At 38.5% G+C, this 144,179-nt stretch overlaps 2 protein-coding genes across 2 annotated transcripts; both read left to right on the forward strand.

Moving 5' to 3' along the window:
- The first annotated feature begins 19,069 nt into the window (after positions 1 to 19,069).
- Positions 19,070 to 20,689, forward strand: LOC127627363 (zinc finger BED domain-containing protein 5-like). Its single transcript, XM_052103703.1, has one exon. It carries the CDS (start codon positions 19,070 to 19,072, stop codon positions 20,687 to 20,689), a length of 1,620 nt encoding a protein of 539 aa, XP_051959663.1.
- Positions 20,690 to 37,013: 16,324 nt separating this feature from the next.
- LOC127627321 (ephrin-A5-like) lies at positions 37,014 to 109,542 on the forward strand. Its single transcript, XM_052103668.1, has 5 exons — positions 37,014 to 37,998; positions 96,092 to 96,384; positions 106,161 to 106,226; positions 106,385 to 106,459; positions 106,578 to 109,542. Exons 1-5 carry the CDS (start codon positions 37,874 to 37,876, stop codon positions 106,700 to 106,702), a joined length of 684 nt encoding a protein of 227 aa, XP_051959628.1. The 5' UTR covers positions 37,014 to 37,873; the 3' UTR covers positions 106,703 to 109,542.
- Positions 109,543 to 144,179: the final 34,637 nt, after the last annotated feature.

The following is a 144,179-nucleotide window of genomic DNA, read 5'->3' on the forward strand; positions in this document are numbered from 1 at the left end:
TAAATCACTTACACACAGTGGCTGGAGGGTCGAGCTTGTGACCGTAAATCTGACCCGGTGCGCAAGTAAACACACACTCCTGCTGCTCCCCAGTACCCATCACTCTTTCCACGATCCTCTTTCGATGACGGATGAGGTTTCTCATTCATTAGAAACAAGGTGAACACATTGACAAGCCTGTGCACCGGCGAAGATGGGGTCATCGGCATTCATAATTATCATTTGGTGATGGGCCATCTCTATATTTGTTTTCTATAATTGAATCATATATTCAGCAATTGAGTTCCTGGTTTTATTATTTGCTCCATGTGTTATGTGGTTTGCCATTTAGTGTGGGGTCACACGTAGAGAAACCAGCACACAAGTGCTTGGTTGAGAGGGTGTTTTCACGGTTATGGCTCATATTCATTAACTAAGTGACACTGAGGGAGTGCATGCGTTGCACGTGTGTGATAGATACAAACAGGTGCTCTATCATGTGTCGTGGGTGCAGGCGGCATGACCACATCAGTCCTGACATAGTGTAAATGGGACACATTCATTCCCTGTTAGTATTTCAAATGAGAGTAAACACTCAATGCGAGGACTCTCCATCATCCAGCACCTGAGAGGGAGATGCTGAAATACAGGGAGTGGAGGTATAATCTGTCATGCAGCTCTGAAATTCCTTTGAACCACTGCTAAAATCTGCCATAATGTATTGAATTGTTCTCTACGAGTGGTTCTCAACTGGTTTTGCTTCAGGACCCACATTTTCCATTAGACATCCAGTGGTGACTTAACATAGTACCAGATTTGTCTTTTGTGCAAAAGTAAACAAAAATGTCCTTCAAATCATACATTGAAATATTACCATGAACTGATAAAATCAGCTTAAACCAGCCTAAACTGGTTTGCTGGTCTTGGCACATCTCTCAGGCTGGTCTGTGGCTGGTTCAAGAGGGGTTTTCAACACTTTGCAGGTGGTCAGGCTGTGAAACCAATTTTCCCATTTGGTATTACATGGTTGGTTGCATTTTATTATTTGCATTCAGCATTTTATTTCCTCAGAACAGACTTATAACTAAATTTTGGGTCGCAACCAACCAGTAAAGAACCACTGCGCTAATTTCTGAATAACAAATGCACACTCATATTTTAATAGGGCCTTACCGGAAATGTGCTATTCCAGATACGTTTTCAAAGACTACAAAAAGGCCTCATTTTTGCAATTCACATTTAGCAATGCAGAGAAAAACAGGATGCCTTTAGTGATCAGGCTGCTTGGAATTGTATCCCCCTATTCAGCACCTGACATTGACTTTGCTATGCCCAGTCAGCATTTTAGATACTCAAGAAAGAGCAAAAGATTCCTTCACAGTTTTCATATAGTGTACACCCGACTCCAGCATTGGGTAGTAGTTTCAGTCAGCTTCTCCGGGAAGCATCATTCTTATGAATTGATTATGGTGCAAGCTCCATCTAGCAAATCCAGCATTACACGGCCTTCTTTTGTGAATGTCCCTAAAGCTATGACTAGAGCCTGGGATAAGAGTGAAGGAAAAGGACATTGCTGGTACCAAGAGCAGCGCCTGAGCTTTTAATAGCAATTCAAAAGAGGAGCACAAAAAATGACTCCCACCTCAGACTCTTGGCCGCCAGGTGATGGGGAGATGTTTAGATTAGGCCAGGGAAAGAGAGAGAAAGAGCAGAGTGAAGAGTGAAGGATAAGGGGGAGGACTTGAGTGTTTGGAAGCTCTGCTAAGGTCGGGTTTTTGTGTAAAAAATGATAGAATGCTGCGATTTCATTCTGGATCAACTTGTACTTAATGTGCCGGGTGCATCAGAGGATAGCCCTACTGGAGGCTTTCTCTTCTGTTTTACATTTGTCCTGTTGCCTCCATTTGGGTAGATTACACCCATATCCAAATATTTTTGGTGTGTCTACGGCATGTCTTTGGCCTATATACTCTATATACTGTATATTTTTTATTTTCATTAATAGTGTGTAAAAATGCATCAATCTGACAAAAAGTTTTTGATGCGTCGATTACAGAAATGAAGAGTCGATCATTGTTACTAAATGAATACCCAATGTGATACAGATGCTGCCTCAGATTACACAAAACTTCCCACCACAGATGCAGAGCACACAAGACTGAAGGGAAAAAGTGCACATTTAAAATAAGAAAGTTCATGCCGCAATTTTGCAGCTCCTTATTTTACATGTGTAAGGGGGTTAAGATGGGCAAGGAGGAGGCGAGAACCTTCAATATAAATAATAATTTTATTAAACTCAAAACAAAAGCACAAACATAAACACACACATGACGGACATGCCCGTAAATCTCTCTCTCTCGAACCGTCGTCACCGGCCGCCTTTATCCCTCATACGCCCCATCAGGCCGATTGGGGAGTGGGCGTGCGACATTCTAGCCCGGCCCCATCCCCCTGCGCCCCGTCAGGTCATCCCCGCCTTCCCCGAGGAGACAGGAGGGGAAAACAACAACAAACAAAAAAAACTAAATAGGCGAGGAAAAAGGCCAACACGAGAGAGAGAGGAAAGAGAATTACGGGCATGTCCGTCATGTGTGTGTTTATGTTTGTGCTTTTGTTTTGAGTTTAATTTAATTATCATTTATATTGAAAAGCCGGTTCTCGCCTCCTCCTTGCTCATCTTAAACCCCTTACATTGTTGCCAAAACCCGGGAAGGAGGACACAGGAAACGGCTTTGGAAATACAGGTAAGGCTTTAATTGCTGTTTTCTCTTATACACATACACAATAACTACAAGCGCATTGGGTCGGCTTGTCAGGTTCTCTCTCTCCCTCCTGGAGGCTCTGTGGCTGCTTTTAAGCCGCTCTCCCTGTGCTCACTGAAATTAGAGACAAGTGTTAAACATAATTTAGCTCAGGTGCAAGCTCCCTTACCGCATTCTCTCCTGGACGGGCGCTTGACCACGCCCCCGCTGCCACAACATTCAAATGAGCTTTTGATATGAAACTTCTAAAAATGTTTGCCAGAAGTTTGCAGCTCTTCACTGGTAGAGGCAAACCTTTGGCAACAATGGACAATTTGCAGCAAGTTTGCTGCAAAGCTCATTTACATGTTAAAATTATTAGTGCAAATTTTCTTAAGGGATGTGTTATTTCTCCATAAAAACAAAAACACTCACACTCAATTAATTCTCTTTATAGTGAATGCTACAGAATATAGGGGATAGGAAGTGATTTCAGGCAGGAGTTCAGAAGGGAACTAACCAGTTGGCTAAATGTCTGTTGATTACAGTCACCTGTGATTGGTTATCGAGTGCACTAGAAAATTGCACCCCACAAAAAGACAAGAAACACCCACTACACGACATGGCCACTCTAAATAACGCCCCCTTTAATAATTATTAGATTCTATTGGGTTGAAGAACTATTTAAATTCTATGTAATTGCTGTATGATTCATGTTGTCGTAACTGTGTAAATATAACAAAGAATAACTTTAAAATTATATTTTACATTTATGCATTTGGCAGACACTTTTATCCAAAGCGACTTACAGTGCACTTATTACTGGGACAATCCCCTGGAGCAACCTGGAGTTAAGTGCCTTGCTCAAGGGCCCAACAGTGGCATCTTGGTGGTGCTGGGGCTTGATCCCCTGACCTTCTGGTCAGTAACCCTGAGCCTCAACCACTGAGGCCCCAGTGGTGGCTCAATTATATGTCACATATCATATTATTAAACCGAAGATATAAATGGTGAAATTAAACATTTCTCTGTTCTATTTTCTCCAGTTTGCTCACAAGCTAAACGGTTAGCCTATTAGCTTATCCACTAATGAATGTGACATCTAACTGTTACAAGACTCAGGCATTTCGCTTGTTATTTGAAGAGGGTTCATAACTTGTAGTGGCCGTGTATTGGTACTAGTCTTGCAAGAAGCACTGGAGCAGCACCCTATCCAAAATTTAAAGAGATTAAATTTAAACCCAAAAATTAAAATTCTGTCTTCATTGACCCTCAATTTTATACTCATTATATTCCATAGAGTGAAAGTAAATGGTGACCAGGGATAAAACGGCATGAACGTTTTGTTAGATAACTCTTTATGTGTTCCATGCAAGAAAGTAAGACCTATTTATTTTGAACAACATGAGGGTGAGTAAATCACAGCAGAATTGTACTTTTTTGGTTGAACTGTCCCTTTAAGATGACTCTCTCCAATGTGACTTTTCGGGGAAATCAACCTGTAAGTACTTACAGTCGTTTCTGCATTTTAAGCTGGGATTTGTAAAAGTATTTTAACATAGAAAACACACTTTAGCTTTAAGAAGGACAATTCATTAGTTTGAACCTCTTATTCCCTGGCCCCAATGACGATCAGTTTTGAGATGATGTACAACCCCCTGTGAAATTACTGACACGTTAACCAACTGACCTATTCCCCAGCCATTGGAGCATAGTGACCTTTAACCTCTGCACTTGCCATGACATTTACATCATGCAAATGTTTAGTTTTGTTTCCTGCCCCTGAGAAATAACGCCCCCAGCAGGCCATGTTTGTCAGCTACTGGTTACCACCAGTGAAAACTACCACCTACACCCTTTTGTCTCATATTCAGAGATGTTATTATTTCACCACACATTTTCTCTATTCATGAACTTTAAATGTCTCTGAGCTGCAATATTCTCTCACAAACCACTTCAGATCTGCATCTTTGCCTTTGATCTTTCGTACCTCAGCTCTATTCCTGTGTAAATTCAGTGTCAGCGTACTCGCCACCAAACTGTTCCAATCTGGTTTTTTATCATGCTATTGCACACTGAGGCTTGGCAGACCTAACTGAGGAGCCAAGGCCAGTTTTAAAAAAGCTTGGCTCTGACCTATCCTTTGATCCAGTGCTGGTGTTCTTTAATAGGACGCTCTGCTTTAAGGCTGACAGAATTTTTATTTTTTTGTTACCACTTCACCAAGCTTCAGTTTGCAAAGCTGCATCTTTTAAGTGCTTTTGCTAAATTGATCACTGTGGCAGGTTGATCATTGCTTGATTATACAGAATATGTGTGCGCAGAACTGCGCAGAAAACGTTATAAAAAAAATAATATGGCGGTCATTCAAAGATATTCTACACATTCCCAGCACCTTACACGAAGAGAGGGGAATCATAAGGAATTTAAGGATTCTGAGTCCGATTCCTCTCAATAGCCTTGTTTCCACTGTCGGTCCAAATGAGGGCGTGCTAGTGCGTGCCAGGGCCAGTTGCATTTCCACTCTCACTGGGGTTCATCATGCCTCCTCTGGGCTTCCTCGGGGCCAACGGCCAAGTGCCTTTGTCCTGCCGATTACCCTTGGACCAAAGAAGGCCAACTGGGGATTGAGGCGGGGTCAATGTCAAAGGTGGAGTTTTGTTGAATCGGGTCTCTTTTCCCACCAAGCAAATACTAAAGTAAGCAAACAGTAGCTTCAGTCTCCACCATGTTTATTTCGTGGTCTACCTAGTCTCCAGAGTTTGATACCTCAGCTTGAGCGTGTGTGACGATAGCACATAGGTGGCATATTAAGGCCGGGTTTAGGGCAACGATGTGGGGCTATTAGCCCGATGGTGGGAATGCAGATCGATTTTGTTCTCGTGGCTGGAGGTCCGAGGCTATTGGCCACAACTGACCAGTTGATAGCCCTGACTCGCACTGGCCCAATAGTGGAATAGCGGCTATTGGTTCTGGTTCCTTAATGTTTACTTTAATGATTGTTTTTGTACTTTTTTGGAATAAAAGTTTAGAAATAAGAAATGCAATTCTTCATTCAGCCATTTGTTCTTTCTCATTATTCTGTATTTTTTCATGGTTGTAAGCTATTCATGGACAATTGGATGTGATGCACTTCTAAATCCAAATTAAGAAAATAGAAGCATTTCCTTTGACCAGGAAAACTTTGAAAATGAGATAAGATAAAGAAAGATACAATTATTTTGTCTTTAAACCGCCTGTGTTACATTCACACCAACTATTTTAATTTCATTTGCATTTCTGAGTGAACATAAGCATTTTGTGTTTGCTCATACTTAATAACTGCCACTCTGCATTTTCAAACAGCATTAGTGCATTGCTCTAAAACTGTGAAGAGAGAAAAACAAAATGCTCAAAGAATATTGACACCAATTATTCAAAATCATGTTCTCGTCTAAATAGTTTTTCTCTCTCGCTCTCTCTCATTCTTAACCCCTCTATATTTTTCGAACACCAGGGAACATTTTAATATATGTATGTGGGCTGAACATGACTAATACGCCTGTAATCTTCATCATTTTAGCATATGCTTACAGATGTTTTTTGGCTTTGCCTTTGTTCTTTTTGGCACCTCTCTTCCCCGACTTCCATCTGGTAACACAAAGTCCTCCTTTACTTAGCTCCACCTGCATGTCTGCTGTCTACTTCTAAATGACTTTAATGGTAATCACTCAAGCCAAAACGGTGCGCGGTGGTCTCAACCCTGGACGCAGACAGCAGCGTCATTCCCTGTCAGGGTTTGAGTAGTGAGGTGTCAGGGTTGGATAATCTGAACTAGAGCAGAGGATTAAAAGAAGTCTTTTGAGGGAGGAAAAGCATTGGCTGGTGCTAAATAACTGGGAGCTCATAAAGAGACAGTGTCTTTACACATTGCTAAAGAGTCAGAGTTCTAGACCTTTAACCCTGTGATTCAAGGAGTATTAAGGGCTGTTTGTGAGACCCGCATTTGGTTTCGCAATAGGGCTCCTACAATGAGGAATGTGCAGAATTATTTGTTGATTTGTTCAGAGAAAAATTATCATGCCTTTTTCACTTCGTTGCACACAAGCTTTGCAAATTTAGACAACTGCTCAAGATATACAAGAAAGTCTTTATAGGTGAAGTGTGTTATTTTTGCACCACTGGAGGCACCAAATGAAATAGGTAGAATATTGACAATTTTCAAACGGGTTTCCCATAAACTCCCTTGTCTGCAATTGGACCACAAACAGATTACCCCACTCTAAACTCACACCATTGCTGAGATAATGTTACTGTGTGAGGCTGGTCCGGATGCTGAGACAATCAGAGCGATATCTTATAGCCTACAAACCTATAAATAAATGTCGCTGCACATAAAGGCAATACAATTCTGTCATCATTTACTCACCCTCATGCCATCCCAGATATGTTTAACTTTCTTTCTTCTGCTGAACCCAAACAAAGACTTTCAGAAAAATAGTTCAGATCTGTAGGTCCTCACAATGAAAGTGAATGGGTACCAACATTTTTAAGCTCCAAAAGCATAACGTCAGCATAAAAGTGATCCAGTTGTTAAATCCATGTCTTCAGAAATAATCAACATTTAAGTAATTTTTTACTATTAATATACAAATTTCCACTTGCATTTTCACTTCCACATTCATCTTCGTTTGTTTTTGCCAATTCACATTATTTATGCATATCACCACCTACTGGGCAGGGAGGATAATTTATAGTGAAGAAGGACTTCAAATAAATAAAGTTCTGTTTCTCACCCACACCTATAATATTACTTCTAAATATATAGATTTAACTACTGGAGTCTCTAGTATGGATTACTTCTATACTTATGCTTTTATATGCTTTTTGGAGCTTCAGAATTTTGGTACCCATTCACTTGCATTGTATTGACTTAGAGCTGAAATATTTTTCTTTGTTTGTGTTAAGCAGATAAAAGAAAGTCACACACATCTGAGATGGCATGAGAGTAAAAGATGGGAGAATTTTTGGGTGAACTATCCCTTGAAGCAGAAGCCTCAGTCACCATTCACTTTCATTGTATGAAGACAGGATGCAATGAAAATGAATGGTGACTGAGACAAACATTCTGCTAGGTGAACTATTCCTCTAAGCTGGAATGGGAGAAAGTATTTTAAAATTGAAAATATTACGGTAAACTACCAATATCAATCTCAGTGCTTACGGTGGTTACATCCCTGGATCTAACAATACTTGTTGAAAGCTTTAATTGTTTACATAGAAACATGCACGGTAACAATTTTCCACAAGAGGATGCTCTGCTCTGCATTAGTTGGTCAAAATTGGTATGTATGATGTCATGTGTCTGGTCTCTGTAACCTTTTCCAGTGCGTTACAGACGCAATAGCATTAACTCAGGACTCAGTGACACAGGACATCCCTGACAGAACTGTCTACAAACAAGATGGGCTGAAGTGAAGCAGGATTCCTTCTCAATCCCTGAATCCTGTCTTTTTTCACTGCCCCACCTTTAACTTTCCCACACCAGGCCCACACAGAATCTGACCCTGTAGAACTTTGCAGATTTTGGGCATCCACCATTCACAAAGTTATACACATCCCCCTCCACCTTGCATATTTGTGTCATGTATTATCACCAAAAAATTACAAATTTTCACACTGCTCTCTTCCATATGATGAAATTGGATTGGAACCAGGGGTTGTCAAGGACACAAAAAAGGACAATAAAATATTATAAAAGCATCATAAAAGTAGTCCATATGTTTCATGCACTATATATTACAATTGTTCTGAAACCATACAATAGCTTTGTGTGAGGGACAGACTGAAATACTAATATAATAAAAAGTAATTATTCCCTTGACTTGACAACCGTGATCACCATTCACTTTGATTATATGAAAAAGAGCAGCTTGGACATACCGCTATAAATAAACCTAACCCTAACTCTTTGTGTTCCACAGAAGACAGAAAATCATAGTCATGAGTGTGGGTAAATGATGACAGAATTTTCATTTTGGGTTGAGCTATTTCTTTAGACATTTTGGCTATTTTGATAATGCTTTAAGATATCAATAAGAGTGTAGTTTCAGCCTTGTTTAACACTTTTTACCATGTTTGAATCCATTTCACAAATTTCCCCCAGAATCAGCGCAGGCAATGTGAAAAAAAGTCAAAAATGTTCAAGTGTGGACCTGCCCCTGACTTAACTTCTTATCATTTACAATGTTAAATAGTTGCGGAAACAGACTCACTGTCTTGTAAACGCAGTCATAGAAGCCCAGAAATGTAAATTACCCTGAGGATGACAAAAAAAAGAAGAACTTGCCCCTTTACCTACAGCACTGTCATTTTCTTTCCTTCGACTTCTCCTATTTGTACTTATCTTTCTTTTTTTTCTCCTACTCTACAGGAAGCTGTTAGCCACTGAGAGGCCGTCTAATGAAATGAGATCATGGATGGTAACTCAGCTCTCTGTCAAGGCTTTCTGTTGTCAGTATTGATAGTCCAATTAAAGCTGGCCATTAAACGCTTAGCATGAGCAAAATGTCTCCTGCAGTCACGCAGGTGCTCCAGGTCGGCTGGTCTCCCCTTTGAACAGGGGCCTCAGTACGATTTCTCTGTTTACATTCTTCTTCTCTCTGAGGCAGTAAACCACCATTGCCTCGAGTATGTTAGCTTAGCTTATCTAAATTAGCCACACTCTGAGAGAATCCACAGACCACTCGGCTGTATTGTCTAGGCGGCGGGGGAAGGGGAAATTCTTACCCATTTATAGCCCCCATTTATGGATCTCTTCCATTCTTGTCCTAGCAATTTGCTCTGCAATAATTGCTTTACTGCACATAAAATGACTCTCTGCCCGACGTGCTGCCTTGAAATTGCCCTCCAGGAGTGTTATAGATTGTTTAAGGAGTAAGATAAACAGGTTCAGGGACCTGAGATTGTGGAATGTGTTCAGTGGGTCAGCTTGTGTGATTTATAGGCGCCTATGATGAATTGCCTCCCTTTTTCGAAGGGGTGGAATGATCAGATTTGACTAACTGAGAGCCGTGAACTAATCTGTGGATTCAGCTGTGACCCCTGTACCCTAACACCTTTAGCTGGTGAGCGAATGAGGTGGGTTTGTTTAATCTGACCCTCCTCGGCGTGAATGTTATCAGTTAGAGCATCTACATAGGCCAGACAGTGCAGGGCAAAGTGCATGGGGCTCAGAAATGTGAACTCGGCCAGACTGTTAGAGAGAGAGAGCTGTATGGTTTATTGCCAAGCTCACTTATATTTCTCTCCAACATGACAACTTTATTTATCTCAGTGCTTCTGTGCTACAAGATGAAATGTCTTGTTGCTTTTCTGTGATGAGTTGCATTCGAATGAACAGAGTGACCAGGGCAGATGTGGTCACTGACTGGCATGCATCACTTCTAAATTACATTTTGTATTAGCAATGCAGGTCATCAGACCTTATCATTAAATTAATGATCATGTACATCTAATCAGCATGCTATTTGTACAGCCTGGATGTTCCAAAGGCATATGACAGGAGGAAATTTTACAGGATAAGAAGCCTTATTTTTTTTTACATAATTTAAAAAGTTTTTTTTTTTTTTGTTGAGATATCTGCCATTTACCAAAAAAAAAAAAATACAAAAAATCATCATACAGAGGTGGGACAAAAACGTATTTAATTGACTGAAAGCTCAATTTCCAATAGGCCATCAGATGCAGATCCAATGCAAATAGTGCTCACAAAGGTGCCATAAACTCCCAGGGAAGCACAGTTTCTGGGCTGGACTCAAAAAGACTCTAGTCCAATTAATAAGGATCTTTACTCCTCTAATGGTAAAGGTTTCTGTCATTGACTCCTATTGAAGCATGACTTTAGTAGTGTTCTATGGGCCATTAATCTACTGACTTCTATGGACATATTCATCTAGATAACAGCAGAGTGCCCTTCTTGAACAAACTGCATGATAGTGGTGTGATATTTTACACTTTTATTCACTAAAACATTGAAATGCACAATGAGTAATATATAATTTATGTAGATTATTTGTACATATATTAAACTAGTGATTGCCACATTTCTTATGAAGCCATTCTTCCTGGGTAGTCTTAAAGCATTTGCCACTGGTCTGCATACTAAACTACGATGCATAAAAGCATTACAACTTTGAGAAAATGTCATTACCTTTTAATCGATAAAAAACAAAATGCAATACGTAGACTCATTAAAATCCTTATTTTGAAGATATTGTTTAAAAAAAATAATCTAATTATATTTGACTTGTTTGTACAAAGAGACAAACAGAGAAGCAATTGTTGTCTTATTACTGTCATACCATATTTTAAATTCCTGAACTGTGCTTAATTGATCAGGTCACTGTGTGAAATCAACAAGTAACAGCAGATCTCAGGGATTAAACTCTGGAGAGTATCAGAGGGAATGTTTAATTGCCTTGAGCTGAGCACGGTCTGGAGTGCTGCAATGCCTCGTTAATAAGAGGACAGCCTGCTAAATGAAGCATACCTGTGACATGTTGTTTCTGCTCACTGCTCACTCTCACACTGTAATTATGGGAGAAAGAGAGTGCCGGCACTTTGTTTTGCTCCCTGTTTCATGTGTCAGTTTGGAGAACGGTCTCTCTTCATTGGCTGTCACAGTAGTGACTACTCACAGACTTAAACGCACATACACACAAAGTGACTATGTGACTAGACATCCTAACATGTGTTAAAGCTCTTCTTAATATCAATTAACTGAATTAACTTCTGCATCTTTAGCTTGTTAAATGTATGCTTTCTCCTTAAAGGTGAAGTGTGTAATTTTTTTTATGGTAAATGCTAAATGGTCTGCACTTATATAGCGCTTTTTTAACCTTAGAGGTTACCAAAGCGCTTTACACCGTGTCCCAATCACCCATTCACACACATTCATACACCAATGGTGGCAGAGCTGCCATATAAGGCGCTAGCCTGCCATTGGGAGCAACTTGGGGTTCAGTATCTTGCCCAAGGACACTTCGGCTTGTGGAGTCGTGTGGGCCGGGAATCGAACCGCCAACCCTGCGATTAGCAGCCGACCCGCTCTACCACCTGAGCCCAATTATGGAAAGGTATGCAAAAAATGTTCTTACTCCCTGAAAGATACAAATTAAATAAGTGTCCTGAGATATCTAACTGGTGTCTGTGATAGCTCTAGACTCTGTAAACAGCAAACAATTTGTTCACTGTCCATGGACAATGACGCTTTCTGCCTGTCAATAATTTTGTGCGTTTTCATCTTATTGTAGTTGCTGCGAATTATTGATGAATAATGCGTTTTTATGCCATGTTGATCATCATAGTTGTCAGTTGAGGGCGCTATTTTGCAGCTGTTTTGTTTTTAACAACCGTTTCTGCTCTCAATAAAGCTCATTTTGGTATCTTTGAAGTTTGGGGTATTGGAAAAAGGGGGCATGGCTAATCCAACGGCTCAGTCTCGTGGAAGTAGAATGGCTGAAATCGCTTACAGCACCTTTAATTTGAATTGACCACTGTAAGTAAGCCATTTGTAGGATGATCTCTCCAAAATGAAAACTATGTGGCGCTTTGAGCATCTCAATTAGCCAAACGCAGCAACATTGTCTCAACCATTCATGTGAGTTTTAGACTGGACCTGGATCTGTTTTGTTGACCAATGGCATAAGGGGGAGTGCTTGCGAAACCTGTTTGAAAACAGTCATTTTTGCAATTCTGTTTCATGATGCTAGTGCCACAGAAATTACACACTTTAAAAAATGTCATCCTACACACATTTGTCATGACTTGGCTATCAAAGATTGCTATGTTGGACTTATTTAAGACTCAATTTCCAAAACCGCATCTCCTTAGGGCTGTAGGTAAATAGCTTGTTATTCTCCTGAGAAGATGAGTAATGGATGTTTAACAAGCATGTCACTTAATTGAATGTCTGTTTGGGATATATCCAGTCTGATCTCATAAAATTTATGTGACAATGGCAAATAGGGCAAACCTATAACTTTAGACTAAACCTAACCAATATTGTCTTAAAAGATCAATGAGAAGTTAACAAAACAGTCATCCTAACCCTTAACCTATGCCTACACCTAAACGATAGTGTCTTAAAAGCAAATTTGACATAAAAAGCACATTTACTGAAGCAACTATGCCATATCATGTTGCTTTTGTGGTACTTTTGCTTCACTTTTGTTTTGAGCATTCTCGGCTGGGTCTGAGAGTCCAAAGTCCAACACTCTATGAGATGAGCTACAGTACCTCAGAAGTTACATTAATAATAAGTTTGTGAATGTAGGTGGGTCTGTTAGACAATCATTCAAATGTATCGGTTTTCAAATGTAAAAGTGTTCTGATAACATATCAGGTTGTGAGAAATAGTGCATATAATAAGTCTTTATAAAGTTATAATCAGCCATAGTACCAGTGATTTGTGTGAAAGTGAATAAATGCACAGTTGTTGTAGCACCTCTAGTGTTCATTTCACCAGGAAACTGCACCAAAACGTAGAAAGCGGCAAGTAAAACTCAGTTTGCAAAACATTTAGTTCTTTCTATGACTAAGACTAGGCTGGATATATTGACCAACTTAGCTCATGTACGCCACACTTCAAACAGATTTCAAAATCTGGAGCCTCGTTTTGAGTGCTATGTGCAGAAAAAAAATAATTGCAAAACGTTTTATTCAGACTGGTTCTTCAATACTCGCAACTTGAAGATATGTTTAGGCTCAGTCTGTAAAACAGCTTGAGTTAGCAGGGATCAATACATTTAATTTTTAACAGAGGGTTGATATTGATTGGCGAGAGTATCTTTACTCAAGGCCCAATCTAAGTGTTGCCGACTATGACTTGTATGATTGTAATCACTGAGATGTTTCAACTGCCAATCTGCAGTGTGATAGCAGAAATACTTCAGAGGAGCAGGCAAACATAGTGAATAGAGAGCAGCCCTGATACTGAAGCTCAAAAGAACGATGAGAAAATTCTATGAACTTAAATGTATTTTCATGCAATTTTTTGTGGAGTTCTCTCCTTTTTCCCCGCTCTCCCTCTTTTACTCCCTCTCTCCTTCTACATGCAAACGCACAAAGGTATGCTATGGATTGTGACGAATGAATCAGTGAAAGCGCTGGATATGTGAATAAAATATGCATCCATGAATCGGTTTCGTCTGTAAAGGCTCATTAAACCAATTCACATCCATCAGGGACTTCCAGGGAGGCAGTGGAAACTGTCCATCACTCAAAGCCTGGGTGCAGGGGAGCGATTTTCACGCTGACACTCTGAACTCGACGCCAACTTCTCTTTAACAAATAATTGTCTCTACTCTCAGGGGAGGCTGTGACATCACAAACGGGCTGCAGCCAGTCTCTTATCCGTCTTGCCCAATAAACAGCTTGCAGCCATTATAAAATCCTACAACCTTAGGTAAATACCACAATCATTATGATGGTGCTAAATGGCAGACTGTTCTCTCAGTGGGATGGGAGTAAATGCCACTGGGGTCATTGGTGTGCCAACCAGGCAAATGGTACTGGGTCATTTTTGAATGATCATCCACATGGTAAAGGGCAAGGGCCTCCCTTTTATACTGACTGACTGCAAGACACCTGAACTGTGAAATTGCTTCATAGGATGTCTCTGTCTGTATGCACCACTGAAATACAAGTAGCTTTGAGTTATCTGGCTGGTTGCTTGTCTGTTACGATCAATTATCAGCTTCAGAGAATGTTTCCTTCTTTATAAGGTCGTCAGCTTTGCATGTTTGCTGTCTGCCTTCTCTGCACCGCTTGCATTGGAACTATTAACTCGATGATAATGTAGAGAAGAGATAACCTTTGCTGTTAATAATAACTGTGACACAACAAAGCCATAATTTACATAACTGATCATGAACTCTAGTCACCTTTTGCTAGCATTTTGTAGCAACAGAGAACTATGCAATACACATTTGTAATTACATTGTTAATTTTTGTCAAATGCATGTATTTTTTCTCTGTGTGTGTGTTTCTTTTAAGGGAAGGAATTGGGATTATAAACCTTTTGTCAGCTTTTTGGGCCAAACAATCTACATCATTTGATATAATCGTATTCATTGGAGTGCATTTGCAATGGAAAAGAATGGCATATTCATAGAAAGTTAATGGGGCATATTGAGCACAGTGATAAACTATGCTTCTGTTCATACAGTGATGCATAGGCAAGGCTGCTAAGTGAGTCTACTGCCATTAGAAGTAGATCCTTGTCTAAGTCTGAACACTGCCTGGCCAAAAAAAAGTTGCATACTCTAATATTTAGTTGGACTGCCTTTAACTTTAATTATGGCACGCATTCGTCATGGCATTGTTTCGACAACCATATGCAACATCACAACATTTATTTCTGTCCAGAGCATACATTTTTGCAAAGATCTTGTATTGACAACTGTAGAGTCGAACCACTCCTTGAAGTCTTCTCCAACACAAGGTCAGGACTCTGTGGTATCCAATTAATGTGTGAAAATTATTCGTCATGCTCCCTGAACCACTCTTTCACAATTTGAGCCCAAAGAATCTTAGCATTGTCGTCCTGGAATATGCCCGTACTGTCAGGGAAGAAAAAATCCACTAATGGTATAACCTGGTCAGTCAGTACATTCAGCTAGTCAGCTGAATTCATTTTATTGCTGCATAACGTTGCTGAGCCTTGACCTGACCAATTGAAGCAACCCCTGATCATAACTCTGCCTCTAGAGGCTTGTACTGTGGGCACTATGCATCGCTTCATGTGCTTCCCTTCTTACCCATACGCACCCATCGCATTGGAATAGGGTAAATCTGGACTCATCAGACTACATGGCCTTTTGCCATTGCTCCACAGTCCAATCTTTATGCTCCCTAGCAAATTGAAGTAGTTTTTTCCAAATAGCCTCACTAACATGTGGCTTTCTTGTGGCCACACAGCCTTTTTGTCCTAATCCTGTAAATTCTCGTCACATTTTGTGTGTGGAAATGCTCTTTCTTTCACTATTAAACATAGCCGTGAGTTCTACTGTCGATTTTTTACGATGTGACTTCACCATGCGTTTTAGTGATCTCCGATCATGAGCATTCAAGATTTTGTTATGACCGCATTTCTTCCGCAAAGCTGATGGTTCACCATTATCATTCCAGGTTTTAATAATGTTTTGGACAGTTCTTAATCCAATTCTTTGCTTGATGCAGGCCAATAATTTGCCTTTTCTAAAACACAGTAACTTCATTTCCACGAGGGACACATCTTCCGACATGGTTGTCTAAGAAATTAGAAACTACACACTGCATCAGTTAGGGTTAAAAGAATTGCTGCCAGCTAAAACATGTTAATCACTGCGATAATGTTCCAATCATAGGCTCTTAAGTTTGTATTTCCAGTGATTCCCCCCTTTAGTAATGGTTCTTCAAATATTTTGACCCCACCTTTATCCTGCTCACTCTAAAAGATTTCCTTCCTTTGAACAAAGATATTCCAAAATGTAAACAGAAGCACATTGTGTTAAAAAAATCTTTTTAGTTTAATTAGATTTGATCCATTCTAGATGACCTTCTCCCTTACTGTTTAAGGATAAAATTGGAGTTAAATGTTCAGTTTGGCTCAGAAACTTGAGTTATTCAAAGACCAGCTCCTGCATCACAGATAACATCTGTTTGTTTAGTGTGCTTATTTTTCTTTAATCGTTCCAAGCTTCCATTTGCCTGAGATATCTTCGGATTTGTGATATCAAGAGTTATGTAATTGCTTTTTTCTGCGATCCAATTTCGAATTTTGTTACTAATTCACTCATGTTTGTGCTCACCCAGTAAAATATCTTTCCTTCTCTTCTGGGCTGTTATTGGATTTGTGAAAGATGGTGGCCCATGTCCAGGTTGGCGGAGTGTAGCATTGTAATGAGGCACTCTTCTTCTCACATATCATTATGGATAGGTCTCTGGAGACCATAAATCTCATCTCCCAAACTAATCACATTAACCCCTTCCCTTCCTGTACCTTTCAGCCACCACATACAACTTGCCTTGCTTTCATCCTTGAATTTACATGCTGGTTAATGCTTTTCTGGTGCTGTAACTGGTGGACCAACATGGCCTCTCAGGTAAAGCTGACCAAGATAGTCTAAAGGGATAGTTCAAACTATAATAATTATTCTATCATCATTTACTCACCCCCATGTTGTTCCAAACCTGTATTCTATCTTCCATGAAACACAAGAGGAGATGTTAGGCAGCATGCTAGGCTACTTTCACATTAATCCAGATACATTTGAAAACTGCTTATTGTTTTTGAAATGCTCTCCATCCACACTGGTGTTTTCAAGCTGTGGCAAGGAGGGGGATAAAGGCACTGAAGGTGCCAGTACGAGAGAGAGAGAGAGAGACGCACATGGCCACATTCTATGTGTCTATATGTTTTATGTTGTTTATAGTTCATTTCGATCAATAAACTTTATGTTGACTGTTCAGCCGGTTTCTGCCTCCTCTTTGCCAATCCTTTACCCCGTTACCTTGGTGCAGAAACCCGGGAGGGAGGAGAGATGCACTGTATGGTGGTGGTGTAGTGGTCTAAAGCACATATCTGTTAATCAGAAGGTTGTCGGTTCGAGCCCCACAGCCACCACCATTGTGTCCTTGGGCAAGGCACTTAACTCCAGGTTGCTCCAGGGGGATTGTCCCTGTAATAAGTGCACTGTAAGTCGTTTTGGATAAAAGCATCTGCCAAATGCATAAATGTAAATGTAAATGTATGGCGTCCTCGCCGCTGCCATCCCCCCAAAGGAGCAGCCGCGTCTGTCTGCCTGGGGACGGAGGGGTCACTGCCCGGTTGCCGAGATCTGCAGGAACCACTGCCGTCCACTGAGAAGGGGAGGAGCGGTTCTGTCCACCAGGGGTTGAATGGGTCGCCGCCATCCGTGGGGAGAGGAGTAAGCTTTCATCCACCAGAGGGTGGAGGAGTGGTTGAGGACCAGGCAACAGCATGTCCGGGTTTTTTCTCTCTCCTCTCTCTCTCTCTCTCTCTCTCTCTGTCGCTCTGCCTCACTCTTCCCCTCTCCACTTTCCATCCCCTCGTCTCTCTCAGGGCTCCAGAAAGGCGGAAAAGACATTCCAGCAGGCACAGCCGGAAGGGCAACGCCCGAAGAAAGGGAGTGGAGTGGGTCATGGTGGGGGTTTCCCCGACCTGAGTTTGGCAATGTTAGAATGTGATGAAGAAGAGGGCAGGGCCGGGCCATGAGGACACGCAGCCAGCCCTGAATCGGGCTAATCAGCCGGAAGGGGAATAAAGACAAGCCAGAGGCACCAGTTCGAGAGAGAGACGCACGCTGCTGCGTTGTGAGTGTCTTTGTTGTTTTAAGTAAATTCATATCATTAAAATTTATCTTAACTGTTCAGCCAGTTCCCACCTCCTCCTTGCCCATCCCTTACCCCATTACGCAAGCATTTTTCCAAAAGTTTCTCATCCACTATGAAACGTATGAAAGCTCTTAAATCCCCTTACTATGCATGCGAAAAATCGCAGTTTCATGTACGGTCTGAAATGCAATTGACCTCTTTCCGTTGCTGGTCAGCAATTCTGAGTAAACTTCCTGTCGCCTTTGAAGGAATGCAGTTTGAAGGTTGTAGGTACAACGGAGCAAAAGGCTCCATGAGGTAAAAGGCTCCTTTGATTTAAATTTTCTCATTCTTATTTCTGTAAAAAAAAGCATCTTGTCTCAAAAGTATTTGCAAAAGTTGACAAATTGTGTACTGGAATTTTGGCCCCGGTATGTACACTATATCAGTGTTTCTCAACCGGGGGTACGCGGACCCCTAGTGGTCCGTGACATTATTGCAGCGGGTCCGAAAAAACATTTAAAAATATATATTTTTTAAAATATCCTAAATTTATTTTTTAGCTTTATTGTTTACTTTAGTATTACTAAAACCAGAATTAAGGTTGAAATTACAAATTATTTTAAATTACCTCATGTGCGTTTTTATTTTTGCCGTGATTTGCCGCCATTTTACTCAATTTAGCCAGTTTACAGCGCGTTGATTTCAGTTAGAGAACTGTCGCATAGGGGAGAGCAGCAATCATGGACAGGTGGCTTAAAAAAAATGATGGGCCATCTACCAGTGGGTCTGACACAAGACAAGTAAATTCCAGCCCACCAGAAAAGCGAATTAAAAAGGACAGAACAAAAGCACGTCAATATCAAGACAGTTACAAAATGTTTGGGTTTACCACAACAACGACTGAGCCTCCACAGCCATTATGTTTTCTGTGTGGTGAGGTCCTGTCCAACCACGCAATGAAACCATCCCATTTACAGCGACATCTGACAATGAGACATGCTTCATATGTAGGTAAATCTGCAGACTTTTTCTACAGAAAACTTTCTGAATTTCGGAAAAGTCAAGACACACTAAAAGAGGCAACACAGATGACCAGTTCTTCCCTGCTTGCTTCATATGAGGTATCTTTGCTTGTAGCCAAATCGAAAAAACCATACTCAGTTGCTGAGGAATTAATTGTGCCAGCAGCTGCCATCCTAGCAGAAACAATGTTAGACAAGAAGGCAGCAGATGCAATTAAAACGGTGCCTTTATCCAACGACACTGTATGCCGTCGGATTGATGATATGTCTGCGGATATCCTTGCGAAAGTGGTGGAGAAATTAAAGCGGTCTGACTGTTTTGCTTTACAATTAGACGAGTCAACTGACGTTAGTGGCAAATCACAACTGGTAGCGTTTGTTCGCTTCAAGGACACAGATAATATCACCGAACATATTCTTTTCTGCAAGCCAATGCTGGCCAGAACCACCGGCGAGGATGTTTTTAATGTTGTGGATTCTTTTTTCACGGAGCACTCGTTGGACTGGCAGCGCTGCTCACATATCTGCACGGATGGTGCAGCATCAATGATGGGGCGCACCCGTGGATTCCTCGCACGCGTAAAACAGGTAAACCCTGGCATTAAGACAGTTCACTGCATAATTCACAGGGAAGCTTTAGCTTCAAAACGTATGTGCCCCAAATTACACGAAGTCCTTAATGATGCTGTTAAAATCATAAACTTCATCAAATCCCGACCTCTAAATGCCAGACTGTTTGAAAAACTATGTGATGGAGCAAATTCTGAACACCAGCAATTGTTGCTTCACACTGATATACGCTGGCTCTCAAGGGGAAAAACACTCCAGAGACTGTTTGAGTTACGGGATCAAGTCAATGACTTTCTCTCTGAGCACTTGCATTCACTTGCACCACTGCTGAAGAACAACAGCTGGCTGGCATATTTAGCTTACCTGGCAGATGTTTTCAGCAGGCTGAATGACTTGAACTTGGAATTGCAAGGTAAAGACACAACTGTCCTACACCTGTATGATCGAGTTTCAGGGTTCATGAAGAAAATTGAGCTCTGGTGTCGGAAATGCCAGAATGGGGATGTCAGTAGTTTCCCTCAGCTGGACATGTGCCTTGTTAATGTGAGAGCTGAAAAAGTGAGCATTCTGCAGACAGTACAGGCACACTTGGACAAACTTTCCTCTGAGTTCAGATCATATTTTCCTGACATTGAGGTTCATAATTCTGCACTTGACTGGATAAGGAACCCTTTTGTGGCTACCTGCACCCAGACCGTTCCTGTTACTCTCCAGGAAAGACTTATTGATGTGTCCTCAGATAGGGGTTTGAAAATAATGTTTTCAGAAACATCACTGACACAGTTTTGGTGCAATGTTGAAAAGGAGTACCCTGATGTTGGGAAACATGCTCTGTATGAACTGCTGCCTTTTGGATCAACCTATTTGTGTGAGGTCACATTTTCAGCCATGGCACACATAAAGACAAAACAGAGAAACAGACTCAGCTTGGAGAGGAACCTTATTGCTGCTGTTGCTACACTTCACCCCAGGATGCACAAGCTTATTTGTGATAAACAGGTGCAAATTTCACATTAAACAAAAGATTCAAGTAAAATAACATTCAGATGGACATGTTAAAAAGTTAAAGTCAAATTACATAGATGGCAGTGTTGAAACTGTTCCATGTGTTGAAAGAGAATATTGTTCCAAAGAATTGGTTGTATATGAAGCATGTGTTGTGTAATTTTAATGCAGTAGAATGAAATTTCAGTATTAAGTGTGTGTACAAAAGAAGTTTACAAAAGAAAGTAACATTCAAATGGATGTTGTTAAAATATTAATCTCAAATTGGACATTAATGGACATGTGATGTTTTACAGAATGCAGTAGAATATTGTTCTGAAATTGACAATGTTGTTGTGATTGTGTAATGTGTTGTGCCGTTTCAATGCAATCAAATTAAATGGCCAGATGCGATTCATTCTAGTTGCCAGTCATTAAAAAAAATGATTATTTACTTAACTTGCATTCACTGATATTGCATTCATAGCGTTTAACTGTGAAAATCATTGTGATTGGAAAGAAAACAGTGGATGGCGGGTGAGAACAGGGGTAGGGGGGTCCATGAGGCTGGTTTCAGATATTATGGGGGTCCAATACTCCAAAAAGGTTGAGAAACACTGCACTATATCACTATAACAACGCTGCTACAACATGAGCCGCCATCTTGATTGTTTTGGGTTGAATGGATCACATGGCTGTGTCACATGAAAACAAATACATCATCGTGTTCAAAAATCTCTGTTTCCACTGTCCTCACTCCAATGTGAAGAAAGCATTTTCACATTTAGCGCTTTCAAAAAGCTCAGTTTTCGCTGTCAAAAACTGCATCTCATTGTGGACAGAAGGCCAAAAAATAGAGAAAAAGATGCGTTTTCAAACTTAAATGTATTGTTGTGGATATGGCCGTCTCAGTCACAATTCACTTTCATTGCATCTTTTTTCCATACATATCTAACATTCTGTCTAACTTGTCCTTTTGTGTTTCACATAAGAAAGTATGTCAAACAGATCTGAACAATATAAGAGTAAATGATGACAGAATTTTCAAGCTACACTTTTGTCCTTTTAGCGGTTAAAAAATAAAACTGCATGCATCTTGCGGAAGAACATTGTTTTGGTAGTGCTTCTGCTCTGCTCCTCTGAGCTGATAAATTGGTTTGAGGCACCGATGTACACATGGATACTGGACATCTTATCATAGCGAATGGACAAATAAATACAAAAGATAGAAAACGACAGATATCTGAAACATGCTGTTGTTTTGACTTTTTTGAAACATTGATGTTTTGAAATAAATGACGTTACAAAAGTTAGACAATGTTTATTAACATTAGACATTACGATTGCTAGTCTGATAAGGTCAAAAGTTGTAAAGTTTTTATAACTGCAGGATATTCTGACCAAACAGACCACGGTAGTAACTCATTTATAGATTGTCATTGTTACCAACCAGTAGTCAACATCATTTCAAGACTCAAATGTCCTTGGCAAGCCTACAACTAAAGGATTTATTTATATAAAGGATTGCTGTTATAAAGAAAAATACACACGTGTGCAAGCAAGTGAAATTTCTACACCGATTACTGTATAATTATTGAATTTCATGATTACACAATTACACATAAACCATATCAATAAAATATATTACCTGTTGAGTAAGAAAAAAGCAATTTCTGGGTCGCTTTTAGATCTCGGAGTTGTCTCGGAGAGTCTGAAAAGCCAAGCCGATGTTGAATTTGGGTTTTATTATGGATTGTGTCGCTTTCTCTTTTTGCTTGTAAACTCTGCTCTGTTCTGTGTTTCTTTGTTTTTACAACCGGTGATTCCCCAAAGTTTTGTTGTTTTGTTGTTTTTTTCACATGTGTTGTGACGACAAACTTTACAATACATAAAATACAATAGCCGGAGCTTATTTTTTCTGTGTATGAATATGACGTGACACGCACGGGATCATTGCTTGCACTGTTTAAAGCTTGATTTTGAGGCATTTAATATATTTTTTAAATGTACATTTATGTCACTAATTAATATCCTGCCAATTATCACATTTATTTTGAGACAAAATACTTATTTGTCATTTTCAATTTTGTGATTATATAAAAAATAATTCACACACAGGTGTATGACATATGTATGCAATTTCCCTGCAAAATCTAAAATATAAATCATTATTATAGGTTTATCAAAGTGTTTTTGGGTAAAGAAAAGACATGGTTTGGAAGATGGATTTTTGTTGCACACTCTCATTAATAACATTTTGTTATTTTAAAAAAATTTATATAGTGTAGCTTTAAGAAACTACTAGCAATGCTGGTCTTTTCAACAGGGAAACAGAGCCATTTTCTTGACCAAGGCTGTTCCCACAAAAGAAAAAAGAAAAAAGAATTGTGAAGTGACATGGGCCCTTGATGTGATCCAGTGTCAACCCCATGGTCTCATTAGAATGTCTTTGTAATCCCACTGAGAACATTTCTGCAGTTACAGCTTGAAGGAAAAACTCTGCGCTTAAAAAAACACCTTCTATCCAGCTTTGTGGGGAGGTCTCGAGGGAGCACAGATGGGAACTGACCATTTCACCACCCATAAAACTCCACTGCTGCATGGCCGGTGCTCATAAACTGGTCTACAGTATAAAAGAGCACTCAAGTTGTGTTTAACAGGGTGCGTGCATGTATTTGAGTGTTTTCTTTAGAATATACAATATGTTAAGCTCTGAGGTGAGAGTAAAATATGCCTGAACAATAGCTCCAAGATGTTCATCATACTGTACTAAAAAGAAATAATACAGGAGTTCTTATAAAATAATTGAGAGGGTATGAGTTGCCAAGAGTGATTACATAAACACAAAATATGCTTAATTTGATTAAACGCTGTTGTTATTTCTTATTTGACAAATGATGTTTATCAATTATTAATAAAAAAATACTTCATAATGTATATAGACCAGAAGAAAAACAAACAAAACTTGTCCTTAAAGGGAAAGTTCACCCAAAAGTTGATGATGACTGAATTTTATTTTGGGTGACCTTTCCCTTTAAGAAGGGATTTTAACCCCTGTTGTTTCCTATATTTGGTGTAGACATGTGTGATAGTGGGGAGGCTTTGTTTGGTTTGGGTGACTTAAACTATCACCTGTGCAACCTTGGGAATTTCTCTCTCTGCTGAATTAAGCTTGTTTGAAACATTAGGCCAGCATTCACTTACCACCTCTGTCCATCACTTTCCTGCATGTGAGTACCATGTTTTTGCCTTTGACTAATGGGCTGGATTTAAAAGTAACCAGCTCTATACTGATCGTGAGAGAGTGAAATTCTGTAAAACAACCCATGCAAAGAATGGTAGAAACCTGACAATGTCCAGGCTCCCAGGCCACCCTCAAATACATGCCTGGACGATTAATCCACCAACCCATGTTTACCACACTGTGAATTACTGGTACATTTCTGGGAGTAGGGGTAAATGGCTGATAAATCACATATCATGGATTAGTCATAATTCACAGATTTTACAGCCATTTAAACATTGATACATAACAATATGGGACCAAGCTAGCTGACTGGTTTTCGGCTGGGTAAAATGGGAGCTTATGCAAAGAGGTAATCAAACAAAGGGAGCCCTGCAAAATTATTTTCTTAATCATTATTTTGTCTTTTGTAAAAAATATTTAAACATCTTTCTTTACCTGTAAAGCAAAGGTTAATAAGATATTAAAGGAATATTCTGGGTTCAATACAGGTTTAGCTCAATCTACAGCATTTGTGGCATAATGTTGATTACCTCAAAAAAGTTTGACTTGCCCCTCCTTTTCTTAAAAAAAAAAAAAAAAGCAAAAATATGGGTTACGGTGAGGCACCTACAATGGTAGTGAATGGGGCCAATACGTTAGAATACGCACTGTTTTAAAAATATCGCCACAAGAGTTTAAAAATATGTGTGTTAACATGATTTTAGTGTGATAAAATCACTTACTAACCTTTTTTCTGTAAACTTTTTAAAAGTTTGTTGACGTGAACCCTAAAAGATTGTAAAAATGACTATTTTAATAACTCAAATAATCCATGAGATTTAACAGACGAATTAAGTGCTTTTATAAAATTATAAGCTTCACATTTCTGCCTTTAAACCCTCCAAAAATTGGCCCTATTCAGGTGTTCAACATCTTCCATTGGTTGTACAAACAGATAGTCCTACACCGCCCCAAATTCACACCATTGGTTGAGTCAATGTTGCTGTGTTGGGATAGATTTTCTGCTCAAATGAACAGACCAATGTTTTAAAAGCTTCACAGTGTTATATATAGTTGACTCTGCAATTCACTCACTTTTAACTCTGAAAACAAATCTTATTATTTTACACAATGTTGCTTTTTTCAAGTAAATATATCTTGTTTTGAGGATGTTAAGATATTTGTACTGGAGAACTGGACCAAAATACTGATTAAGAAACTTTTTTTTATTTGCAGTGTGGCCTTTTTTTTGCAGTGAGAGTGAGAATGAGAGAGCAGTGAAGAGTTTGAGGTGCTCCAGTGCTAATACATCCTGACAGGGTGAGTGAAGAGGCAGCTCATTATTATGCCACGCATCAGGAGTCTGGCACTGACCCCTGACTCTATAAAGACCCTCTGGAACATGAGCCTCAACATTCACTCACTCAATTTGGCCAAAACCTCTCTGTAACAAAGAGTGGGAAATGTGCTCTATGATATCAGACCACGTAACATACCTTTTAACACCTGAATTACCAACTCAAAAGCTCCACAGACACTCCCCACTCTGAGATCTGTTAGTTAGTCCAAGTTGTGCTTAGAAAAGCAGTTCAAACTAATGAATCATAGGCCTGACAGATGTCGTAAATCTTAATAAGGAAGCTATTAAATGCATCAAGCTACCAATAAATCATTTCTCTGTGTCAGCAATGTTTAGCTCGTAGATTAGTAATGGGATGAGAGAAGTCAGAAAGAAATGACAGCAGCTTTCATGGCGTGGCAGGGGCTGATTTTGTGCCACTGGTAATTTGCGGCTCTGTCATGTTTGATGCGAGCTGGACGAGCCGTGGTCACCTTGTGGTTCTTTTCTACCACACTGGAGAAAAAGGTCAAAGCCACTCACCTATGACATGACTACACAGAGACACCAGCTGCTTACTGTTCTGCCCCCATAATATCTTTGCTCAAATGTAATGGGGCGCCATGGTGCAGAGTACAGATAGGGATGGTGAATTATTTTAATAGGAATGAGATACCTGAAGGTAGAATTCAGGCTTGGAATTGAATCAGGATTGGAGAAGAAGGTTCTTTTTGTTGTTGTTGTTAATACAGTTGCCCACAAAAGTATTTGGACACTTTAGCCACACATGTATTATACATTTTGTTACATGTTTGTTGTTTATATGCATAATATTACATACAAGTGTTTAAATTGAGTTTACATTCATTTGTAGAATAAGCGCTATTGCATCAGATAACAAAATATCAAACCAAATCACATTTTATGTTAAAAAAAGCACAAGCTCACATTTAAAAAAAATTAGAAAATTCCAAATAAGAAGTTTGCCTGTGATTTAAATGATAAATCAATAAACATACTGTTAAAATACAAATATTTATACAAATATTTTGGACCCTTTCTGGTTGTCAGATTTTAGTACATTTATACACGACTTCAGTGTTTGGGATGCTGCTTTGAAACGGTATGAAACGTATAATTTAAAGTTGCTAAAATGGGCTCTCTGACCGGTCTGCGGCTACGGAGTGCGATGCACTGTGTGTTGTGACACATTCCTCCCGTAACATCATTAAAGTTTTCTGTGGCTTGTGCTAAAGTAGACCTTTCGTTTTGGACCAGACGGGATAGCCTTCATTGCCCTCGCGCACCGATGAGCCTTGGGCAACCAACAGCCTGTCGCCGGTTTGTGGTTTGTCCCTCCTCGGACCACTGTTGATAGGTACTCACCACTGCTGACCAGGAGCACCCCACAAGCCTTGCTGTTTCAGATATGCTCTGAACCAATCATCTGGCCATAACAATTAGGCCCTTGTCAAAGTCACTAATGTCTTTACTCCTTCCCATTTCTCCTGCATTCAACAAGTTGACTATGAAAACTGATTGTTCACTCACCATCTAATCTACCCAGCCTTGTCATGTGGCCTTGTTAGGAGATAATCAACTTTATTCTCTTCACCTGTGAATAGTCATAATATTTTGGCTCATCTGTATATTTTACCAGTATGTGCATTCCCTGGGATTCAGGGCCATGGCCTCGGTGTTGCTAGCACCAATCTCTACAAGTTAAGCTACAGTTAAGTTCTACATTAGAGTGTTTCTGTAGCTCTACTGGTTAATGTGAACATAGCATTTAATGTGATAAACTACACTTATGTTTTGTCTTCTAGGAAACCTTTGTGAACTTGAGGGGAACTGACCTTGTACAACCACTTAAATATCAATGGGATCAGATTGTTAAAAGTTATTGCACAAATGGATCAGAGAAGAGAATTTCTGAAAAATAATTTGCTGCAGATGCACGGTTTTGATAATTTGTTATCCATTTTAATTACAATCTGATATATTTAAGTGCAACTTAAGTGTCCTTAATACCTTTGAATCCTAATACATTATACTCATTTAGGATCTGGGTTAATATCTCCCTGATTCTGAGTCATTTTCTAAGAAAACACAAAATTGCTTTAAGAGTTAAGCAACGTCTTTTCATAATTTAGCAACCTTACCGTCTTTTCAAAATCTTTTTCAGAAGCGACCCTGTCTCTTTCTATATGTCAGTCATCATTAGTGAAACATGCAAAGAATGACTTGAACAGACAGTCTTTTCAGTCTTCGTAAAAGGCCACCTCTGGATCTGACTTTATTGAAATACATCTGACTGTTTCATTCACGCTCTGCTGATCCCACCAGAGGGTCAGGTATCTTCAGAAATTAAGCCAGACATTCCTTTTTTTCTGGCATATTCCCACTTTTACCACAACAGACCCTGTTATGCGCAGATCTCTACCCGAATGAGGGAATTCATATCTAGTTTGATTTGATAAGGAGCATGTAGTCACTCTTTCTCTCACACATAAGGTCTTAGATCAGCACTACATCTGCTAATGGTTCCACATCTCCTTAGACTGGACTTCCTCTCTCCCTGACGACTTGTCCTCAACAAGTGTCCCATCAAAGAGTGGTGAATGAATGTGTCAAGTGCATTTTCGTGTTAAGTTGAAAGGAATCCCAGACCACTGGTTCATCAATATATAGATCTCTGAGTACTGATGAAAGAATATAGGCATAGTTTTGTATGTAAATTATATATAGTGGGGTTCAAAAGTCTGATTTTTTTTGTTATTGTTTTTTTCTTCATTTTTCTAATAAAAACAATTTTCCACTACAAATTGTATTATCAGCATAACAATTTATGATTTCTACTGTGAATTTTTGTTTTTATTTTGGGGATGGCAAGTTCCTTATTTTTATTTTTATTTTCAAAAACACATGCCTTGCTTCTCTTATGAGATCTGGAAAAACTGCAACAGGTATATCACCCACCCTTAGCACAGAGTACTGTCGTTTTAAAAAGAATGTTATTAACGGTTCTTTTATTTCGTTCTAACCGATTACCATTTGGAAAGGAGGCTATAGGAACGCTGGAACCGGAACAAAAAAAATACTGTTTCTGCTCAGAACGGAAAAAATTTTAAACATTTCATTTTTATTTCCTGTTCCAAAGGAAGCCAGAAAATCAGACCTATTGTAAAAAGGATCTTACATGCTCTATGTAACATATTTACCTATATTTCCTTAGTGACCAAAGAAACAGTGCAGAATCTTTATTTCTCATTCATTTTGTTCATACTGCAACTTCTATGTTTTAAATTTTCTGTTAATTTCCAGGTTTAAATTAGATCATAAATCCAAAATTTTCAATATGTACCAAGGCCTTTGATCCCAACTGTATTCTTATAAATAAGCTTTTATATGTCTCATTAGTTGCCCAATGTAACATCAAGGTTTATTTTCTTTTTGCTGCCTAGTCTAGTCTACTCTACAACAGAAATTCCCAGAGGATGTATTTAGAGTATGCTGAAAGAAATGTCTATAATACTTCCTGACGTGCACTTATTTATCTGTTAGACTGTTATCTGAAAATTTGTTCAAGGAAGAAGATTACATGCATGAAGTCAGCTGAAACTGATAAGTGAGCTGACTGTAACTGAGTGAATGAATCTTGTTGGGTTTTGTTCTGATCCGGTTCTATCCGGTGAGAGTCCCGCAGCAGCAAGAGCTTCCCTTTGTCCTCCTGTACTGTCACGTATATGAACAGAGACATGCAGTCAGTCTCCACAGTAACCTTAAACCATTTTGGAGTAGTTGGCTGCAGAGGCGAGGGCGTGGTTGAGTGTTCATCTGGGGATGGAGGAAGCGGTAAGGGTTTTCACCTGAGATGAATTGCTGGTAATTGGTGTTTCTTTGTTCACAGTGAGAGACGGGGGAAATGAAAGGGGCCAGACCTCAGAGTGATTGAGAGAATGCCGAGCTTCAGAGCTGTATGTGTTACAGAATTGTTCTGCTGAAAAGTGCATTGTTTGAGGATGAATACATTTACCTTTGAGTTGGTTTCACCATCTCCCGCTTCCTCATTCCTCGAACCGGTTACATTGGCATTCCAATGTCAGCAGCTCTCGTTTTGTACAATAAGCTTGAACAGAGAAGGTTCTATGGGTCAGGGGGATTTGATACCCTGCTGTAGGGATATGCCTGTCACTGAAGAACATGTGTTTAGCTCCATCCATCCTGTTGAAGAGTATTAGAAGCACAATGTGTGTGAACTACAGGTCATCTAGAGATAAGAGAGGTCAGGGGTGCACCACATTTGCACGCAACTCAAATAAATCACGTTTAAACAAGCACAACTTTCAGACATACTTTGCCAGAGACTTGGCCGCAGTAAAGACTGGGTAGAATTATCTCCATGAATCTGAAAATAACCTCTCGTTATTAGGTCTTTATCATCTAATTACACTGACTGTGTGGATGAAATAAAGTTTTTTTCTCTCTCATTTTGAAGTAATTGGATGATTCGGTTCATGTTTTATTTTAAGCAGCCATTTACAAGATGCCACACGAGTGGTGATAAACTGCTAATGGATAATCTATTAAACATTTATCATGGTTAATTAAATGAATGTTTGCACTTTCACTCTTCATCACAACTATGGCCATATTAAAGAGACCATTTTATTTATCTTACAGAAACCACTAAGTTTTCCCTATTGTGATTAGTGACATCATTACTGGTTATATCTATTGCTAATCAGTCATTAAATCTTTGGTCCACGATATTGGTGAGAACCTCTTGCTTTCTCACTTTCCATATAAATATCTTAATTTTCTTCATTATTTTTCTCTTTGTTTATGAAAAGCTCTTCTCTGCTGTCGCTGATTAATGCACATGTATATATGTTGCTGCTCCACATGAAAGACTATTGCTCAGAATGTCCAGCTGGAGGCAGTTATATTTGGGTTTCTGCTCAACTGCTCAAGACCAGGCTCTTAAATACATAGAAATAAATACATTGACTGTGGGAGATAAACATTTGTTCTTCCAGGAATTTGTTTAGTGGACTGTATAATGGAGAGAGTGACACTGAGGCCTCCGAAATAATGGTAATAAACGAAGGGATAAGAGCATGAAAGGATACTTTAGACTGCAAAGGAAAAACTAGGAAATGAACATTTGTTATTTTGCATATATATCCTCATTCGACCCCACCTACACATGCGTGGACATTGTATTTTGACTTTGATATACCAGAATCAGCTTTATTGCCAGGTATGCTTACACTTACAAGGAATTTGTCTTGGTGACAGGAGCTTCCAGTGCACATAAATACAAAACAGCAACAAGACATAGACAATAATACAAAATGTAATAACAATATATAAATAAAAATTTAATAGAAAATGGGGCAGTTTTAACTGTTCATGAGATGGATAGCCTGAGGGAAATAACTGTTCTTGTGCCTGACGGTTCTGGTGCCCAGAGCTCTGAAGCGTCGGCCAGAAAGCAACAGTTCAAAAAGAAGTGGGCTGGGTGAGTGGGATCCAGAGTGATTTTTAAAGCCTTTTCCCTCACTTTTAAGGGAGGGTAGGGGGAAACCAATAATCTCTCAGCAGTCCGAACTGTCCTTTGTAGTCTTCTGATATCCAATTTCATAGCTGAACCAAACCAGACAGTTACTGAAGTGCAGAGGACAGACTCAATGACAGCTGAGTAGAACTGCATTAGCAGCACCTGTGGCAGGTTGAACTTCCTCAACTGGCGAAGAAAGTACAACCTCTGCTGGGCCTTTGTGGGTCAATGTGGGTCTCACACTTCAGGTCCAGTAAGATGGTAGTGCCCAGTAACCTGAATGACTCCACTGCAGCCACAGTGCTGTTTAGAATGGCGAGGGGGGTCAGTGTTGGGGTGTTCCCACTAAATTCCACAATCATCTCCACAGTTTTGAGCGTGTTCAGCTTCAGGTTATTTTGCATCAGAGAGCCAGCTGTTTTACCTGCCTTCTATATACAGACTCATCGTCATCTTGGATGAGGTAGATGATAGTGGTGTCCTCTGCAAACTTCAGGAGCTTGACAGAGGGGTCCATAGCGATGCAGTCATTGGTGTAGAGGGAGAAGAGTAGTGGGGAGAGCACACATCCCTGGGGGACACCAGTGCTGATTGTACAGGTGCTGGAAGTGAATTTAAATAACTTTAATTGAATATATGTGACATTTTTTATCACAAATAATAGGCGATTCTGTTAGATTTCCCACAAAAAACACTAGATATGCACCGATTGTGAAATTCTGGGCCGATACCGTTGTTAAATATAACAATTTGGCCGATAGCCGATACATATTTTTTTGTTTTTGTTTATTTAGTTTTTGTTAATTAATCCCCCCTTATGTGCCAGTGAAACAAAGAAATCTTCATTATAAAAAATAAATTGGCTGCTTTTAAGTCTTTCAGCCCTGCATCACATTTTTGATTGAGCACAAATTCAATCATACAAATTTATAAAACAATGTTTAATATAACCTTCTTTCACATGACAAAGATTCTTTCTCTTTGTGAAAAATAACTTTTTCAAGAGGATTTTTAGCCTGTTATACATCTGCCTACTCAATGAGAATAATTTTTCAGTACATAGCCCAACAAAAAATATTTTTTCAAAACATGTAATTACATTTAAATATAAAATTGATTATAAAAGCAATAAAATATTACATGAAATATAAAAGATTAATAATTCATATACAAACATAAAGAGGGCTATCTTTCAGCTCTTGTGTTTTTCAAACAGAATACAAAGTTCTTGTGTTTCCATTAAGCACAAACTTACAGTAGGCTGAACATGGGCCTCTTTACAAAACAAAAATTGGCCTCTCAGGAAATATCTTCCCATACTTTTGCAAGAATACCAGTATACCATAAGCGCTCAGACTGACCTGAGAAATATTTACTCTCAGAATATTTTACCAATCATTAAATGTGTCCCGTATTTCTGTTGGCTGTTTAAAAGAACTAGCAATGCCCAATTTGCGAATGAATAATTATTCTGAGTTGGTTCTTTTCAGTGAATTGGCCAAACGGGCTTTTTAAAACGGTCTGAATCGATTCGTGATTCAGTACAATTCGTTCAGAGCGCTCTATCACAGATTCATTTGGAGCAGTTTCTCACACAGTAAAACAGTATCAGGATATTTACGAATACAGCGCTGGATACAGTGTAAATTGACCTACAGTCAACTGAAACAAAAGTCTGTCTTTTTGAGAGGTAAGTTCGAGAAACGTCAGCTTGTGAGTCCAATAAAGTTGGAAATATATTCACAGATCAATAGCTAATTACAGAAACGTACTTAAAATACAAACGACACCTCTTTCCAACCGTAGTAATGTAGACGACGAGCTACAACATTATTTTCATCAAAACGAGCCTTCCTCCGAGCTGGACAAATTGGTCTTTACCTACGCGCAGCCGGTTGAGAGACAAGTCCGCAGGGACCGTCTGCAAAGTGCAAAACCGAAAAACGATACTAAAAAATACTCAACTTCACGGTTACACATTGTAGTGTCACCAAATTCAGTTCACACATCAGTGGTCTCCTGCTGGTTATACTACAACTCTTAGTTTGGAAAAATTTGTTTTTGCAATTCATGTGTTGAGCACTTCTTACAACTTTAGCTGTAATATATTGTATCGTTTTCAGTTTCAAATAATGATTTCTGTTCCTTGTGTGGAAACGTGGACCTGTCCAAAACATGCTGTTTTGATGCTGTTTGGGTGAGACTTAATGTTTAATTGTTTTAAACCAATTAAACATTAGCAGTAGATAATCTGAATAGTGCATAATATATAAATAATCTGGATTGAAATTCCAGGGATAACATTAAAGTCATCAAATATTCTATACTTTTATGCATTAAAGGATTCCTAAAGTTAAAATGTTCTTAATATGTTTAATGTATTTATCCCCGTATAGATTCAGTGTTGAACTTGTGCAAGATGGTTTCACATACAGTGCCTTGGAATGACAGAAGCACAAATACCAAACTGAATGTACCTTGGTATTGTGTGTTGTGCAACAGCCCTAACTAAAGAGGCCATATGATAGTTTGGTTATCTCTTTCTAGAATTAGTGAAAATGTTCATCCCTACAAAAATTTCCCAGGATTATGCAAAGGCAGGACACCACTGATGTGTGAACTGAATTTGGTGAAAATGTGTAACAATGAAGTTATTGAATATGTTTCCAAAAATAAATCCTCAAAATTATGTAAAAGCCTTTTTTTTTCCAAACTACGTTTTGTAGTATAACCAGCAGGAGACCACTGATGTTTGAAATTAATTTGGTGACAATGTGTAACATTGAAGTTATTGAATATGTTAACTAATAAAAAAATCCTCAAAATTCTGTAAAAGCACATTTTTCCAAACTAAGTGTTGTAGTATAACCAGCCGGAGACCACTGATTTGTGAACTGAATTTGGTGACACTACAATGTATAACAGTGAAGTTATTGAATATTTTTGCAGATGGTCCCTGCGGACTCGTCTCTTAGCCGGCTGCACTAAGAGATCAATGTAGCCCTAATTTGGAGGAAGGCTCGTTTTGATTAAAATTAGGTTGTGGCTCGTTGTCTACATTACTACGGTTGGAAAAGGGTGTCGTTTGTATTTTAAGAACGTTTCTGTTATTAGTTATTGATCCGGGAAGTTTGAATCTGTGAATATATTTCCAACTTTACCAAACTCAGCAAGTGCTGTATGTGAACAAAGGGATGTTCAAACTGAACGTGATTTTGCGTCCACTTGTGCTGTTTTTCAATCGTCTTCCAGGTAAACTTTCGCTAGATTAACGTCTTTTGACAACAGCGTCACGTTTCACTGTGTTTTTAGCATCTCTTATGGGAGCGCTGCATTTTTAGAAGCTGTGTCAAGATAAGGGGGTGTTCGCTGTCCTTTTCTGCATATCGCGGCACCGTTTTGTGGTCCATTCTGCATAAAGCTGCGTTCACACTGCCAGTGACACGCAGCGACAAAACGACCTCATACCATTCATTTTCAGGACCCACCGGCCCGCTCAGTTCTCCCGATGGCCAGTCCACCCCTGATCGGCTCCAAAGTGTGTTGGCCCACTGGGAAAATGCCGGTATGCCAGATAACCATTCCAGCCCTATCTCTAAGTCACCAGAATTGAACGCTTTGGTGTTGGTATTAACCTGGTGGATCTTCTCTGAATCTGCAGCTGGGTAGGTAACTGTTGTCCAAGTCGACCACAAATAACCAACGCATATAAACAGATAAACATCGGCCTCTGCCATCGGTGAATGACATCGTATTTGCAGATAGGCCGATGGCAGTCAACAAGGCGAATATCGGCCGAACCGATGTTTGTCTGATAAATTGGTGCATCCCTAAATAGCACCATGGTAATACACTTATTTATTTATTTTCAGACATGGTCTGTGATAACCCCATGTTTATGACATGTGTCAATACCTTGGAGTACCATGGAAGTATCATGAAATATGAACATGATCAGTTATTCAGTACCATGGAATTACCCTGGAAATGTGGTGCACGGTGCGAAGGTCGTGATGAGAAAGTGTGAGTTTGAGGTGATCGACTGTGTTCTGCAAATGCTACAGGGTTCTTGAATAACATCTAACATGTGAATAAGGGCGGCCGCTTGAGTTTCTAGTGCCCTATGCAGACTGCGTAATATACGTATAGGGAGATGCGGTACTGTGGTAACCTAATGGTATTTTTCTTAAAGTGATTAGTCTAATGGCTTATTAGTTTTAACAAAATCAAACTGGCTTTGGCTGAACCTGACAGCTTCTAAAGTTTGTCAATATTCTATAAAAGACTAATTGAATTTATATCACTGAAAGCGACACGACCGCTCCTGACTGCGCCCCAGCTGCCCCTGTTATGTGCATCTCAGAGAAACACAACATACAATAATGTGTGCTTTAGTGCACTTAAAAATCTTATATTTACTGTGCATAATCACACTGAGGCTTTATATGGAGTTAGGTGCATTTCAAACTGTTCTGAGACCAGTGCAGACAGACAGCATGCTGGAGGTTAAGTCACTCACTAAAAGTGAGGAAGGGAGCATATAGCTTTCCTATGCAGCTAAGTGCATTCACTCACAGTGCAGATGATGTTTAAACCACTCAACATGGTTGATAGACATGAGGCAGTTGTAATCAGTACATAGATTCATAATTTATAATGTATCATTTTATTTTAAAATTGCTGGCCATTACTTTGTATCAGAATGAATTATGCTGATGTAATGAATAACCTGAATAACCAACCATCATGGAAACATAATTGACCATTTGATTTGACTTTCTATAATTGGTATTATTTAAAATTTCACAACTTAGTCCCACTGTCTACATATGTTGCCATCAATTTAAAACAAATATTTGCTGTAGATTTAAAAAACAAAAAAACATTTGCTTTGAATTTTTATTAGGTAGTTACAAATCAAAAAGGGAAATGCAAAATGCACACAGCAGTCACATTCGGGTCTCAGGAGGATATGTGTGTATGCATAATAATTATGTTGCAATTATTGTAATAATAATTTGAAAAGAGACTTTCTTAAACTAAAACACTTTGCAATTTGTTGTCTGTGTGTAGTTCTGACGCAGATGCAGGAAAATTAGATGAGGCAGGAGGATGCGATCATGCGACGATGAGATTGTGGCTGTATGTTGATGCACTCTGACCCTAGTTTAAAAAAGCTCTTTTGTCTGAGATGAGGTGATTAACAGTGGCACAATAGACCATTAGGTCTGTTGGTGTGGCATAGTACAGGGCACATTCTCAAAGCCTGAGACAGTGAAGTCCAAAACCTCAGCCTGCATTAGACCCCTTACATTAGAAACTACATGTGAAATCCTTTATTTTATTAGCTTTTTTTGCATTTTATTCTAGGCATCCTCCATCCTTGACATACTGAACACTTTTGTGCCCACGTGTTCTCTCGGGCTGTTTTCAGTCGCTCCACTACGGGGCGTATTAGGGCTTTAAGGTCTGCAAATAGAGCAACGTCAACTGCTCATATGAACTCTATATTTGCTTGAGATGAGAATGAGTGGGATCCGTCGTAAATTTGAGGAAATGTGCATCTATATCTCAAAAAGCAAAACAGAAGAATCACCCACATAAACAAACGCACTTTCTGAATATCACAGCAAGTTTTGCTTTCAATTGAGCCCTTCTTATAACGTATTTTAGCAATAAACACGAAAGTTCCCTTTAGTTAAAAAGTTATATATATATATATGTATATGATGTGTGTATGTGTGTGTGTGTGTGTGTGTGTGTGTGTGTGTGTGTGTGTGAAATAATGATTATATAGTTATCTTTATATATATATATATATATGTGTATGTGTGTGTGTATGTGTAAATATATGATTATATAGTTATCTATATATATATATATATATTTATAATCAGGGACCGTTCACACCTGTTTTTATGATGTTCCTCGCAATTTTTTGCAATATTTCTAGAAATGTAATAAATACTCGCAGGTATTTTAAGGACGCAGAAATCATTCGAGGGACCTTGGCCCTGGGAATTTATTCAGTTTTGCGAATTAACTCACCGTACAAAAAATAAAGCTGGACCTTTGGAGGAGGGTTGTGGTTTTTGCTACCGAGACTACCATCATTCAAAATGCAAACCAATGAGAGAGAGAGAGAGAGAGAGAGAGAGAGAGAGAGAGAGAGAGAGAGAGAGAGAGAGAGAGAGAGCGAGCTTGAAACTGTACCATCTCTTCTCTTTCTGAGACAGCATGGCTCATTCACTCATAACCAACTCTACTGCCCGGGACGTTACTGTTGTGGACTACCTCACCATTTAATCGTGAATACGACAGAACATACTAATTTAGACTTCAGGCGTTTGTTTGTTTGTAGGCTATTCATCGCAGTTCGTTCTCAGAGGTAGTTAGGTAGGCTAAAATTCGGCTCACTCAATCCTGACATTTTGGAGGCTACGCAACAGGGCAGCGTCTATATTCTGTTTATAGCCTACCTAAACGTCAAAGTCTGACAATACAAACAGAGCGCACGTCTTCATTCACATGTTGGAGAATGATGTGCCAATGGACATTCGCTGTTGTTTTGATGAACTCAAACTAACTATAGTTACCGGCTCTTAACCCGTGCTGTTCTGCGCTGAGAATCTGTCGGGTTGTGGAATGGGAAGTGAAAAACATTCAAGGACCTGAAATTGTCTACATATAGCCTATTTATTTATTTATTTACTTTATCCTGGAAAATAACTCTTTCTGGCTGTGCGATCAATCGCGAGAGAGGATGCGCTTGAGATGAATGCATTCTCGGACTGGACTATTGGCAGACAGCGAAAAGACTAACCAGCCCCTGTCATTCTTAGATTTTTATCTTAGTCTCTTTCTTATCATCTACAAGTAACTGTGACTCTCTGAAGGACTTCTTCAATCCTTGCTTTGCGGCTGAATAGAACTGTCGTCACCTTTTTGTAGAGTAAAAGACGCATAATTAAGTAGCTGTTTAAAGAGAATACATATCACACGTGGGGATAATCAACAAAAACTGACGTGAAGAACCTTTCTGCCTGATCAGTCGCAGATCTCAGTCACTCAAAACTGAAACTTTTAGAAATGCCGCAGGTGGAAATGTTTTATTTGGTGTTTATCAGCCTGTGGATGACTGTGCTGGGCCTGGATCCGGCGTCTAAGGTTGTGGCGGATCGATATGCTGTCTACTGGAACCGAACAAACCCAAGGTGAGTTTACTTTCGCATTAAACATGGTTTCACCAATGGTTTTACTTGTTCCGAGTCTGTCAGTTAGCAGCCCTCTTTTACGATCAGGAAAGCGCATTGTGCGTAGAATACCGAGCAAGCGAACCGAACGGTTCCGAACCGAACCGGCTCCTCAAGCCTTCCGAATCCTTTGAATAAGTTTTATTGCTGGATCATCAGCCTCAACAAACACGTATTGTAAGTGCGAAACTTCCGCGCACATCTAGGGTGCGATGGACACTCTTGACAGCGTTATTTCCCAGTGAATTCTCAAAACTCAATGCTTGTGATAAATAAATTACTACAGTAGCAAGAAACAGCGCTCGGAACTGTACAAATAAATGAGGCGCAAATAGTTATGAAATTATCTCTCGGCGTTGGCTGTTTTAGAGTTATTTAGCACAAAGCTAAAAAGGGTCTGTTAACGAATATACCTTTTATATATTCGTTATTCGTTAAATATTGTTAATACAATATTTAGGGTGTGTAATATAACAGCTGGAGTATTTTCAGATAAACAATTCTTCCTCTTAATATAATTGTTAATATAGGCTACTTATACACTGATTAGCCACAACATTAAAACCACCTGCCTAATATTGTGTAGGTCACCCTCGTGCTGCCAAAACAACACCAACCCGCATCTCAGAATAGCATTATGAGATTCTTCTCACCACAATTGTAGAGCAGTTATCTGAGTTACCATAGACTTTGACTTTGTCTTGACTATGATCAAACTAGTCTGGCCAAAAAGCTAAAAAAAGTGCTAATTTTTTTTAATTTAGGCCTAATATTCGTTAACAGACAGATACACCTGAAAGCACTTTTTCTTTTAGCTTTTTGCTAAATAACTCTAAAAAGCTCTCTTAGACAAGCTCTTAAAAGTAAAACGTAATATCTGTGCAATTCAGACCCCGCCAGCTTGTCCTAGACATTGCCCTTTAGAAACAACATTAGAAATACAGTAAATTTAACTGTTTTTAGCTCTGAGGATTTTATAAAGCCACACATTTTATAAATGCCTCAGAAGGAATAGGGAATAGACATAGAATTGTACCCTTTTAAAATTATGATAAATAAAATCACATTCTAAAATCAATTAGGATCTAAAGAACTTTGTCTGTGCTAATTCCTTCTGAAGCATTCATAAAATGTCTCGGAACTAGTGAAGGTTTTAATTATGTTTTTTAGAAACTTTGTACTAAGTTAATACAACATTCCTGGGCAATGAAGAATGTTAATCTAAAATGGTATACGGAGTAGAAAAAGGTACTATTCTTGCTTAATTTGAGCTAAAGAATAAGTTGGTTTAATGTCTGTAAATATTTAGGGTGTGTAATATAACAGCTGGAGTATTTTCAGATAAACAATTCTTCTTCTTAATATAATTGTTAATATACTTATACACTGATCAGCCACAACATTAAAACCACCTGCCTAATATTGTGTAGGTCACCCTCGTGCTGCCAAAACAACACCAACCCGCATCTCAGAATAGCATTATGAGATTCTTCTCACCACAATTGTATGGCAGTTATCTGAGTTACCATAGACTTTGACTTTGTCTTGACTTTGATCAAACTAGTCTGGCCATTCTCTGTTGACCTCTCATCAACCATCCACAGAACTGCCGCTCACTGGATGCTTTTTGTTTTTGGCATCATTCAGAGTAAATTCTAGAGACTTGTGCGTGAAAATTAGCCAATCGTGTGGCAGCAGTGCAGTGCATAAAATCATGATCTGATAGGGGTCGTGAGCTTCAGTTAATGTTCACATCAACCATCAGAATGAGGAAAAATGTGATCTCAGTAATTTGGACTGTGGCATGATTGATAGTGCCAGATGGGCTGGTTTGAGTATTTCTGTAACTGCTGATCTCCTGGGATTTTCACGCAGTACAGTCTCAAGAATTTACTCTGAATGGAAACAAAAAACATCCAGTGAGCAACAGTTTTTTGGACGGAAACACTTTGTTGATGAGAGAGATGAACAGAGAATGGCCAGACTTTTCTACGGTAACTCAGATAACCGCTCTGTACAATTGTGGTGAGAAGAATCTCATAATGCTATTCTGAGATGCGGGTTGGTGCTGTTTTGACAGCACAAGGGTGACCTACACAATTAAGCTGGTGGTTTTAATGTTGTGGCTGATCGGTGTGTATATATAAGAATAATACGCTAACATCTTCATAACAGTTAACCCATTTGTAAGAAGAACCATCATCATATTTAGACGGATGATTTGTATCCTAATATAAGGCTCACTGTATCCCACGCTTTGCTGGAACTCCAGAGTTGCCTGACAGCTCATCCCCATTCTCAGTTGTCCCTCTTCAGTTGCCATGGGGCTTTCTCTCTGCCCTGCACCCCAACCCCATGCTGGGTTTACACAATGGGTCAAACCCATAGAAGCATTTCAGGAGAGGCTGATGCCCAGTTGGGTGCATGCTTATGAGAGACAAACGCATGCAGGGGTCACACGTTCAGTGATAACAGCCCAAGGCTGTGGTTAACCATCATCGGACAGTATTGAGCCCTGGTTAGGGTGAATCTGAGGGCGAGCCCTGCCTCTATAGCTTGGCAGAGAGTGTTTTGCAATCGTGAATATGTGTATGTGTGTGATAGAGGCTCCCTGCCTAGGTTTTGTCTAGGCAAAATGAGGCCCCTCTAGCAAATAAATGAGTTAGTCCAAATGAGTATCTCTCATTCACATTCATGCACTCACCCAATGGCCTAATTCAAATTGGGCTGTGCTGTATAATGTAGCAGCACTCTTTATCTGGACCTTGAGGCCTTGAGTCTAGTGATGTGTCAGTCATAAACCCCAAAACAACTTACCTCCTTGGCAGCTTACATTACTGCAGATCAAGAGGTTTTTGTGCATCGATCTGTTGAATTCTTATAAGGGCGTTTACTCAGTTCAAACCTTAATTTAGAACTGTGCGGGTTTTTTTGAGCACTAGAAAAATCAATCGTTTAGTTGTTTAGCATTTTACATAGGCAGTACTAAGGTCGGTTCGATCGGTTCATTCTGTTGTTTTAAATAGCTGCTTCTTCCTCTCTTAATATCGCTCATTAACATTCCTAAATTACGAACATTAGAGACAGCTGTGCAAAAGTTCAACTTCAAGATTTACATAGCCATGCCGTGAAATATTCATGACTCATTGGCAGAAAGATTGCCTACATTAGAGCTTTAATTGAAGTTCTAAATAGCTTAGTGACAAATGCCTATCTTTAATAACAAGAAACAATTGTTTATTATTATTTTTTTCTAATTGTGCAGCAGAATTATCTCTTAATCCTTTTTTACAAGCATAGGAGTTGCACTTTAGAGCGGCGATGAGCATACTGAGTGATTGCGAGTATTTTCACATGAGCGAGTACGGCGGAGTCTATAGAGATTCTTTAGAGGATTTAGGGGGAATGGTTCTTTAGTTTTTGGCTTGAGATTTGCAGTGCACCCATTCAAATGTAAGCCCCTGTCTTGCTCTACATATGGTGGCCTTACAGGCTTCACTGGGTTTTGGGGCTTTCTTTTTTTCAAATGTGGACCACGCCACTTGCAATTACAAATTCAATTCAAGTTGGCACATTTTCTCTGAAGTTTCCCAGCTCAGTCTCAGATTAGTCATTTCTTGGTTTGAGACGTGTTCTTTCTAAGGAATTATACTGGATTGGCATGAGATAGAGAGCTTATTTTTTCCTTTGCCGTATATCCTTCTTTTCATTGTTTGTTTTTCTGTGAGAGTGAAGATTTCAAGTAATCCAGATATACTATCTACATTAATTACAAATGTTCTCATTTGTCATTATTATTTAGCTATTGTTACTGGAATTTTTTATTTAGTTTTTAAATTAAAATTGTCTTGTGTTGAAAATGAAACCTGTTTATTTGTTGTTGATAGGTTGGATCAGCCAGGAATCAGTATTGAATTCCTCCCATAATCTTATGGGTGTTTGTGTATGTGGTGCCATGGAAGCTGATACTGCTGTCCATTAAAGAAGTCTGTCGAATGGACCTAACAGCTGGGGAGAGGGATTTTAGCATTCTGACCGAGTCATTTCAGAGTCCTGTTTTAATCACTGATAATGCCTTTCAAATCTGGTTTTGAAGCTTTCTCAGTCAGGTGTTGTAGTGAATAGTAACCGCGGTTTCTTTAAAAATGAAATATTGTTTAATATTTCACAGTTAAACGATTTTTCAGTTGTCTTTCTTGGCTCATCTCTTCCCTTCAGAAATGGGAAATGTCATGGATCCTCTGTAAAGCCTTCTCTTTTTCACCTCCAGCTTGGGAGCACCGGCTAATATGACCTCAAATGGTTTCTTTTTTGTGCTGGCTCAATTTTAATCCCCACTTTAACAAAGCCCATGGTTTGCGGTTTGTGGCCAGTTGATATTGTGATAGCTGTTCAGTGGTATTGTGTGGTGTTCGGTTTGTATTGTTCTGTGTGTTTACCCTCCTTTTCCCTCACTGGCACTCCTGGCCTCCTACTGCTCGGTTCTGCTTGGATTTTAAATGTCTGGAAGAAAAAATTATGTCCAAATATTGACTGGTCTGAGGACCTCAGTCTTCTCCCAACAAGTACCCAGCCCACGTGAAAGGGTGCCATTGTTCCTTTATTAGTGGACCCTTGCCAGTATTTAAAGAATTTAGGCGCTTACACACAGGAAGAACATACAGCAAGGCTTCTATATAGAAATATGAATAGGTGCAACAGAGAGTCAAGACCCATAGTTGGATATGGTAGACTCTTGGCTAAAGAATGAAAAGAGTTACAGATGGGAACCACAGGCCTCTCAGTTCAACCCCCGCAATCATACCCCACCCTGATTAACCCTCTAGGGCTGTGTGACGGTCTGCTGGTACTCTCAAAAGGCTTGGGGTATCAGAAGAATCATCCCAGCTGAAAGGAAGTTCTCCTGTAGGGAAACTAGAACATCCTGCTGTTTGATGACCCCTAGCACGCAGAGTGGTACATGGTGTACTACTGATACTAGGAATGTGCAAAGCTACATATTTTCAAATAGACTTGATGGTGGGTTTGCCTTAAATGATGTCTTTAGGAAGATCTGAATAATTAAACAAATTTTGGGTTCAACTTGTCCAAAAAGAATGCATATAGGGGGAGTTAACATAGGATGTTTTCTTGCATTCAAAAACAACTGGATGGAGTGCAACGGGGGTCTCATGAGACGTTTCATAAAGTTATTTTAAACATTTCTAAGATGGTTTTACTTTGCTATCTCTCTATCAACTAATGCACAGCATTCTTATAGCAAGCTTATTAAATTACAGCCACTAAAAATCTAAAAACTATATGAAGAACTAGCAAATCGTGAACAACTAGTTGACCTTTGTGACCCATTCCTTACCGATATGCTACTAAATTGTCCTGATTGTGTCCCACAGGACACAGAGAGATTTCTGGGTGTGTCTTCGTTTAAATTAAAGTTTGCCAAACCTTTGTACATTTTACGTTTTTACGCTTGAGTCATCACAGTGATCTCTCATCCTTTCTGGACTTTTAGATAATAACTGATTCTTTTCGGGTCTCAATATTTGCTTGAGCTGCTCATACTGTGTGTGCTTTTTAGTGGTGAAATACCTTGGCTGGGGTCTTTGAAGGCATGGCTGAAGGTAATAAAAGTGAGGCACTAAAGGGCTTAGGAGGTCATCGGCCCATTGTGTAGAGATACAAAACACTTCCTCTGAACCCCTTCACCCCTCTGTGTCTCCCTCAGAGAGACACAACCTCAACAACTATTCATATTAATCAGCTTCAGACCTTAATGACCTGATAAAGCTCCTGAAAAGATCTTAAAGTTTACTAAGCCCCCTTGATAAGAATTTGAGGAAAATGTAGCATTCTTTTGCAGAGAAAGCGCAGAGCAGTTTGATCTCTGTGCCCTTCATTATGTCACATTTAATCGCAATTAGAAATAATGAAGGAAGCACTTTTTCGACAGGCTAAGCTAACAAAAAATGGACTGACTTGATTAGTATGAAATGAAAAAGATGGAATTTGAGAGAGAAACATTTTCAAAGCTGGCAAAATATGTCTAGCAGATTTGAACGTGGTCAAAAAACTTAAAACAACTTTCACCTGCACAACTGTGGGGCCGAAGGATACCTTAATTGTTCTTTCTCGTACTGAAAAAAATATTTGCTGCTGCCTTCCATGAAATATTTCATCCATTTAACGTATTAAAATATTGCTTAAAATAAATATTGATTAAAATATTGCTGTGTTGAAGGACATCTTTTAGTTTTCCACTAAGCTGTATTGTTGTGAACATATTACGATTTAAACTATGGTGCTGATCCAACAAAATCAGATGATTCTTAATTAAATTTTGTAGAAAGAAATATACAAAGTGACACTTTCATTTTAAATTTTTGAACAAAAATGTAAAACAGCAGAACAACAACAAAATATCCAGGAATAATGCATGACAGTATTTATTTAATAGTTAATTCCCAGTATACCCAATAGTCAATTAAAACTGAGATCATTTAATCAGGCTGGTAATTGCTTAATAATTTCCATTATTTTAAACACATGGGTAATGTTCGTTTATTTTTTTTACTCTTTCAAGGAGAAAAACAAATGAAGGTCAATAATTACTTTTCTAGTTCCAGCCTGAAACTAATAATAAAAAAAATAATTGGTGGGAATCTAGATTTTCTTTCCATGTACCTGGTATGAGATTGAGGAACAGTTCATTGTAGATTATCAGTCTGTGGTAAGAGGTAGAGCATTTCCTTGTAACACATTTGAAAATGCTTTGAGCATTGGGACCCATAAAATATTAAATGTTGTTTGCGATCTCAGAGTCAAGTCTGGCTAACAAACCTTCTTCACACGCAATGTGGAGAAAATGAGGTCAAGATGACCACTGTTGCAATCCTTAGGGCAACATTGTGCTACATCCCAGTGGATGGCATCTTTTCATGGACTGACATTGGTTACACTTTATTTTAATGTGTCATTGTTACAGTGTAATTTCAGAAGTAATTTCTGATTATTACTAATTAATAGCTTGTATTTACTATTGGTTTAGGGTTAGTTGCTTGTAATTACGCATAATTGATTGATATTACTATAGTACTTTTTTTTTTTTTTTTTTTTGCTTTGAGTATTGTAATGTTCACAGCAAGTTATCAAATTATATTTAGTGTACACTTCACTGATTAAATGACACATTTTTATTATGTATGTCATTATCTGTGAGTTAGCTGCTTTTCCTTCTTTGTATAGAGACATATGACTATTAGATTTGGTCTTGAGACGGTATGAGTATGTACGAGGCCATTTTCAAACCTCCTTCCATTTTGTCTTTTGAACAAACAGCTGTGGATTTGAGAGTAAGCTACACTTAGTAGGGTTTGTCAGCACATCAAGGGGGTTGCAACTGCTTTCCTTTTAGACTGTATTTAATTTGCAGGCAATCAATGAGAAATAACTTTTAGTCGAATTACACAAAAAATGTAAGTTAAAGTTGATTGATTTCTAGCATTTTCACAGTGGTGCCTTGATCCATCTAATTCCAAGCCAAGCAAATGAACTAGTCATAAAACCTTTCGCATTACACGACACCAAAGGATTTTACTGGATATATGCCAAGAAGAGACATCATAAACTATACTTGTGCAGCGGCTGTACAACCATGCCAATCCTCTGTGCGCTGGTGCCCTGGCACTAGTATCACTGGTAGGGGGGAACATGCTAACAGACGGTGGAATCATGGAAGCTTCCACTCCTCTTTTATGTATCTGCTGCGGCTAGGCCTCAGTTATTCTTGTGCATAATTGATGGAAAAGTTAGAATAGCAGAAGTAATGCGATGAGAGGGTGCATTGAAGCGTCAAGGCGGACAAGCGCAGTGCTAGCAGCCGGGAGTTGGATCGCGTGCGTGGGGCAGCAAACATTGCAGGGTATGAGAGGGCATCTGGAGTAAAAGGTCATCATTTAGAAGCGGGACAAAGTGTCAGCCCCTAGTCAATCAACCAATGGTCAAACTGAAAGCGAGCTGTTCACCTAAGACCAGTTTCTAAAAACAAAACTTGTGTGATTTTTGTTTAGTGAGAAACAGCTGGGTCCAAAGGTCTAAGGCTACATTGAAAATCAGGGATTCAAAATCAATGGAAATAAACAAAGCTGGATTTTTGGAAAATATAGAAACCAAAGAAACATTATGAAAGTAAAGAACCATTATGCCGTGAAATTGTTTGAGATTCTACTGTATTTCTAGGTCACTATGGTAGTAAATTTGTTACATGGACCATATTAACTCCTTTGCACAAAGTTCTGATATCCTTGATTCTATTGAAGCACACAAGATGCTCTTTGGAACATTCTCAAATCATGCTGGAATAACAAGGATCACCTGGTTTTGTACAGTCTATGCCACCTTAAATGCATGCTGTCATTAAAGCAAAAGAGGGACATTAGAAATACCCCAAATTTTGATATTCATGGTAATTTTTCAATTGAAATGTTTACTCAGATTGCTAATAAAAGAAATTATGAAATAATTATTTTCACCTTATTGTCTCAAACTTTTAGTGCTTTACTGTAAATATACTGCTCTACTTAATGTCCTGACTTGTATTGCAATCAAAATACCATATTGATTATGCACATGGGTGTGTTTCATTGTCAGGAATCCTTTGAACTGTCATGTGTTTCAGTGAAACTTAAGACAGGGCAGCAGCCCCTGTGACAAGTTGTGTGCCACACCTTGAGCAGTCACTACAAAGAGGTGCTAATGGGCAAACATCTCTCCTTTTTTAATAGACAATGAAATGCAAACCAGTTTCACCCTGTTTCAAAGATGCCTAGTGACCATTCACAGATTCAGCAGGAAATTAATGTGTCTTCCCCTCAGGCTTTCTGAATCATTGGAGCACTGATCGTGAAGCACTAGTTAACTGAAACCAAACTTGGTCCTTCCAGTTTGATGACTCTGACTATAAGAAATGCTGTAAAGCAAAACATTGGGACAGGAGGAAACTTCATGAATTTGTTGTTTCGGCTACAGAAATTAAAATTTGGGCATTTTAATAGATGATCGACTTTCAAAAATGAACTGTAATTTTACATGACAAAAATATTTCTACATATATTTAGCAAGAGTATTAGAGGTCGACAGATCGTGGATTTTACCAAAACGATAACTAAGTTAGGTAGTACCTGCCAATAATCGATAATCAACTGATAGTTTTTAAAATTGATAATGAATGAAAAAATAGCACTCACAGAAAATAGTGCTGCATTTTATTACAAAGATAAACAGTACTGTCTGAACCATGAAAATGTATTGTACTTTTTTAAAATGAAATAAATATATAAATATTAATATATATGATCTAATATTTAAATTTTAAAGTCAGCTGATTTAGTCCACAAGAGGGCGCAATAAATACATAAACCATTCAGCACTGCTGTATTATTGCGTAGAACATTCCCAACAATCATGACATTTAAACATTTGGGTAGGACTTGTTTGTATTTTTGTCACATTGTTCTAACCACTTGAGGCTAGATTTAATGTTAGCGTCCTATCAGCCTTGTCGGCAAACATACTGCTGTTCTCTACTAATACAGCATCTAGTCAACAAATGTATTACTTTATAAGGATATGACAATGTGTGCTGTAGTGTACTGTATACATACTTTTTTGTTGTTGATGTTTAAAATCTGCATCTGAAGTGTTCTGCTCCATGCAGAGTGTAGTCTCTTGTGTCAAAACAAACACCACAAGGCATCAGTGAAGTGATTAAGTTTTAATTTCACCTCTAGAGGCCGCTCTCATACTATATAACAACAGCAGACCCATCCCAGCTGCTCCAGCGCTGGACACAACTGGGAAAAACTATCGGTGTAGATTTTTACGATAACCGATAGTTCCAGAAATCTGTTATCAGAGCCAATTAATCGGCAAAACCGATATATTGGTCGACCTCTAAAGAGTATTACTATTGCATACTAATTTCTATTATATTAAAAATCACCTTCCTTTGGTGTTTGCTAATGTTTTTGGGTAGCTGACATACTGTACTCTATCTATTTTAATTTTAATTTCGCATATATATATATATATATATATATATATATATATATATATATATATATTATGCATTTATGTCCTCAAGTTGAGAGACTAAATAGAATATTTTTAGTTTTATAAATTAATTGGTCACACCAACATCTAAATTATACATTTTCCATTATACAACGTAAGTTCATATACATTTTAACCTACTAAATGTGTCAACTGGCTTTAATTTTTTAATTGTTGAGCAATTCATTTTTATATTGTAGAAACCCTATAATTTTCCAAATAACATACAGTAAATTAATACATACATTTATATTTCCCAACAGAAATTGGGAAATCTTTTTCTTTTTCGTGAAATTCAATAAATTAAACCGTATGGTCCACAGTCATTAATGCAATAAATTAAAAACTTAATTCCATGCACAGGCTCCATTAGAAATACCCAAAAATGGTCACGTTTTCAAGGAGAATTTTGTGCAACTACAAGACATGAACAGATATATGGTCCCGTTGTAACTCAAAGGAAACCATCTGTCTTGGACATAAATATAATTGCGATGCCATAAAGGCTTCCGATGGAAACACAAGCACTGAATGTGTTCAGAAAACAAATAAACTATTTTTATGGCTGTACCTACAGCCCTCTGGGCATTTCTGCTCCCCTGAAATGACACAAAGAAAATCCTACAAATCATCACCTTCTAATGTTCACAAACCAGCACTCTGTCTGTCATCTGCAGCAATTTATTGTTTTAATTATTACTGGATTACATTAATTACCCATATCAAGAGTGATAAGATCAATAGTAAATAATATTAGTATTTTTATACTTACATATTGTAGATTTCATATAGATTTCATAACATACATCATATGTGTGTCATTCATTTTTCATAGCTATACAAATTTAATGAAACCATAATAAAATGTATGATACCTTGAATCCAACCTCTCTGGTTTCAGATTCAAATAAAAAATTCCATGCTCAGTTTTATTAATTTTTCTTTTTCTTGTGGTTTTATATATTCATTGTATTTAGCCAAAATGTCCAAATTAGTGTCAGATAGTTGTGAAAATATTATTTTCTGAAATTATAAACGTTTGCATTTTTTTTACATAAATAATTGGATCAATAACTTTCAACCCCAATTCCAAAAATGTTGGGACAGTAGGGAAAATGCTAATAAATCAAAAAGGAGTGATTTGTAAATTCTATTCACCCGTTGCTATATTGAAAGCACTACAACTAAACATTATATGATGTTTTACCATGTGAATTTCATTGTTTTTTGAAAATGTACAGTAATTTCAAATCCGATGATTGCAACACACTCAAAATGTTGGGACAGTTGAGTGTTTACCACTGAATTATCACAATTTCTTCTAATAACACATATTAAGTATTTAGGCACTGAAGACACAAGTTTGTTAAGTTTAAAAAGTGGAATTTTCCCCCATTCATCCATTATGCAGGTCTTCAGCTGCACAATTGTACATATCTGTCCGCATTAATGGTGCCCTCACAGATTTGCGAGATACCTATGCCATGGGCACAAACACACCCCTGGCTCATATAGACACTGGCTTTTGGACTTTACACTGATAACAGCTGGATGGTCATTTCCCCTTTGGGCTGGAGAAAAAGACAAATGCAAGACAAATACTATTTGAAATGTAGACTCATCAGACCAAAAAACATGGTTCCAATGTTCTACTTTCCATCTAAGATGAGACAGAGCCCTGAGAAGTCAGCAGTGCTTCTGGACAGTGTTGATGTATGGCTTCTGCTTTGCATAGTAAAGTCTTTACTTGCATATGTGGATGCAGCAGCGAATGGTGTTGACTAACAAAGGTTTACTAAAGTAATCCCAAGACCATGTTCATGATATCCATTACAGATGGATTATCTTTTTTTAAGACAGTGATGTCTGAGGGATCAGAGATCATGCCAGTTCAGAAGTGGTTTTTTTTGTCTTGCCATATATGCACCGAGATTTGACAATGTTTCTTGAATCTTTTAACTATATTGTTCATGGTGAAATTCCCGAAATCCTTCTAATTTGTCTTTGGGGAACATTGTTCTCAATGTGCTGGATTATTTGCTGAAGCATCTGTTGGCAAATAGACAAGTCTCGAATGATCCTTGATCTTGAAGGATTAGGCTGGTTTTGGAGGCTCCTTAGAAACTATGACACGATTGCCTAAACTGATCTCCTGTTCCACATTGCTTTGTTAATTTAACTCATTAAATTGTTATTAGTCTTAAATTGCCCCTTTTTGATCTTTTTTGGAGCATGTTGCAATCATCTTATTTGAAATGACTGTACATTAAAAATAATTTCACAAGGTAAATCATCATAAAATATTTAGTTGTAATGTTTTCAATTTAGCAAAGGGTGAATATAATTTACAAATCACTACTTTTTGTTTTATTAGCATTTTTCATACTGTCCCAACTTTTTGGGAATTGTTGCTGTAGTTGCAGATGTGTGTTATGTTACACAGAGAAGCTGTGTCCCTGTTGTATTTAAACCAGAATGATTGCAGTGTGTTCTTTTGACGTGATCATTTTTAAGATGAAAACTGTAATTTAAGGGTTGAGTTTTGTTTTTCATTATCAGTCTTATTCTCTGACATGCCATACAAATGACCAGAGAAGAATTTGATGTTAAAAAAAGTCTCAGTATCATGTGACTATCTCTGTGGATATGATGTGGATGGATGTGGGAGTTCAGTTGGTCAGGTCTAGACATGCAATGCACACAGGATATTCAAGTGCTATTGCTATTGCCAGCCACATATTTTCCATGCGGTTTTAAATAACATTGATTATACAGGTGTCATAATTTTTTTCTCAGAATTGTTTTGTTTTTTTGTTATTTTTATTTTTGGATATTTTAATGGGTTGAATATTTTGAGGCAGATTAGTATAGTATAGTATAATATGGTGTCAAAAACACTTAAGTTAATTTGCATGGTGATTTTTAAGTTTGCTTAAAGATCGATCAATCCATGTTTGAAATCGTACCACTGTATGTCATAAGTGAGGGAACCACCACTTCTGTTGAATTTACAACATTTAATGACAGGTCTGGCACTAGTCCCTGCCAATGTAGTGTGATTCATAAGTTATGTTCTCATATTAACATTGATATATTTCATTTGCGCTCACAACCACACGTACCTGAATTCTCTCATTTGCTCTCAGAGATTCCGGACTGAAAGTGAGAAGGTTACGAAAAGCAACCTTTCTCTTTCTCTCTGTCTCCAATCGGCAGTTGTCTGCCATGTCAGCTGACTCTGTCTTAAGGGCTGATATCAGATACGGAGTGGATGAAACAGCTTACACAAGGCTGTAGCCCAGACTCAACCAATTTCTCACCCCTTTTGTATTGTCTGCCTTGACTCTGATGTCATTTCCATCCCCCCTGGTGACCCTGTCGAACTGATAATATATTTGTCTGCAAGTGCCTTGTAGGAATAATCCCTATATGCATACCAGTTGTGCTGTTGCTCTTTGAAAGCAAGGGATATGTGTTATATGGGTGTTATAATACAAGCACATCACCACCACTCGATTTAAGCCTTCCCACTGGGGGAACGAATCCCTGACTGCCTCTATCTCATCTTTTATGTCTTATAATGAATTTGTGTTTTCTCAGTTGTGTGTTTGATTATTTTGCTATTTTCCCTCCACTCCCTGCCTTGGTGTGATATCGCGTGTTGGCCATTGAATTCGCCATATGGAGCCATTGCAGTGGAGCCTATTGAGCAAATCACTAGTCCAGATGCTCTTCAGATAATTGAAGCATCGTGTGATTTTAATGTGAATCCCTGCTCTCGCCCAGACAGACACCTTAATTTTATTTGGCACGAAAGCAGGATGAAGGCGTGCTGTTGGAGTGAGCCAGTGATACCAGACCCTGTTGCAGCCGTGCTTATCTGGACTTTTACATCCTGCCATTTGCACACTTTTATCAGCTTTCTTTTTGCAAACAAATCCTGAACGCAACCTTTTTCACTTGTGATGTGAATGTTATTTAATGATGCTGAAATGTGATAATTTGAACAAAACAGCAGTTTATAATGTTATCTTATTGCATTGAAAGGGAAATGTGAATATTATGTCTGTTGACTCAATATTTACAGCTCTTTTGTTGTGTTTCTGAATTATGTTGAATTAAGTCAGAATTAAAGCCAGTGTGGGAGTTTGGTGGGTCATTATTTCTGCCTTTTTTCTCCAAGACAATGAAAATGATGATTGTGAGGCAAAAGATAAAGGTTGATACTGACCTTATGGCACATAGTGCGATTTCGAAGCCAGAGGTTTATGTCGAAAGGCCACAACCGCTCTCTCCTCGCTTTTGTCCATTAACACCTACAGCCAGAGGGGTTCCAGCCCAAGCTAATCACAATCCTACTCTGGAGATGTTTATGATGCATTTAGAATATTTTATTAAGTGTTTAAAAAGACAGTCAAGGTTAGTTTCACAGACATACACATTTACAAATTGCTGCTGTAAAGGTCAAAGTCACTTTAAACATCTTGAGCTTTCCTTTCTCATATGTCTGTATGAAATTATGATTCACAAAAAGCAGAGGAAAAGAGAAATTAGTATTTTCTTAGATTTTGGTCCCAGATAACGTATGCTCTCTCCAAATTTAGCAATTGCAGATTTGGTCAGAGTTGTAAATGATTGTTTGTTTTACGAGTGTGTATCTTGTTTGTGTGTGGCAATTTAGGTCATTATTCTGCTCTGTTGGTTTGCGACTGCACTCAAATTACCCTTGATGGCACAGATATTTGCTGTATCAAGGATAAATACGTTTAGTGTGTAGGACTCAATGAGGGCAAAACAACATGTGGCCTATATACTACTCAGGGCAATAAAATATTTCGCAAGAATACTGCAGTTACAGTTATTGTTACTGTAAAATTGTAAAATCATGATATATCAATATGGAATCTTCTTTAAATCTCCTATGGTGGCTAAAATGGCTATTAAATAATATTGTAGGCCAAAACTATGATTCGGTTTATGGTATTTTTTTTTATAACAATTTTAAAAGACAGATTTATAATTTGTATGTCTTTGCATTATATAGCATAATATCAAAACAAGTGCCAAGTGACTAAACATTTCACAAAAAAAATTTGTTAGATTTAAAATGATAAAACAAGAGATATATTGTTGCAAATGGAAAAAAAAAAACAAGAAGATGCATTTGGTCATGTGATGAACTACACCTGTGGTTACTCAGCAAGGGCACCTGTGTGAACTTGAGGGGAACTGTTCATATTGTATTCACCAAAAATGACCTTGAGAGCAGTTGGCTAAATCTAATTGCAAAAATGGATAAGAAAAGTGAAGTAAATTGCTGTTGTTAGTCGAGCAGTATTTGTTAACACAATATGTATAGCCAATATAAATGGGATCTATAGAGATCAAGGTTGACTTGTACTCTTGTAATGAAAAGAGAACATGCCAGGGTAGGGAAAGCCAACTGGATAATACTTTCAAATGTTCTCCACACCAAGATTAATGGGGTTCATCAAGTTCAAGCCAACAACATGAGTCATCTTTAACTCCAAATCAAATGTGTAATCAAGGCAAAAACCACCTAGTCTTTGCTCAAAAACAATGAGTGAAAATGGGCTACAGCATGGAGAAAAAGCCGAAGCTGAAGAAAGCTGCGTTCAACAGAAGGCTTTCCAGAATTCTCCAATTAGAGTCCCAGGAACAGATGATGTAATTAAACTAAGGAGCCCACTTTCTTTCAGGTGAATATTGGTATGGAGAATTGGTATGTTTGCCAAAAAAGACTCCCCTTCTAGTGGTGAGAGAGAGAAACCGCTCAGGCACATTCCTGTGTTAAGCCCTGGGGTGTTTTTACAGGCATGAGGATGGTGTTCGTAGAGAAAATATGTGAATGTTCTGGTATCTGTGCTGGTATGTGAATCATATGTTGTGTTCTATCAGGGCTTGTCAGATGTGCAACCTGTGACATGCCACAATCATCCCTTATAAATAGCACTTAAGAAAACTAGATTTGATTAAAGAGAGTGCAGACTTGCGCTATTGATTTCCATTGATAACTGTGCACTTACACGAGAAAGGATACTGCATCAGTAAATTATAGTGAACAGTTAAACCTGGACATGTTTTGGTAAATGGTGTACATTTTATGTGTTGATTAAATTAGATAGCTGCATACGTTTTTTTTTTTTTTAATGAGAACTTGGATTCACTTACATACACTCACTGAGCACTTTATTAGGAACATTATGGTCTTAATAAAGTGCCCAACGTGGCCTTCTGCTGTTGTAGCCCATCCGCCTCAATGTATTATGCATTCTGAGATGTTATTCTGCTTGCTACAATTGTACAGTGTGGTTATCTAAGTTACAGTAGCCTTTCAGTCAGCTCGAATCAGTCTGGCCATTCTCTGTTGACCTCTCTCTTAACTGCCACTCACTGGATGTTTTTTGTTTTTGGCACCATTCTGAGAAAACTCTAGAGACAATTGTTTGTGAAAATCTCAGGAGATCAGCAGTTACAGAAATATTCAAACCAGTCCATCTGGCACCAACAATCAAACCACGGTCCAAATCACTGGGATCAAAAACTAAATCCCCATTCTGATGGTTGATGTGAAAATTAACAGAAGCTTCTGACCCGTATCTGCATGATTTTATGCTTCCATATGATTGGCTGGTTAGATAATTGCATGAATAAGTAGGTGTACATATTAATACAAATTTCAGTGAGTGTAGTTAATACCAGTTACTGGTTACACTTGGGCTAAATGTAATAGAAATTTGTAGCTACAACAAAAGCAACAATCTCTCTGTTTTTCCACCATAATTTTAACAACAGTTCAACGTAAAAGTACAAGTATTGTCTTGTAACTGTAAGGTAAATCATACTTTTTACTTCTAAAAATGTATTTTTTTTTTTGTACATTATTTTACTGTAAATAACACACACCCACATATATATATATATATATATATATATATATATATATATATATATATATATATATATATATATAATCTTTTAACCAATTAGCATTTTTTTACTGTAGCATTTTTACAAACATATAAATGTAATAATGTAAGTTAACATAAAATTCAAATGGACCTATTAACTCAATGCAAGTTTATGGTCTTATTGTGAACCATTCATCGGTGCACAATTTTGAAAGTATCTCTTCCTCTAAAATGACTTTCCCGCTGTTGGATAATGTTAACCAATATGCATTCATGTCTGGTGAACAGGGTTTTGATGTTGACTAAGGTGTTATAAATGAAATGTATTCAAAATTGTTATTGAGAAAATCTTACTTTTTATTTTATTTTGGGGGACCTTGGGTTGGCTGAGAGTCTGGGTGGAATGTCCCTGGGCTGCTCTAGAGAGATTTGCTTCATTGACCGAGACCATAATCGTGCCTGCCTTGTTTAGCTCTTAACCCAGGACTATTTCTCACTTAATTCTGTTTGGTTATGTCTGAGTGCATTCTTTTCCAATTGAAATAGATGGCCTGTGGAAGCAGATGAAAGAACAATTGAAAGAAATCTTCGTAAACGAGAAGAGACAAGTAGCGCGTTGGTCCACGCAGTGTGCAGAGCAAGGTGTCTAATTGTGTCTGACACTTCTCTCATAGGCCCAAGTAGGAGGCTTCAGCACATTAGCGGGATCTAAGCAGGAGCAGAACTCTCACATGACTCACAGAAATCTATTGTTTGTTTTATATTCTCTATGATGTCATAAGATACAAATTAGAGTTTTGATTGATGTCAGCACCTGAGTAGGCTGGGTAATTTAGGTCTTTGCTTCCATTAGTTGTGTAAATAAATTGCCTGCATTGTCTGATGGGGACAAACAAATGTGAATGTAAGTTGGAGTGATTGGAATCTCAGGCTAGAATGGCGGCTCCACCCTTATATGTGTCTTTCCCCGCTGAGCAAGCAGCACAGGCTGTTTCTCACAGATGGAGGAAACTGCACACCAGCAGTGTGACTATCAGCACCATCACAGGGACTTTTCCTCTCTTCCTGGTGTGCTCCTTCTCACTCACGCCATTGAGGGCGCAACCGTGAATCAAACGTCCAGTGAAAGCTGAGTTGGAGGTTATCTTGTGGTGTAGACGTGATAGTTTGCGGCCTCTCTTTTTAAGCTGTCCCTCTGATATTTAACTTCAGCACCTTAAATCATGCTGAGATTTTTCACTCAAGCACTCTTAAAGGTCTGCATCTGCAACTGAATATAACTGAAAATAGCAACGCTACTCACTTAACAAAAGTTTTCAGTAGCGTAGCATTAGTTGTTTTCAAAACATTAGCCATTCCAGTAACATGCTATTTTTCCAACGAATAGGGGTGTAGCATGATTCATACAGCTTTACAGCAGACGTACTATCCTAAAATCTCTTCTCTCTCTCTCGTAAGTATTGTTGGGAAGTCTGATTCATTTGAGTGTTTTCATTGTTAGGATGCTAATTATTTGTTAAAATCCTGCTGTTCATTGCTATCTTTTTGACTCATTATACGTGTGATTTTGTGTTCTTATTTTATTAGTTGCGTATAGTGTTTATCTGTTCACATTTAATGCTCTCATTGTTTTGTGCCAGGTAATAATGCTCTGATTGCAAGAATAAATTATATCATCTGATAGTTATAGATATATATTCTCTTCTTAAGTAGGTTTAATGTAGTTAACTAGTGTTTAGTACCTTGTAGCTACTTTAATTTATGAATAGCCTAGCTTGTAGCATGGCAAAGGACAGTCTCAATGGCGCTTCCCCAACACTTGCACCACAAGGATGTTTTTGTGTGTGTGTTTGAGCCTCCGCTTATGCTAAACTAATTGTATGTGCCTAGAAAGACTATTGTTGGTGACTTCCTGTTCATAAAATCAGTGGGCGGCATGGGAATGCCCCAAGTTCACCCAGTGTGACCACTACAAGGTATGCTTTTGACACTGTAATTTACCCACATCAGGTCTCTATCAACAAAATTATCCATACTGACCCCATACAGGCCCTAGCATCGCAATAAGCTGTTTAGAGCAGCAGAGTCCACTCACCAAGGCATTTATCTCTGATCAGAACCAGACCTAGACCAATGCTGCAATGATGAGAGAAGATATTAGCTCCTTCCCCCAGCAGCATTTTTCTGGGAATAAGAGCGGTTAACAGGCTCTGGTCTGCTGGCTTCAGGCTGATTAAGCTATGCAGTTTCGGTCCCAGGCTTTTCGGGCTGCCTTCAGTTGTGGCTGCAGACATGTCTGCTGGATGTGCATATAACGGCGGTGATTAACACAGTCTGTCATGGTGCCATGACGTTGCATGGACAGAGAGCCTCTTTTATGGAGCTGTATTTTGCTGAGTGACTCAAGTTATAAAACTGTCTCTGCTAAAGAGCCTTGCTCTCAGATCGGTTTGCACATTTGCTTTTATGTTGCCCTCTTGGCTGCAGATGTTTAGCCTATTGTGTCTCTTGAGGTCAGATGTTTTTGGGTAAAACCTCCACTACTGAAATAAGCATGTTTGAGGGACAGATGTATAGGAACACCGAATCAGAAGACATAATTACTTGCTGTCTATTAAATGTTTATCAACACTTGTGTCAACAGTCAATCAGATTCCACATCTCTCTAGGCCTTAAAGGGATAGTTCACCCAAAAATAAAAATTCTCTCATCATTTAATTAATTTCATGCCATCTCAGATGTATATGACTTTCTTTCTACTGCTGAACACAAACAATTTTTAGGATCAGTGTGGGTGAGAAACAGATTTGATTTCTCTTCTGTTTTTGGAGATTCGCATTCTTAGTGCATAAGGCCACCTATTGGGCAGTGAAGATAATTTATATTAAAAAGGATTTGAATATTGATCGGTTTCTCACCCACACCTATCATATCACTTCTGAAGACATGGTTTTAATCACTGGAGTCTTATGGATTACTTTTAGGCTGCCTTTATGTGCTTTTTGGACCTTCAAAGTTCTGGTAACCATTTACTTGCCTTGTATGGGTCTAAAGAGCTGAAATATTCTTCTGAAAATCTTTGTGTTCAGCAGAAGAAAGAAAGTCAAACACATCTAGGTTGGCATGAGAGCGAGTACTTTTGTGAGAATTTTTATTTTTGGGTGAAGTATCCCTTTAAAGAGAAAATTCACACAAATATTACAATTCTGTAATCATGTACTCATCCTAATTTTGTTCCAGAACCGCATGAATTTCTTTCTTTTGTGGAACACAGAAGAAGATTTTACACACAATGTTAGCCTCAGTCACCATATACTACATTTGCATCTTTTTTATCCCTTACAATTTAATGCTCCAAAAATATGTTTCTTCAATAGCCTGACTTTTCTATATTTAATATTATTCAGAATTCCTTTTGTTGGGACATAACCAGGTATAAATAAATGTTTCATTATAGTGAATATTTGGAATAAGATGATTACATGATACCAAATTCTGATTAATACAGCCATATGCCAGCTGTCATATTTGTTTCCTAGAAACTGGAATATTGACCTAGTCTGTGTCTTTACCAGTTCAGTGGTTTTACATCACGCTTACATCATTGAAACATGTAGACAGTGATTTTGAGCTCTGTTAAACTCGTAAAGTATATAAAAAAAGAGAAAGGTAGTATACCATACTCATATACAGATATACTGTTAGTGATGATCCTCTTAAATGAACTGCTTGTTTCAAAATGGACAGGGAATATACTTAAATGTGCAGTGGAAAAAGGGACTACAGGGTGAGCATGAATCACTGTGTAAGTATGATCACTGAACACATGGCTATTCACAGAGCTGTTGTCATGGTCACAGTAAACACGGTAACATATTTTTTAACTGTGGTGAGGCACTATTTGGACAGGCTTTATTTTTTATCGTAATGCCGGTCCATTCGTTTTACTGATCCTGGCTGCTGACTTAACCTTTTAAAGTCCCCTTAAACATAACTCAGCTTTAAATATGCTTTACCACAAGCTGAGTGACATTCTAAATGGATGTCTCAGTGTTCATTGTGTGCAAGATTTCGATCCCAGGTTTCCTGTGGGAATTACACAAACATTCTACTACAAAAAGGATAGAATTCCTACCGCTCTAAAAAAAGGGGGTTGGTGTGTATGCAATTGTGGTCTCGGTGAGTATTGTTAGCTGTCCAGCTTCTTTCTTTACATTTCATGCTGAACGTTGTGAATCGCCTATTAAACCTTGAGGTGCCCACAACATGAAAGGCCTCATTGTGACACCAAAGAAATCCTTGTGACACCTAATCACAAAATAAAGAGAAGGGGAAAAAATCCTGGCATCTCACAGCAATCTCCCCGGGTTATCTTGAGCGAGCGTGACCTTTGTGACATTGATAGGATTTCACACACACATATAAACGTGGCAGTACTGACCTACACACACTCACATTCTCACAAACGCCTTTCATATGTCTGCATGGCTCTGTGGTTTGTATGTGTGGGACTGAGCTCTTTGAAGCTGTGGGGATCATCAGGGCAGACGTCTCCGTGGTGATGTTCTCTTCTGTCTGTTTCTGGAGAAAAAAAATGACCAAACTGACCTCAGAACTGCAGCTGCACCAGAGAAAATAGATTTGAAAACATTTTAAGCTATCATAATATTTTATACAACATGAAACTGACCAAAAAAAACATCTATTTTGCGTTTGATGGCTACCGTGCTTAATAAAATTTGATGGGGCATTAAAGTATTGCAGTCCTGGTTATTAATGTCTTGCTGCGCTGCCATTGGCTGGATGGCACAGGAATCAGTCTGGACTTTTCCCAGTTCTTCAATCCAATTGACATTAGCCTCTAAAGTGAGGCCAAACATGTGCTTTCTCTTAACGCTGGCCTGCAGATAACCTACTGCACCTCGTGCTCATGTGGACCTGTTTTTCCACAAGCTGTGAATAAAGTAAGTATTGATTCTTTTATATGTATAGAATTGGCATGTCTGTGTTTGTGTATGTTCGGATGAATGAGGTGTGTCATTCTCCTACTTTAAATCTGTCAGAATCGAAAGCGTTTAGAGGAAGTCGGCATGAGCTTGTCATGGTAACTCTACCCGTACCTCATCATCAGCGCAGGTGGAGTTCACTGCAAACCTCAGCCCTATCAGATCCCATCTCACTCCCACACAGAAATAAGGGCCATCTATCTCTCCTTCAGAGCTGCGCCCTTTCAGAGCCAATGAAATGTGGCTGGGGCCTGTGGCTTGCTGAGTGATGTTGTGGTAATGTGTTTTCTTCAGTGTGTGAAGAAATAAATGGAATTAGCTTCTGAATTAGGGATGTGCAAACCTAAATATCTAGCAATTATTAAGTGTGATGATATGTCGACTAATCAGTTTTAAAGGGATAGATCACCCAAAAGGAGATTTTAGGCAGAACGTTTTCCTTACAATTAAAGTGAATTGTGAGTGAGACAGAAAATTCTGTCATAACTGTTCCAAACCTGTATGACCTGTATGAAGAATTTTTGGAGAATGTTGACACTGCTCTTATTTACATGCAATCATTATTATAAAAATCTTTATATAATAATCTGTAATCATACTTGCTGACAGCCTTAATATTTTTATTTCAAAGTAATTTTAACAAAGCAAAACGTTAACAAGTATCCTCTGTGCTACATGTACCCTTGGTTAGGAATCACTGCAGTACCGTACTGTTGAAGACTGTGTAAATGAGCAGCCCAGCTCTCATTATCGCTGGGATTTGTAGCTGAGAAGTGATGTCACGGGAAACCATGCTGTCTGACACGTTGACCTTTCCTCCATTGAAATCTACAGGGTCTCAAATGTCACTCATCATAACATGACAATTGAGAGTACCTTCTTCCTTGCCTAAAGGTGTGAATGTCATACAAACCCAATCGCTCTCAGTCTTTCCTCTTACAATTCTGTCAAGGGAAAAAAGACAGCAGCCTTTGCTCACAATGAAAAAAAAAAACAGATCAGGTACTCGGCTGTGGTTCTGACTACTTATTATCCACCTGATCCTTTTTGAAAACAGTGGTTCTCATGCCAGCCTTGTAAGGAGTTAATTAGTATGTACAACATGTCACTTTTAATTCATTTTGCACCCAGTTGTTTTTGGCCTTATTGTTTTCAGTGTGAGAACTCAAGCAGGCAAACAGGGGTATCAGAGAAATTTTCAGCATTCCTGTCCGTTTATGTCTTCTGACCTCATTTACATGCTGTATCAACTTGTGAAAGCCCTGAGAGATCTAACTGACAGCTTGATGGCATTGGGATCAGATGGCAGAGTCTTTTGCCAGCATTGCCTTAGGTAAGGGGAGGAGCTTAGCCATGTTTGCACAACCCTCCTAGGCCTGTTGGATGCACAGAAACTGGATGAACCAGAATGCACCTCTTTGAGTCATGTGGTGTCATTTAAGTTTCAGCAAAGGCTTGCGGTAGCCGTGCCATGATAGGATCAGTACTGTAGCTGTTGCTGTTTGTGTGTCTTTGTTTCTGTGTGTTGAGTATTCACACACTCATTTTGCAACTCAGACCATAATAATCCCATAAAGGCGATTTAAATGCATTGTGCAGCTTAGCTATTGTTGTCTGGAGGAAAAAAGAGCTGATGCAAAGGCCCATGGATTCTATGATGTCATATGTGCTTTTGACAAAAGCGGTCTCCTTTCTGATGCTTTGCTCTTTCCCCGAATGGATAACATTCCTCCTGGTGTTTAGAGATTTGTGGAATACTCACATATTAATCAATATAAAACAGAGATATGCTTTTAAAACTTTGACACATGCAATGCAAATTCTTTTTTTTTTTTGTCCTGGTTTGAAAAATATCCAAACATTCTAAAAATAAAAAAAAGTTAATTTTACCCGAGAAGCAAAATTACATAAGACATTAGGACTTTTTTAAGAGAATGTATCTCTAATTAAGTTTATTTGCCTTAAGTTTATTTACAAGATGTTTTTAATTGTTTTAAGCACACATCTAATAAAATTGAGTGAGGTTTATTCTTAAACCAAGAAAAATAAATTGCCAAGGAATATTCTGGGTTCAATACAAGTTAAGCTTAATTGACAGCATTTGTGGCATAATGTTGATTACCACAAAAAATATTTCTGAATTGCCTCTCCTTTTCTTGAAAAAAAAAAAAAAAAGGAGAAATTGAGGTAACAGTGAGGCACTTACAATAGAAGTGAATGGGGCCAATTTTTGGAGGGTTTAAAGACAGAAATGTGAAGCTTATTATTTTATAAAAGCACTGTTAAAACTCATGTATTATTTGTAATGTAAAGTTGTTTAAATTGTAATGTTTTCAGTCGTTATAGGGTTTGTTGACATTACATCGTCATGGCAACAGGTTGTAAAATTGGCTATAACTTTACACAGAAAATTTAGTAAGTGCTTTTATCACACTAAAATCATGGTAACATGCAAAATGTTTATGTCTTAAGGCTATACTTTTGAAACGGTGATTATTTTAATATTTACAGATTGGCCCCATTAAACTTCAATTGTAAATTCCTCTCTGGAACCCAGATTTTTGCTTCTTTTTTATTTTTTTTTAAGAAAAGGAGGGGCAAGTCAAAATTCATTTTTGTGTTAATCATCACTAGGACACAAATGCTGTAAATTGAGCTTAACTTGTATTGAACCCAGAATATTCCTTTAAATTCAAGAATATTCTCTCAAAGCAAGGCATTTCATCTTACAAAATCTTTGCTCTGAAGTACATTTAGCTTCTTTTATGGATGTTTAGTTATTTGTAATGGGAAAAAAGCTTAATGATTTTGCCAGGCTGTTGACAGCAAATTTCGGAATTCTTTTGCTAGCATCTTTTTATTATGAAATCTGAGCAGAATGAGGGCAAATAAGAATGACATATGTTCTACATGATGAGGAGTTGGCGCTGCTACAACTACAAGACAGCTGGGCTTAGCGAACATTTTGATTTGAGAGCAGCCCTCATTCATGCACATCAGTATGGGTGCAGATTGAGATTTATTAATGCTGTAAATCTCACTCTTGGAAAAGAAAATGGCCTTAGAGCTACATGTATAACAGCACTATAACTTGTAACACTTCAACATCATAGATGCATGAGCATGTTCTTTACATTTCTGAGTTCAGCAGACGCTTTTATCCAAATTGCAATCTGCTATTTAGAATTGCAATACAATACCTACATTTTTGCAAAATGATTTTTATGTGACTGTACATGTCGTGGCAGTTTTCTGGTGAAATGAACACTAGAGATGCTACAACAACAAATATGTTTATTCCTTCCCACACAAATCACTAGTAAAACACACATCTTCAAAACGTACTTTTCATCCTGTTCCTCACACAATACTATCTTATGACATCAAACACTTTTATCAGAGTGCATGATTGTTAAGGTGATACATTTGAATGTTTACACTGCATAATCAACTACATATACAAGCTTGTTCGAGTGTGATCATATTATGCTGTTGTTATAGAGTGATGCAAACGACGAGTCAATGCGTGAGTCCAATGTGTCATAGAAGCAACACAAAATGATGAGGTTGCTTCAGCCATAGCTTTTATCTTGTTACGTTTGCTTTTTATGACACTATCAGTTAGGTTTAGGTTTAAGGTTGGGAGGTAGGTTTTGTTAACCTTAAAAACCTTATCTATTTGGGAGAAAATTTAACTCACTTTTAGCACCACAGAGTGGACATTTCATCTCAGAACTGCCGTGATACGTGTATGGAACTGTGGAATATATTTTTACAAAAATGTGATGTGATCAGGTTGGCGAAATTACTTGCAGTTAATTTAAGTTATATGTTTCATCAGCTTTTTGTTCCCTGGAAATGTAACCCATGACCGTGGATTTGTTATTTCCATGCTCTACCGGTTGAGCTACATGAATTCTTCTCTCTGTCACCATCTCAATCCACATATTGAAGGGCTCACCTTAAATAACTACGTTCGGCGGTCTGTATGAATCACTCTGAAAACATAATGTTTGGTCATCAAAAGCTTGTGGCAACTATTGATTGTGACTTCATAGTAGGTGAACGCATTTAATTGTCAAGTATGCTAGGACTATTTAGGAGAGGCTCTAAAAGTCCATCATCTATTGTCAGAGGGCTTGTTTGTTGTCTCTGACACAGACAGAACATTTATGATGCAAATTTATTAACCTTTCACCTGGCAGGTTATTACATAGAACTGTGCAATTTCAGGATACTGATGAGTGAAGGGGCCCTGATCAATACGGCTGAAGTGCTCTCCATTTAAGTAATGGACACAGAGTCATAACTATCCACTCTGGATGAAGTGCCATATGGTCACAGGGTGATCCTTTGTGTGAGACAGGAAAGGTATTTTCACCCACGCATTGAGGTAGAGCGAAAAGTCAGTTCCTGCATGAATTCGCTGCTCCCTACAATTTAACGGCATTCTCAATGATGCTACAACTTTAATGGGCCGTTGAAGCAATTGCGAGCATACACAGTAGTGTTGTTAATTTGCTGTTCGGGGTTTTATTTGATATTTTGTGAAAGGCTTTTTAAAAACAGATTTTTATATCAATAGAATCAGATAGGAGCTGTGAGCTCACTGTATTATTTCAGTGAATTAAATAACAGAGCTATTTAGCAGCTGTTTCCATTTTATAGAAAACAATATCCAGATAAACTAACTAACTTTTCTTTTCTTTTTCTCTGTGTCTGTCTCTCTTTGTTCTCTGGCTTTGGATGGCATGTGGATTTCTTCCTGCACAGGTAAGTGAATGCACATATTCCATTATATAACTGCTTGAGAATAATATTCACCTATTCTATGCTCAGACAGAAGCAAATGTAACAACTAATTCTTTTTTAAATATATCGTATATATTTTTTTTCTTTTGGTCATGTTTTATATAGACTACGGCACCATTAATATAAAAATATTGTAATTATTTACTCACTCTCATGTTGTTTCAAACCCATATGTCTTTCTTTCTCTCTTGGACCATAAAAGGCATAATGTTAGATACTGACAGCCTCTTTTCATTGCATCTTTTTGCCCATCCAATGAAAGTGAAGGGTGACTGAGGCTAACTTTTCTCCTTTTCTGTTCAACGGTGTAAAGAAAGTCATACAGGTTTCGAACAAAACATTATGGTGAGTAAATGCTGACAGAATTACAATTTTTGGGTGAATTATCGCTTTAAGCTCTGTCACTCAAAACTAATTAGTCCATCTTGTCCGTACCCCTCACGGGTTGAAGTTTCCCATAAAGCAGCACTAAAACGTGTTTGCCGCTAGACAACATCTGCACCATGTTAGCTCCTTTCAGTAAAAACATGTGGAAGCCCTGTAATAAATAAGCAGCCCATTGCCACACGCTAACAAGGCCAAGCCCAACAACATGCATTAGCGATGCCGCGCTCACTCTGAAAAAATGCTGCGTGTTGGGAATTTTGAGCGACCACAGAGATGCAGAAAGCAGATGTGCATCTGCAGGAGACTCATCTGGCTCCTCTCTCTGAACCTGCATGATGTGGGAGTTATTGATGTGTAGCCACCGTGTTCCAGCAAGTGGCACGGTCATTAGCAAGGTACTGGTGAGTGAGGAAGAAAGACAGAGAGAGGGGGAAACAGGAAGGTAAATGTGGGTTTTTTTGTGGGAGAAAAAAACAAGTCTTTCAGGATTCATTCATCCGACATTACCTCTGAACTCAACTCTGGACATGATTTTTTGACAGAAAGAGTGTGAATAAGAATCATGGGGTAAGAGACATTGCGTAAAGCAGTGGTTCTGAACTGATTGTTTAACTTCAGGACCCAGAATTTAAACTGGTCATCAAGTGGCAACCCAAACAATGCCAAATATGCTAAAGAACAGAGACATGCAAAGCCATTTTGGGGGGCATGGGCTTAAGTGGAAAAAAGGGCACACCTCATAATTATTTATTTAAAAAAAAAAAGTCAAATGAATGCAAATTAGCACATTTGAATTAGTTAACGCCTAATTTGCATATCAGTGTGGCTATTGTGATGAAGTTATTAGACACAAATTTTACTGTATTCACCTGTAGTGTCTCCATTAAGTAGGCTGAATGGCCATGATATATTGCCTTAGCTAATCTTTAGCTAACTTATTACATTAACTAGTAGCTCATGAGTCATGTATGTTTGCAAGACACAAGTTAACTATATTTGTCTTTTGGCTAATTAGAAGTAAAGTCGAGGCACTGGTAGCTTAGTCTTTTATTTATCACCACTCACCTCCAAGCCAAGAAAAACACAACTGGGATAGGAGCTGGGAGGGGCTGCTGCCTGCCTGTCTGTGTGTCTGATGTGCCGATGTGTGCTGCACTGCTACGCGGAGACGCGGAGGGAGAGAGAGAGAGAGGGAGGGAGGAAGGTCATCAGAACTTGACAAAGTCTCATCTACCTACCTGATATTTTAATTTTTTATTCTTCAGGGAAGCTGTGTGCAAACAGGAATATCATATCATAATGTCTTTTTAAGCATTCCTTAGTAAAACAATGATCTGTTGACAAAATAAGTTAAGTGGCAAAATATCTGTATCGGTATCGGCCTATTGTTTTTTTTTTTTTTAAATCGGTATTGGCCAAATATTTTCATATTGGTGCATCCCTAGTATTAATACTATCATGCACTGCATAGGGCCATAAATATGCAGAATGATTAACCTGACAGCTGAAAATAAAAATAGAAGGTTTTGTCAATAAATCAGTGTTGGTTTTTTAGTTACTAAAAAAGTAATCAAGTACAAATTACTGACTGCTTCTCTAAAATTTTAAGATCATGTTTACTGATTACTTTATTGAAAAGTAATCACATTAATAAATACATATATTTATTTTTTCTGCTGAAAAAGTTCTAAATAATGTCTATTTTCTCCTTGTTCATTGTCACACACAGAAACAGAAACACAAACAGACGTACACATGTGAATTCACATTTTAACTGCATTACACGTAAATAATACTTTTTAGAAATATTTGTAAACTAAGTAATGTACTTAAAAGTACTAACTTTCATTGAAAGTCATTAAATGTAATCTGAATACAATAATTTAAAATGTAACAGGTTACACTACTTTTGTGCCTAAAGTAATTTGATTACAGTAACTAATTACTTTGTAAACTGATTACACCCAACAATGCAATAAACAAAAGCAAATGTGTGATTTACCAGCATAACACATTGAACAAACACTAATTATTAATACTGAAATTATTTTCCATATTACAAAATGTGACATTCATTTATTGGATGCACAACAACAATTGACATCTACAATGCAAGATATGTAAAGTGTTTGTTTCCTCCCTTTTAAAAGTTGATTTTATGCTATTCTATGGGGCTGTTCACACCAAATGTGATTGTGACAGGGCGGAGGGCGGGGCTGGGTCATGATTTTACATACCTGGTCCCTTATCAGGCTAATCAAGCCTCTGAGAGGGATATAGGCCGACTGCGGATGGTGGTGCTACAGAGAGAGAGCGTTTACGGTCAGCTGCGCACCACTGTTTCTTTATTGTGTAACATGCTAAACATGCACTAGACATATGTCTTTGACCATTGTGCAGTGGCTTGCTGTTTTTTAGTGTCTTGCTCTGAAGCGTAAAGATTTTAAGACAATGTGTCCAGTTAAAAAGATCTTGAACTTTAAAAAAAACATGCTTCAAGACACCTGCGTTCTGTTCTGTTTGTTGTGTAGCATCTTGCTTTTTTCAGACCAAACTTATTCAATCTGAATGGCCCCTAATGGCTAGTTGCATTTAATTATTTGCACTTAGCATTGTTTTTTCCCCTGCTGTCAGTGATGGACTGGTCATCTGGCACGCCGGGACTAGAGATGGGTTATACCACTTTGTAAAGGGATTAATGGAAAGGAGGAGGCGGGAACTGGCTTGACAATATAAATAATAGTTTAATAAGCAACTTAAACAAAAAGACAAACACACAAAGGTATTGGACAGCTGTCTTTAAATCTCTCTCTCTCTCTCTCTCTCTCTCTCTCTCGCACTGCAGCTTCCAGTCAGCCTCTGAGGCTTGATTAGCCTGATAAGGGGCCCGGTGTGCAGAATCACGACCCGGCCCCACCCTCCGCCATGTCACACACTTATTTGCTTTTTGATCCTATACCACGTAGGCCAATATCGCCAATATCGATACCAATACCAAATCGATACATCTATTAAATAAAATTTTTATGAATTCTTTGGATAAAATTAATAACTTTATTATTACTTCATTTGTTTATATATATTTTTGGGCCTAAACAGAAAATTATTTGGCTGCTTTGTTTACCCTTAAATAAATTGTTAGTATAAGCCATATATAAAACTTATTTTAAAAAGCCATAAAAGCCATAAAAAAATATTATATGGTTACTATTACTAAAACCAAACTACCATATGGATACTACAGTAATGATGTAGTAAAACCATGGTTGTTACAAAACAAAAAAATTAAAAATAAAACAGTTACTACAGTAACGCTTACTAGTCAGGGTTAATACAATATAACTACAGTAAATCCATGGGTAGTTTTCATGAGGGTATCATTTATTAATGAGGATTAAAGATCATTATCAATGTTTTAACAACTCTGAATTTAAATAACCTGTAAAAATGGTCACACAAGCCCATTATAATATGTCACATCTAGGTGTGCCACTACTTAGGGTGAATAACTCCAGATGCAGTTTTTCTGTCATTAAATCAGGAAAGCACTGCTCCCTCTTTGAACAAGCGCTATGACTGAAAGGGTGAGCGCTGTCTGACTGCTAATATATTTTAGCATTTTTAGATGAGCGGAAGAAAAAATTGTTCCGGTGTATATAATATCCCATTAATATTCATGTAATCTAATTAATAATATCACTTGTTTAAAAAAATTTCAGGGTCAATATTCTTGGTACCACATCAGTATCGGAAGTACCGATACTTTAGTCGATACATTAGTATGGATCTGTCCATCCCTAACTGGAACTTTTTCGGTGGGCCGATCGAATATTGGGCAGGTCAGTCGCCACACTCTTATTTTGTAAACACTGCCATTTACTGCTGTGTATGGAAAGCACCAAATACACCAAAAATATGAAGGAACGCCGCTACCCGATTAAACGAGAGTCGAACTGATCCGTGACCGGAACAGATGGTCCGTGCAGCATGAGAAATTCACTGCGCAACACATCCATTGGCTGCAGTGCAAGAGAAGAACTGGGCTGACCCAGTGCTGATGAAACTGCTCTGCGCTTGCACCATGCAGTCCTGTGGTAAACACAACGTGAGATATGAAAACCTTAAAGGCTCTGTGCAAAGCTCTTTAAAACCAGATTAAACAGCCGCAACGTTCTAAAAAGCATGTTACGAGGTAAACAGGAAAACATTGTGTCATTCAGTGGTAATTACATACTTTTCGATCCACACGTCACCATTCTTATTGCATTGCAGGTAGTAACATTAACTGTAGAAAATGTGGTGTTTTGTCAGAAATGTTGTATATATTTGATATTCTGGACGTCACTATAAAAATATAATTATAATTATTGTATATTAGGCGAATATAAGTCACTTTAATGGCAGTTGATTTAATAGTCTCAACGTGGATACCGTTTTTTTTTTTTAGAAACCATAACTACATCTGGTAAAAAGGAGCATGGAATTACCTGTGATCACCATGTTTTACTAATACCCCCTAGGTCTATATGTGTCAAAAACCAAAGGTCTAACGTGTCCTTTTGAAAGTTCCTCATTGATCGCCACCCTCTGAAGTTGCTTTTGCTTGTTTTATTCAATATATTTTTATAGCATTGTGGAGTTCCTAATGAGAATGTATTCCTTTCCCTTGGAAAACATGTCATAGTTTTATTTGGGATTGTCTTTTAGAAATTGAACCTTATTTACAATATTGTGGCTTGTGAATTCTTACCCTCTACTGTTTTCTCTGCTGTTTTAGGCCTGTTTCACACTGTATGGGTAAGCAGTGCATATATATTTCGGTGCTCATATTAACAGTTTACCGCATTCACACTGCCTGTGTAAGCTGAAGCGCATCTGCAAGCTCAATTATCAGAAAATATGTTGAAAATGCAGCAATAAAATAATAGACCAAATTACTCAACCATTGTTTTAAAATAATATATCTTTCAGAGGATTTACGTTCTACACACAGTAACAGACACACAAACAGCACTTATTTTAGTTAGTCTAACTAAATCCAGATGATTTAAGCAGTTTATAGCCTGCAGTTTGTGGCTTGGATTCTATTCTGTGTAGATTAATTACCATGTCAATGTAAATGTGATCCCCATGTTTCATGATAATCAATTAGTATTCTCAATGGCCCACTCCCGATAAATATTATAATTTATAGCCATTATTAAAGGAAATACTCAAATTTGGTAAGCCAGAAATCACTGAAGTTCTTAAAGCAATAATTCTTCTTTTAAGCACTGCATACACTTACTTGCGGTGTGAAACAGGCCTAGCTCTCTCTCTTTACACGCTCTGTACAGGTATTTTTCTCCGATTTCCATGTTTACCCAAACTTTACTAAAAATGTTTAATGTCTCGTAACTTTATTATTGGATTAAGCAGCAGAATTTTAAGTAGGCTAATCTCTCTAAGGGTCAGGGTCATGGCTGTGTAGAGCAAGCTCAGTCCCACGGAGAGTTCTTCTCTGCATAGGTCAGGATGGGAGGTGTGGAGAGACGAGACTTTAAGCCAAACCTTAATCAGGGCTCATCGGTGCCTCCTGCATTCCCACCAGCCCAAGGTGTCCATCTGAAGAGATAAACTGTCAACGCAGAGGGTCCTCTCCTTGGCCCGGAGTGTTCCACAGATTAAATTCCCACATTCCAAAGATAAACGGGTTCAAATCTCAACATTGCGGAGGCTACATTTGCAGGTCTACTAACAAGGTTGTGCTAGCTAATGCCAAGCTAAGCTTAGATAAGGATATCTCTTGTTCATGTGTCATAGGCAATATCTATTTGTATCCACCTGAACAACTTGAAGTTTTTTGAAAGAGGAGTAGGTGTGTGAACCACATTTGGGCCCACCTAGAAATGAAAATTCTGTCATTATTTACTCACCCTCATGTTGTTCCAAACCTGTTTTTACATTTAAATAGAATAAAAGTAAATGGGTATTGGAGCCTGAAATATGACCAAAAAACAAACATACATGTACCACAAAAGTAGTCCTTATCACTTGAGCACTATTTTCCAAGTCTTCTGAAGACATGTGATGGCTTTTGTGTGGAAAAGCCAGATATTTAAGTTGTTATTAAAAGGAAATCTTGCACTCTGCCATAACTTTCAAATCTCATTTGTGTTTTCATTCAATTCAAAATTTCAGTCTGTTCATCATACAAAGTTATTATATGGCTTCAGAAGACTTGCAATATAGTTTGGACTACTTTTATGTTTTGTTTTTTGAATAAGGTAAACTGTTTGTTTAAAGATTTCAAAAGATTAACACATGCTTCAGAAGAACCTGATTCTTATGGTGTGTCATAGTGAAACGTCCAGTTTATGATTCATGCAGATAAAAGAATGCTATTGTGCTTATTTATTCTTTTAAGCTCTTGAGTGCTTGCATACTTTTTTCTTCTTTTAAAGTCAATTTAAAGACACATCTATCTATCTATCTATCTATCTATCTATCTATCTATCTATCTATCTATCTATCTATCTATCTATCTATCTATCTATCTATCTATCTATCTATCTATCTATCTATCTATCTATCTATCTCACAGTGTGCATACTGAATCACCCAAATTTTCGACAATGGCATAATTGGCACACTTCTCTTCCCCACTGTCATTTTGCCTGCAGTGACAGGGCATCAGATTAGTTGGTTTTGGAAATATTCACACCTGGAACAGTCCTCCATTGTTCTGCCACGCCCACAAGCACAATAGGCTTCCTAATCTGGTGTATGCGGTTCCATGAGACTACAGCGGAGGCCAATGATAAAATGCCATGCCTCATCTCTTTCCTTCTCTCTGTCTTTATAAACTCTCAGCACACACTAGTTGAGCTCATCCCTTGGGCCTGGTCTGATACTTAGCCAGGTTAAGACTTTCGTGGCAGTGTCGGATTGATTCCTGTTAACTCATTGGTGTATGTGTGTGTGAAACACAGCTTATTAGGCGTGAATGGAGGCAGGGGCAGGGTGGGGGAAAGTTTTGTGTTTGGAAATCTGCCTGATACTCATTTGTGAGGCAGTAAAAACACTGGCAGCCTAAATGTGCTTGAGCTCACATCCCGGTCTCATGTTTCAAATCCTCTTAGATGAAGAAGATGATAAGTCTGTGAAATGGAGATGATTATGTTTACTCTAAACAATGTCTAACAACAGTCTGATGCACTGAAAAATTCCTTTAATAACATTGAATTGGGATTAAGAGTAAATGGAATGCTTTTCTGTTTTAATGGGGTTTGGGGCAAGATTTCACAGGTGCTGTTTTGGGCTGTCCTTCCCTACATTACCTAGTTTAAAGGGATAGTTCACCCAAAACGAAGATTCTGTCAGCATTAACTCACCCTCATGTTGTTTCAAACCTTAATGACTTTGTGAAACACAGAACTCAGGCCACATCCACACTAATCGCAACTAACATAATCATTTTTCAAAGCATGCACTTATGGAGTGTGTTGTCAAAAATCTAAATTTTCAGTGCCATGAGGGGCGTAAACGTAGTGCGATTAATGCATTTTCAAATAAAAATGTCATAGTCACCATTCACTTCCATTGCATCTTTTTGCCATACAGTAAATGTGAATGGTGACTGAGACTTAACTAATCCTGAAACTGCCTAATATTTCCTTTTGTGTTCCCCGGAAGAAAGGAAGTATTTAGAATAACATGAGGGTGAGTAAATAATGACAAAATTCTCATTTTTGGGCGAACTATCCCTTTAACATTTTCGGTCGACTTACAGTATAAACAATCTTTGAGGCCATCAGCTCTTCATAGAAAAGGAGACATTGAGCTCTAACTGTTGAATGACATGTATACATTCAGCATAAAAGAACACTGTCAGTGCATACTAGAGTTGGCATTTTCCTTTGCCTCTAGAATTCACTAAACCTCTTTTCATTCCACCTCTGTTTATGTTCGGATTTGGTGAGAAACTAGCTAATAGTATGGTGTTTGTCCTCAGTAAGATGTATGTTTGTCTCCCAGTTGACAAGCTTGGTTGATATGGTGTTAAATACCTCAGCAGGCGTGACTTACAAAAAGGACCTGGCAACCCAGAGATACCACAGATGTCAAAGATTTGTTGAGAAAATAACTAAACATACAGTGTTTGTCCTCAGTAAGAGGTGTGTTTGTCTCCCGGATTAAATGGTGTTAAATCCCTTAGGGGTGACTGATGAAAGAAGGATTTGGCGACCCACAAATATGCTACCAACAGCACAACAAAACTCATTAGGGACTGCAGCCCCCTTCAAAAGCAACAGCATCTTCAGAGAGACTTAAAGAGAAAGTAAGCAAGATCTTAGAGTCGCAGAGAAAAGAGACAGAAAGGGGCTTGAAATGAAACTGAACTCGAAATGGGATTGGTCTCTGGCATACAGTGGCTCCAAAACGTTTTTGGCACCTAAAGACATAGTTCCTCCATAAATGAAAATTCTGTCATCATTTACTCCACCCCATCCTCATGATCTTCCAAACCATTTTGACTTTCCATGGAATAGATGTGAGGTAGAAAGACAGTTTCAACTTTCAATGGGTGATGCATTAAAAGTGAATGCGTCTATGAGTCTATAAGATAAAGTCGAAATAATTTATTTACAAATGGCATTTGGTTTTATATTTTGTATTTAATGCACTGTCATTCAGAATTTTTAAAGTATGTCTTAAGTGTCCAAAAGTATCCATATATTTTTTGGGCCACTGTATGTAGTAACAAGATCATTCAGTATGAGAATTTACTGTACCATGAAGTAAAGAAATAGGAGTCAAATTTAAAAAGAACTCCCACTTTTGGTGTCCCTTACTGGAAACGTGCCTCACATCTGTTTGGCATTTAAAACTTTATACTTAAGGCAGTAACTTTTCTCCAAATACACCTCAAGATCTAAATAAAACATTCAGGTTTTACAGCTGACCGTTGTCTTCATCTGGTTGCCAAGCCCCATTTTAAAGCATGGCCTGAAAGTCCAGGAAGTCTTAAATACAGGGATGCAGAGGAGGAGGAAAAGCTTAGTGAAGCCAGATGGTGCTAAATACTGATTAAACTCAGGATCTTTGATCCCCATAGATCTCTCCAATTAGCCATTGTGTGGAGGACAGAATGAAGTGGAGAGGGCCAGAGGGCCCCCTGTGAGTCCTTAAGCCCAGCTTTGTCACCTGACACTTCCCCCGTGCTAACAGGCACTGCAAGAGTCTCTTCAGAAGCCTCTAAAACATTCGAGTGGCTGAATTTCAGTGTGACAAGTGTAGAGGGACAAGAGCCAGCAGGCGCGGTGTAATGCCGGGACTCTGTGCTTGATGCAAGAGAAACTGTGTGAGTGTGTGTATGTGTGTGTTTTTGTGGGCTCTCTCCTGAGCCTTTGTGTGGGCGTGAAAGCTCAACAAATGTTTGCATATCATTCTTTATTTGCTAGAGCTCACGTTCTTCCTACAGACTTTTGAATTTTTTCCATGTCCCTTATTGTACTTTGTAAGGCAGTGGTTCGCAATGACGTAAAGTGGGTTGTGACGTAAAAATGTAATGCAGAACTGTTCTACAATTCCACAGTGTTAAATGCAAATAGGAAATGCAGTTAACCATATAATCATGCATAAGATAACAAAATTAATAGGCTTATCAACTTTTAAATGAATGGAGAAAATGTTTCTTGATGTCTTTTGTTGTTAATGTCAAAAGCTGCGTGTCCCATCAAACTCTCCTGTGTTTTGGGTTTAAATTCATCTGTTGATAGTAGATGCTAGCCAAATTAAGCAGATGTCAATATGGGCTGATTGTGTGCCTTAATCCTTGAAAAACAATGCATCCTGAACTAAACAATTCAAGGAGAAAGAACATATGATTCATACTCATTCCAAAGTTCTTTGGGGTTATATTAGCCCATTTGAAAAGTTGAGCTAAAGTGAGTAATTCTGTGCCACCTAATAGAATTGTTAAAATAAATGTTGTTTTCAAATATCTTTCCAAATACACCCTCCATCTGACATTGATCACCCAAATAGATAGTCCTGCCTCAAACTCTTTCTATTTGTTGAGTCATAGTTTTTGTAAAGTTTTACAAATAATTAGGGCTGTCGATTTAACACGTTAATTCAGTGTGATTAATTATATAAAAAAAGAACTTCATTATTCAATGAGTTAATCGGTATATCATGTAATTAATTCAATGATTTTTTTTTTTTAGCGATTGACAGCCCTACGAATAATACATTTCAATGACATTCTTGTCTACTTTAGTATTTTAAACAATTTTGGGAATGTGTTGGGTCACAACTTGGTATCCAATGTAAAATCATTGGTCCTGAAGCAAAACTAGTTAGGAACCACAGGTCTATAGATTTATTTGTCCATGCTTTATTCCCTTATGTGACCTTTCTTGCCTTTCTCTTTTTTTAAAGAAATCCTGGCATCTGTCATCCAGCCTAAGGTGTGGTAGTGTAAAAACTCTTGTTAATTCTGACCTGCTTTCGATTAGTTTGGAGAGAAAAGAGGATTAGCTCTGTTTTACCTTCTGCAGGAAAAAGCAACATCATGGGCCTGCCTGTGACAGCACTGCTTAAGATCTTTCAGTGAGTCCATCAATACTGTGCAAGGCGGCTTGCCAAGACCTGTTTTTCAAATAAGCCCCAGTGCCCATTCACACTCACTCAGAATACAACGTGTACCTGTCTTTGAGCCTACCATGTTCCAAGTCAAACACACACACACACACACACACACACACACACACACACACGCACGCACACACACACACAGGTAATCCCACTTACCACCCATCTGTAATCTTCACCCGTCCTTCAGTGAGCTGACTATGAGTGATCACTTCTCCTTATGTGGCTGAAAGTAATTCCTCTAAAGGATAAATAAACTGGGAGAGCCTTTGTCTAGTTAACTCAAGGTCTCCACAAACACAGATATTACCCACCAGGCTGTTCTCTAAACCTGTTGAAAGAAAAAGTCACCCTTAATTTAGCAGAAACATGAAGCCTGCGGAAACAAATAAGGATGTTTCCATCACAAATCCTTGAGGACGAATGCAAATTCATCAACTATTTCTCAGTAGGCCTTAACACACTTGTATCAAGATGTAATTTCTGTACCTGAACGAACACTAAAAGTAATTGCTCAAATAATGATTGTTTTCAAACAGGTTTCTCAAACATTCCCCCCATCTGCCATGGATAAACAGATTGTCCCAGCCCAAACTTACTTTGCTGGTCGGGAAAATGTTGCTTTGTTGAAAAATCTTAAAATCAACAAATGATCATGCCAACACATGGTCAGTGAGTCTTTCCACACTAAACAAGTATCTACATCAGTGACGTGCACAGACCTTAGCAGGGACAGTTTAATAATTTCAATTATTATTATTATTATTATTATTATTATTATTATTATTATTATGTTTTAATGAGTAGTAAATGTAAATATGTAACTTTATTTATTTATTTATTTATTTATTTCGTTTTTTGAATATTTAACCATTTTCTGTATATACTATATATAATTTTTTAAAATTTTCCTTTATCACAAAAATATCTTATTCTGTTATATTTCTCACAAAAAGCACAATGGTAATGCACTTATATATATTTATTTTCAGACATGGTCTGTGATAACCCCATCTTTATGTCATAGTAAAACCATGATATTTTTTTAAAGTACCGGTACTTGGGGTACCATGACAGTATCATGAAATATGAACATGATCATTTATTCAGTACCATGGCATTACCATGGTAACGTGGTGCACAGTGCGAAGGCGTGATGAGAAAGTACTTGCGTGAGGCGATCGACTGTGTTCAGCAAATGCTAAAGGATCCTTGAATGCCTGATGCCCCCCTAGGGAGTTGGTGCCCTACGCAGACTGCGTAATATGTATATAGGAAGATGCGGTACTGTGGTAGCCTAATGGTATTTTTAAGTGATTAAGTGATTCTAATGGCTTAGATTCAACAAAATCAAACTGGCTTTGGCTGAACCTGACAGCTTCTAAAGTTTATGTCAATATTCTATAAAAGTTTCATTTAATTTATATCACTGAAAGTGACGTGACCGCTCCCATTATAATTAATAAATCTGTCTACACTAATGGTACTGATGTCAGAATTGCGGTAGCAATCGAGTAGTATTCTTTTGATGAACTTACAACACAATACATGGAGTGGACTTTTTGTCTGACTTGTTACTCGTCTGAGGTAACGGCACTTCGATGTTCCGGAGCGAATTCAAAACTCAATTTTGCTTCCTTGAAGGGCACTCCTGAGAAAGCTCTTTCAAAACGAGTGAGAAAATGAATGTTTTCTCGGAGGGTCCTTCCACAAGACTGTTAGTGAAGGGTACATTCATACAGTAATGCCATGTTTCCTTCAGAGTACCCACTTCAAGGGCTCTGCAGTCTAGAGTGAGTATAGGGCATAGGGAGGATCACTTGCGATTGGTTTCCGCCCCCGATCCGCTGTAGCGCGCATTCTTAAAGGCACCTCCGCTTAATTTTTTTTAATATGCACGGGATTTACAAAGAAATTTCATAATAACACGTTACTGTTATTGTGAGATTATGACAATATTTTCATTTTGTTTGAACTATTTTAAATTAATTATTAAAATGATTAAAATCCCCTTTTTCTGGACGATCAAATGGGCAACTTTAGATTTGTGGAGGAAAGGGGCAGGAGAAAGGCTTGCACCCCTGATGCCTCCATTCTGTGCATGTCAGTGATCTGCTTGTTAAGTAGCTGTGTTGATCGAAGCTTTCTGAGCAGCGTGTTGAGAACTGCTGTATGTGTTTTAAGTGCGCACAAAAAACAGTCTGTAATGCTTGTTGACTGATTCCTGTTCACACCCTTTTCATGCTTCCTATGGCACTCTGGATGCTGCAGTTTGCAAAGCAAGGCCAAGAAGCTATCTCTTCTTACATCACTAAATAGCTTGTGCTGACATTGAACCAAACCCAAAAACTGATGCCCTTGCTTTTCTTAGCAACATGTTTAAAAAAGGACTTCCCACCACATATGATCATGCAAGCTAAAATGAATCATCCCATTGTTAATAATTGAGAATTTGTAAAGTTATAGCCCAGATACTCTATGCAAGTACGCTAAGACTTGAATGATTGGTCCTCTTGTACTTATTTAACATGCGTTTTTGTGTTACTGTGGTAGTAACAAACCTTAGTTCTCAAAGGGGCTATTAAGTTAAATTCAAATGTCTTTGCCATTAAACAGGTTGTGTTATTATGCAGGTAGCTAACTATAAACATGTTAGTAAGATCTTACTTGCTTAGCAAGATTCTCTTAACACTGTTGCTCTACCATGACAGTAGAAAACTGGCCATGGTAGTAGAGAAGCAGACAGTTTATGTTAAGGGCTGTTATCACTAATGTTGAGAATGCAATTGCGTTGGGGGACTAGCTAACATGAAAGAGTCCTAATAAACTCATCTTTCCATTTCCACGTGGTAGAAGAGATTCACAGAGGTTGTGTATTAATACACCACACTGACTGTTAGCCTTGCCACCTTCCCTCCCAGTCTCCATCTGTGTTCACCTTATGCTGTCTCAGGGGTAAGGCCACTCTATCAATCTGCTAAAGTGACAACAGTGGAGGCCTTAGCAGTCTAACAATAGAAAGGTAACTACCACATACCATGGACACGAACATGAGGCTGTGATTTAAATCTGGTGGCAGTGCTATGCAGAGTGTGATACTAATCACTTTTCAAGTCCAGACAGGCCACTGAAGACACAAATATTGAATGGAGCATATTGACGAGACTTTAGTCAGGGTAGACACCATATTCAATCTGATGTGTATGAAACCGAGGCTGTGAGGGATAGCTGTAAAAATAGTTAAATAGGTTGTACAGATTAGTCTTAATTCCAACCTGGTCTCATAGAAACACATTACTATACTTCACACAAAACACAGGTTAAATGGCAAATTTATAAATATGTACTTTTTGCCCTGTTCCTCACACAGTCCTGTCATATGACAACATAACACTTTTATTATAGTACATAACTTGTAAGGCAAATAAATTTTAACGTTTGCATTAGGAATGGGCACGAATAATCAAATAATCAGGTATTCGTTATACACCAGCTTCTAAAGTATTAAAATCAATATTTTGCGCATTTTCTTGCTGTGAGCAGCACTGAATTACTGTCACGCCCCCATCGGTTTCCCAGTCCTCCACTATCACCCGCTCTCATTCGTCAGCACTAATCCCATCATTGGTATCACCTGTCACACACTAATCAAGAACTCTATTTATACTCACCACTTTCCTTCAGCCAGTGTCTAGTCTCGTACAAAGCAGCATTGATCTTCTATGTTTGTTTCTCCAAGCGAAGTGCTGTGTATTATTGTTGCTAATCTTTTTTGTTTATTTATCTGTGGAGTCTCTAAATTTATAATTGTCTATTTTTTCATGAAAAATAGCATTTGGGTTTACCTGCAGCCTCTGTGTTCATCATCCTCAAGCATGACAATTACACTGTATTTTCCCTCTAAATCTCTCACCAAATCATGAAGTTACAATTGGGTCCACTGGGGGTGCTGAGGATGTGTGTCGAGGATGTGTGTCATCGATGTTGGATGACAGAAGAAGATATATCTTTTGAGCCAAAAGTGTCATGAAAGGACCACAAAATGACGTGGTTGCTTCAGCGTTTTTCATGCCACATTTGCTTTACGACAATATCGGTTTGGTTTAGAGTTTTGTTGATTTAAAACTCAATAGAGAATTAACCTTAAAAACGTTATCTGTTTGGGAAAAAATGAAATTCTCTTTTATCGTCACTCAGTGAACCTTTTACATTTTCATGAGTTCAGGCTCCTTAATTATAAGTCCATTGTTTTCATTATTGTGTCTTATTTTTGTCTTATGGCTATTTTTTGTTGTATTGATCTTTTAATTTTTTTACCATGTTCGGTGTGCTTTCTTGGCCAGGTCTCCCTCAAAAAAGAGATTTAATCTCAAGGGACCTCTTGGTTAAATAAAGGTTAAATAAAAAAATAATTAAAAATAATAATAATAATAATTAATGTCTAATTTTCACAATCCATGTTTTCTGTTATTTGTTATCCAATGGAAATGTTTTGTTGTTGTTGTTGTTTCGGCTTAACAATTAACACCAAGTACACAAAAGTACAACCCATTATCAAGACTGAACTTCTTTCCCTCACGGCCTCAATATGGCATCCAACCTGACTAAAATCCAATTTAACACTCAATCAAACTCCTCAGATGAACATTCCAGAATTTAACGTGACAGTATCACCTTTGCCAAATAGTTCTTGTCTTTGTTCAACAAAAAATATCTCCACCACAGATTCATTACATTGGTAGCTTCAAATTCTTGAGATTACTTCAAAGAATACCGCAGTTCCATATTTCATCATATTCCAGGATGTTATGCTATATGATGTCAATCACACAACCACAGCCCATAATAAATATTTTTCTGACAAGAGCTTGTTGAACTTGGAGGCTTCGGTTCTTGAATTTAGATAGCAGAGGAAGGTTCCGGAATAAGAGGAAAGATCTCCTCCCATTAAAAACACAGCTCATTCAGACATGGAATGCCCTGCATTATATACTATACTCAACTGACTGTTTATTAGCCTGATCCGAGAAATAAGAAACATCTATATCAATGTTCCGTCCCTTCATCTTTCCTGTATAGACACTGTAATGTTTAGCTTACTGTGATACAAGCATCTGGAACAGAGGCCGGAATACTGAGATCTGATTTATGGGAAGGTGTACTTTACTACTTTAATCACCTGTCATCAGATGGAGATTATAAATCCTGGTGATTATATGGGTAGGTGCTGCACATGCCCAGAATTAAACTGCTTCATGGATGGAAAATGAACTTTCCAGACAGACCTTTTCTTTTAGAATTCTATTTGGCTATGCTGTCCATACAGTGCAATATGTGGTGCATCAGTGAGCTTATCCATCTAAGCCAGTGTGAGGTAAATTCAAATGAGGTCTGGAGATGTTTGCTCCTCCAAAGCCATGAGACTATATCTGGTCAATACCATGAAGGCATTGCCTAGTGCAAGATAAACTGCAGAACAACATACAGTTCAGTATGCTCAGAGAATGTGTATTTGGGTAGATGACTTGAAACACTTTTGAAAAAACATATCCTGAGATTTTTATACTCCGTATTTTGCCAAATGTTTTTATAATTATTGTGAATGCAACTTTAATGACTTCAAAAATTACACTGAATAATTTTCCTTTAAATGTTCAATAGTCATTTTAATTTTAAAACATTCTCTTAAATTATGATGGCTTGCTTTCCAGCTTTAGGTGGGGGGGCAGTGTGCTGGCTCTCAGCCCTGCAGGGTGTGTTGGCTGGCTGGCTGATTGAGGAGGCTCTGACAGGGCCGCTGAGGGTCTTGATGAACTGGGCTGGATGGGGGAGATTGAGAGCACCAGGTGTGTGTGTTGGGGGGCTGACCACGGCATGCTTGGCACTCTGAAGGGGCTCTATGTTTAGATGTTACATTACTGTACATGTGCTGTATTTTTTGGAGCTGCTGCGTTTGTTGAAGGTAAAAAATGCTGCCTTGGACCACCCTCTCTTTCTTTCTTAGTGTTACTCCAAGCAAGGTCCAATTTTAGTTGTATATTTTTTTGCAGCTTTGACATTTTTAGCAGTTGTGCTTTAATTAGCGTTCTATGCTATAGATATTAGACAGTTTGCACAATAAAACCTCGATGGAGTTGCATCTTTAAATTCATCCCCTTTAAACCATCGTGGGGATGAATTTAAAGATGCAACTCCATCGAGGTTTTATTAGCCATAGCCATACAAATTCAGACAGATTTTTGTGCCTCGACTCATGCTGTTTTTTGAAAGTCTAAGCCATGAGTGTTGGGTTTTTAAGACCCAGAATTTTGCATCTCAATTCCATTTCATTGCACTCACTAGCTGGTTTTTAACACAAGAATGTGCCTTATTTGCCCCATTAAAAAAAAAATTGTCTAATTAGGGTTCAGTGAACCCAAAACCAGCCTCATTTTACAGCGCTTCATGACGATTAGTCAACTAGTCATTCAGGCAAACTACAGACTTGCTGATTTTGAAAATATATTGTTTTGCCCCTAACCCCTAATGCCTTCTTCCCCCACTCTTTACTCTCATTTCATATGGTCTCACAGCACTATGCCACCCAGATGATAGATTAAAGGTGTTACTTCTTGAAAACACCCTTGTAAAATTCCCACACAGCACTTTTAATAGGACATAAACAAAACATGTTGTGCTCTGGACTATTATAAGTCACACGTAAATCAGCGAGTGAGCATTGTGGACAATTAGCATGGGTTGTTGATTGAAGCCAGACTTTGTTGCTTGCTAACTGCCAGTTCTCAGCTTTAATTGATTCACCATTTTCTTGATTGGGAGAAGAACGGCTTCGCCCAAGGCGCTGTAAACCAACACAGGCTGACCAAGATGCGGAATGGCCCCTCTGGGAAAGGTCAGCTCACTAGCCTGCTGTAGGAGGCAGGGTTATGTTTGCTTAGATGTTGGTAGACATCGACTCTTACGCTGCTCGTTCTCGCTTGTGCTGTTGAGCTGTTGCATGTTTGTTTTACTCAACAAATAATTTGTTCTTCTTTGCTGGGCTGGTTTATCTGTTGGCTGTGCTAAAAGCACTTCCACTCCCATCAAGATGGTCAGCGCTGTCATTCTATTCAGTCTCTTCTAAATATGAAGGTCTTCATTAATAATGGGCAATCCATGACCTCTGACCTTCGGTTCTGACCTCACATGGTCTCAATGTTGCATTAGGGCCACTAGAGTATATTTAGTCCCAAGCGCTCTAGTCAGTCAAGTTATTTGAGATTGCATCTACTCAACAGTATTCAGTTGCCTCAATAATACACTCAAGGTAATGAGTTTTTCAATCTAAAGAAGTGTTATTATAAAAACAGCCTACCAGAGAGGAAAATAAATGGACTGTGAACAAATTTATATTTTTATAGAAAGAACACATAAGACAACACAGTGGAAGTTCATACAAAGGTCAGCTGTCTGATCAGTGTGTGTTTGTGTGTGTGTCAGCCCATGGGGTTAACCATAGGATAGCCCTGTTGCCTGATGAGTGATATATACCACACGGCACTCCACTAATAACAGCGACAAGAGAGTAGAAAGATTAACCTGTAGCACTGTGAATACATTCCACGTATCAAACATGTTAGACAAGAAGCAATCTCACCCAGACCGATAGACCCATTCTCACTAACTCATGTTCCCTTTCTTTTGCTCTCTCTCTCTTTATCCCTTTTGGACTTCAAATGTATTTGGACACTATTGGACACTTAAGTCACACTTCGTAATTTATGGATTTTATTGCATTAGATATCAAAGTACAAACCAAATGGCATCGGCAAACAAATGATGCTAGAGCTTTCCTCAAAACATAATTCTGAGCAATATATCTATTGTTCTATAACTTTAGACCCAACAAACATTTTGTGTTAAACGTTTGCTTGAAAAGTGTGTTTGTGCTATATTTCTTTAAAATATACTAACCGGGCACTTCATTAGGAACACCTGTACACACTATTCATGTGATTGTGTAATTGGCCAATTGTGTGGCAGCAGTGCAATATATAAAATCAGGCAGATACGGGTCAAGAGCTTCAACCATCAACCATCAGAATAGGGACAAAATGTGATCTCAGTGATTTAGACTGTGACATGATTGTTGGTGCCAGACAGGCTGGTTTGAATATTTCTGTAACTGCTGATCTCCTGGGATTTTCACGCACAACAGTCTCAATGGTGGCAAAAACAAAAAAGATTCAGTGAGCGGTAGTTCTGCAAATGGAAATGGCTTGTTGATGAGAGAGGACAACAGAGAATGGCCAGACTGGTTTGATTTGACAGAAAGGCTACGGGAACTCCAATATCCCCTCTGCTCATTTGTAGTGAGCAGAATAGCATCTCAGAATTCACTCGAACCTTGAGACGGATGGGCTACAATAGGAGAAAACCACGTTGGCACTTTATTGGGAACATAATGTTCCCAATAAAGTGCACAGTGAGTGTAAATGCATATTGGTTTAATATTTTGTTAGATAATGCAGATATATTCATACATTTTTAAGTGTGTCCAAATACTTCTTAGGGCCAATGTATCTTCCTAAACCGAAGCCTTTCTTCTTTAATCCACTGTTGAAAGTGCTTTGCCAATGTTTCTGAAATATAGACATACCTCCCACAATACCAATATGTTTTTAATGTTAGAAGCCATATATCTAGTCTCCTCAAGAAAATCTCACATGGAGCATTTTCCATGGGAAACTCACAAAGAGAGGCGGCTCTTATATGCTTTCCCCCTTCTTTACCTTCATCCGTCTTTTGAGGCGTTTGCCAAGCCAGCACAGCTTGAAGTCCTGGCAGGCCATTGTTTGTGTGTGTGATGTTAATGCTTCTGGGCAGACATTCTTTTGGAAGGGGTGAATGAGTGATATCTGAGGTGCTGGATGATGTACCATTGCCTCCCTACTGAATGATGGGACAACTGTGCGAGGGCTGCTCCACTGCTGCCCTGAGAGTTGTAACATGAGGAGGAGATCCTCCATCTGTGCCACTGAAAGGCCTGGAGGACTCAAGGCTTAGCTGACCTACTCCCTTGGGATCCTTGTCAGTCATTGCCTCGAGTGCCCCCTACAGGAAGTTGTAAGCTGGTGCGCTGATAATTTCACTCAGTGGCCACATTGACTAATAATTTATAATATGAAGAGCCATGCCCCCTCAGGTTTTTGAGCCAAGAGGATTTTTAATGCAACTTCCTGAAGAAATGTATTAATGAGTATTGTAGTTAAGCAATGTTTTTCAAGTTTTCACATGTTTAAATTTGGTCAGTCAATTGAAGTCACACCTCTCACAGACCACTACTTTGATCTTAGATATTAGCCTTATCCACCATTTACATTCAGCACATCTTTTTTTTTCTCTCTCCATACAGTAGAATGAAGGGTGACTTAGGCCAGCGTTCTTTAAAACCAGAAGAAAGTCATGCAGGTTTGGAACATCATGAGGATGAGTAAATATGGACAACTATAATTTTGGGGTGAACTATCCCTTTAAATTGGAAATTCTGTCATCCTCATGTTGCCCCCCCCCACCCAAAACCAGCCTCATTTTACAGCGCTTCTTTATGACGATTAGTCAACTAGTCATTCAGGCAAACTACAGACTTGCTGATTTTGAAAATATATTGTTTTGCCCCTAGTTTGCTCCCTAAACTGGAGTTGCATCAAAAGTGCAAAGAGCAAACATACGTATACATGTACTTGTATGTTAGATTGGAAATTGAACCCAGGTCCCATTGCAGCCTTAACAAAGGCATTATCACTAGACTTATCACTTTTCCCTCTTATTTAGGTAACCTCTGAGATTTAAAACGAATAAAAAAAATAGGTGCTTGACACCCCTGATAATTATGCTCCTTTGTTCTGAGGCCTTTATATTTGGCTTGTTTTAATATTGTTGCCCATTTTCTTCCTTTAATTTGAAAATGAATGCCAACGTCAGCGAGTTCTTTTGATTTAATTGGCTTCCTCTGGAAATTCTTGTGTGAAGAGCCTCCTTCATTTTTCATTCCATTGTTGAGTATGAGGAATCTGACCTTGGGATGAACCAACTTTAATCATAACCTCCAGGAGACTACTGCCTCACGGTGCCCTGCCTTTCTTTCGACTCCGGTCTGCCCCGGTCATCACCTATCACCCTCTGTTTGAACATACAAAGAGAAAAAGCACAGAGAAAGAGGAAGATTATCGTTATGGGAGTTTTGTTGCGGGACTTGTTCCGATGTTGCCGTGTGCCATGTTTGTGTAAGTAGCCCTGATAGATACAGCTAATGAGCTTTTTTTTATCCTAATGGTGAATTGGCATACCATTGTGTGGCTTATTGACCAGCTGGCCCATTGCTCTTCAGTCTCATGAAAGAAAGAGTGAATAAACACCAACATTGATGAGTTGTTTGTCTGTTATTCACTCTAATGGGGTCAGATCTCTTTATAATTCACTGAAGCTCATCAGATAGACATTGGGAATGAATGGCTAATGTGACATTTGATTTTAGGTGCAGAGTAAGAATATTATGTGACACAATGTTGCTGTGGATTCAGACCTCACACTAATTGATTTTTCTGATACACACATAGACTCTATTTGCACTCTATTTGCCTTGGGTGTTGTTGTCTACAGTGGGCTAAATTGTTGTTATTTGGTCCTAAAACTTTTGACATAAGTCTGTGGCCCTGGGAAAATAGCCATTTAGTTATTTAACATGATGGGCAGGTGACAGTTGATTTGCTTTGACTATAGGACCAAGTATGCTAATTTAGAGTTTAGGTTAAGACATTGAATTACGAAAGCTATTTTCCCTTGATCCTAAATTCTGAACACCCATCTGGAAAAACTGTTGGTGAACTAAAAAAGAATAATGTTCATCTGATTGTTTTTTGCCAGTGCCCAATGATATTAATATTATGATATAATAAATTATGTAATTTTTCTTTCAAAACATTGCTCTGTTTGAGCATACCAACCAGCCTTACACAGTGTGCCTTTCCTTACACAGGGTGGATCCTTAAAATGTCTTAAATTCAGTTTTCAGAGGTCTTAAATTTGGGGGCAGAAAGACCGGAATCCTGATGTGACCTAATGTGATTATCAAACTTCACAAGAATATGATTTAATTAAATAAATGCATGTGCTGCATCCTTCAGAGTGAAAACGGGGCACTGTTGTATTTTCTCCAAGCATGTGAACTTGTGAGTGTTTTTAGCTGTTGCGGGGCAGTTTACAATCATTAAGCAATATCGGAAATTTATGACAAGCGATCACTAAAGATCAACTGTTGTTGATGCTGATATGGTGTTGATAAAATATGACAATGTTTACTTTAAATTGTTTATATTGTAATACATTGTAGATTATTGTAGGAGTGCACATTTTGTATCCCTAATTTGTTTGAATGAGCAACTGGAAGCGGTGAAGCGCAAACATTTCAAAATAAGAGTCTCCAGTGTATTTCAAAGTTAAAGTGTCTTTTAAAGTTAAAATTTATGCAAAGTTTCATACATAAACTGTATCTGGAATTGAATTACATTTGGACTTACAGCCTCTGTCTGGCCCTCCCCATCACAGGAAAGTAAGACTAAGAACATTTAATATAGACTACCAATTTAAAAAAAAAACATATTTGCAGATTAGCTGGCTTTCAACACATTATCAAATCAGCACAATCAAATATCGGTCGACCTCTAATTTGTATTTATTTATATAATGGCACATAAACCAGTCCCCTTTACAAAAGGCTTCACTTTGATGTTGCGCTGCTAAGCGCTACGGGGGGAACAGCTTTCGCTGTGAGCCGAGCTGAAATAATGTGTGGAACACGTCAATGAACATTGACCGGAATTTATAGCCTCGGTTGATGTAATCATTAGATGCACCTGAGGCCAGGCTATAAATGTATACGTCACCAGGTGTCGTCAGAAACTCTTTTTTCAGAGCGATTCTGTTTCTGTGTGTTTCACACACCCTGTCAAAACTTTCTTTCCTCTGTTAGGAGATAGAATCAGTTAGGCAGTGTGCAGTGAATGTTGTTCTATTTTTCTCTTCTGTTTAGAAAATATTATATATATATTTAAAAAAAAGAGAGAATGACTGAAAGCAAACGGTGCGTGTTCCTCTCTTCTCGCTCTATAGCTGAAGACGGCACACATCAGTTTTTGCTGTTTGTTTGGGGGTAAGAGCACGCTGCTCTGCGTTGCAGCAGGGCGGTGCGAGCGCTGCGATTTGCTTTAACAGGCAGAGTGCGTCGTGCTCGCCTCGCTTGCTTCCGGAGTCAGCACTCATGAAAAGATCGTTCGTGGGGCTCGTGCATGGATTTGGCTGAGGAGCAAGAGACGGGTTGATACCTTTCTCTCACTCTCTCCCCAAACCCAGCTGGTCCTTCACATGATCTCGGCTGCTCCGACGCTTCTCGGATCATGAGGTGGATCGCAATTCTCTTCCGCCTCCGAGCTTCCGTCCGCGATAAAAAAATATACGGAGGAATTGCTCGATGTTGTTACTCGTGCGGTTGCCAGATTGGACTGGCCACGCGAAAAAGAGACCCCCAAACGCTCCAAATTAGGGGATAGATTTTATCTTCCAGTCTAAGAAAGGGAACGCCTCATGGGTCCCTTCCCTTTCTTTGATAACCTCCATGAAGAGCTTTTTCTCTCATGGAGAACCCCTAAAAAAAAAAAATAAATAAATAAAATATATATATATTTTCTTCCCGTGTTCACATACCCTCGACGTCATTATATTCGACTATCGTGGGTGCTGAGGCACGGGGTATTCAGTGATGCCGCCGGTCGAAGAGACGCTTGAGGGCTATCTCTGCCGGGCTCGGCATCGTCACTTAGAAGCCCTCTCTCCCTCAAAGCCTTGTAGGACAACCTCCACTTTAGTGGGAAGGGCTTATCAAGCAGCAGGTCAGGCTGGTGCTGCTCTGCACACTATGCTGTTTTTCAGGCGTACCAGGCTGACCTCCTGGACGACCTGAGTGTGGGTTCTGCGCTGACAAGCAAGCCTCAGACCCACCTCGGTCCTGACTGAAGGGAGGCTCAAAAGCAAAGCGTGGCGAGTCGTGCTCCTCCTCCCAGGGATTGGGGACAGTCTCGCCGCCTCGCCAGCCCTCAAGCAAGACCTCAGGACTATAAATTCTAGTAAGAGAAAACCCTGATGGTCTTGCGCCTAGATTAGGGGTAGCTCCCTCGGACGGGCGCGTGCTTCACTTCACCCCTCCCGTACCCCTTCGAGCCCCTCCATTCCCGCCACCTCTTGGTGTTTCGGGTTGCAGAGGCTTCGTCAAAATCGGGTGTTTTCGCTGTTCCTGCATTTTATTCAGGACGCGAAACACCCGACAACCCCTCAACAGGAAGTGTTAAAATATAATACCCATCTCAGAGATCCTGGCAGCGTGGAAACTTCTGCCGGATATGTTCTTTTCTGTGGGTCTTATAAGGGCGTCAGGATTTAATTCTCTCGCCGCTTTTCCGTGTTTCAACGGCGTGTTCTCACTACCGTAAACCGGATTTCTTTTTTGTAAAAAAAAAATAAATAACTCAATCTCCTGGTTAAAGGGGCCATGGTGTGTGTTCCCCTTCCAAAGAGAGAGTTAGGTTATTACACTAAATATTTCCCGTTTCCCATGGAGGGTGAGGGGTGGTGTCTGGCTTAGATCTTAAAGCTTGAACTACCCGTGGGTGTTCAAGTCCAAGATGATGCCTGTCAAGACGGTCGTGTCTCAAGCCCTACAACTCGTTTGGCTGGTCACCATCGATCTTATGACGCACTTCTATACTTCATTTAGAAGTTCTGCCACAACATGGAAAGTTCCTGAGGTTCACTTCCGGGGCTAAGTCTTCCAGGGTCAGTTTCTTTCACTCAGCCTAGCCCTTTTTACCCGCACATTCACAATGCATGATGTAGCCTGGCTCCTTGCGACTCGGGGCATCTGCATTCTGAATTACATAGACAACTGGCTGATCCTAGCGCAGTTCCAGGAACTGGCAGTTCAGCACAGGGACATCGCCTTAGCTCATCTGTTTCTCTGGGGTTGAGGCTCAATGCCAAGAAAAGCCGCCTCTCTCCCACTCAGAACACTGTCTATCGGGGCATCGTATGGAGTTCAATCTCAATGCTGGCACAACTGTCTCCCGCTAGGATTGAGTCCATTCAGATCACCCTGAGCAAAGTCAAGCTAGGTCAAGGTTGCACTGTTATCAGTACCAACGATTTCCAGGTCTCAGGGCTTAACGCGCCCACGGTGATCCCTCTGGACCTTCTGCTCATGAGACCGCTTTTGTTGTGGCCAAAAGCCAGGGATTTCTTCCAAGGGTCAAAACCCCTGGGCTAAATAGGGTTACGCTACTCAGGCTTCGCTCCCTTCCTATGTGGTTCAGACCCCGGTTTTCTGCCTTGGGTCCCACTCTAGGTGCTGCTCTTGTCGCAGACTGCTAATCGACAGACGCCTCCCTGATGAGCGGGTAGCGGCCTTAAGTGGTCGCCCAGCTTAAGGGGATAGGAGGGTCATCAGCTCGGTTGTCACAGTCTCTGTCTCGGGTTGATGGCTGTATTTCTGGCCCTGAAATACCTCCTCCTGAGGCTGCCATGTCTTGGTGCAGGTGGACAATACAGCGGTAGCCTCTTACATAAATCTTCAAGGAGACCCACGCTCTTGTCAGCTGTATTTCTGACACGCCGGATTCTCCTTAGGGCCCAGGGTAAGCTCCTGTCACTCAGGTCAGTTATATCCCTGGATGCCCGTGATACGGGAGCAGATTTACGGTCCAGACAGGAAATACCAACGGGGAGTTAAGAACTCCACCCTAAGGTAGTAGTTGCCCAGAGTTCGCCAGCAAGGGTTTTTGCCTCTTACTGATAGCACCGCTGGCCAAACAGGGCTTGGTTCTTGGAGCTAATCTCTTCCCTCGACGGCTCGCCTTGGGCGATTCCGAACAGGAAGGATCTTCTATCTCAGGCACAGGGCAATATTTCATCCCTGCCCCAAATTGTGGAATCTTTCATGTTTGGCCCCTAAGGGTACCAACTGAGGGACACAGGGCTCTCTCCTGAGGTTATCGAGACCTTTTTAAATGCCGGGCTTTTTCCACTTGGAACAAGTTTGGGTGAGATCTTAGGGCAGAAGAGACATTGCGCTATTCATTGCTTCTATGAATAGCGCAATGTCTCCTCTACTTCTCCCTGAAATCACCCAGCCCCCTTGGGTCTGGACGTTAAGACACATACATGACCCAGAATGCGTCTGTATGTGTTTCTTCCCCGGTTTCTCTGCTCCCGGGAGTCTTGGCAATGTTCACCAGCAAGGGTCTTGCCTCCTAATAATGGCGCTGCGATGGCCGAACAGGATATGTTTCTCGGAGTTAATTCCTCTCCTCGACGGCTCGCCTTGGGCGATTCCGAACAGGGAGGACCTTCTCATCCTTGAGGTCATCGAGAGCATTTCAAGTGCTAGGGCTCCTCCACTTGGAACTGATCTGGGTAGATTTTACAGGGCAGAAGAGGACCTCTTCGCCTCTGTTGATAGCGCAATGTCTCCTCTACTTCTCCCCGAGTCGCCCAGTCCCCCCTCGGGAGGGGCTGAACGTAGAAACGCAAATGCGCCTGCATGCGTTTCCTTCTGCTAAAGTTCTTATTACAGAACCAGCTAACTGCCAGTTTGCTTCAGTTCTGGATTTTCTGTAGAAAGAACTGTCAGCGGGCACTTGCCTCGCCACTGCCAGGCTGTATTTGGCCACTGCGGTTTGCCACGGCTTGGTGGGCGGGTGCCCTCAAAGAGGCATCCTCATTATTGCCCGGGCCTACGAGGCGCAGGGTCCAGCTTCGCCAGTAGGTTTCAGGGCGCACTCTACCAGAGGGCACTCCTCCTCTAAAACCTTGGCTAGAGGTCTCCCTCTGCAGCAAGTTTGTGATGCGGCAGGTTGTCCTCTCCGCACACATTCATTAGATTTTTATAGTTTGGATGTTTTGCCAATCCGGGCTCTTATGCCCTTGAGTCGACATCTCAAGCTCATGTCTGGACAAATTTGTGATGCAGCAGGCTGGTCCTCTCCGCTCACATTCATCAGTCTTTATGACAGGTTTGTGTTGCGATAGGGTTCTCTTCACACACATTCATCGAACTTTGTGGGCTAGATGCTTTGCTACTCCGGGCTCTTATGCCCTTGAGTTGACATCTCAGCCCATGCCTAAACAAGTTTGTGATGCGGCAGGTTGTCCCCTCCACACACATTCGTTGGACTTTTTTAGTTTGGATGTTTTGCCACTCCGGGCTCTCATGCCCTTGAGTCGACATCTCAGCTCATGCCTGAACAAGTTTGTGATGCGGCAGGCTGGTCCTCTCCACACACATTCATCAAAATTGAATGGTTTAGATGTTTATGCTACTCCGGGCTCTTATGCCCTTGAGTCGACATCTCAAGCTCATGTCTGAGACCTCTCACGTTTTTGTGAGTACACTGCACAACCGTAGGGGTCCGGACAGCCCCAAGTGCGGCGGCGTGGGTATTATGTTCCTCGTAGCGCTTAGCAGCGCAACATCAAAGTGAAGCCTTTTGTAAAGGGAACGCCTCGGGTTACATGTGTAACCCTTGTTCCCTGAAAAAGGCGGAACGAGATGTTGCGCTGCTTTGCCGCACTGGGACGTCCCAGGACTGCTCTTCAAAAAGAAGTATCTGACGACACCTGGTGACGTATACATTTATAGCCTGGCCTCAGGTGCATCTAATGATTACATCAACCGAGGCTATAAATTCCGGTCAATGTTCATTGACGTGTTCCACACATTATTTCAGCTCGGCTCACAGCGAAAGCTGTTCCCCCCGTAGCGCTTAGCAGCGCAACATCTCGTTCCGCCTTTCTCAGGGAACAAGGGTTACACATGTAACCCGAGACGTTTTAATGTGACATGTGGAAAACATGTATTGAGTATTTTAAACTTGCATATAGTCTACCCTGTTTTAGTGATAAGCAATGTTAAGGCCATGTTGAGTGTGTGCCCCTGCCTGTTTAAAAGGACGTTTTCTGTGAATCTAGGTTTTTTTTTCCTGCTTCGACTCAATTACAGTATGGTATTCCTCAAGGGTCGCTCTTAGGACCCTTGTTATTTTCACTGCATATGCTTCCTCTGAGATGTATTTTTAATAAGTACAGCATATCTTAACACTGTTATGCTGACTGTTATGCTGACAATTCAGTGAGTGTAGACAAGAACTGTTCGTCTGAAAACGCCCCAAATTGCTTCAAAGATATTAAACATTGGCTGGCAATCAATTTCTTACAAATAAATGAAAGCAAAACCGAAGTTCTGATTTTTAGGTTCCTCATGTCCTACTTACCTGGCCTGGTTGCCCAGTTAGGTCCTTTGTCGTCAAATGTACAAGATCATGTGAGGAGTCTTGGAGTGATTTTAGACTTTTCAACAAGCAGATCAGTGCTTTTGTCAAGGGTAGCTTTTTCCACCTGAGATCAATCGCTAAAATAAAAAAATGTCTGTCCTATAAAGACTTGGAAATTGTGATCCACTCACTTATCACATCAAGGTTAGACTATTGTAACTCATTGTACATTGGTCTGCCCCAAACTGCATTATTCCGCCTTCAGCTTGTTCAAAACACAGTAGCTAGGCTTTTAACAGGGTCAAGAAAGATGGATCACATTTCTCCGGTTTTTGCATCTCTACACTGGTTTCCAGTGTAACTCGGGGTCGATTTTAAAATTTAGATTTTTGTCTATATGATCTCACGCCCCAATATATCAGTGACCTTCCCTTACTCCCCCACCAGAGCGCTCAGGTCTTCTGATCAACTTCTATTGAAGGTTCCTCGTTGCCGCTATAGATCTAAGGGTGACCGTGCCTTTTTTCTGATTGGTCCTAATCTCTAGAATATTCTCCCTTTCCATGTGAGGTCAGCTTCATCACTAGCCATTTTTAAATCTTCTTTAAAAACGTATTTTTGTTCTTTTTTTTTTTTTTTTTTTTTTTTAATAGATCATTGAATAGGTTGAAGTGGATTAATTCCTGATGTTGTATTTAAATGCTTTTACTTATTTTATTATGTTTTATATTTCATTTTAAATCGGTCTTTAAATCAGTTTTTATATATTTTGTTTGTTTGATCTGTAAGGCACTTTGGGTCAACTTCTGTTGTTTTTAAATGTGCTCTATAAATAAAGGTTGACTTAACTTGTTTAAGTAAGAGTATGTGATACATTATTTATTTTGAGATTGTGTTGGTTTGTTTTAGTATGGGGATATAGTATTCATTTTATTTGTTCAGGTCTTGGAAAAAGGTCTTAAAGTCTTAAATGTAATTTTTTAATACTCTGCAGCAACCCTGTTACAACTAGGGCTGAGTATCACCTGGTAGCTCAAGATACGATTGAATTGGAAGTAACAGTGTGCCAACTTTGTCGTGTGTTTACATGGTATGAATGCACAAATAGTTTAATATAAATATTGATACATGGCTCTAAAGTATCAATACAATATCATGAGAAAACGTATTGTGATGTATAGATATTGGATCGTATTGACACAACCCTACTTACAACATTACAGCATTGACTGAAAGTGGGGAAAGTGGTACAGAAATTACACACCTCACTTTTAAGAAGTATTTACATGTTACGCAAATAACTTTAAATGGAAATTTTGGGCTGGAAACTTTGGACTGTGTGATTATTCTGGAAGTACGTTGGAAAAAAATCTGTTTTTCACAGCTGAGATTTTGCATTCCATTCAGATGAATATAGCTCCCAAAAGTAGTAAACAATAGTTTTTCAAAATAGCTCTAAAGTGTTTGCAGACATTGAGCAGCGAAGATACACATCCACACACTTACACACCACCAAACCACTGCCAGGCCTTCCAAACCTACAGGGATGCTCCGTATTCCAGCATTGCATTTGAAATCCACATAATGATAATCTGATAGGTTTTGAGCTCCATCTGCTCTCAATAGTCTTTTATTGTCCATAATGAGTGGAAATCTTTGTGTCAGCTTGCCCAGCTGTGCTTCTGTCCGCAGCGGGATTGCAACGCTAACCTCACATTAGCCCTGGAAGCTCATCTTGCTCTCCCCAGGGTTCCTGCTGGGTGTCCACTGGCTCCAGCTCCTCTCCATCACTTACTGATCAACATCCCAAAAATTCCAATTAATTTCTTCATGTTTACAAGTCGAATTATTAGACCGCAATGACGTTTACTTACGTCACCGAACTCAATCTTGTGGAGTGATATCGGAACATTCTTGGTGGAAAAAAAATGTCATGGTGGCTCATCTGGTGAAAAGACCAGCTTACAGTAAACCATCATGATCTTCTGTGGTGGTCCTAACTGACTTATGCTGGTTTGGTGCTGGTCTATTTGGTAGACAAGCATGATCTTTCTGATGAAGCTGGTTGACCAAGAAAATCCTGCGGGTTCAGCTAGTTTAGAAGCCTGGCTGGGACACTTGCATAGCTGGTTGCTATGCTAGGGACCAGCATCCAAAAGACAACATATGCTGGTGAGCAACTATGCTGGTCTTTTCAGCAGCCAGGGAGATTGTGCATGTTAGTGGCTGACCTGAATGTATCCACCTCCGCTAAACTCCTCAGAAATCCAACCTTATATGGAGCCTAGGGGAGTATATGTTTTAAATTACTTCCTTGTCAAAATGAATTTGTGCACATTCTGTTGACATTCATGTTTGGTTAGATCCTCTTGAGGTCCTCTCAATTCACAATAAACAAGATGTAAGTCTGAAATAGTTGGCTGTTTGGCATGAGAGATGCACATTTTTCCCTCCAAAAAATTCCTCAGTGTGCCATAATTCAAGCTGTCATATCTCGCTCATGGAAAATTCATTCTTTCAGGCACATTTAAAGCATCGATGTCAACGACATGATTATGAATTTCTCCCGTGATCTTTAGTGAGCCGAGATTGGATGATTTAAGTTCTTTCACATTTGTGGTAATTGCCCTTAAATAAGTGGCTTCCTCCAGAAGTGGCCTGACTGTGAATTAGGATCTTTGATGGCTCGTAAAACATATGAATGAGAATAACTGCCTTGCTAATATTTCATATCATATAGATTCTCATTCCTCTAGTGGTTTGTTGTAGTGAATTCACTAAAGCCTCTTTCTTTCTGTCTCTTTCCATCTCATCGTAGGTTCTACCGAGGAGACTACCACATTGACGTATGCATTAATGATTATTTGGACATATACTGTCCCCACTACATGGAGACAGTCCCTGAGGAGAGGACAGAGCACTACGTCCTCTACATGGTCAACTATGATGGTTACAGCTCTTGCGACCACACGTCCAAGGGTTTCAAACGCTGGGAGTGCAACCGGCCCCACTCGCCCAACGGGCCCCTGAAGTTTGCCGAGAAGTTTCAACTATTCACGCCTTTCTCATTGGGATTCGAATTTAGGCCAGGCAGGGAATACTACTATATCTGTGAGTATGAAATTAACTATTTGTACTTGAGATCAACCAATATTATTATAAATAAGGAATAACCAAAAATGAATATTCTGTAACTCACCCTCATTTGTTTAATCTTAATATGACTTTCTTTCCTCTGTGAAATACAAAGGTAGATATTACACAGAATGTTTGACTCAGTCACCATTTACTTCCATTGCATCTTTTTTTCCACACAATGGAAGTAAATGGAGTCTGTTAAATTCTGCTTAACATCTCCTTTTGTGTTTCACAATGGGTAAAAAATGGTTTGGAACAACATAAAGGTGAGTAAATCATGACATAATTAAAAATTTTTGGCAAATTGCCTTTAAGCGTCTAACTAGCATGCAGTTGCAGTTATTGCAATTATCATATACTGTAAATGCAATTATTGTTGTATTTCTTAATTTTGCCTCATAAATTAAATACACATTAAACTACATAATTAAAAACATAATTTTCATTGTTTCAAGAGTTAATATTAGTATTTTTTGCAACACATTTTACACTGTAAAATCTAAATGGTTGAACTGATTTTTTAAGGCTATTGGTTTGCATGTTTTGCATGAGTAAAAATACTTATTTGGCTCAAGTAAAGTGAACTTAATTATTTATGTACAGTTTACTAGTTACAAATAAACTAAACTAAACTCATCTGTGATTAAAGTGTTGTTGTTTTTATGTAATTATTTAAAATTGAGTTGTAGCACGTCTTATACCGCATAAGGGAAATTATGGACCCTTGGTTAGCCATGTGGCACATTGGATTCTCCTCAGTTCCTCTTAAGTACTGCACATAAATCTGCACTTTTGTAAAGTACAATTTAGTAAAGAAGAATGACTTAAATTTAACAGGCTCCAAGTTCACCAAAGGAAATGCGAATCATTCTAATGATGACTTCACACAAATCAAAACAACAACAATAGTCATAAGAATTAAAACTATATTCATTTATTAATACAATTTATTATATTTCTCTGTAAGTTCACTTGTCTTGAACAAACATACATAATTTATTTAAGCGCAAGGGCTTATAGGTGTTCCACACAGCCACAATTTTCTACTTGATAATTTTGAGTCAGTAGATCTCAAAGTTTCAAGAACGTATATATTTGAGTTATGATTACAAAATGTGACATTTCAAGCACCGTTTAATTAGGAACACTTGATTGTTTTCATTAATGACAACTTTAGGGATTAGAGAGTAAAGGTAACTTCATTAAATGTTTTTAATGCTACACGTATTATTGAAAATGAATGAACAGTGGTATAATGGCTTTTCTGGATGCAATTTTTTAGAGACCCAACAAATGGAGCTACTGTATTTAGCGTTAGATCTGATATTAAGGAACCAATTGGTAGAAAAGGAGAAAAGTGTGACTATCGGTTAAAAACAATAAAATACACAATCCCTATCTCTAATTTGTCCAGCTGTAATTTGGATAGCAGTTATGATGTTTTGCATTTTGTATCCAAAACCTAATACTGTGCATGTTAAATAGATTTGTAAATTTGGTTTTTAGTATTTATGTGGGGGAAAAAATTGCCTTGAAAAGGTTATATCAGTGTCCTTACATTGGGTAATGCAACCCAAGCACTAAATTTAACGGTATACTTTTAGGACATATATCTGATTACGAGCATGGAGGAAAGGAAGTCATTGCCAAGTACAACTTTGTTTTTCAGGAGTCTTGGCAAACAGACTACAAGGAAAACATGAACCTCAGGGAAAAACATAATGACTCTCATGGTCTTCCTCTAAAGAGTCTTTGTTACAAACTCCTAGTCTCAGCTTTCGTTTGCTTGTGAGAGGGCTCTTAAAAACAAGCATCTAAACCTATGTTTTTACAACTGGAGTCAGATCCCTACAGGGCGGGAGTGGGAAGACAAAATAAGGCACAGGAGTGGTCCAACTGCTCGGAGTGCTAAGGGCTGAGATGGGTTCATTTATGCAGGCACACGCAGGAGATGTGGAGCGTTTGATTTAGTGGAATCCGACCTGATGATCTGACAGATCTCATGAGCGCATTAAAACAATGGGCATGTTTTATGGGATGCGAAAAGGGGGATGGGAAGAATGAGGAAGAGGGAAAGTGGTAGAAAGGAGATAAAAGTACATAGAGAGAGCAAAAGAGAGATAGGAATGCACAGTAAATGGCATTTAGGGGTTAGATCTCAGCAGGTGATAAGAATGTTTTGCATGATGTGGGTGTCTATCATTGACATTGCAACATAGTAAAATTGACTTTAAGAATAATAGGTTGGGAAGCATCTTCACTGAGGTGATGGCGCTGTCAGGTACTATGAGAGATTTACAGTTAATGCTAGTTGGAAAATAAGGTTTCATAGCGCACAGGTCTCTTTCCTGTCTGAATCAGTTTCATGATTCAACCATTATGGGCTCTCTTTCAAGAGAAGAGGAAGTTTCTCCATTTGTTCGGAATAACAAGTAAAGGGAACATAAAACAAATAATGTGTCAGCAATTAGTCTTTTCTGTTGAAACAGAAAAGAAGCATAGGATTTTAGATTAATTGCACAATGTAAACTCAAGTTGACTGCAGCTTTCAGTAACCTTGATCATATCAGAAACAATTACATTAATTGCAATAGTACATTTTTCAAATCAAGTTACGCTATATCTATGTCTTTATTAGTAAGATGTCTTGCAGTCAGAATGTGGTAGACAGAATTTCTTTGTTAACTAGTGTGGTGGCTAAACATTTTGAGTGAGGGGTCGCACTGAGAGAGCAGAGGTGTGACACCTGCAGTCCCAGTGCTGTCAGTCAGCGAATCCGTCCCGCTCAGGAAGCGATCGGGGGGGATCAGACGGCCCGGTCCTATAGGTTAAAAGTGAACATGCTCTGATGACTGTAGTTGATCTCAGAATCCCAAACGGCTCAAAGCAGCATGTTTTTTCAATATGGCCGATGTGGAAGTCTGATCTTAATCTCAGAGGATAGAAATCCAATTTCAAGGGAGGGTTTTTAGTCCACCTCTCCCTCCTGTGTGAGCGGTGCTAACGGCAGTGCAGACTGTCTCATATGAGCCCACATCAAAAGACCAGAACTGCTATTTGTAGTCTAGTCCCTCCATCTTCATAATACTGTAAGATAAACCAAAAACATTCCCACTATGCTTAAAGCACAGATATGATGTGTTGCTTTGATAAAAATTCCATTCTTTGCAGTTTTCTTATAAGTGGCCTAGTCGGTACCTTAGCCAAAATTATTCGCTGCATTACAAAGCGCTCACAAAGCACTCAAGAATGCACGAGCAAAGAGATAGATTTGAGTCTTATCTCAAAGAGGTAGAATCAATCATTCCCTCATTTATCAGACTTCTCAGTTACAACACATCTGATCTCTCGACCCATAGCTGGAATAGTGGTGTCTGGGAGCTTTATTGCCCCTGGCTGCCTGCAGCTCAGGTGGATGACTACACAGGGATCTGGTGTCGGCTGTGTGGGAAAGGAGACATATATGAGCAGCTCGGGCCATGACAGTGTAGAGTGTCTTTGAATAAGCAGAGTTGGTGTAGAAGTTTAGTCTTAATATCTGCCAATGAGAGGTAAGTTATGCACCGCATTCTGACAGCAATAGAATTGTGATGACTGACAGAACAAGAGTTGTCATATAAGTCACCAAATTAAATCGTTATGATATAATTGATACTGTTAATTATTGTCTCTAACAATGAAAATGATTCTCTTAATTAGTATGTTCAAGTTAAAACATCTAAACTTCCTTCAGAATTGTTTGAGATAATAAGAAATGCATTTAGAGAATATTTCTTGATTGACGTTTATTTTCTTACCCCATTGGTGAATTGTTTTTCTTGTTTTAAGAATAACGCTCAGTAAATTTTCACCGATATTTTGCTTAAAACCACATGTATATTTATATAAAGTATTTATATATCAGAGTGGCTACTTGCACTTGGTGTAAATAGCACCTGCCACACAGTGTAGCAAGTTGCACATTTTCATGCGGACGACCTGGGTTCGATTCCACATTTTGTCCCACTTTTTCCCATTCTGTTTCCTGTCTTCACTCTCTATATTTCCTTTAATACTACTTATAATAGTAAATAAAAATTTATATTTCTGATTTCCTTGCAGTAGTTTGTCACAAGTGATGGTCAGACAGTTAAATAAAAGGTTTGATCTGGGTAAAATTTGCCATGGTTTTACTATCCATATTGTAGTAATCATGTATTTTTGTGGAAGCCATAATTTTAATGCAGTTAACCAGGGTATTGGTACATAAATATGATGGTAATATAGTAATCATGTTTAAATTTGTGGTTACTATGATTTTACAACAAAATACCATGGTAATACTATGGTTAATGTAGTAAAACCATGGATAATTTAGTAAGGTAAGGCAAGGGTTAGGGTATACATGCCTCTACCTACATACAGTATATATTCCATAGGGTAAAAATGTACACATAAGATACAGTATATTGTCCTAAAACAAGTCTTACCATCTTTTGCAGTTTTGCTTCTCAAGTAAATGTATTTGTTTTAAGGAGGTTTATATATTATAACTGTAAATGAAGGCAAAAAATACTAATTAAGAAAGTACATTTTTGTGATGTATATTAAAATAAAGATTTGTTTAGAGATTTTAAATTAGAGCATAGTTTTTCTTGTTGGAAAGATTTCATGGCATCATACATACCTTATAAAGATAATGCATTTACACTCACTGAGCACTTTATTAAGAACACCTGTACACCTTATTCATGCAGTTATCTAATCAGCCAATCGAGTGGCAGCAGTGCAGTGCATAAAATCATGCAGATATGAGTCAGGAGCTTCCGTTAATGTTCACAGCAACCATCAGAATGGGGAAAAAATGTGATCCCAGTGATTTGGACCGTGGCATGATTTTTGGTACCAGACGGGCTGGTTTGAATACTTCTGTAACTGCTGATCTCCTGAGATTTTCACGAACAACTGTCTCTAGAGTGTATAGAGAATGGTGGCAACAACAAAAAACATCCAGTGAGTGGTAGTTCTGCAAATGGAAATGGCTTGTTGATGAGAGAGGTCATCAGAGAATGGCCAGACTGGTTGGAGCTGACAGAAAGGCTACGGTAACTCAGATAACCACTCTGTACAATTGTAGTGCGCTGAATAGAATCTCAGAATGCACAACATGTCGAACCTTGAGGCGGATGTTCTACAACAGCAGAAGACCATTTCTGTCACTTTATTAGGGTCATAGTGCACCTAGTAAAGTGCTTAGTGAGTGTAATACACCCTTTGCCAACACATTCTCAACCTTTATATATTGTCGTTAGTATTCAATGCCGAGTTCAAGGTTTCGATGTGCAGCCGATTTCTGAAGTTTCCAGTCAATACAGGGATTCTGCTCCAAACTAGACCAAACTTGATGAATGAGCCAAAAGCAATTTTATCCAAATCAAATTAAATTAAATATGCTTGCAGGACATGAAAAAGTTTTTATAAACCCCCAGTATGTCAGTGTAGACAGCATATAAGCACATTGATTTAACCCAACCTCTTCTTGCAGTCATGAGGTTGTACGGATGAGAGGGGAGATGGCGGGCAGATTAAGTGCAGCTGGAGACCCCACACAGCAGGAATCATTGGGGTCAATGCTAGAAGGGCCATGGTGCATTATGATAACTAGCTTAGGGATGAGCCAGCAGTTAATGAGGAAAAGAGTTATAATACTTTTCTAAAGTCTCTTGTTTCTTTTTCATTTTTTTACTGGCAACAGATAAAAATCCTGTTTTAGCGTTTTCTTGACACTTGCATATCAGTTTAAAGTCTTAAACAGATATATATTCCTTCCAGCCAATAGATATATAGTGGCACCATAGAGTATTTGGAGACTTTTGGGCATTTAAGTCACACTTAAAATGTCTGAATGTCATTGCCTTAAATTCAAAATATCAAACCAAGTGTCATCTTTTCTGCTAGAAGCTTTCTTAGAACTAACTTCACATTAATTAGCAATTACTTTTACCCAAGTGGTCAGCCTCTCCCCTCTTCATACAGTACATAATTTTAAGTAAATGTATGAAGTCAGTTCCCATCTAGTTCACGCAGGTGTCCAAGCAGAGTAAACACAGGTGCAGTTCATCGCATTATCTATGAACATTTTCCACTAAGTTCGACAACCAGAAAGTGTTGAAATACGTTTGAACAATATATCAATTGTATCATTTTTAAATCTATCAAATGTCACGTTTAATTGTTTTGCTTTAAAAGTGAGCTTGTGTTATATTTTGAAAATCAAACCCTCTAGGTTTAATATTTTATTATATAATGCAAAGATGTTTAAAACATTTTAAGTGTTTTGGAAGTGTTCAGATACTTTTTGGGGCCACTGTATATTCCTTCGGCAAGCCAATATCACAGATTTGTGAGTGGAGGAGACTGTAAAGTTCAGTAGTTCAATGGTGAAATGGCCAATAGGCTGAACAGAAGTCATTTGTATCATCACAGCTGATTACAGAGCTTTTAGTGACAGGTGTGGCTTTCAGCCTGTGATCTGTCATTTGCAGCTGTTGATGTTATTAGCCACCAATACAGCTTTAAGTAGAAGGTGTTGATGTATGTAGTGACCAATCAACGTCTAAGAGGCTTGTGGAAAGGTCACGACCAGTAGACTTAGAAAAGTAAGAAGATTTTTCATGAATTTGCAGTGCAGAAAAGTATGTAAAACCTGTTAAAGGTGTCTGTGCCCAAAACAGAGAGTTCAGTATATATTAGCTGCCAGTAAACAAATGTAAAGGTGAAGAACAATTCCTCATCCCACCACTAATGGCTAGTCACAAGTATTTATTAGTTTATTAGTTTTACCTTTTCCAACTGTCCCCCCTTTTTTTGTCTACTTGGAAAAAATTCACTGTAGAATACATGTGCACATCAGTGAAAGCAGCGCCTCACCAGTTGAATTATCAAGATCATATTTTATTGGCTATATGGAAATTGCATTTTGTGCAAGCCATGCTCATTACATCGAGGCTTTAAAGGAGGGGATTTATTGAAGTGTATTGCATTGCACATTACTTAGTCACCTTTACATCCAAAGTGATCTGTATGAAAAATTCCAAGCCTTTTCCACCCCCTCACCCCTCGGTCCTCATTTGCTTCGGCTCCTGACAGTGGCAGATTTCATTGCGTACTGCACAAAGAGAGGACAGTGGAGAGCGAGGCTGTCAATCAGAGGACAAATTGAGAAACATGGCTCATTGGTAAGATCACAGGGAAACAGCATATTCAGTGTAGCACTGAAATGAATGCTAATGGTACATCCCAAAGAGTCATGTGCCATTGGAAGCATTTAAATTATGCTTTTGTACTGTATGTAGACAGCCATACATTGCTAAAGCATGTAACATTTGAGGATAAATTGAAACTAAGTTTGTCCACAACAAATTATTCGGATTAGAGATAGAACAATAATTGTTTGACATATACAGTCTGATATATACACCGATCAGCCACAACATTAAAACCACCTGCCTAATATTGTGTAGGCCCCCCTTGTGCCGCCAAAACAGCGCCAACCCGCATCTCAGAATAGCATTCAGAGATGATATTCTTCTCACCACAATTGTATAGAGTGGTTATCTGAGTTACCATAGACTTTGTCAGTTCGAACCTGCCATTTTCTGTTGACCTCTCTCATCAACACGGCATTTCAGTCCAAAGAACTTCTGCTCACTGGAAGTTTTTTGTTGTTGGCAGCATTCTCCATACACTCTAGAGACTGTTGAGCGTAAAAATCCCAGGAGATCAGCAGTTAAAGAAATACTCAAACCAGCCCGTCTGGCACCAAGAATCATGCCATGATTGGCTGATTAGATAATCGCATGGATGATTGTTGGTGCCAGATGGCTGCTTTGAGTATTTGTGTAACTGATGATCTCCTGGTATTTTCACACACAACAGTCTCTAGAATTTACTCAGAATGTTGCAAAAAACAAAAAACATCCAGTGAGGGTCAGTTCTGCCGATGAAAACACAACAGAAAGAGGTCAGCATAGAATGGCCAGACTAGTTTGAACTGACAAAGTCTACGGTAACTCCGATAACTGCTCAGTACAATTGTGGTGAGAAGAATAGCATCTCATAATGATATTCTGAGATGTGGGTTGAGGCAGTTTTGGCGCCACGAGGGGACCTACACAATATTAGGCTTGTGGTTTTAATGTTGTAGCTGTATATGTACAGGGTTGGGAGGGTTACTTTTGAAATGTATTCCACTACAGATTACAGAATACATGCTGTAAAATGTAATTTGTAACGTATTCCGTTGGATTACTCAAGGTCAGTAACGTATTCTAACTACTTTGGATTACTTCTTCAGCAATGGTTTTTTTCACTTGTTTTGACTATAAAAACTCTTCCAGTACAGTAAGACAAAATACACATGTTAAAAATACATTCTCTGAAAAACCTAATCTTAATGAAATTGATCTTGTTTTAAGGATTTCTAGATATTTTTACAGGAAAACAATACAAAAATGATTATCAAGAATATTTTTTTTCCCTAATATCAAAGGTTTTACTAGAAAAAATGAAATTATGATACAACGTGAATATTCTTGATAAAAATAATATGATCATGCCTGGTAACATAGATGTAAAATAGCATTTTAGCTTTTTATATATATATATATATATATATATATATATATATATATATATATATATATACTGTATATTATTATTTACAGATTTTCATTGGTTTCTACCTATTGATTCTTTCATATCAAGTACACTGACAAATTCTAAAGAACAGAACCAAACAATGTCATTATATTACTGTGTTCAACGGGAAACAATGATGTTTAGAATTTAGAATTACTTATTACAGAGTTTTATTATTGGATGTATTGTTTGCATAAATTACTCAGCTACCTACATAACAGACATTAATTTTCAATTGAGAAACATGTACATTTTAGGCATAATAGAGAGAGCCTAAAACATAATACACATGTATAATATTATTACATGAATAATAATAACAACTATTATTATTATTAATATTGGTGTTATTGTTAGTATTATTAATATAATGCAATTTTATATATATATATATATATATATATATATATATATATATATATATATATATATATATATATATATAATATCGTTATTTATAATACAACATTTTATAATAATAATTATTCATATTTAAATAAATAACAATAAATTATGAATTGTTATTATTACTATTAATAATAATAATAATAGTAATATATTCAAATTAGTAATACGTATTTTGAATATAATAATTAAATAAAGTATTATATAATTGTTTAATTATTATTATTGTATTTAAAATACATTATATATATATATATATATATATATATATATATATATATATACTGTATATTATATATTATACTAATTTGTAATATTATATTAAAATTATGTTTTTATTAATGTAGTATAATATAATTTGTATTGTGTCAATAAGCAGAAATCTGCATATCAGTAATGAGTCAAAAAATGATAATCTGTACTGTTCATAAAAATATTGTCGATCTCTAATTCTGATGGCCTTGGGCCTCGTTTTGCTCATATTGTTTTGTCACCTTTTTGGAAAGCTATAATTTTCATTTTCAGCATGAAAGTGTTTTTTGGGTGGGATGAACCACCTGGTTTCTTATACATCTAAGGCTAAAAGAGATTACTCTGATTTATTAAACAATGTGCAGCACAGATCGATTGGGCCCACTATTGACCATCTAAAAATCTTTCCACAGCATCTCCAGTCAGTGTAAATGGAAGACGGAGCTGCCTGCGGCTGAAAGTTTTCGTCAGACCTTCGAGTAAGTTTTACAAGCCCCTCAGGAGTTTTCCTGGCATGGCTTCTGACAAAACATGGGCTGCAATTGCATCGTACATCACTGCTGTGAAATTGCAACGAGTTAAAGATGATGTCACAACCCTCACCCTGACAACACCCTGTTTTATGTTTCTCCTACAGACAACTGCGAAAAAAGCCATGACCGTGTCATCAAGATCAATGACGGGGACGTTAACTCGATAGAAAATAATAATGGTTTGTATGTCAAGGGCTCATCCCTATACAAAACTATCAGTAATGTCTAGATGTTTCATGAGATTCCTTCGTACACCTCCATAAACCCTCACTAATCCCTCTTTCCTCCTCCATTTAGATGGAACGAGCCATGAATCTGCTGAGCCATCCCGAGGTGATGTCAACTCCGTTGGGTGCATTGAGACTGTAGGGCCCTTGTTGGCTTCAGCACTGGTTCTCTTGGCTTCCCTCTCATCTTTATAGCATCCTGTATGTGTATCCACATGTGAAGCATGACAGAGGAGGACTCGGGAACGAGCACTTTTAACAAACCTTTGAGATTCTTTCTGGACTGAAAAGTACTTCCTCACGCAAGAAGACGCTACAAGTCTTTATAAATGTTTCTCATCCCTCAGCGATACGACTGGATGGATTTCAATGAAAAATTTGAGGCCCCACCCCACCAAAACCCTCTCTTGTACACACAAAAAAACACATGCACATAAAAATAGGTTTGTGTCCACTGAGCGCCCCTATGTAATGTCGGAGAGGGCCTAGAAATTGAGGGCAGAGAAAGAAAAATGACTTTTCACAAAGACTGCTTTCAGTGTTACTGTCCAGAAAAGAGAAGTCTTATAACAGAGCAACCAAGGGATCTTGTCAATAAGAGGACTCCTATATAAGGATTATAACTACTTTGTCACTATGGACTCAACGGCTGACTCTTCTAGAAATCAAGTACACTACAATTGTTGCCTGATAGCATCCCTATTAAAAACGGTTTTAATATCTAAACCAGAGGAGTCCATGTGGACTCTTTCTCAGGTGAACGGTGAACATTTTTAAAGAGTTTTCGTAGATTAAAAAAAAAAAAAAGATAAGCACTCGTTTTGTACATTGTGTACAGATATGGGACTGAAAGGCGGATGTTGTGTTCTTGAAGTAAACTGATCAATTTAAGTGTAGCTGCCAAAATGGATGTTTTGTTCGAGAATATGGAGTCTCACTGATCAATCGTTTGAGTGAATATACTAATTTTTTTGGTGACTCATCTTTTTCTTATTTATTGTTCAGTCTTTGTGCGCTTGACACATTGTTGTGCTAGTCATCCGCCGGGATTCGGGAGAAAAGGAACACAAAATGCCTACCTGCAGCAGGACTTCAGTTAACTTATCTCTTCGTTAAGATTCATTTTTCATTGCAACATTGCAGAATAACCTCTGATTTTGGGCTAATATTTTAGTGAATTAAGTCAATTTTTGAAATGACATCAGGGAAAAACAATCTTTGACCGTTACCATTAGCTATCCATATAATTTCCAACTGGGGCCATGCCACCCTTCACAGTGATGGTAGGGTCCCCCTAAAGGGGTCCATTGTCACAGGGGTAGGGAGGAAGTGGGGGAAATGTTTTGCATTATAAATGTTTACTGTCTTTTTACCCTTTAGTAATCAAAATAATTAGCATTAACATTTTAATTGTGTCTACAATGAGCCAGCAGAATTGTTAATTTACACATTATGTTTAATTTTTGCAAGCATGAAAAGTAATTAAATTATTGCCTCATATCCGGAAAACACAATTCTCACGTGGGCTTTCTTTGAGCATAATGCATTTCAACCATGTAATTGTTTTGTTTTTATTTATTTATTTTTTAATCCGGAACTGTGCAAACTAAAAGCTCATCTAGGAACTACTAAAACAGTAGCAGAACGCTGACAGAACGTTGCTTCCACCCTGGTGGCAGCTGACACCCTGACGTGATTTAATAGGCTCTTTGATGTTGTCCAAAGTGCTTGGCACGCAGACCACATACTGCGAGGCCTCATGTAGGTTATTTCTGGAATTAAAAAATCGACTGTAGCAAGGGAGGAGCACGGTGTCCAGTTCTGCCACAGGCTAGCATTACTCTCATGAACTTGGCTCGAGATGGGGAAAGATGAGATCTCCTGCTGGGATCAATAGTAATGGGCTTTACAGACACAAAAACAGGGTAAATATTTGCCCCAGTCCCTGTACTGTTTGGTTGAATGGTTTTCATGCACTGCAAGGGTCATTGGTTGCAGTAGGTTTTCCATTCACATCTATATATTGATGAAAATTGTCTCCACTGGAAAAGTCATAAATCACACAATGAAAGCATTTGTTACAATATGTAGCTGTGTTTGGAGTCTGACTTGGATTCCTTGATGGAGCATTTTGCTCACACAGATTAGCTATTTGGGTTCTTTTTAAACAGGTGACACAAGAGCACATGTGTCTTAAGGATGCTATGTATTCATAAATTGTCGAGCAAACAATATTGTGTGGAGATTAAGATAATTAAGAGATAAATTAGACATTAAGAAATAATGCAGTAAATGAACCATGATATCAAATACACTTTTTTATCTGCTAATACTCTGCAAGCATATTACTTTCGTTTTTTATTTTTTTATTATGAGTTACAATCAAGTTTTTAAATGTTTGTTAAAACTATAGGGAGGGTGTGCGGTTACATCCTGAAAACCACCAATGTACTATTATTACTTAAATAAAACAATTTAAACACTACAAAAAAATGTGTAAAGCTCCAAATGCCAGAAGAATTGTTGATGTCCATTTACTGTCACAGTTACAAACCATGGAGGACAAATTAATTAGACTTAATTAAGGAAACAGTATTTTTGTAAAATGACTGCCATGTATTTTCTTGTCCATATTCTGTTTGTTTCAAAGTGGTACCACAATTTCCATTAGTTCTTTTTCGTATGAGTCAAAGGAATGACAATGAAATGCCAACATGTTTCATTCAGCTCTTGTCTTATTGGGCATTTCATCATAAGGCATTTGTGTTCCTACATTTTCTCACCTAATCTTTTTTGTCCCAGAAAAATTTAATCAGTGTTAATCCACAGCACACTTGCTCTGTCATACAGCTGTGAAGACTGATGTTTATATCAAAATTTTCTTTAGCTTATTGGCTGTGTTGCCTGAATATTAGATATTTGCTGTGACGTCTCTGACAGTACAGTGCTGACTTGCATTATGATATGACACGTTTTTATATCTTCAAATACATTGTTTGTAAATACACTTGCTGGAACAGCTTGAATAAATTTACAAAATGAGTAAATCAATTTGTCATTGTTGTAAGCACTTTGTCCTCTCTCTGTTTTTTCAACAAACACTCACTGAGGACTTTATTAGGAACACTATGGTTCAAATAAATTGTCCAATGTGGTCTTCTACTGTTGTAGACCATCCGCCTCAATGTCCGACGTGTTGTGCATTCTGAGATGCTATTCTGCTCACTACAATTGTACAGAGTGGTTATCTGAGTTACCGTAGCCGTTATGTCAGCTCGAACCAGTCTGGCCATTCTCCATTGACCTCTCTCATCAACAAGACATTTCTGTCTGCAGAACTTCTGCTCATTGGATGTTTTTTGTTTTGGCTCCATTCTGAGTAAACTCTAGAGACTGTTGTGTGTGAAAATCCCAGGAGATCATCAGTTACAGAAATATTCAAACCAACCCATCTGGCACCAACAATCATGCCATGGTCGAAATAACTGAGATCACATTTTTCTCCATTCTGATGGTTGATGTGAACATTTACTGAAGCTCCTGACACTTATCTGCATGATTCTATGCATTGCACTGCTGCCACACCATTGGCTGATTAGATAATCTCATGAATAAGTAGATGTACAGGTCTTCCTAATAAAGTGCTTAGTGAATGTATATTCTTCTATCAGTAATTGTAAATTATTAACATTATTACAAAATTATGTCGATAAAAAAGGTAGCTTAATTTTTCAATGTAATTTTTTTTTAATGAAAATTATCCTTTAAATTGAAAAATTTAAATGGATTATTTCAACAGTGTTTTAAGTGAAAATAAACTTAAAATAAATTATATTAAAATAGGATCAACTGGGCATGTGCCCAGGGCACCACATCACAAAATTATATATATATATATATATACTAAAATTGTATTACATTTTTTGTTTAAAAAATACTAATAATAAAAAATAAAAACGTTTTTGAAATTGATGGCTTGGACCGAATAATTAAGAAAAGAAGCCACTAAGTGCCAGCATATAGATGGGAACACCTTCAATGCTGTTTAAAAAGCATCCCAGGGTGATACCTCTAGAAATTGGTTGAGAAAATGCCAAGAGTACATTTTTGCAAATCTAGGCAAAGTGTGGCCACTTTGAAGATGCTTAAATTTAACATAGTTTTGATTTATTTCTAATTTTTTTCAAAACACGCTGTGTGTGTGTGTGTGTGTGTGTGTGTGTGTGTGTGTGTGTGTGTGTGTGTGTGTGTATATATTATTATTATTTCCTTCTGTATGTTCAAATCATGACCAATAATTTTTTACTGAATGATAAAATATATATATATATATATATATATATATATATATATATATATACACTTACCTAAAGGATTATTAGGAACACCTGTTCAATTTCCCATTAATGCAATTATCTAATCAACACATCACATGGCAGTTGCTTCAATGCATTTAGTGTGGTCCTGGTCAAGACAATCTCCTGAACTCCAAACTGAATGTCAGAATGGGAAAGAAAGGTGATTTAAGCAATTTTAAGTGTGGCATGGTTGTTGGTGCCAGGCGGGCGGTCTGAGTATTTCACAATCTGCTCAGTTACTGGGATTTTCACGCACAACCATTTCTAGGGTTTACAAAGAATGGTGTGAAAAGGGAAAAACATCCAGTATCGCGGCAGTCCTGTGGGCAAAAATGCCTTGTTGATGCTAGAGGTCAGAGGAGAATGGGCCGACTGATTCAAGCTGATAGAAGAGCAACTTTGCCTGAAATAACCACTCGTTACAACCGAGGTATGCAGCAAAGCATTTGTGAAGCCACAACACGCACAACCTTGAGGCGGATGGGCTACAACAGCAGAAGACCCCACCGGGTACCACTCAGCTCCACTACAAATAGGAAAAAGAGGCTACAATTTGCAAGAGCTCACCAAAATTGGACAGTTGAAGACTGGAAAAATGTTGCCTGGTCTGATGAGTCTCGATTTCTGTTGAGACATTCAGATGGTAGAGTCAGAATTTGGCGTAAACAGAATGAGAACATGAATCCATCATGCCTTGTTACCACTGTGCAGGCTGGTGGTGGTGGTGTTATGGTGTGGGGGATGTTTTCTTGGCACACTTTAGGCCCCTTAGTGCCAATTGGGCATCGTTTAAATGCCACGGCCTACCTGAGCATTCTTTCTGACCATGTCCATCCCTTTATGGCCACCATGTACCATCCTCTGATGGCTACCTCCAGCAGGATAATGCACCACGTCACAAAGCTCGAATCATTTCAAATTGGTTTCTTGAACATGACAATGAGTTCACTGTACTAAAATGGCCCCCACAGTCACCAGATCTCAACCCAATAGAGCATCTTTGGGATGTGGTGGAACGGGAGCTTCGTGCCCTGGATGTGCATCCCACAAATCTCCATCAACTGCAAGATGCTATCCTATCAATATGGGCCAACATTTCTAAAGAATGCTTTCAGCACCTTGTTGAATCAATGCCACGTAGAATTAAGGCAGTTCTGAAGGCGAAAGGGGGTCAAACACAGTATTAGTATGGTGTTCCTAATAATCCTTTAGGTGAGTGTGTATATATACCACAGTTAGTTCTGGTCCTTGAATCTGATTGGACGAGAGACGTTCCATGGTGTGACAGCATCAGCACTCAGAAGCTTCACTGTGTGTATCACTCCGCTTTTGTTTGTGCTGTTCTAAACTAAAGTGTAAGCATTGTGCATATGTGTTAGGAGTTAGTATTTATTTTTGAAATGACATATGTTAGCCAGCAGGTGGTGGCAAAAGATAATTGTGTGTGTAATATGAGCCAGATGGTGACGTAAAGTGAATCCGTTAGTCATTGTTTACATAGAACAGCACTCATTGGATACATACTGTTTAAAATGGCGGAGGACATCGCTGTTTCTATAATGAATAACATTTGCGCACTGGCTACCCCAAAATAGAGAGGACTACTGTGCTTGGATGTCTATATTCCACTGAGAAAACTGACCTTCAGAAAGCTGTAAGCATCTCTGATTGGGTGTGGCAACAGGTGATCGCACATGCTCCATCTCTCTCTCTCTCTCTCTCGCTCTCTCTCTCTCACACACACACACATCCATCTGTCTATCCTTGTTTATCCAATGACTTGTTAGAAACAGCACAAGCCATGATACTATTTCTGAAGTGAACATTTTGAATTACTAATGGAGGCTTGTACGCATCATTTGTTTTGAACCAGCAACAGCTGATTCTGATCGGTTGCATAAGAAAGTAGTTCCATGCACAAATGCGTTTTTTGGATCGTACTCAGTTTTTCCTAATTTTTTAAAATGTAGAACAGCGCTCTGTTGTATATAAGCTACATATCACACTCGCAATCATGCTATATGGCCCTACATCAGCACTGCTGTAATTACCTACAGCACTCGTGGCCTCGTGCCTGCGGCCGAATCACAGCAGTGCTGATGTAGGGCCATATCACACTCGTGATATTGCTTAATTGTATAGCCATTGCTGGGGCAAATTTCCAGCCTCAGGTACGAATCCCTGTAATTATCAGATTTTTTTAAATTACTTTCAGGTGCATGCATTTCTCCAATGAGACACAAAAACGATTTGAATGTGGCTCCATGGATGATTCGTCTTATTGAGCCATTAAGTGACACCCTTAAGGAATAAAACTTTGTGTCTTATAGGAAAAGCTGATAACAATTTCCATTTAAGTCTGTTTCTGACCAAAAGTTTTGACTTTAAAAACTTGGAATATAGCGCACGCGTCATGTAGAATACTTTTGTGTTCCAAGGAAGATAACATTATATGAGTTTGGAATGACATGAACATGAGTAAATTGTGTTTTTTTTCTGAGCCATCCCTCTTCATGTTGTTGTGTGGTGCACTTTGTGTACATCTCATCCTGGAACAGATGGTTACTCTTTTATCTGTAATACACGATTTTAAGCCAGATTTTCGCTCGCCGACAGTTTTGTGGAGATCGCCATCAGAACCCTGAATTCGTCGGCAAATCGGAGCTTGCTCCCGTGAGTGACGATCGCAACGTATGAACTATCAAAGACACGATTTGAGAGCGTGATATCTAGAATGTTAAATATCTGGATCTGTCTGCGATTCCAAATCGTGCAATGTGAAACATGTTTTCACTGAATACAACTGCAGCGTTGACCTACAGCCAATGAGAGAGCAAGAAACGGGGCACGGGAAGTTTCAGTGGGAGGGGTCCTGATGTACCTGCAATAGAACATCAACTAGCATGACTGCCTTGTGCCCCCTACACACTACACGACTTTCAAAGAAGTCGGATCATGGTACCGTCATATTACACAACTGTCTGTCTTGTCATGGAAGTCTTAGCATTTTCAAATTACACAAGGAATCGGCAATGGGGTGAACACATTACAAAACATTTCACTATTCACTACTCCAAATGACGTTTCACAACAGAGTACATGCAAGATGTGATACGAGATATGAAAACAAATGGTTACAATATGAAGAAGTACCTCCTACTGAAAAATCTACCTATTTGCTTACTTGACTGTCCAAGGGAATTGGCAATTTCTCTCCACCACTTCTCTTTCTCCACCCGGTTGTGGTACGGTTCAGAGGAAACATCAAATAGGCACTGGTGCTCCTGCCAATGTTCCACTAATTTTTTCTCCATTTCTATGGTCTAATGAGACTTTTTGATGTTTCCTCTATACTCTGTACCACAACCGGGTCGAGAAAGAGAAGTGGTGGAGAGAAATTGCCAATTCTCTTGGACTTGACTGTAAGCAAATAGGTAGATTTTTCAGTAGGAGGTACTTTTTTGTATCTTGTATCACTTCTTGCATGTACTCTGTTGTGAAACGTAATTTGGAGTCCAGGCAGAGTCGTCGATGATTCGTGAATTCCTTATGTAATTTGAAAACGCTACGACTTCCATGACAAGACAGACAGTTGTGTAATATGAACGGTACCACGATCCGACGTCTTTGAAAATCGTGTAGGAGGTATTACAGGTGGATTCACTAGTTCTAAAGTGATGCCATTTACAGGCTAATCATTTTTCCATTGAGGTATCTTATGTACAAGTTTTGTACTACAAAGCTATTGTGCCTTGGATTATTGCATATTTCTTGTGTATATTGTGTGTATGCTCTGACTCTGATTATATCAGAAGATACAAGTTCATTTTAACTGACTGTTCTGTTGGGCTAGGTATCACCTGGCACCTCACGATACGATGCGTATTGTAATACACGTCACGATTCGATATATTGCAAAACATCACAATATCATAATTTGATTTGATTACAAATCGATTGCACTTTCAATTCCAATTCATTTTGGTACATTTCAGTTATATACTGATGTTTGAAGATCAAGTAGCTCGAAATATCAAGTTTTTGTCTCTTGGTTAGCTCATTAAAATGATTTTGAAGTTACAGTGTGTCAACTTTGTAGTGTGTTTACATTAAATGAATACACATATAGTTGATTAAATATCGATACATGGATCCATCGATAAAATATCATATCACGATTTATCAATATTTGATTGTATTGACACATCCCTACTCCCAGCTAACAAAAAAAAGGTCCCCAGAACATCCCCTAAATGGCCTCTGCAAACGTCCCCTGGACGTCTTTGTGTAGTGTCCATTAGATCTTAAAAGGACGTTCGGGAGTACGTTCACAGGAATTCCAGCGGACATTCAGGGACATTTAAGTGACATTCACTACCATTTGTGTGTTCACACGATGTCCTTTGAACTTCCCATTGAATAAACGTCATTAACACCATCAAAAACACATAAAATCGATCCAAATGATTTGCTTACCTTATGTTGAAACTATGTTAATTTCAGTTGGTAAAACTATGCTATCCAATCAACACATTTTCACTTTAAAATCCCAAATACTTTAATGAATAAATCTGCATATTTATGTAATAATTTATCAAACACACAGCAAGTGTAGTTCATTTTATTTAAGCAAAATATACATTTACAAATACATAAAAATATATTTTCTGCAAACAGCCAACTCACACTGGTGCAATCACAGATGAATGTATAATAATAAAAAAATTGCAGGATAATTTAACATGTCTCAAAGTTCAAATCATAAATTGTCATCATATACAAACCCTCTTGTTGTCCTGAACCTTCTGTGGAATGCAAAAGGCAGAAGGGACTGAGAATCTCAAACAACATTACATTATATTCACAAAGTGAATGGTGATGGAGACAGAATGTTTCAATATATTCCACTAAAGACATACAGGTTTGGAACATACTGAGCCCTGCTGAGAGTACATGGAGGGTTTTTTCTTTCCCTGCATTTTGATATAAAACATTTGCAGTACCTTGCAATAAGTTTTGTGCTCCCTCTTCAACTATTAAACCATGGTTTTTGTAGTGAAACCACAATGATAATTAATAATAACCTTTCACGTCAAAATCAAAGTATCCTTTGGGCTTTAGAATTCCACTGACATTGTGGGGAATGTTCCTAACTATTACATGTTTTTTTCACGAAAGATACATGCTGTAAAACTGACAATAAAAGCAGTATTTTGAAGTATTTTGTTTAAATTATAATTATAATTTATATTTAAATTAATTTGTGTCCTTTTAAAGTAATATTCCAGGTTCACTACAAGTTCAGCTCAATTGACAGAATTTGCAGCATAATACTGATTACCACAAACATTTATTTTGACTTGTCCCTCGAAAGAAAAACAAATCTGGGTTACAATGAGGCACTTACAATGGAAGTGAAGTAGGCCAATTTTTTTATGCTAAAATACTCTGTTTCAAAAGTATAGCCATTAGACAGAAAGGATAAACACGTAAATATGATTTTAGTTTTATAAAATTGCTTACTAACCATCTCTGTGTAAAGTTATAGCCAATATTACAATGGTTACCATTACCATGACGAAGTAATGTCAACAAACCCTAAAACGTTATAATGACTGTAAAAGTTATGATTTAAACAACTTAACAGCTCGAATAATACACAAGTTTTAACAAAAGAATTAATGCAATTACATTTATAAAATTATTAACTTCACACAAGTGTTTAAACAAAAATTGGCCACATTCACTTTCATCATCCCCATTTACTTCCAATGTAAGTGCCACACTGTAAGCTACATTTTTGCTTTTTTATTTTTAAGAAAAGCAAGTCAAAATACATTTATGTGGTAATCGACATTATGCCACAAATGCTGTCGATTCAGCTTAACTTGTATTGAACACGGAATATTCCTTTAAGGGTTAATGATAAGCAGACGTAAACATAAAATATAAGTATTTTATTCTACAAAGTTGTTATTTATTTTCAAGTTATTGAAAATAACTAGAATTTATTGACTGTAAGTGTACAATCAACATTTATTTCCATTGACATCTGTTGTTTTATTCTGCAACATGTATGCTTCATTCATGCATTTACAAATCATCTCTGGTTAGACACAAAAGCTTGCACAGTTTGAAAATTGTAATCAATGCCTTTACCATTCAGTGATGATGTGGCTCTGTTGAGGAGTTCCTCCCTAAAAAGAAAAGACATCAGTCACAGTGAAACTGTATTTCAACAGTGAGTAAGTTCATAATAAATTCTTATTATGTAATCTATAGAATTATACAGAAATAACAGGTTATCCTATTTAACTCCACCATATATCAAACATTATCTCCTTTAATTACCTTTACAATACAACACTCAAAAGAATGCCACTGTGTTCTATATTTGGGCCTCTAGGGGTGGATTTACCACGAAGACAATCCCTATAAATACAGCTGAAAAGTTATAATGCAAGATATATTATTGTCTAAAAACTATTACCTTCTGAACATGAAGCAAAAGAAACAGGAGTAAGGCACTGCATGACTCTCTGAAATGAAGAAATACATACAAATTACATTATTAAACAGTATTATTAAACAGTACTACTACTAATCATTATCATCAAGATAGCATTTAAGCATTTAAAGGTGCACCAAGTAAGATTTTAGCAAGGATTTAGCTGGCTCTTACTTGTCCCAGTGGTCCTAGAAGTACTTGCTGTTTTGGACTCAATACTGACACCTATCGTCTGGGAGTGCTGTCGTTTCACACCAAATATATTTGTTTACATACGTTTAGTCTGTGTTGTTATCCGTCTCATATTTTACGCATCCCTATATTGGACATTCTTCTATCCAATCCAAATGAAGTTGCGTGCCGGAGTGTGACCGGACAGCCTCGACTTGCGAGATCTCGGCCGGCTGAACACCGCTTTATGCTCGCGCTTGGCGTTTGATGTCGCGCTGCTTATCCGTGATCCGCGTCGTGAGAGCTGCAGGTCATAGCTGTGTAATTACTCCAACAGGGACCTCTTGTTTGGACATTTTATCTTTTCACTTTTACTCATTCTGGTTGGACTGTCTGGAGGATCGCACTCCTATCAATACCATACCATCATTGGTACCACTGATTGTCAATATGGCAGTGACCCTTTTGTGCACCTTAAAATAAAATACAAAACACACTAACTTTTTCTCACAATTTATAGGTACAGTAGATGACAATGTATTTAAATGTATGTATTGTTATGTGAAATACAATTGATATTTAATAAAGATAACTTTACACATACCTTTGCCATGCTCATTTGGGCCTCTGTGAACATTAGTGCAGAAATGCCACAGGGTTTGTCCCTGAAATTAAAACAGTATTTTTTAGAAAGTAATTAAATTTTTAACATCTATTCACCTTGTGTGTTTTTGACTCAGTGTGGCATCATAGGACATTGCCGAACAGAAGTTAGATACAATTATGAATTATAGTTAATTTTTAGAAAACATGAAAATGAAAATAAAATGTATGTTGCCAGTTTCCAATATTTGAAATGAGTCCAACATGGTGAATTATCTATTATAAATTTACCTTGGTTACCTGCTGCCTCACAGAAGACCATTTATAATTACAAAATGATGAAGCAGGAACGTTTTTAAAACACTGAACGATAAAACATTTAAACTATAGTATGATCCTCAACTCTATATGTACAAACCACTGTGTAAAATGATGAATAAAAATATATTTTCTCAGAGACGCATCAACTGACAGTTGGCCTCAGAGATTCAAAAGTCGTGCATGTGCCATTCACACAGGTGTGTAGGCGTGTCTGTCTGGAAGTGGTTGTGTTTGTGGGTGAATGCCAATAGATAGTGATCTTCCTATGCTCTATACGCACTCCAAAAGACAGAGCTCATGATGTGGGCACTTTGAATGGAGTATGCGATTGTATCCTTCGTTATCAGGCTTGCAGTAGGGCCCTGAATTCTAGGTCGCAAAATTTTGGAAAATGCCCTTTGTGTCCAGTTGCCAGCTGATTCAAGCTCCTTGTTTACTGCTGATTCCTCCCGTAGGCTTAATTCAAACATAATACTAAGTTTTGATTCTGTAATCTGTAAAACAAGTCAAGACAGGTCTGCGGGGGCCTGGGTAGCTCAGCGTGTATTGACACTGATTACCACACCTGTAGTCGCAGGTTTGAATCCAGGGCGTGCTGAGTGACTCCAGCCAGGTCTCCTAAGCAACCAAAATGGCCCGGTTGCTAGGTAGGGTAGAGTCACATGGGGTAACCTCCCTTGGTTGCTATAATGTGTGGTTCTCGCCAGGGCAGGTTCCAAACGTGAGTCTTGCCCACCCAATCAAACATTTGGGAAACAGTTTTTAATAATAAAAAATGGTTTTAAAGCAATATGGGGGCATTCAGAATATGAGACAAACTCTGTCACCGGACAGATCATAAGAGACCTGTTTCAGTCAGAACTCAATTTTGTGTTTTGCCTTTGTAGGGTAGTATCATTGCTTATTACATTTCTGCCAAACAGAAAGAACTGTCATCATTTAATATGATATAATTACTTCTTTAAGTCGTTCCCACCTGTGTCAAATTTTAGGATCTTAATCTTATATGTTACTGATCTCTCCATCTAATACACTCACCTAAAGGATTATTAGGAACATCATACTAATACTGTGTTTGACCCCCTTTCGCCTTCAGAACTGCCTTAATTCTACGTGGCATTGATTCAACAAGGTGCTGAAAGCATTGTTTAGAAATGTTGGCCCATATTGATAGGATAGCATCTTGCAGATGATGGAGATTTGTGGGATGCACATCCAGGGCACGAAGCTCCCGTTCCACCACATCCCAAAGATGCTCTATTGGGTTGAGATCTGGTGACTGTGGGGGCCATTTTAGTACAGTGAACTCATTGTCATGTTCAAGAAACCAATTTGAAATGATTCGAGCTTTGTGACGTGGTGCATTATCCTGCTGGAAGTAGCCATCAGAGGATGGGTACATGGTGGCCATAAAGGGATGTACATGGTCAGAAAGAATGCTCAGGTAGGCCGTGGCATTTAAACGATGCCCAATTGGCACTAAGGGGCCTAAAGTGTGCCAAGAAAACATCCCCACACCATTACACCACCACCACCAGCCTGCACAGTGGTAACAAGGCATGATGGATCCATGTTCTCATTCTGTTTACGCCAAATTCTGACTCTACCATCTGAATGTCTCAACAGAAATCGAGACTCATCAGACCAGGCAACATTTTTCCAGTCTTCAACTGTCCAATTTTGGTGAGCTCTTGCAAATTGTAGCCTCTTTTTCCTATTTGTAGTGGAGATGAGTGGTACCCGGTGGGGTCTTCTGCTGTTGTAGCCCATCCACCTCAAGGTTGTGCGTGTTGTGGCTTCACAAATGCTTTGCTGCATACCTCGGTTGTAACGAGTGGTTATTTCAGGCAAAGTTGCTCTTCTATCAGCTTGAATCAGTCGGCCCATTCTCCTCTGACCTCTAGCATCAACAAGGCATTTTTGCCCACAGGACTGCCGCATACTGGATGTTTTTCCCTTTTCACACCATTCTTTGTAAACCCTAGAAATGGTTGTGCGTGAAAATCCCAGTAACTGAGCAGATTGTGAAATACTCAGACCGGCCCGTCTGGCACCAACAACCATGCCACGCTCAAAATGGCTTAAATCACCTTTCTTTCCCATTCTGACATTCAGTTTGGTGTTCAGGAGATTGTCTTGACCAGGACCACACCCCTAAATGCATTGAAGCAACTGCCATATGATTGGTTGATTAGATAATTGCATTAATGAGAAATTGAACAGGTGTTCCTAATAATCCTTTAGGTGAGTGTATATCTCCATTCATCATTATTTTCCTCCTTGATATTATTTCTCTCCTCTTCATCCTTGCATTCGTGGGGATTCTAATTTGTCTTTGTAATTTGCTTTAAGGCTGTAAATCAAATTTATCTCAAAGTGTATTGCATTATTTTGTTTCTTAATAGAGGTAGTATACTACCTCTATTACTTGAATCTTAAGAGTCAAGTCAAATTTATTTGTATAGCACTTTCACAACAGCCATTGTTTCAAAGCAGCTGTACATGAAATTATGCTATAAGAGAAAATGAATTAATATAATACTAATATTAGTTATGTTTAGAACTATTTGTGGTTAAAATTAGGACATTTTAAACTATGTTTATCAGTTTATTTATTTCAATCTATTTTTAATATGGGGAAAAAGTGTAAAATATAGTTATATTGCATCTTATGAGTTTGAAAATTGCGCCATGTTATGCCAATTAAAGACATTGAATTAGTAGTCTGAGTGACCCCTCCCCATCCCAAATGCCCACCTATGATAGCCCTCAGCCCACCCTAGTATAGCTGTCAGAAGCCGGGCCTGGTTCTCTCGGTGGGGCGCCTGTTGCGTGGATGCCGCATAGAATAGCGTGGGCCTCCAGAAGCGCTACGTCTCCACGGTAACGTGCTCAACAAGTCACGTAATAAGATGCACGGATTGGCGGTCTCAGTCCCGGAGGTAACTGAGATTCGCCCTCCGCCACCCGGATTGAGGCGAGTCACTACGCCCCCATGAGGACTTGGAGCACATTGGGAATTGGGCATTCCAAATTAGGGAGAAAAAAATACAAATATCAGGTCTGATAAGAGAAGGCAACACATGGATATGGATGATGCGTTTTGCACATGTTTGGAGGTAAGTAACCCATCTTTAAATTGTATTCTTACAATTAAAAGCACTCTTGCAAAATCACTGAATGTTGTGAAATCGTCCATTTTGGGACCAAAGATGAATGTTATTTTAGGGACGTTTGCTGATGTCCCCTGAACGTCATTTTCAGAACGTTTTGCTCGTATGAAAATGTCACCTGTTGCGAATGTCCAAAATGTCCTGGGAACTCCTGCAGCGAACATTACAAAAATGAACAAATGCCGACCTAAGCGGACATTAGCAAAAAACCGGGGGACGTCCCCTCTTTGCTGGGCTGTTCTGTAAGTGTCAGAGGGGATTGATGAACTCTCTTAAATGGCAACATTTGCCCATCGATATTATACACACCCAGCGGTCAACAATGAGCTCAATTAATACTGAAGAGTAAGTGCAAGCTCTTGGGCATTGGCCAGTTAAAACAAGAATAGGCTTGAGGGGGATTCCTTGGTGACATAGTACTGAATGAAGTCTAGTGTTCTTGCTGATATGCTTGTGCTTGTTCTATTTCTGTGCATTGATCTTAGGTAAAAGCCAGACAGAATGTGGTAAAAATTAACAATTAAAATAACATTTTCAGTGTCACTGTCACATTATACATCTTAATTTCAATATCCAGCTTGGCTTAACCAGTGGCCTAACAAGACTGATTGAATGATTATTATCTAGTGTAATTAATTAGTTTTATTATAATTATTTGTAAAAGCTTATTTTGGAAATATAGGAGTTAATGTGTGTCACAAAAAAGCAAAGCACACAGGGAACTACAGCTTGCCGGCACTACATTGACCTTCACGTAATATGTGCCCACTTATTAGCCATTATGCGAGTGATTGTTGTAAAATGAAAACAAAACAAAATGTATTCTTCCTTTTACAATTATATGCTAATAGGCTCTTCATCTGGTTGCCAAGGAAACTGTAAAGAAAAGAGATTTATCTCTGAACAGAAATGAGGCCAGTTGATGTATTAAAGATATGAATTTTCAGATTGACCCCTGTTCTTTTCGCCATGTGAAATATTATCCTGTTTTAATACATTACACATGTGTAATTTTAGTGAACAGTCTTCCCAGGGTGCTGATAAACGGCAGCAAAATGCTTTAGTAGCCAACTTTCAGTACTTAATTCTGAAATGAAACAGTATCCAGCTTTATATGGTCCATCTGCAACTCTATTCAACATTCTAAAAATAACCACACACTACAGCTGAGAGGATTCATTTCTCTTGTCTAAAAGCCTGGGGCAATGTTATATTTCCAAGGCAGAAAATAATGCCCAGTGACTGACTGTATGTTTCCAAGTGTATTAATGTGAAGTCAAGCCTCCTTGAACAGCAGAAATTCAGACAACACTTTGAGATATAATTTTACTTGTTACTTGAAAATTTACATAAAACATGCGCTTCATGTCATTTTCCCCAATCATATATATTTAGTATTAAGATATAAGTTGAAGATTCAGTGAATTCAAAATGGGAACTTTGTGGCTTTAATCCATGTCTGTTAGCTTTGAGGTAATTAATATGCTAGTAGGCCTACTCCCAAAGGCCAATTCACACTACCACAACAAACAACAACATTCTGAAGTTGGTTGTTGGATTTAGAGAGTTAATTTAGAACTTTATATTTATTTATAACTGTCATTAGGTGTGTTTCATCATGAAGGCTGTTGCTAGGTAGGACGCATCCTTTTGAGGCTGCAGTATATTGAGCGTACTCATCTTAGAATTAGCTTTGTTTAAACGAGATGTGCTTCAATGGACAAATTGATACAGAATAAATCATGGTTGCTATAACAGCATTCTAAATCAGCATGATCGCTCTGAGTGAGAAGAGACTCTCTAGGTAAACTTTAGGAGAGTTATAACAATTTAGAGTGAAAAGAAAAGATGTACTTTTATATTTACTTTTTAATTATTTATTTTACATTTATATATTATAATAATTTTACATTTTAGATATTTTTCACCTGTCTACTGAGGTAGTTTTCCCTTACAAAAATCTAGAGATTCTAACATGGCAGACCCCATGCTCCATCTCTCTATGTAGAATAAAACAGCTTTTATAATGTTACTGATATATCTTGAGTCTTCATTTTAATGTCAGTGTTCTTGGTTTCCTACATACATTACAAAATTACTATTCATATCTTTAGGAGTTAGACTTTATAATGAGGAAAAATAACTGAGAACACCTTTAAAATTTGGCAGAATTAACATTTGCAAATATATACAAATATATACATTTACAGTCTTTCTCTTCCTGGAAAATGGACCAAAAATATGGATTACTCATCATGCACTTAGGGGCGTATACTGTACAAATTTTGTCCAATCAAATGCTCTCTAGAAGGAAAATGTCCACCTAAGACCACCTAATATTAAAGCACAACAGTGCCAGTCCACATTTTCTGCTGTCTTAGCTATGCATATGTCACATACATTTTTATAGGGACTTAATAAAATAGGAGTAAGCCAAGAACCAGCTCTGAGGTGAATCACAACATTACAAACTTTGATTTGAAGTAGGGCTGCACGATTATGACATAAACCATAATTGTCGATTGTTGCCCTTTATATTGTAATCGCGATTATTAATGTCTATCAATAAATAAAATGATTGGGATGTCACTAAGCAGGGAATTGTGCTCACAGGTTCTTCAGAACATCAGGTGGTTATGGGATGCAGTTTATTTTAAGCAGTAAATTCTGATATATATATATATATATATATATATATATATATATATATATATATATATATATATATATATATATATATAAAATGTATAGTTATGAAATTTATGTAGGTTCTTTCTGAACTATTGACAAAACCAGTTTTATCTTCAGTCAGTATGCCTGTGTGTCATAAACAGGTTGATGTACACATCCTCACACATTGTGGCATAAACATAAAAAACTACTGTCAGACATGTGTCTTAACTGCTTAAATTATTGGTCCACATACAGTAAATAATTTTTTTTTAAATATTCTATAGTCAAACTGAACAGCCGATTTAGATTGATGTTACTTACTGCATATAAAATCCTGTATTGTGGTTCACATAAAATCATCTTTAAATCATAATTGGCCTCAAAACTGTCACAGTGGTTGCACTTTGGAAAGCAAGATCAGCCTGTTTGCGATTTTGTGTGATTCGTTAAAATTTCATTCTACCAACAGCAGTTGTGGGTCAAATAGGCATTTATTTGGAAATTAAAGTAGGAAAAATAAATGTACATGTAAGAGCCTATGCAAAATAACAAACAAAATTAAGTTACAACAGACCTGTGAATGAAACAAGTTACAAATGATTATAAGTCATACAATGAAGCAGGTAGGAGGCAGGTGTTGTGTAGATCACAATGCAATTCAGCAGATGGTCGAAGGAAGATGTATGTGTATGGTTCTGTAAAGGAAACCAATAAGCACATTGACAAACAGAACACACATATACTGTGAGTACTGCACAAATTATACAAATGCTAATAATTAAAAACTGAAAAAGACTGGAATACAAACAGTCTAATAACAGGTGATCACTGCAGCAATAGTTAACATAGTATATTACAATAATACCTCATATAATAAAGGTTGTTCACACTTATAAATCAAAGAAGGCTATCACTGAGCAGTCAACATAAACAGAGCTTACTTACATCGTTAGCAATGATGAACAGCAAACAAACTTTCTGCCCAAGCAATAATAATATAATAATCATAATGAACTTACGCACACTAATAACGCATGCGAAGAAAGCAACAGTGAGATGTTTGAGGCACACAGACAACACCATCTGTCTTTCATAGCTTTTTTGTCTTTTATACTCAGTTCACGAGATGGATGTGCAGCTGAGCGAGATCGGAGGGTGAGAATTAGTGGATCACCGAGGTTAGCAAGTCTGACAGGTAAGTTTCTCTTCGATTACTATTTCGTTAAGAAATCCTGATATATATTCATCTTTGACACTCTCACCTTAGTTTATGCTTTATTTCGCTTCATATTAATGCAAAATGACAATAACAGAAAGTTTTCTTTCAGACGTCATCAAATACCGAACCGCTCCACTGACAGCAGCACTCGCAGAAAACCACAAACAAGCCACGCCCACCAACTCAAGTCAGTAACTAATCTATTCTTTGTATGGTGCTTACAATGAGGTGAACTTGAACTGAGCATGGGCTTTTTTACAGTCAAAGATCGTTTTTAGTTTTGTCGCGTTTGCTCGTTTGCAGGTTGTTTACCTATGATAAATAGGCTAAAACTGGGCGGCATTTGACAAACTGAAAATAATGCATAATTGCACACCTTTGTTCTACAGCTTCATTTCAAGTGTCAGGTGATGTTTCTTTAGCACACATTTTCGGGTGCCATCGCAAACCGAGATGAAATATAATGTAAAGCAAATATCTGGACGTCAAACTATTCAAAATTTGCGCATAAGTATGGGATTAATCTCCTGTCAAAAGTATTGCGGTCACGGATCAAAAATACAAATCGTGCATCAAAAAATAATAAGTGTAGATAAAAAAAAGAATAAGCGCAAAAATAAATAAAAACCGCAGATCAACATAATAAGTGCAGATAAAAATAATTACCGCAGATCGCGCTTATTGCATAACCAATAAGAAGCATGAATCAAAATATATACAAATATGCTGCAAAAAACAACAGAAAACTTAAAGCAAAGTCATCATAATTGCGCAATCATGTTTTCCTTGGTTATATTACTGTTTTCTGTGCTCTGACAATTTTGCTCACATTTTCATTTTTTGTACGCTTACGCTGTATTTTCCTGTATAAGTTCTGCACTTGATTTGCCAAAACTTGTGAGTAGAGTTTCATGTAAATCAGGGGGCGTTTTGCGTCCCCATTGGTCCACTAGTTCTTGATCGACAGCTCCTCCTCCAATCATTCGAAGAGGGGATGTGACGTCACACCAATGCAACTCCGAACGGCTGCTGCTAAATATTACAGGTGCTGGTCATATAATTAGAATATCATCAAAAAGTTGATTTATTTCGGTAATTCCATTAAAAAAGTGAAACTTCATATTATATTCATTCATTACACACAGACTGATATATTTCAAATGTTTATTTCATTTAATTGTGATGATTAAAACTGACAACTAATGAAAATCCCAAATTCAGTATCTCCGAAAATTAGAATATTACTTTAGACCAATACAAAAAAAGGATTTTTAGAAATGTTGGCCAACTGAAATGTATGAACATGAAAAGTATGAGCATGTACAGTACAGCACTCAATACTTAGTTGGGGCTCCTTTTGCCTGAATTACTGCAGCAATGCGGCGTGGCATGGAGTCGATCAGTCTGTGGCATTGCTCGGGTGTTATGAGAGCCCTGGCTGCTCTGATTGTGGCCTTCAGCTCTTCTGCATTGTTGGGTCTGGCGTATCGCATCTTCCTCTTCACAATACCCCATAGATTTTCTATAGGGTTAAGGTCTGGCGAGTTTTCTGGCCAATTAAGAACAGGGATACCATGGTCCTTAAACCAGGTACTGGTAGCTTTGGCACTGTGTGCAGGTGCCAAGTCCTGTTGGAAAATGAAATCTGCATCTCCATAAAGTTGGTCAGCAGCAGGAAGCATGAAGTGCTCTAAAACTTCCTGGTAGACGGCTGCATTGACCTTGGACCTCAGAAAACACAGTGGACCAACACCAGCAGATGACATGGCACCCCAAACCATCACTGACTGGAAACTTTACACTGGACTTCAAGCAACATGAATTCTGTGCCTCTCCTCTCTTCCTCCAGACTCTGGGACCTTGATTTCCAAAGGAAATGCAAAATTTGCTTTCATCATCAGAGAGCATAACTTTGGACCACTCAGCAGCAGTCCAGTACTTTTTGTGCTCTGACGCTGTGTCTTGTTCAAGAGTGGCTTGACACAAGGAATGCGACAGCTGAAACCCATGACTTGCATACGTCTGTGCGTGGTGGTTCTTGAAGCACTGACTCCAGCTGCAGTCCACTCTTTGTGAATCTCCCCCACATTTTTTAATGGGTTTTGTTTCACAATCCTCTCCAGGGTGCGGTTATCCCTATTGCTTGTACACTTTTTTCTACCACATCTTTTCCTTCCCTTCGCCTCTCTATTAATGTGCTTGGACACAGAGCTCTGTGAACAGCCAGCCTCTTTAGCAATGACCTTTTGTGTCTTGCCCTCCTTGTGCAAGGTGTCAATGGTTGTCTTTTGGACAGCTGTCAAGTCAGCAGTCTTCCCCATGATTGTGTAGCCTACAGAACTAGACTGAGAGACCATTTAAAGGCCTTTGCAGGTGTTTTGAGTTAATTAGCTGATTAGAGTGTGGCACCCGGTGTCTTCAATATTGAACCTTTTCACAATATTCTAATTTTCGGAGATACTGATTTTGGGTTTTTTCATTAGTTGTCAGTTATAATCATCAATTAAAAGGAATGAACACTTGAAATATATCAGTCTGTGTGGAATTAATGTATACATTATTCTAGTTTCACTTTTTTAATGGAATTACTGAAATAAATCAACTTTTTGATGATATTCTAATTATATGACCAGCACCTGTATATTATTTGTGGTTAATAGATAAGCTGCTTGTGTCTGTTTTGAGTATTTTCTGGCAGCTCTTGGAAACAATGTGTTGTCCGAGTAGGCCATTATCATAGTCCATTAACACATGTATTGAGTCAGCTGAATTTAGTTAGTAGAGTCTTTAGTTTAGGCATTATGTAAGACTTCCTTTTTTGGAGGTTATTGGCAGCGTATCTAAAATAAAATCGTGATTCGTTTTTCTAAGAATTGTGGATTCCTAATTTGAGGCAAAAAATTATTTGGTTTTTAACATCTTTCATGAGGAAATGTACTACAATCATTTGATGCATTGCAAATGACATAATCAAATAAAAAAATATTGAAAAATTTAAATGATTAATTTAGAAAGGTTGATTATAAGTACACAAACAATGCTTTTAAATTCTAATGCAAAATATTCAGATATGTGCAAATAAATTAATTTAAGTGTTGGGAGACTTGCTCAATTGCGTCATTTACAGTGTGTCATGGAAGTGGTCACTTTAAGGCTCGTTTGGTATGCTGTGTTGTAGAAATTACGATATGAAACACGTTTTTAAAAACATTTATGCAATAAGGGGACTTGGGTAGCTCAGTGAGTATAGATGCTGACTACCACCCCTGGAGTTCGCAAGTTTGAATCCCTGGGCGTGCTGAGTGACTCCAGTCAGATCTTCTAAGCAACCAAATTGGCCCGGGTGCTAGGAAGGGTAGAGTCACATGGGGTAACCTCCTAATGTGGTTTGTTCTCGGTGGGGCGCGTTGCGAGTTGTTAAGCCTCCTATGTCTCCGCAGTAACGTGTTCAACAAGCCATGTGATAAGATGCAGAGCTTGACAGTCTCAGATGCAGAGGCAACTGAGATTCATCCTCCACCACCTGGATTGAGTCACTACGCCACACAAGGACTTGGAGTGCATTGGGAATTGGGCATTCCAAATTGGGGAGAAAAAGGGGAGGGACAAAAATTAATTAGATCAGAATAATTTACCATTTATCACAAACATATGCCATTGATGAATAACTTTGAAGCTCATGGTAAGTCTGTCTTTAATGATTTATAACTAAATTATACGTTCAATTTCAATTAACCTATGGAGAAAATGATTGGGACATTTACTTCAAGACGGTTGCACTTTAGATCAAGAAGCAAATCAGGAGTCTACATAAACTAAAACCTATTGGCTATTAAAAAAGGGGGAGCAATATGTCCTGCCCCAACTCCCCCTTTCAAAATGCATGTCAAGCCATTCTAAAAATCACAATAAACAACTATAAGTCCTAACTAACAATTGAAACAAACACTTTATTAAGTGCAAAACATGAATCCTTTAGATGTAGGACACAAAGCGCCACATGGAACAGGTGAATGGGAATGAGCCGCAGGTATCTTTAACAGTTGTTACAGACAGAGAACAGCCCATGGGAGCACCTGGCTGATTACATACGGATCCCACTGGGTCGGTTCACCAACAGGACAGCTCAATTACAGTGGTAAGCAGAGACAACAGAGTGAAATTATAGCTGATAAACAGGACGATGTCATATGCGGGACAGTGTCTGTGTATGTCTTCAGGGTTAGGGAAATGTCAAACTCTCATTTTGTAGCTGCTCTCAGAAGAGAGCTGCCATGGGAGGTCCTGTGAACAGATGCATGAGCTGGTATGTTAGTTTGAAACTGAATGAAATGTCTTTAAACCAGACCATCTCTTCAAACACTATTGGCTGTTTAATTACTTTAATTGCTGCAAGAGCCTTAGAGGAAAAATATCTTGTCTGGTTCAAGCAATTATGGGTCTATTGTAGTCAGCTAAGGGTCTGCTTAACATCTCCACTATAAAGGCTTTGCATAGGTTAGGATTGCAGGTGTGTCCTTTCCTTTGCAGTATATATGATGGAATCAAGTTACTTCAAAGAGCACAACAGTTGGGTTCCAGAAGTAAAAATCTCATCCATTTTCTCCATAAGAGAATATATCGTTATATCGAAGGCGGACCGTCAGAGGCAAACGCTTTTTTCGAGCGATCTGCCGCCACTTATTGTATTATATATATATATATTTATAGCATGCAGTTTATCAAGAATAATTATTGATCAAACCAGACAAATTTCCATTTGGCATTTTAATTCCACATTTCAAAGTACAGTAACTGTCATTGAAACAAGATGTCAGATCACTGAAATATAAATAACAGAAAAATACAAACATTATATATACACACACACACACACACAAAAGAACATGCAGGTTTCCAATTCAATTTTGGTAAAAAAAAAAATTTTTTTTTTTAAAAAACACTATTGTAACACTTACAATAATTGTTAATAATATAAAGAGGTCAGCTCTGGGATAAAAAGAATTACCAGTAAACATAAGCAATGAGGATATTTGGTACCAAAGAAAGTGCAGGATACCAAATAAATTGAGGTATAACATCATATTTACAAGTCATTTCTAATAATAGGTTAAGTGGTAATAATTTAGAGTAAAGCTCTGGAGTAGAATATACCATTATAACTGCAATGCTGACCTGTGGCACAAGGATTTACAAGCTATATTTAACAATAGAATAACAGTTAAGCACTGTGACTGAATGAAAGTAGAATTTTCGGTACTAGTTAATGTGCAAATATCAAGTATTAGATGAATAATCTAGGATTTACAAGCTATATTTAAAAATAGAATAGTTAAGCACTGTAACAATGAAATAAGCAGCAAATTGTATATGAAATAATTGAGATCTTTGGTATCAAGGAATGTGCAGGATAACAGGTATAATATACATTTTGACATTCAACTTACACATGACAACAAGTGAGAATAAATATAATTAACAGCAGAAAATCTGGCTGTAGAGAACACAGCCAATCAGAATGTCTGGAGAGGTTGGGGACTGCGTGGCGTATGGGCTAAGAATCACCGGTTTTCCCGACCTCCAGAATGAGGCAGTGCAAATTGGCATATCTTCAGTGATTCCTCGTGCGCCTGTATAAAAGGACAAACCATCCCATATTCATCCAAGGAGCTGCCCTCAAAGCAGGGTCACGAGATAAAAGAAAAAAAAAAAAAAAAAAAGCAATTTCCACAGTGAACAGTGTGGATTGGTTGAGTGTAGTCTGACACTTTTAACAGGCTTTTTTAGGGGTCTTGATGTTACTGACTGCAGGATAAAGAAAGGGTTCCAGTTGTCAGTGATGCTGGGGTGTCAGTAGTCAGCCTAGTTTTAAGGGGTCGGCTGTGGGTCCCTCTCAGCTGTGCGGCGCCTTTTTCCACCTTCATGTTCAGATGCTCCTTTCAGGTAACGCGTAACGTTAACCTGGATCGCCTCATCAGTGGCATCCTGGGTTGCCGGGTTCTTCCGGATGGCTCCTGTAGAAAATAAAGATCTGTCATTCCATTTGAATGGCATAAGGTCATACACATCTACTTAAATATAAAAAAATATCCAACTTACTTTGAACAATGGTCTTCAGGAACATGTCTCTAAAACATGCTTTATCCCCTACACCAGTCCAGGTTGTATTGATGGAAAGGTGATTAGAGAAGATACTCTGAAGCATTCAGCCACACGGTTGTCTTTAGGTCCCTCCCACATTTGATTGCCAAAAACCGAAGCTGAAAATACAAAAAAAACATGTTACAAATTACATTTCTCTGAAGCTTCTCATAAATTTAAAATGTGACAGGCTGTGGATTCAGACTGTAGAATATGCAGTGTACAATCTTAATTTTACTTTTAGATTACCCTATGGCGTTATAAACGAAATCGGCACACTTACAAATCGTTGCTGGAGCTCTTTATCCTGCCTCAAACTGTTGTCAAGCAACGGCAAATCTTCCTGGGTGTCTAGGGGGGAGTAACAGATCCCCTGGCAGGGATAACTCTCCAACAGACACATTGGCACTGAAATGTTGCAGCATAGCATTTTGTCGTCCATGCTACGCACAACATCGCCAAACTCCAAGACGTCGCAGCATTAGGGTTTGATCTGCACCTACAGGGATTCCCAGAATAAAAGAATAAAGTAGTCAGTCCTGGTCCTTCAACTACTAAACTATGACATTTATATCTAGGTCTACTACATGTACAGGTGGCCCCAGTGGGAATTAAACCAACAACCACAGGTGTTGTTTGCAAGTTGTACCCGATTGCCCAATGCGAGCAAATGTCTTCAACATTGTCCCAACTTGCTTCACCTGCTCTTGAAGCGAGCCGCTGTCACCTGGGAAGTAACAATATATTGATTAGCAATACACTAAATATAATAGTAATATAATATAACCACAATTATCATACCAGTAACTTTCCCTGTAATTTCTATCCACAGTATGTTATGCATGGCATACAAGTTCATAATGAAGAACCCTTATGATAACATCAATTTTTTTTCTTTGAAGCAGAATATTTGTTTGTAAAAGGGGAGGAAAAAGAAAATGAAATATTGGTATACAGATTTTGGTTGATATATCATACTGTACAGTGAAATTTGCTATTGTATTGTATCCCTACTCACCTGAAGGACGGATAGATCAGGCAAATTTCCAGTCAGGCCTTTGTAGAGTGTGTGCTCCTTTGAATAACACTTTCATGAGTGGGAAGTGGCATATCCACAGGTATTTTAATTCAAACATGCAACATATTGTAATAAATCTACAATATTCAGCCTTTACCTTACACCCTCGGTTGTAGCTCTACACTTTTATTATATTAAATACTTATTTATATAGCTTGCTCACTGTATAATCATGATAGCCTAATACTTATAACACAAGATTGCATCTTAAACGAATGACTGAGTTGAAAACTTGAATAAGAGCGCATTTTACACAGAGGGGACCAGCTAGGAAACTTACCTGCCTACAATAACTGTTTTCATTTGATTTGAGTTACATTAAACATGAATAACCTTAGCCGAGTCCCCAGGAACATCGGGCTATTAAAGTAACAAGCCTGTAACTGCGGTCTTATCAATTCTAGCTTCACCATACACTCAAACTGTGAGGTTTATCTGTTTTCCTCGTGGACCTGTAGCACAATGCCCTGACAGTGACTTCACCTGTGCCCTGATCTTTATTAGAAACTGAGAGGAGAGCAAATTAATATAATTTATATTACAATTATCACAAAAATTAACAAACAGTCTTCTTTAAAACTAAGAAAAAACAAGCTTCTATACTAACCTTACATAAAAAATGTACACGTGGCTGAACTAGCTTAGCCGCTATCTGCCGGCACACCACATTAGATTAAAATACTTACCTTGTAGTTGTGCAGATAACTCGATATGTAGAGTTTAAAGCCCTTGTCCCTCTTGCTTGTCGGAGCAGGGGACCAGGCATCAACAATGCAAAACCTGTAAAAGGTAAAATAACAAAAAAAAAAAACGAGGTTGGAAAAAATGTAGACATAAACGAAATTTCTGCGCAACTGTGAAACCAGAGGATAATTTAGCTTTTTCATTGAGTTTATCCTTCACGTCAAAACAGATATTTTCATGTTTATGACAGATATCACCATGGTTGCAAATTAATAAAAAAAATTAAAGTATACCCGAGATTTTGGCCATGTTGCAGATGTCTTTCACTGTTCACTGATAGTCAGGCATTCGTGAAAAGTCTAACTTCATCAATTTATTCTGCTAAATTGTTCATACTATGAATTAAGTATCTATTTTAAAACCTAATCAGAATCATAAAGATATTTATTGCCAAGTAAGTTTTACAAAAGGAATTCTTTTTGGTTTATTGGTGCATGTCTGAAATGCGCAGCAATCAAGTTCAAGTTCAAGTTCAAGTCTTTATTTGCCAAAATGATACAAATCGCCTGGAATTCATTTTAGTGATTTGGCTCACTCAGGACAGTACAAGACAGTATTGGACCAAAATTACAACACATCATCAAACATGACATATACAATAAAAACAAAACAAAATCAAAAGACAAATACTTGGGTTGCTACCAATGGATAAGTATAATAAATTATCAAATAAATAAATAAATCAGATAAAATGCTAATGCATTTAGTGATACTGAGGAGAAGGACATAATTGTGTAAGCAGAGCAGATAACGATTGTTGGTGTAAATTGAGGGACCTCACAGCTTGTGGATAAGTGCTATTTGAAAAACGGGTGGTTCGGGATCTGATGCTTCTTAGCCTTCTACTTGATGGTAGAGGAATTAAAAGGGAATTAGCGGAGTGCAAATAATCTTTAAGTATTTTCAGTCCAGTTTTAAGTAGACGGGTGTTGTAGATGTCACAGATCTTAGGGAGGTCCAACCCAATTATCCTTGACGCTGTCCTAACTACCCTATTCAGCGCATATATATATCCTCTGCTGAGCAATTACCCCACCATACAGTGATGGAGAAAGTAAGTGTGCTCTCTATCACAGCTCTGTAGAAGTGGAGCATACATCAAAGAAATGTAAACAATTTTCAAGTGCATAAAATAATTCAATATATTTTACATATATTACTGTATAATCGCTTCAGAGTTTCAAAGTAATTTAAATGTCATTTCCTAAACCTTACCTTATCATGGAATCAAGAGTCAAGACTCTGTTATAAACCCTATATGGCTTTGGAGCAAAAAATAATAATAGCCAACATGGCTGGTCGATTTTGAGAGTAGAAATCCTTGTATTTCAAAGCGGCTCCCCTCGCTTCTCGGCTGGCCGCCAAGACACCTAAAAGGGCTCCCATGCATCCCTGAGACGGGACACCTGAGGAAAGATCTGAATACAGGAACCCAGGAGCTGGTATACAGACCACTCCCTCCCCCGGTGGAGGGCTGGGAGGTACATAATTTGTTCCCTTCTTTTCTGTTCGCCACACCCCGCTGATATGCTTCCACATTGTCAAGAAAAGAGCAGCCTCCTCTCTCCTCAGGTTAGATCAGCGTTGCCGACCCCGCAGCCACCGAACACCGGGTGATTACAGCCCCGGCATCACAAACTCGGCATCACAAACTCGGCCCCCTGCCTTCTCGTGCCCGGCTGCACCACACAAACCACATCCCCGGCCACCACCGGTGACGAGTTTCAAGGTCGCTCCAAGAGGCCCTCCTCCTCAGTCACCTGCCCACATTGTGCCGGACGCATGAAGCAAAGTAAGTACTTGGAGGATCCCCTCAGCGCTCCCGCCCCACTCCCTGACAAGGCTCTCCCTGCTTCCCCCCGCTGTGATGCCCCACCCCCAGGAACGTCGGATGTGATCCTTTCATTAGTTCCCCTCGACCGGCGCTTGGGCGCATGGTTATCGCTTCCCAATCTGTCACGCTGGCTGGCCAGAACCGTCCAACTCGGCTATGCAATTTAATTCACCAGGCATCCACACTGGTTCCACGGCATTCTCTTCACGTAGGCGAAGAACGAGAGCGCCACCACTCTACGCGCGGAGATCGCCGTCCTTCTACTTTTACAGCCCTTACTTCATTGTTCCCATGAGGGGAGGTGGTTGCACATCAAGTGGTGAGCCTACAAGCACTGCCCCCGGAGGAGGCAGGCCCAGCCTTATCTTTGCTGTGTCCGGTGCACGCTCTTCACTTCTTTGTGGATCGCACGCAGAGCTTTAGATGCTCTGAGCAGCTCTTTGTCTGCTTTGGTGGACAGCAGAAAGGGAACGCTGTCTCCAAACAAAGGCTTGCCCACTGGATCGTGGACGCCATAGCGTTGGCCTACCAGGTCCATTCAGTGCCCGCCCCATTGCGGGTTCGAGCACACTCCATGAGGAGTGTGGCATCCTTGTGGGCACTGGCCAACGGCACCTTTCTAGCAGACATATGTAGGGCAGCGGGCTGGGAAACACCCAATACCTTTGCAAGGTTTTACAATCTCCTGGTTGAGCCGGTCTCGTCTCTTGTTCTTTCAGGTGCGAGCAGGTAAGTACGTTTCATTACATGGACAGCTGGCTGGGTGTACCGCTTGTGCATAGCCACACGGCTTCATACCAAGAAGGTGAAGCCGTGTGCTCTTCTCTCCCATGCGTGTTCATGACTTGTGAACCCTGGTTTTCTTTTCTCCTAGCCCTCTGACTCACGAATTCTGTGGAGGAGTTTGCGTTCAGACCCAGCATATGTGCTACATGCCCTGTACCGGGGTAAGTGCTCCACAGGTTTTCAGTTACATTGTTAACCTCCTGTGATGTATCTTCTGTGGCACGGTCTCCCCGTTCCTTGTGGTAGACCTGCATCTCCCTTGGCAGAGCCCTTTCTGCCCCGGTCGCTGTGATATAGAATCTCCATCCTACGAAGGGCAGGACTTACCACCACGCCTTGAATGCCACTTGTTTTAATAGAAAAATAGCTGCCTGAGAGCATTCCAAAGATGGCCACCAGTGGATGGACTTGCTAGAGAGACTCTAACAAAGAGCACTAAACAAGCTCCACAGCAACCATCCACTCCCATTACACATTTGAGTTAGTCTCCCTGCACTCTCAAACTACTTCTATTTTTGCAAATATCTGAATATTTGGCTATTTTAATATATTGATTTTATACTTATAAATATAGATGAGTCCCATTTTCTTTTACATCATGTGGATTACCATGTATGTGTGCACCATTTAAGTGATGGCACCAGGATGTACTGTGGGAAGATGACAAGCCGGTGGAGGAAGTGTGATGCACTGGCCAATGTTCTGCTGGGAAATCCTGGGTCCAGCCATTCATGTGGACGTCAATTTGACACGTGCTACCTACCTAAACACCCTAAACATTGTTGCCGACCAGGTACACTCCTAATGGCAATGGTATTCCCTGATGGCAGTGCCCTATTTCAGCAGGATAATGCGCCCTGCCACACTGCACACATTGTTCAGGAATGGTTTGAGGAACATGATGAGAGTTCAAGGTATTGTCCTGCCCTTCAAATTCCCCAGATCTCAATCCGATTGAAAATCTGTGGGATGTGCTGGACCAACAAGACCGATCCACGGTGGCTCCACCTCGCAACATACAGGACTGGAAAGATCTGCTGCTAATGTCTTGGTGCCAGATTCTACTGGACACCTTCAAGGGTCTTGTAGAGTCCATGCCTCGGTGAGTCAGTGCTGTTTGTTTTTTGTTTTTTTGCAGCACGCAGAGGACCAACAGCATATTAGGCAGGTGGTCATAATGTTTTGGCTCATCAGAGTGATTGTTCTAGTGAATTGGAATATTTTCATGAATTTCAAAATTTCGTATTATTTGGTATATCCTTCTTTGCTTTAATGACAGCATGCACTCAAGCTTCCCAAGTTCTGACAGTCCATGTTATCCCGGCATGATTTGAGGATGTTCCATAGAGCATTTTGTGCTTCAGTGCTTCACATGGTCAATGTCACAAATTTGCTTATTTGAATAGTGACCTGGTAGTTCAGAATTGTCTTTTTACATTTGTTTTGTACTTTGTTTATTTTCAAGTTTAAATTACATTTTCAATCTCAGATTTTTAATGTGCTGTCTGTGTTTTAACACAGCATAATTTAGCTAGCATTCATAGCTTTCAATTCACCAAGGGGAATCTGTTTGTAACAAAAATACTAAATCTCTTGCCCAGCATTACAAATATAACATATTGACTTAATCTTCTCTTTTAAACAGGCAAGGGATGAATCAATTTCGGTTAAATTGTCATTTTGAAGAGCACATTTTGTTTTGTTCCTATGAACCCATTTTGCCTGTACTAGCACCTGATTAATGAATATTCTAAATCTTTATTAGAGTTACCTTGGGGATCATACTGGCACAAGAGACAGTTTAAAAATATAGCAATGCCAGAGCTCTGCATATTGTATTTGTTCTGCCAAATAGTAAGACATGATGACAGGAAGGAATTTGATCATATATTTTGAGCTTGACATATAATGACCTGATCATGCATCTACTCAATACCAACGCTTGTAACTGTTGCCAATTCATGATGATTTAAAGTAGTTAGCAAGTTTTCTCTGCCAAACTGTATGCATGCGTAATTATGTGCAGATGGGTGGACTGATGAGTGCTGAGTCGCTGGTGTGGTTTATGGTTTAGCATTGACCAAGCAGCCAGATGCAATGTGAAGGATGTGGTTTTCGGATATGAACTTCATATCATTATGGGAAAGAGCATAATGTTTTCTCTTTTTCTACCCTGATTTACAGCCATCCAAATTTTCCTTCTTACAGATGTAGCTAGACCAATTACATCCTATAGGAATATGTTTGGTAAGTATACATTATTGGATATACAAAAAAATACTTGCCTTCCGCTTTGTACAATTTTAAGAAACCTGTGCATCTCTGCTTGTGGAGCTATTGGTTCGCTGAAAATACAAAGTGGTCAGTACATTTCACACAAATCATTTTAAAACAGTGTCATTTTACATAAATCTTATTACCACTTTGAGTGAAGGTAAACCTCTGAAAAGCAGAGAGTGTAAAGAAACACTATGAATGTAAACATTTCGCTAGAGATATTTTATCCCCTCCTCAGAGGTCTTGATTTAAACAAACTAGTCACATCGTTCCTCTGCTTCAGTTTTTCCATATGCTGCCTGAGAGTGCCAGATTATCTAAACTCCTGGAGATGCCTGAAATGAATATTTCTCTTGGCTACGGACTTGTCAGCATGAAATTAGGCATTCGCTAAAATAACAGCTGGTGTCAAAGTTGTACATTGTCTTGGGAATCTTCCTTCTGCCAAGAGGAGAGAGGTGTGAGAAGAGGGAGTCACCCTGCTGTGTTTCATTTAGAAGCCCAACCCCGAAAGTAGATCACTCACTCTTGATGAAACATACATACATCATAAACAAGATACCCAAGCTCTTTTTCTTATGAGTTCCTGTTCAAGAATATATGGTACTATTTGGTAAACCTTGGTTGCTTGCACAATAGAGCCTTTGGTGTGGACCGAGTTTGTTTGAAGTCAGAGTTCAGTTAATTTGTTTGACGTTAAGTCATTTTTTTGTGAACTTCCGTCTGGTCTGGGGTGCAGTTTGTACGTATTCACCGGTATGTTTTGCAATTATTATGAAAGCAATCAGACATAACTTGTGGATGTTGACTGCTATTAAATATGCATAATTTGCACTATTTCACTATTTTTATAGTATAATTGAACACTGAAAGACCATTGGTTCTCAACTGTTTTTTCTTTGGGACGCAGATTTTACATTGGACATCAAGTTGTGACCCAAGTAAAAACTGTAAACTGTATTTAATGTAGCTTGGGTTGCATTTTCTTTTATCTTGCATAATATTGTTCATGGTTTTCAAGTATACCCTTACAAAAACTCTAAACTAGCCGCAAATTTGCTGCTTGTTATTTTCACATGCGAATGAGCTTTTGATTCGCCACAAACGTTTGCCAGAAGTTTGCAGCTCTTCGCCGGTAGTAGTGAACCTCTGGCAAAACTTTGGCAACAATGGACAATTTGCCTCAAGTTTGCCGCAAAACTAATTTGCATGTGAAAATTATCAGTGGAGAATTTGTGACAAATTTGCCATGAACTCTCGATTTTCGTAAAGACAAGGCCAATACTTGGAGATCCAGACTTTAAATCCCTTTATGTACTTGCCCTTATATTAACAGTACAATGCCATAAGCACAGGTAAGACCATGGAAGCATTCTCATTTCTGTGATTAGGGCAATGTAGAGAGTCTTTCTAAAAATAATTTGATTATTTTTGAAAAATAGTAGCCTAAACATATTTAGAAAGTTTTAGCTTTAACTACCACAGCTGTAATAAAAATGAGGTCTAATAGATTAAATGATTATATAATATGAAACTATCAAAAAAAACATTTACATATAAATTATTACATTTTCTTTTACTACTATGAAATCAAATAAAATTGTGTATAGGGTGATGTGTAATTTGAAAAGCCTTTATTTTGGCACATCCACAATGTTGCTCTTTTCCTGCTCGGTGCTGTTTAGCATGTTGGGGCTGTCAACTTTTTGAGAGGTTTGACTTCAAATAGAAAATTCTCTCTAGAATTTCAATTGGGTCGCATTAAGGTCAAAGTAAACTTTGGGTATGCACGTTACGGATCCCTCCACACATAGTATGTCTGACACAAATTGCATCATCAGCACAGCCACGCAGCTTGATCACACACCACCCAGATTTTCTTGACTCACGCACGTGGTCCTTAGCTGTGCGTGACTGTACTAAAGGAGTGTCACAAAGCAGTTTAGTGTGCATGCGTCAAACGCATTCCTATTTATTCGCGATCAAAAATTAAGTCTGAAAGGTATCGTGGACGACCGGGTGCGAGGTGATCCGGAACGTGCAACAATAAATTATACCCGGGCCTGTAGTGTTGTGGTCTGTGCCGCGATATCAAGATGTGGGAGCATTCCAGAGATACAGTAGAGCAGGCAGTAGATCATTGTTGAGAGTGGTTCTGTGATGGCTTGTGCTGCACACTAGCGCAAAAACCAGGCTTTAATCACACCGTGAAAATATTATGTTACAAATGAGCGGCATATTAAGCGCGTTTAAAGTGCCAAATGTAAACTTATCATACAATTTGCCTCGGATTGAGAATTATGTAATTGTTCTTTCCCTGCTGTCTGCGACGCAATCCAAACATATCTACAACCCATCAGTTAACACTGTATTAGTCAATAATAAAACACAGTAATGAGAGACGACATATCCGTTTGCATGTGGTTAGGAAAAGTGAGCGAGTTATTAATCACATTGCAGATTCTGTGAGGCATGCTTAAATTGTGTTGCATGTCAACATTTGGCATCCCCCACCCAAAACATGTGCTCCAAATGAAGCATTTAATATGTTTCCCTGCTATCCCAAAAGAGCAGCAGGCTCTGATGGAGTACAGCCTTCAGATTGGCAATGGGTCAGAACAAGAGTCAGAGGAGGTCAAATAAAATCAATGCTTCATATCTAGCATTTTGCTTAATTCATCATTGCTAACCTTTATTTATGATGTAGGGGCGCCTACTACATGTCAGGACTCTGGGAACCAGATATTAGATCAAACCCTTCAATATTTATGAGTTGAAATGTATTTATTTTATATTTTTTACATAAAACATAAAATACAGTATTATGTCAGTATCATTACTTGTTCAGTTGAATTTACGATGGATTTTGAGCCAGTTTATGTGAAGAAATACAGCCCATAGTCTAGAATGTATTATTGCTGTGTTCGTTTCTCGGGTTTACCAATAAGGCTGTTAAACCCAAACCCAACACATAAAACAATTATAATTTCATGCTCAGATTTGTAACATTATGTCAAAATCTAGCTCCGCTTCCATCCAAGCCCACAGAAACCAGCTGTGTTTAAGTCCAGGCTTTGTACAGTATCAGAGATGTTGGAACTGTGTCAAGAAAAAGATGTAATAAGATCTAAGGCGGTGAACAAATGTCCCTGAGAGATTTACTCCAGCCAAACGGCACAGGCTGACCATAGTTCAAACCTTCAGTCTGATTTATGTGCTACTTTATCTGATTTAATGAGCATTTCAACAATTAGCTTAGCCCATATCAGAGTGCTCGGTGCATGCAAAGTGCTCTATCAGTCATGACCTGCAAGAATGCAGCTGCTTTTTTAACGATGGCAAACATGGGGTTTCTTTTTAATGGGCGGATCTCACAGCTCGGTTGCAGGAAAAGCTCATTATGCTATCTTGTAAGGGGAGCCGTCATTTCTCCGTTTTTTTTTTTTTTGCCATCTCAGCCACTGACTTTTAGGGGAATAATATATCATCTCTTAAAATAGCCTGTCCCACGCTGCAGGTAGGAGAGCTCTACGCAGAGGAAGATTGGAAGATCAATTAGAGCCATGAGGCAGCTTGTTGTCACTGACGCATCATTAGTAGCTTAATCAAGAGTAGTTTGATGATGCTTCAGCCAAAAATGAATTCAAAGTCCATCCCCTAGTGCAGCAAATGAGGCATGGTGTTTTGATTTCTTCGGTCAATACACTGGGAAGACACATGGCCTCTGTTATTGTGTTGACATGTGAAGGGGTCGGTGAAAGATTTCTGCACCCCCTGTGTATATTGTGAAATGTAGTTAGGTATAGCACAAGGCTTTGTTTGGCCCCACCTCTGTACAGACACACACACACATACACACACACACTCTTATTTTTTTCTATCATGAAGGGGACTTTCCATTGACTTTCTGTTGTTTTTATACTTTGCAAAAGTATAAGGTATTTTTGTCTTGTTTTCCAGTGCAACATTTTTTGAACTGATCACACTGTGAATTCGGTAACAGTAGTTTGAAAGTTTTGCTGCTGAAATCTGTGCCTTCTGAAATTTGAACAACTGACCCCCCAGTGGCCGAAGCTGGAAGTGTTGCAAAACGTATGGATATGTGTGATCTCCAGTTTCTGAGTGAAATATCCACAGAGCGGCGCTAAAAGTGAGTTGTATTTTTAGTTGTACACAATGTAAAACAGTCAACAGGAATGCATACTTTATAAACAATAATCCCTAACCTAATCCCCAACCCTAAACCTATCAGTAGAGTTAAAATGTAATCTTAGAAAGAAAATGCAACATCAGAATAATTCAGATCACCATTGTTTATGTAAATGTGATTACTTCCTTGTGGCCAGAACCTGTATCTCGGAGGATTTACTGCAGAGAAATGTGTTCACATTTGAATTGATGAAAAATGTATGGTGGATGGCACATGAATGGGGTTGATTTCAGGGTAACTTTTGGATGTTGATTTACCTAGTAATCATGTTGAATTACTTGAGATATGTTTTTAGAACATAGATTTTATATTAAGTTTATTTTTCTAACCTCATTGGAAAACTTATTATTATTTTCTGGTTTAAAGCATAAAAATAACAAAATTTAAAACGTTAAATTATTTAAAACAAGAAAACTTTTTGGCCAGTGGTAAGAAAAACAAAGTTAACTCTCTGAAAACATGGCTTATTATGTTACACAATTTTGCTTTTTCAAGTCAAGGTATCTTGTTTAAAGGCTTTTTAAATATTAGTACTGGGAAAACAAGGCAAATGATATTGTACATCCCCATTTCCTTACCTCTTAAAGTATAATTAAGCTGTTTTGCTCATGGGGACTGTTGGCTGGTCACCACTATGCAGGTTATTTCCGAACACACTACCAAGGTGGTGAAGTACAAGCAGTACCGAAGATTTTGCTTGCGATTATAGTCTTAAAAATCATAAAATGGCATACTGTCAAAATGAGATGTTGCTAAGCAACAAATAAAGTTTTTAATATTGATATTGAACAAGATGTTTCTCATAATGGAGGATGAGCAGCTTTATAAACTGTAAATCTTGGATATAAAATTAATACACCTGAATCATGTGTTCTCTGCTTTTCGTTTTTTACACATTCCATCCATAGTCAATATTCCAATATCAAGTGAAATTAAATGTCTACATGGAAAATGTTGTTCTAATTAAAATATCAAATCCAAGATTATATAAATATGATTACGAAAGGAAATTAATACAAATGTTAACCCATTTGTAACTAATAAACTAACTAATAAAAAAACACTTTTCTGCAAAATATTCATCAGTCTAACTCAGTTGCGTACCAGGCTTCTCTCTCCAACTGGATGTAATTTACGGTCTGATCCAAGAAGCCTGTTTAAATCTGGAGTTTCTTTTTGTAAAGCATATGTTGCTAATTAAGGAGACAGTCTAGGGCTGAACCTGGACTCCTTAAACTAAGGCCAGCTCTGCCAGCAGTCATTCATAAGGTCTACATTAACTCTGTAAATAGCAATATACCTCCACATATATTCATCTACCAGTGGCAGACACCTCTGATAATGCCTGACCAACCTCTGCCTCAAGACTTTGCTTTAATCTGTGTATCACATCGACACAGGTTGTATAAGCCAGAGCAATCAAACAAACTACTTCACTAAGAAGGAATTGTGCCCAGTAAAAGCAGTTTATTCACTAAAGGAATAATGCAGATCAGGCAACTGTGCAAACATACATGTGCTATTCTGAACTTGTGGTCGATTCGATGTAAGTTGTGTAAGGCAATTTTTTGAATGA

This window comes from Xyrauchen texanus, chromosome 34 (genome assembly GCF_025860055.1).
Source record: "Xyrauchen texanus isolate HMW12.3.18 chromosome 34, RBS_HiC_50CHRs, whole genome shotgun sequence".
NCBI lineage: Eukaryota > Metazoa > Chordata > Actinopteri > Cypriniformes > Catostomidae > Xyrauchen > Xyrauchen texanus.

Coding starts and splice junctions, on each gene's coding strand:
- LOC127627321 (XM_052103668.1), top strand. CDS start 37,874: ATGCCGCAGGTGGAAATGTTTTATTTGGTGTTTATCAGCCTGTGGATG. Junction 37,999..96,091: donor TGGAACCGAACAAACCCAAG/GTGAGTTTACTT, acceptor ATCTCATCGTAG/GTTCTACCGAGGAGACTACC. Junction 106,227..106,384: donor AGTTTTCGTCAGACCTTCGA/GTAAGTTTTACA, acceptor TTTCTCCTACAG/ACAACTGCGAAAAAAGCCAT.
- LOC127627363 (XM_052103703.1), top strand. CDS start 19,070: ATGAGACATGCTTCATATGTAGGTAAATCTGCAGACTTTTTCTACAGA.